Raw genomic sequence first — 144,179 nt, 5'->3', positions numbered from 1 at the left:
TACTGTAACGTCAATTTCTTGCAGGCGCAAGCTCCACCTACCAAGATGGCCAGAGGGTTCCTTCAAATTTGCGAGCCAACACAGCGCATGGTGGTCTGTCACAACCTTGAATGGTCTTCCATACACGTATGGGCAAAATTTTCAAATGGCCCATATATTCGCGAGGCACTCTTTCTCAGAGGCGGAGTAGTTTCTTTCTTCCTTGGACAGACCACGGCTGGCATAGGCGATTTTTTTCTCGCACCCGCTTTGCTTTTGTACGAGGACAGCACCCAAGCCTGTATCACTGGCGTCCGTGTGCATTTCCGTTCCGGCATTTTCGTCGAAATGCGCGAGCACAGGTTGGCTTTGCAAGTGTTGTTGCAGCTCGCAGAAGGCTGTTTCTTGGGTGTTTTCCCAGCTGAAAGGGGACCGGTGCTATCTTTCGTCAAGCGGGTGAGTGGCTCTGCAATGCGGGCGAAGTTTGCGACGAAGCGCCTGTAGTATGAGCATAGTCCGAGAAATCTCCGCACGCCCTTCTTATCTTATCCCAAAAACTTGAGTTCCTCGTACGCGAAGCGCACTTTTCAGGCTTCAGCGTTAACCCCGACGTACGGATGGCCTCGAGTACAGACTGCTGCAACCTTTCAAGGTTTTCGTCGAAAGTCCGGCAGAATACCACAACATCGTCGAGGTATACGAGGCAGGTGTGCCACTTCAGGCCAGCTTGCACCGTGTCCATGACTCGTTGAAACGTTGCTGGCGCCGTGCACAACCCGAACGGCATCACCTTGAACTCGTATAGACCGTCTGGGGTTATAAATGCAGTCTTCTTTTGGTCTCTCTCGTCCACTTCAATTTGCCAGTAGCCGGTCTTCAGATCCATCGATGAGAAGTAATTCGCGTGGCAGAGGTCGAGGGCGTCGTCGATTCGGGCGAGGGGGTACACGTCATTTTTGGTGATTTTGTTCAGTCGCCGGTAGTCAACGCAAAACCTTAATGTGCCGTCTTTTTTTCTTCACGAGTACGACCGGCGCAGCCGAGGGGCTTTTCGATGGCTGTATAATGTCGTCGCTGAGCATGTCGTCGACTTGAGTCCGGATGGCTTCCCGCTCGTGTGTAGAGACGCGGTACGGTGACTGTCGGGTAGGTCGGGCTCCATCTTCGGTTATTATTAGGTGCTTCGCCAGAGGTGTCTGACGTAGTTTTGAGTTCGACGAAAAACACTCTCTCTAGAGAGAGAGAGAGAGAGAGAGAGAGAGAGAGAGAATGCATTTAATGGTAAAAGCGAGGTTAGCCGAGCCATATCGCTTAGCATGCTACGCCATATGAGGGAACGAAAACATGAGAGTCTGTGAACTGAAATAAATAAATAAATAAATAACGAGGTAATGCACACAAGTGTTCAAGCACATACACAGAGTTTGGAAGTTAAGTTCATCACAGCACTTGGTCCAGGCCAGTACTACGCAAGAACACCAGCAGAGCTTTGGTAGCTCGTACGGCCTGGCGTGGGTCCGACCAAGGGCCCATAACTGCCCTTAGTTCAAGGCCTGCGTGGTGGAGAATCTGCCTTGGCCTTGTGAAGTTTCGACAGGTACAGACATCAAACATCTCTCTGTAGCGATGCAGCTTGCCATCTTGGTGCATGAGCAAATACAATAATTTCTTCTGTTCTTCTTGCGGTAACGCCGGATTCACGCCGAAGGGATTCGGAAGCTTGAAGGTTTCTTCGGGTGCGCGTTCAAAGTCGGCAACCGCGATCACGTCACTTGCTTCTTGCGTTTCTTTGAGGAACGCAATTAGAGCGCCCGTTTAAATGCTGGTATTCCTCGCTGAAATTAGTTTCCAAAACTTGGGATTGACGTTGCTTAAAGCGCGCAATGCCTCTTGCAACGGAGACACCGCGGTTGAGGAGCAACCTTTGGTCACTCTATCTACGATAGCGTCGACGTCAGGAACAGCATCTTCACAGTAGACGGTGATCACCAAGCTTGCGCGTGGTGGCAGTGTGAGATGATCATCGGCGATCCTTAAAGCATCACGGTGTTCGGGGTTCGGTTCCGGCGTCATGGAGTGATCGGAGGAGAAAGTTATAGACTTGGTCTGTAGATCAATTATTGCACCGTTGTCCGTCAAAAGTCCATTCCGAGAATTACGTCGCGGGAACAGTTAGGCAAAATGACGAACGCCACAGAGTACGTTGTGCCGTCTATGGTGACGCGCGATGTGCACGTTCCACTTGGCGTCACGAGGTGGCCTCCTGGTGTGCGAATGTGCGGACCGTCCCATCTGGTCATAACTTTCTTCAGCTTAAACGCAAAAAGTCCGCTCATAACTGAGTAGTTGGCGCCCGTGTCTATGAGGGCGACTACTTCAAAGCCGTCGATGGACAGCTGAACGTCGGACGCTGCCTTCTTCGAGTTCCGGGTGCGTCGTGACGTCGTATCTCGGCTTCTGCGTGTTGACGGTCGGGCACTGTGCTTCGTGGTCTTCGTTGTATTCTCATCGGCAGGTTCGGTCATGTCGGGGACACGTCGCGCCGTTTTGCTGTCGTCGGGGTCGGGAGTCACGTCAGGGTTAGATTGGGTCGTCGGGGTCGGGACATGTCGTGAATCGTGGTCTTCAGCGAGTCGCTGCGTCGTTTGAGGGTTTTCATTTTTCCGCCGTTGTGCAACTTTACCTCCCGAAGTTGCTGCTTTTAGTTTCCCCCGCGTGGGCTGGGGGACCTTCCACGTGAAAAGTCAGCAGTACTGCGGCGGTTCGGTGACTGATACGGGTAGGGCGACGGTGAGCGGTTGAAGCGGGCTGATCCTCGGTTGGTTTTGGAGAGGTATTCTTCGATCTCAGCAGGGCGCTGGCCGTATCGGGGGCGTGGGGCGTCGCCGGCGTTTTCAGGCTTGTACCTATCTTGGAAATATCGCAACCGCCAATCACCCTAACGCGATCACCACCTTAGCGGCAATCAGCCTAACCCCACTATTGCAATCTCTGATTCCAAAATTACCACCAAATACTTTGGCAGCGGTGCCCTCCCTCACCAGGCGCTCCATGATTTTTTTTAAATCCCCCTACCGTCCCCGGGATCTTGTATGGACTCCTGCGCAAGCAGGGGGAGGGGGGGTGCATCCAGGCAGCCAATAAAGCAACTCGAAGATTCATGTCCGAGCAGGCGCAAGCCGGTCCCTTTACATGACAACTGACTGGCTAGAGACAGCTTACTTAGCTATAAGGAAATAGGGTCGAAAGTTGGGCAAGTTGGTATTGAAGCATCTTAAAAATCCAACTGCGCGCACATTAACGAGGACGTGAACACCACTGCGCTGGTGGTGTCTTCAGTGTGTTCACGTCCTCGTTAATTTGCGCGCAGTTGGATTTTTAATACAAGGAAATAACTCCACATTACCGCCTTGCCCACTGCATGTTCCCGCCGGCCCAGACTGCACCTACTTCACCCCCCGTCCTTGAACCCCCTGTAGGGTTCAAGGACCGTAGGTTCAAGGACACCCTCATTCATACCATGTGGGCATTCAACGAACATCCCTTCCCATTAATCCGTACGACTGAGAAACGGGAGGCGGCGCTGGGTAGGTCAGTCCCGAAGATGCATAAATGTGTTTCGAAACGGGCTGCCTTCGCCACGGCAAGCTGAAACTACCGCTCAGCGCCCCCTCCTAATTATGACTTGCAATAAAGCTTTCTCTCTGTCTCGCCTTCCGTGTCTGGTTCACAAGGGTTAGCATCGCCGCAGTTATTCGGTAGCCGCTTCAACAAGCCGAGCCAACGACGATCCCTAGCGTAATTTTTCACTAGACTATCTATCATCGCCGTTCGCGCATGTGTGAAGTTGTTTTCAGCAATTGTTCCGTTCTGATGGTCGCCGCAGTTTTACTGTTGGGGCATACGTCGCCCACCGTGCGACCCACCTCGCTGGCACAGTGGCTAAGGCATTGTGCTACCGAGCTCAAAGGTGCGCGTTCGATTCCGCAAGCGGTGGCGGCTTTTCAGGTGGAGGCGAAAAACGAAAACTTCCCCAGTGTGTCAACATTACAGGTCACCTTAAAGGTCCCTGAGCGGTCAAAATTAACTCGGAGCCCTCCACTACGGCACCCTCCTAGCCCGGTTTAGCTTTGGCGCGTTAAACCACACGATTCCATTTGCTTTGTAGGCGTTCACGATAGCCCTGCACCAATACATTTTGCAATAATTTCTGGTGGTGCCAATACCTGAACATTATTTGGAGCCACGTGAAGAAGCAAGTGCTTTATTTCCACCAGGATCCCCTAGTCCGGAGCTCCTGGGAAAGTGCACGTTCAATCAGGGCTTTTTGCACTTCCGCACTGGAGTAGGCCAGCCCCCCTTCCCATTAAGGGGGTCTGGATTGGGTTCGGGGGACATTTGCGGTAAAGAGAATGAAGAAGTCTCGAACTGCCATGCGCATCGACTTCCACCAGTCCTTACAAGACTCTGTCAAGACAACTTTGAGGAGGTGACCCTGCAGGAGATTGGCGAGGGACTGAGCCGTGTCCCTGATGCGGCTCCTGAACCTGATGGTATTACAGCCCACATGCTGAAACTCCTGTTCAACGAGTCCCCGACTCACTGCTGCAAGTGGTTAACCATTCCCTACAGCATTCATGTGGTCCATTTGAGTGGCGGCTGGCAAAAACCTTCCCCATCTTAAAAAACAAGGTCTTGGATACGCGTCAGATAATATCAGACTCATAGCTGTAACGTGTTGGGAGGTGCGCAATACGACCTTGAATCAGCTGAGAAGAACACAGCCGTTTATTCCAAACTATACAGCCATGTTGGGTGCGGCTTCCCCGATCCCGGTTGCCAACCTAAATTTCCACATTGGCTGTTCATGGACACTACATTATCCCCTCAGGGAAGAAAAGAAAAGCTTGCACAAAATCTTTCAGACGCACAGGTCGTTGCCTGTATCGTTGAGGGTACCGTCGTGAGACGGTCTTGGGAGTTGGCGATAGGGCTTGGCGAGGAGCAGCTGCACTGTGGCCAACAAGGTCGCTGTTACCTGGCACAGTTTCATCGTCCAGACATGGCATGTCGACCTGGTCTTCGTGTTGCTTCACCTGAACAGTGCTTGCATCTTTAAAGAATCTCGAGGTGCGGCAAATCGACACTCCCCTCCTGGACGCAATGATTCTGGGGCCATTTACCTTGGTAAATGTGTATGGATGCGGGTCATACTAAGAGGAAAACTTATTTGACCTGTCTTGCCTGCAGAGAACTTGTTGTCCAACACGCAGCTAGTTGGGGCTGGTGTGTCTCCGAGTGTCGGCATACTGTTTGTTGTACACCTTCCTTTGGGTGTCATTCCGTCTAGCTTCGGAGTAGGCTGACTTGTGAGCACCAAGCGCAAGTGTTGGAAGAAGATTCCTCATGGGTCTCCCGAACAGGAGTTCAAATGGGGATTTTCCTGTGAAACCATGGGGTGTTGACCGATAGGCAAGCAAAAATGACTGAAGCTCACTGGTCCAATCCAAATGGCTGACTCGACTTGAGAGTATAGACTTCTTGGGGGTGCGCATAAATCTTTCGGCTTCTCCATTAGCCTCTGGCCACTGTGGAGTGATGCGATGATGCTTGAACCCAAGCTCATCAGTGAACGTTGCAAAACTATCACTCTGAAAGTGTGAGCCATTGTAAGACTTAACGATTTCTGGGCAGCCAAACTGAGAAAAGATGGTGCGCAGATGCTTGATGACTGTAGGTGCTGCAAGAGTGTGTATGATGCTGACAACTGGGTACTTTGAAAAGTCATCCACAACCACCATGGCATACCTGCCATCAGGAAAAGGGCCAGCAACGTCCACTGATAGCTCAGTCCATGGACCTCGAGGCAGTTCCTGGATTGGCAAAGGATCACGCTGGTGTGCAGGTGTGTTGGCTTGACATGCCAGGCAGCTCTTCACTGTCTGGTCCACAAGAGAGTCTATCCCTGGGAACCACACCTTCTCACGTAAAAGCTGTTTTGTCTTGACAATGCCTTGGTGACCTCGATGTGCAAGGTGTACTGCCCTTGCGTGGAGCTGTGCTGGAAGTAGAATCCGCGTGCCTCGCAACACCAGGCCTTCTTGAGAAACTGACAGTTCTGTCGCAACAGGAGAGAAGGGCCGTAATGTTGTGCTCTTCCAGAATTTATCATGCTGAGGCCGATTGAGGGCCTGCTTGAGTGAGCTAAGCCCAGGGTCAGCCATCGTTTCTCTGGTCACTTCTTCCATGGTCATAGCGCGAGGCATGCTGTGGGACACGACAAAATTTACATACTCTTCAGCAACTGACTCCATGCGTCGAAACGGTTCTGTGAAGTTTACTGGGTGACGAGAGAGGTAGTCAGAAGGGTTGCTTGGACCACTGGTGTGTTGCACCCTAAATGTGTACTGTTGAATTCGGAGTGCCAAACGCTCTAGACGTGCTGACGGCAGAGAGCGGGGGTTTCTCAGAATGCTGACCAATGGCTTGTGGTCTGTCAGTACGCAGAATGCTGATCCGTACAGGTAGATGTGGAAATGCTCAATTCCCCACACCACGGCTAACATTTCTCTCTCGATTTGCGAGTAACGTGCCTCAACTGGAGAGAGGGCCCGACTTCCATATGTTACTACTCTGGTTTCACCTCCTGATGTCTGCGTGAGGATGGCGCCAAGGCCATGGGGAGCAGCATCAACAATGAGCGTGGTGTCTTTTCTTGGGTCAAAGTAGGCAAGCGCCGTGGCTTCAGACAGCTTTCCCTTCAGTTCGTCCAGGGCGTTTTGCTGTTCATCTGTCCAACACCAGTCTTCACCTTTGGCTGTGAGTTTCCTGAGTGGTTGAGTGAGGTGGGCCATGTTCGGTATGAACCGACCACAGTAGGTGACAAAACCAAGGAGATTTCACTTTGCTGGGGCTGGAGGGTGGTGATGCATCCAGTATTGCAGATATCTTTGTGGGGTCTGGCTGTATGCCTTTGCTTGAGAATACATGCCCGAAAAAGGTAAGCCCCTATTGGTATAACCTGCACTTCTTGTCGTTCAATGTGGGACCACTCGCCAGTAAGCATTCCTGTGTAGCCTTCAATGCTTCGTCATGCTCCTTCTCAGTCTTTCCATACACCAGGATGTCATCACTCACGTTGAGCACGTTAGGGATGTTGACTAATACCTGACGTATGGTATCCTGGAAGACCTCGGCTGCTGCGTTGATGCCAAAGTTGAGTCGCTTGTATCGGAAGAGTTCCACATGTGTAGAGAAAGTGGTGATCACAGGGGATGGTGCGTCAAGTTCTAGCTGGTGGTATCCATCTTTCAGATCGAGTTTAGAGAATACAGTGGAGCCATTCAAAGCAACAAGGATGTCATCCACTCTTGGTGTGACATGTCTCTCACGCTGGATGGCCTCATTGGCACATCGCATGTCAACACACACTCGAATTTGCTGGGGGTCATGTGGCTTTGGGACTGCTACAATTGGAGATACCCAGGGGGTTGGTCCTTCAGCCCTTTCAATGATGTCGAGGGACTGCAGGCGCTCAAGTTCTTCTTCCAGTGGCTGCCGCATGGTGAAGGGGATGCGTCTGTGTAGTTGTGCTACTGCTTGAACAGAGGGGTCAACGAATTTTGTAAAAAAGAATTTTGCTACATCGAATTGAAAACGCTTTAGAACGTGAGAACGTCTTGAATCCTAAACAGATAGGATTGAGGCCTGGCTGCTCAATTTGGTCGGCCCACATTGATTTGGAGAGCCCCCTTCAGCTGCCACGCCAACGTTAAGAAGTTGGCGTGTTGGTTACCCTGGATATTGCCAAAGCTTACGATAGCGTTGAATACCAAATTCTTTTTGACACAATTCAGCGTTATCCTTTTCCAGACTACATTGTTTCGTGGATTGGCACTTTTTTGTAGGATAGAAAATTATTTTGTTCACAGCAGGGCCTGTCCTCTCCTATAGGCTCCGTGCGCTGGTGTTTCGAGCGTGACCGCAGCGCCGCCGAACAGCAGCGCTGTCGAAAATCGGATGTTGGTCCCCCCGAAAGAGCGGCTTACCGGGCGGAGATACCGCAGTCGTTGTGAAAAAGTCGAGCTAGTAGTGCGCATTTCTGTACGTATTGCTGGTTCTACGGCTCCGAAACATTTAAAAAGGTCGCGAGGAGGCTGACGAAAAAAAATTATCTCGGTTCCCTTGATAAAGCGGAAAGGCGACAGCGATGAACCCGCGCACTGCGACGGGCAATGTAAACAACGCCGATCGACTTCTGGCCATAAGCGTTCGTTTTGCTGTTTTGTGTGAATGTGGCTTATACTCTGGGATCTTGTTTCTGTGCACACCCGCCATCAACTTCGCAGGGGACCTGCGACAGCCGGCGAAACTTGCATAAGCAACGCGAACTTCACCGGGAACAATTCAGCGCGCCAGCATACACCCCACAATCTTACCTGAGTGCTACGGAATATGACGCACAGTAACGGTTGACACGAAACTGCAGTGATCGCACAGGCAACCACCGCAGCTAAACGAATGGGCCATTAATATTCCCGTCAATCATCTTGAAGCAGTGACGGTGTCGGTCGTTATCTTATTTCTTTTTGTCGCTGAGCTTATGCTTCCCCGGCATGTTAGCATTACGTGTTGCTTATGCTTTACCAATCTGTATCGGTTATTCCTCTTCTGTATTATGGTGCTCATCGCTGCTTACTCCTTCCTAGGTGTACGCCCAGAGGTTCTGCCCGTGCGGCCTCGGCGGCTACTTTGACGCAGATATCGCGGCCAACTCCATACGACTAACATTTCGTTGATTCGGACAGAGCTGGAACACCGGCGTTGATACCGGCGCTAAAATTTGGCAATAGCTGCCCGGTGCTCACAGTTATGAGTTGACGAACATAGCAACTGCATCGGCATGTTTACGCGAGCCGTGGCACCCGGCCTTGCGCGTGCAGCTTCCCCCGCCTACCTCGCTTAGACTCACTGAACTCATAATAAAGTGCAGAGATGCGTGAGCCGCGTGTTTACAAGAGAACTCACAACCATTCACTGTACCCGCCTCTAACTAAAACTCGCAGCCCAGGGTCACGTCTGTCATGTGCCCAACGCCATTGCTGGAAACATCGGACGGCTCCGTTGCGTTCGCTAGCTCCTCCCGGATGACGTAAACGTCGTTTGTGGCGTGCAGCTGGCGACCACGTTTTGAGGTTTTCTTATATGAAAAAGAAAACCAGCCAATATATCCCATCTCTCTAAAACCGTTAAAACGAGCGCTCTGGTTTGAGCAGTCATCGCAGCGTAGCACGGGCGGTACGGGAAAGGGTGCAAGCGATGACAACATCCCATAAATGCCTCCAGTGCCGTAGATGGCTCTAGTTGTTCAGGCGCTGGTATCGCCACCATACCAGCGCACGGAGCCTATATTCAGTCAAACTCGATGTTTTCCCCAGGACTCTGTTCTCTCTCCCGTGCTGTTTAATATTTTAATGAATTCGGTTCCGGTAAATCCAGACATTCAGGTGTATATTTAGGCAGATGATATTGCTTTTTTCACTTCAGACAAAGATGTACACACGTTATGTCGGCGTATGCAGCCGTATTTAAGCGCCTTAGAGGCTTCGCTGGATGGCATTCGCTTGAACCTAAATGTGAAAAAATGTGCTCTGCTTCCATTCCCAGTCAGCGGTCCAGTCTTCATATCTCTTAGTTGCTGGCAACAGGACATTCCTCAAGTCAGTTCCTTAAAATATCTGGGACTTTTATGCGAATAAACCCTCAATTGGCATCCACACATAGATTACATTTGTACAAAAGGGGCTCGGCCCCTGTCATTCTTGAGAGGGATAAGTCACGAAAGATTGGGCATGCGTCGTGACACCCTACTAATGATTTAAAAAATGTACGTCCGGCCAATTCTTGAATTTGGATGTGGGCTATTCTCCGGAAGTCCCCACTACAAACTTCGCCCGTTGATAATGCTCGAAGGAAAAGCTCTACGTTGATGTCTGGGTCTTCCCCGTTATATACCAATTAAAATGTTATACATGGAAGCCCGTATTCCTCAATTAGTCTCACGCATGCACGCCCTCACCGTAGATGCATTTTTTACGAGTCATGGAATCGCCCATATCCAGGCCACAAACTGCCTTCGTTACATGGCCTTCGTTGTTCTTCCGTAGTTCATGGCCGCAGTTCAAACAACCACAGGCGGTCTTTGTATAATCTCTGCTTGGCCCATTAAATGTGGCCCTCTTGTCGGCCCCAGTACTTGACAGAGTGTCGCCCTTAGATATTTCTTTTGATGAAATCTTTCCCTCTAACGCGAAATTACTCCCTCTGAACCTTTTAACAGGCCTCCTACAGGATTATCTGAACGATTTCCCATTCCACGCCATTGTGGCAACCGATGCTTCTGTCCGGAAGGAGAAGGCAGGCGTAGGTATTTTTTCTCTCGATCTAGATTGGGCCTTTTCCTTCCGGCTGCCTAACTTTACTACACCTTTCCACGCAGAATTCCTCGCAATAGTCTTGGCCCTTCGTAAGCTTGGTTCCTCGAAACGACAGGCAATAATTCTCACGGATTCATTTTCTCTTTGTTCTGCGCTTACTTCTTCAACTTCATCCCCCCTACGTCGAGACCTTGCTTCTTTATCGCCTTCCTCCCTTCGTGAACTTCGTTTGGTCTGGGTACCTGGACATGCAGGTATCTGGCTTAACGAATCGGCGGATGCTCTGGCGGGAATGGCATTGGGCGGTCCAGTAGTGGAGGTTCTGCCGCCCATTTCCCTCGCAACTTCGGCTCGCTTCCGTAGGCTGTGCTTACTTCAAAGTCTGCCTGATTCTGCTTACGAAGACTCGGATCTTGAGCACCTCCCGTACTCATGGAAGTTCAGCATAAGCCAGTCGCGAGTTTGCGAAGTCACCCTCACTAGCTTTCGCTGTCAGGTGCCAAATTTAATTATTACTTACACCACTCTAATCTGGCCCTGTCGCCGTTATGCGCCTTTTGCAAAGAACCAGAAACAATCGACCATTTCTTCTTCTCCTGCCGACGGTTCTCCTCGATAATACGAATATACTTAGAAAGTAAATGCAGCCGGCTAAACCTCCCTCTGTCTGCTACAGTTATTTTGTCATCCGGGGCGAAGGAACTGGGATTCTGCCACGGGGATCATTGCAGTGCGTTGCACTCATTCATCTCGGAATCAGGCGGTCTGCCGTGCTAGACATCATTTAGCCCTAGTGGATTCCCTTGTCAAGAATATGCGCGCCCAGCTCACTTATTCGTCTATACCACTTTCCTTGTGTTTCTTAGTTCCAATTTTGATTAAATGGTGTTCGTTTTTACCTTTTTTGTTTTCTTTCTAATCTCCTTACTTTTATTTCTCTAGTCATCTACTGCTAATCCATCCTAATATTTAAATATTTTTCTTTCCCTACAAAAATTGCCTAATTTCTTTCGGTAAGGCGCCCATTTCCTGGCCGATCCCCCTGAGTGGGTACTGTTGTGTCGTGGGCGACGGCGAGCGGCCTCGGCGGCGACGGGAGCGAGGGACGGCCGCCGGGCCCACGCACAAGCCCAAGAAGAAAGAGTGCGGCCTGCTCGTACCAAGACCAGAACCCAAAGAGAGCGTTTATTGTTCGACAAGACGACACCTAGACGCATACGCACGTGACCCGTCACGTGCGACCACAGCAACGACATCTAGTTACAATTAACACAACCAAGCGCCCACAGTGAGCGGGCGCTCCACTAGAGGGCGCCACTACACCACATCATCTTCCCGTGCAAAAGAAGTTCGCACACTCTGCGAAATACGCCACTACACCACATCATCTTCCCGTGCAAAAGAAGTTCGCACACTCTGCGAAATACATACAGCATCTTAAATGCACATTCCACATCATTCTCCCGTGCTTTGAAGAATGTCTGCATCTTCCTTTCACTTGACTCACACAACAGGCTATCAGTCGCTCACGACAGTTCTATAAGTCCCAAAAAAAAACCCGTCCAAAAAACATTTTCGCTCACGACAGTTCTCTAAAGTCCCAAAAAAAAACCCGTCCAAAACACTTTCAATGATGATATACGATTCAACACAGACATGACACGTTCAACATGACGCAAAGCATGAACCGTACGTATACCCCTTACTGCACATATTCGCGAAGCCACTGAGGCTGCTTAGTCTTACGGCGCGGACGCGTAGACGTTGAACTTGCATTATTTGACGATCCAGAAACCCCCTCATTTTCCCTTGTGTTGTCTACATGGCTATTTGGATCTGTTTGTTCACTATTTTCTTCCTGACATTCTAATGGTTCCCGAGGGACAATGGATTCAGACCTTGCACTGGTAGAGACCTCCGACAGATCAGGGTCTGTCTGAACACTGGGGCTTGTCCCTTCTGACAACTGTAGACTAGGGGACTGACTGTCACAAATGTCCAAGTTAGACAAAGAGTACAAAAACTCTTTATGCCTCGACGAGAGTTCAACATTGTCAAAGGAATACGGTGCCGAGCCAATCACAATTCCTTTCGGAACGACTGTGAGTTTCGAAGCGTTCCAGATCTTTCCATCACTGAGCTTAAAGGTGAAAGGTGCAACCTGAGCTTGCACTGTCAACGGCTTACTATACTTCAGAAATCCTTGCTTACGGAATTTTACCTTCACGACATCTCCCACCTTTATGCGGGTCGGCTGCGCACCTTTCCTTCTGTCAAAGTACTGTTTAGCTTTATGCTGCTTCGTGAAGACCTGATTCCGAACATGAGGCAGGAAATTGTCCGATTCTGCTGCCTTTTTACGTATCCTGAAGTTGCTAATATCCACTTTGGAACGAGGCTGACGTCCATGCAGCAAAAAAGCTGGAGAAAGACCTGTCACTGAATGTGGTGTGACCCGATACGACCCAAGAAATTGTGTAATGCTCTTCGAAGCATCCTTGCCTTCAAGTCTGGCTACCTGTAAATGTTCTTTGAGAACTCTGTTAAACCGTTCAATCTGGCCGTTAGCCTGAGGGTAATAATTCGACGAGAATACGTGGCGGATACCTTTTTCCTTTAGATACTCTTGCATTTGTTTGGAGACAAACTGGGGTCCATTATCAGTCACTAAAACCTCAGGGAGCCCTTCCCGACTGAAAGACCAGTCCAACAACTTAATGACATCCTCAGTTGAAATGGAATTTGTGCCCAGAACCTCAGGCCACTTAGAGTAGTAATCGACTAGTGTAACAAGAAATCGGGGGTACGACACATCTAACGGACCGACGATGTCCATTCCCAACTTTTGCCAAGGCCCTTCAGGCCATTCCACTGGCTGTAACGGAGCTACATGAGGCTTAGCAGACTTGTCTGCCAGCTGACAAACGTGACAATGCTTTACATGTTCTTCAACATTGCGATCCATTTGAGGCCACCAGTAACGTTCCCGGAGAAGTTGCTTCGTTCGTACTATTCCTTGATGATTTTCATGTGCCAACTCGAGAAACGTAGGTACCAGTACACCAGGAATGACTACACGGTCATCACGCATGAGTAATCCGTCCACAACAGAAAGTTCATCCCTTACATGAAAGTAAGCTGTTAAGTCACTGTGTACCTTTTTCTTATCAGGCCAACCCTTTGACACATACTCTGCTACCTTCTGCAACGTTACATCGGCCTTCGTTGCCAGCTGCACGGTTTCTTTATCGACTACTGATGTTACCAGCGACACTATCTCTTCTTCCTGAAGTTCCTGACCGGTCTGAATGGGTAATCTTGACAGAGCATCAGCCACCAGATTTTCTGACCCTTTGCAATACTCGATGTCAAAATTGTAGTACAGCAAACGAGCTGACCACCGTGAAATCCTCAAAGGTCTCCGACCTGAGTCTCCTGCGGCTAACAAAGCAACTACAGCCTGATGGTCAGTTCTAAGTGTGAACCGTCTGCCCCAAAGAAAAATGTGCCACTTTTCGCAGGCGAACAAACAAGCCAGCGCTTCGCGCTCTCCCACAGAGTATTTTCTCTCAGTCTCCGACAAAGTTCTAGAAGCAAAGGCTATGGTTTCAAGCCGAGAACCATACCGCTGCTGTAGTACCGCGCCAATTCCCACATCAGATGCGTCGGTAGTTACTACTACAGGCAAGTCAGGATTAAAGACTTTCACAACCGGAGAACATGTGAGGCACGCTTTCAACTGATCGAAACTGCTCTGAGCATCATCAGACCAACAAAATGTCTGACCCTTCCTGAGCATGAGGCGAAGTGGTTCAACGATCTCTGCATAGTTCTTTATGAACTTAGCATAGTATCCTGCAAGACCTAAAAATGATTGCAGTGACTTTATGTCCGTAGGAGCGGGAGCATGAACTATAGCTTTTACTTTGCTCTCCAAAGGTGAGATGCCCTCAGCCGAAATCTTGTGACCCAAAAAATCAAGTTCCTTGACCGAAAAAAGACATTTGTCGTTCAACTTCATGCCACTGTTTGCTATACATGTTAAGACTTCAACCAGGCTCGCGTCACGCTCAGCTTGAGTCTTTCCCCACACAAGAATATCATCAAGATAGCAAACAACATTTTTGCAATTTTTTAAGATCTGAGACATCATTTTTTGAAAAACCGCAGGCGCCGACGCCAGACCAAAACACACCCTCTTAAACCTGAATAAACCTTCATGAGTCACGAAAGTAGTTAAGTCCCTACTGCCCTCTTCCAGCAACAACTGATGATAAGCCGACGCCAAGTCAAGCTTAGAAAAACAAACAGCACCATGAAACATCTGCAACAGCTCTTCAACATGCGGTAAAGGATACCCATCAATGATAATTGCCTTATTCGGTTCCCGGAGGTCCACACACAGCCGAATGTCCCCGTTCTTTTTCCGGACGACGACGAGTGGCGAAACCCACTCAGAGGCGTCGACACGCTCAATGACATCATTGTCCTCGAGGCGTCGCAGCTCGCTGGACACTGGATCACGGAGAGCAAGAGGCAATCTTCGTAGCTTAGATGCAACTGGAGTCACACCTGGCCGCCGTTGGATCTTATGCGAGACGTCCTTGACAAGACCCAACTCGCCGTTGAAGAGATGTTCGAAACCCGGGGGCACGTTCACGGGACACTGCACTGCACACACCGATGCTAGTCGACACGTAAGAGACGCACCGTCGATCTGAATGCCCAGTTGCTGGATGGCGTCGAGCCCCAAAAGAGATGTCCCTTTGTCGGTGACGTAGAATGTGACGGAGCAAGACCGTTGCAAGACTTGAACAGGAGCTTGGAATGAGCCGCGGATGCCGATACGTTGTTTGGAAAAATTCCACAAGTTGACGGAAGCCTTGGACAGCGCATGCTGTTTACTGAAGTGACGCTTGAAATCTTCGACAGTCATCAACGACACGGATGCTCCGGTATCGACTAAGAGTTGCATGGTCACTCCGCTGACTTCGGCTTGAACGACTAAGTCCTTTCTTGGAGGATTGTTGACGCTGACTTCAGCTTGGACGACTAAGTCCTTTCTAGAAGAAGTGCTGACTGTTAAGACGGAAGATCTTGCGGGTGCGTTGATCTCCGTGGATGCTGGATGCTCTACCGGTTCCGGTGTCGAAGCGGATCCCGTAGCTTCCTTCGAAGAAACTCGATGCACTGGTGCCGGCTTACGGCACATCGATGCGAAATGTCCCCACTTATTACAAGAGTTGCAGCGCCGCTTTCGGGCTGGACAATTTTGAAATGCTGAATTATGCCATTTATTTCCGCATCGTTCGCACAACTGAAGCTTGCCTGCAAGCTTCTTCGCCTGGACTGTACCGCGAAACTCTGCAGCTGACTGCGAATGGAAACGTCCATCTTGGGGGCCACCATCTTGCCTTCCCGAACCCGGTGGAATGACGTCACGGCCTCCCCGGCTGGCCAGGCCATCTTGAATTCCTGTGCCGCCATTTTGAGCGCGCCGGCCTCCCCGGCGGCCCATGCCATCTTGATTCTCCACGCCGCCATCTTGAGCGCGGCGGCTTCCCCGACTGTCATCTTCCGCGACGCCACCTTCTCCTCGTCGACCTACTGCTTGTACTTGATGATGCGAACCGAAGGCTTGGTTCGCCAACGACAAAGATTCAAAACTCCGACCAATCTCTTCAGCTTTCTCCAAAGACAACCTTTCGCCATGTGCGAGCAGCTTTTCTCTAACCTGGGGGTTAGACGTTCCATGTATGATTTGATCTCGGACGCGCTCCGCGTACGTCAGCCCGAACTTGCAACGTACGGCTTTCTCCTTTAGAGCGGTCACGTATTCTAAAAAACTTTCCCCCCGAAATTGACAACGGCTTGTGAACTCATGTCGTTCAACAAGCGTATTTGTGGACGCAGCGAAGAGCCGGTCCAGCTGCTCCAAAAGTTGGTCGAATTTCGAAATGGCCGGAGCCGAGGATGCGGTCACACTACAGACGGTCGCGGAGTCGGTCACGATAGGGCTGGTTACATTAGCGTCGGTCACGTTACTGGCGGCGTCCCTCCTTGCTTCGTCCTGCTCCGCCTCAGCAAAATACCTTCGTTGCCCCTCCCTACCCAAAACGCTGACGAGCGCCGACGCGCGTCGTCCGTCATTCCAGTCGCTGCCGCCAGCCGCCTCAAGATGGGCCTGAAACAATTTTTTCCAGTTATGCCACGGAATTGGAGGCGGCCCCGGCAATTCGAGGAAAACGGGCAGGTTATCGAAGAGGCCCATGCTGCCAAGCAGGAAGGAGAGAGATGCAGGAGCAGAAGCAGAAGAACGAAGTAGGGCGAGGCCTAAACGACGGTTCGACAAGCGTCAGCACAAAGAACGCTAGGCCTCGCGACGCCAGACGCGCCGGACAGTCACACTCGAGCGAGGTCAAACGCACTCACGTTTTCATTCTGCCGGACCCGTCGACGATGTCGTCGCAGCAGAAGAAAAGCATCCCATCCTCGTCGCCAAAAAGATGTTGTGTCGTGGGCGACGGCGAGCGGCCTCGGCGGCGACGGGAGCGAAGGCTCAGCGCGCCGGGCCCACGCACAAGCCCAAGAAGAAAGAGTGCGGCCTGCTCGTACCAAGACCAGAACCCAAAGAGAGCGTTTATTGTTCGACAAGACGACACCTAGACGCATACGCACGTGACCCGTCACGTGCGACCACAGCAACGACATCTAGTTACAATTAACACAACCAAGCGCCCACAGTGAGCGGGCGCTCCACTAGAGGGCGCCACTACACCACAGGTACGCGCCATTTCACTGGAACCACCACCACCACCATCACCAAGTAAAAACTTCCGCATTTCTCTCAAGTTCTCAATGAACATGGAGTCCCCACCCGTATTGGCCTCCACCCTTCCCAGGATGATACAACACCGGACTTGACCAGACATGGCGCACATTGGACAGTACCTGGGGAGTTCATCACTACCCGATTCTGCTTCAAATTGACGGTAAGAAATTAGGAACGAGCACTACATACCATCGCGTAAACTGGAATTCTTTTCGCGAGTGATTCGTGGTTGGCCCCCATTCAACCTTGGATGACTTCGTCATGTCCTTGAACATGACCCGTTCACTCGCTACTGAAACGATCACCAGTACCACTGAAATTGACCGCCTGGATTCGCACATGTTTCAGCTTCTTCGCAAGACTCAACGCCTTAACAAGCGTTATAGAACACAGGGCAAACGTCACCATCATTTGATGCTGTTGAAACAACATTACCGTGTTATTCGGGAATATCAACTTACGCTTCAAAGTGCGAATTGACACAATTTCTGCCAGGAACTTGGCCACGAGAGCGGACTGTCTCGACTATGGCGAATTTTTCGCGGTATGAACAGTCGTGCGAAGACCCGCCTTCCAATACCGGACGAGATGTGTCTCCAAATGGACTACCGTCAAGTGGAAGACACCCTTATTTTTTCCGCACGCTGTGGATGATCCTTCCACTCTCTTGGCTCTTCCTGTCATCGACATCCACCACTCACTTCAAGAACTCTATTCCCCTTTAACCATGGGAGAATTACAGATCGCCATTTCGCAGGGAAGACGAAAGTCGGCGCCGGGCCGTGATCTTATCAATTGGCAGGACCTCCGCAATCTCCTACATGTCTTACTGCAATTGCTGAACAAGCAATGGGACTCAGGTGAGGTCCCTGACTCTCTCCGGGTCACGATCATCCACCCTATTCCTAAGCCTGACAAGGATTCTCGCAATCCCCAGCACCTCCGTCCTATTTCACTAACTCCAGTCATCTGTAAGCTTATTGAGCGACTTATCAATAATAGACTTGTTTATCATCTCGAACGTACAGGCTGGTTTCATCCTGCCCTCACAGGTTTTCGTCTTCACATTGGTACTCATGATTACTTGTGGCTGCTTAGACGTGTAATTAATAGGACATCCCGCAAGGAATTGCTTGATTATGTCCTCGCACTAGATATTCATAAAGCCTTTGACAACGTTAGTCAAACAGGCATTCTACCAGAACTCGCGCTTGCCTTTCCGGGTCAGAAGGCTCAAGCCTGGATTAGGAACTTCCTCCAGCACCGCCCGATTCGTCTCAACCCCCAAACACATCTTTCTACCACTTACTATTTTGATAGGGTTGCCTTTCAAGGGTCAATCTTGGGGCCCGTACTTTTCAATCTGGCGATGAACCGCGTAGCTCGTACTCTGGAGCAGGACACTGCCACCCGGTTTGCTTTCTACGCAGACGATGCTGTAGTATGGACCCAGGCCAGCAATTTCCCTTCCAAAGAGGCCATGCAGTCTGAACTGCAAGCTGCGATCTTCAGCCTGGAGAACAGCTTGTCCCCCTTCCAACTACAGTTATATCCTGCCAAAACGGAACTGCTCAGCGTGGACGGTAAACGTGCAATGAATAAGGACCAGATCATCTCTCATCAAAGAGTAGAGACTTTAATATAATCTCATAATGGCACTATTCGTCTGCTGGGTCTCGCTGTTAGCAGTTGGACAGCCCGAAACTAGCCCACCTTAGGAAGACCTGGCGTCCTACTCTGCACCTGGTCACCCGGTTGTCCAATAAGTATGGTGGGGCACACCAACACGCTTGTACCATGCTCGCTCATGCAGTGGCACATGGACGATTAAGCTTCGGCTTCCCGGTGTATGATCTACGGCCGTCCCATGTCAATGCCCTTCGCAAGCTAAACGCCATCTTCTCCGTGCAGTTAGTGGCCTTCCTAACTTCACGCGAGTCGATATACTGCATAAAGTGGTCCCCCTTCCGCCCCTTCATACGCTTATAGGGAAACCCAAGCTGCGATTCCAGCATCATGTGGAGCATTCTCCTCAGGGACGAGTGCTTACCGAATGGGATCAACTAAAAAGTGACTCTAACCCAATGAACTTTCCGCCGCCAATTCCTCCATGGGAGCGACCTTCGACAGGCATCCCGCGTCGCAAACCAATTAGGAGAAATCGTCAAGCTGCCCGAGAGCAGTATGTTCGAACCCTCGTCAACGACAAGGCCGAAGATGAGGAAGACATTTACACAGACGCTGCGGTTGACGGAGCAACGGCGGCCATCTACAGATACTCCCCAAATAAATGGATTCCGTCACGTCTATAATACATAAGGGCTTGTGGAAGAAGTGGAAATGATGGGAATTTTGGGAGCAATCCGGCACATGTGTGAACATTCCACCACCCTCTCCATCAAGAAATTCAGAATAATCACGGACTCCCACGTCGCACTTCAGGAGCTGAACCGTGTGTTCTCACCTAACAGCACGGCGACTCGTATTCTGACTTCGGTACGCGACCTACAAGAAGGCTTCACGATTCGCATCGACTGGACACCGGGGCACACCATGGGTGCACATGGCAACCTTCTAGCACACGCTGCTGCCAGGGAGCGACTTCAAGCACCTCCTGTGGTTCCCAACGCACCAACCCCTCCCTCCAGTCAGATTGGCAACTTCGGCTTCGGCATCTGAAGAAACTGAGCAGACAACGTATGCAAGATGCGACACCCGGCGGCGTCCTCTCGGCCTTCTCAAACCTCTTTCACGCTCGGGGGAAATATCAACACCACCTAGACTTTCAAGGCCTGCGGAGTGCCGCCGTGACGTCACACGGCTGGGGCGGCCGCGCGCCGCCCGCAGAGCACGGAAGCGGAGGCACTGAACAGGTTTAGTGCTGTGTCACGGCGAAAATTGTGGGGTCGTAGCATTCTGTTTCTGTTCCCGTGCTTGGACATGACCCCATAGTCAGCCGACCATGTAACGCCAAGCTGTGTTGTTTGAGTAAACATATCGGTGGCCACAAAAATCGTTTGCGCTGTTGCTCGCGAATACTTTCTTGTCTAACCATTAACCGCACTAACTATAAATCCATCAGACAATAGGAGACTGCTCATTCATTACATTGTAGTGTATACGTGGGATTTAAATGTGCTGCACTTGCAACTAACTCTAACGTTTTTAAGCTACAATCGCAAACGAGAAGTTATATAGGTTTGAAGTGAAGTTAAAAGCACAAAACGTTAACACACGAAGCACACGAGCTCGTTTTGGATAGTTTTTGGGCAGTACAATGCAATACATGCTAAAAGACTCAACGTAAAGCTAAATTTGAATTTTACCTGTTCTTATTTTAAATGTTTGTTTTTTTTGTCACGTACGAACAGCATCATTACGAATATTTTGTTGTAACATCCACACCATATTCAAGGTCACTGCCATGCGCCAAAAAAGCGCTGTGAGAGTGTAATGAAAAGCAAGACCGAAAAATATCATTATTATATGACTAACTGGCTGATCATTCGTGGAAGCCATTATAAGGATAATGAAAAATGTTCTATTGTGCACGGAGGTGTCTGCAGCCGATGCCTGTAAAAAAAGTGAGTTGATAAAAAGTTTTCACCTCAATAACGACTTTTAATTTTTTCTAATCCATTAGAATTAAGCAGTCCTTCACACACTACGCTGAAACTCGAAGGGGTCAGGACTATTTATCGTATTTCGCAGGAAACGATGCGACCATTTTGAACTATTACGCTTATCTTAAATTTAAAGGCATGTTGCTCCACATTCAGATAAAAGTATCACCACGAAATTACTCGAATTTTTTTTATGAACCAGTTCACGTCAATCCTGCGCCATTTACTTTTTGCTCCGGCGCGTAAAGTATTTATAGGGGAATTAATGCGTCTAGATTAGTGAAACATGTGTTATTAGGGCTGTCTTTATGACTTCTCGGCAAGCAATTTTTTTTTTTGCAGCGAAACATCCAAATGATGCCAGCTATCTTTTAAAAGCATGCAGATCGAACACTACAAATGCATTTATGATGACTTTGAACGGATTTATTGCACTAAAAGAACACAAGTCCTGCTGTGAACACAGTGACTCACTTGCTCAGCGTTTGGTGCTTTCTTTCTTTTGTTTTTTGCGCTAGCGTCCGCGATCTTGTCATTCTGTCGGCAACAGAAGTTCTTAAGCAGAATGTTTGTACTGCACCAGCACATGCTTCAGTAGGAGCTCACCCTGGAGTTCAGTGTAGGTTGAAAGTCTTCTCGGCGTATCGCACGTATTCATTTTCGTCGCAACTCGTCCTCTTGAGGAAACCGAAACACCGGCACTTTACACTCTGGTGTGGAATTTCCGCGACACCGCGGAACTGATCACCATAGGCGTGCGCACAGGGGGGGCAGGGGGGGCGGCCGCCCCCCCTAATCATCTGAAGGGGGGCGCCAAATTTGCCCCATACCTTGCCGATGTAATACCCGTGCTACACGAGCGTTTCGAAGGCCTTTGAGTCGAATGTCCTTTGACTCAAATGACACCTTTGAGCTGCTACACGATGTTTTTCAAAGGCCTTTGGTTCAAATGCCATTTGAGTCAAAGGAGCACAACAACTGACCTTTGAGAGACTCAAAGGCCTTTGAAACACGAACGGTCGTACCCTCGGGCTCAGTTTCTGCAAGCCGTAATAACAAAACCAATTATCTACGAGAAAAACTTTGTGTTTGAAGTGCAAGATCTTAATAATTTTTCACTTCTTCACTTGTTTTCGTTCTCTGTCACTCGCTCTACGATTACGAGGTGACTTGGTACTCTCAACACCGGCGGTGCGAAAAAAGACAAAAAGAAGCTGGCTTCCTTGTGCATGTTTTGTTCGCGCTTGTAGATAGTTATCAATTTGGTCTCTAATAATATTTTTCTTTGCCCATTTTAACTCTAAAATTACATTTTCGCCAAGAACGAAACATGGCAGCAGTGGCGACACCAAAACATGGCGGGCGAATGCGGAAACTTTCAACTGCCTTTGAGAATCGCCGTGTAGATTGGCGAAACTCCTTCCAGTTCGAATGGCATTTGAAATTTCGAAGGTCATTCGACTGCAATGTCCTTCCAAACGCTCGTGTAGCACGGGTATAATACATGTATGTAAAAATTTCTGCTCAGAAATATATGTGTTCCATCTATTTTGTTTTGTAGCCAAACATTTTGTATGTGTATATATTCCATCGCATTGAAATAAAAATTTTATAACTATCCCTCTTTGCACTGCGTTCGGACCGCTAGGCCTTCAGTGGAAAGAGGTCGGAAGTTGCTGTAAGGGGGTGGGGGCGCAGCGGTAAGACTTTGCCCCCCCTAATCGAAAACTCTGCGCACGCCTATGCTGATCACTTTCTCGGCATCACAATTTTAGGGCGCACCATCCCGGCAGAATGACAAACGACAGGCACAAAAAGAAACTTCGTCAGGATCATGCGCGCAGTACCATGCACGTGGGTGCAGTGAGAAAAAAAGCTGACTGAGAACACAGCAGTTTCAGTTTACAGGCGCTGTCGAAAATAGTGCGGGGTAGTTATCATTCAACCTCCGTCGAACTTGCTTGTAAGTAAAGGCTGTAACTTATAAACATAATTGTAAGTTATTTTTGTCGACAATTTACCGAACAATCTGTCCTGATTCTACCGCAGAATATACATCGATATTTGTTGTCACTGCGCGAACTGACACAAACACGGGCATGATGTGTGGCACTACTTGTACCTCTTTACCCTGAAGGAAACTTGTTGTGAGGGGTGGCTTGAAAATTCTGGGAAGTTGTGGTGAGTGAACCCTGCCGCCCAGCCACTACAAAGGATAAGCCGGGAAGTTATGCTGAGTGGGCGCGCCTTTTCTTTTCGTCCCCTTCTCGTTGGGCTTTTGTGGGCCCCATCGGGAGGCAATTATATATCGTGTCTCGCGACAATGGCCGTCTTTCTGCTCCTGCACGTACCTACCTGTGCCGGGACGGGGGACAGAGGAAGGGGTGGCAGGGCCCCCGGAAAAGCTTGCAGGCGACGCCAGCAGAAAAGTATTTGGGTTTTGCAGGGAAGACGACCCTGTGCTTTGCCAAGAAGCCGACTTTTTCAATCAGCCCCCGACCGCCCCAGCCCGATGATGTAGGCCGCGTCGCGCAAAAGAGAATTTCGGCTTTATAGTCTAAGTGGTGTTGGAAATATTCGCGAACAAAGTACAGACCGTTCCATCGGGCGAGGGGGAAACGTACGCTCGCACTCAGAGGCCGCGGCGCGCCGGCCGCCTTTCCTCCTCTCTGGAATGTGCGCGCGCCGATCACGGAGGGCCTGGCACGGCTGCTCCTACGCTTTGTAGGCATCGCGCGTGTGGGTTTACCACTAATTTACGCATTATTTTAATGAAATGTTGTTAAAGGAGTACTGACACGAAATTTCTCGCTTTCAATTTTTATGCTGTAAAGAATACCTATTGGCCCAGTAATTACGAAAATCGAACCGAAAGCCGTCAGCCACCAACACAGAATTAATTATAGCACGTTTATTGCAACCAATTTCAAATTCGGTCGCCGCGCGGGAAAATGGCCGTTCGAAGGCCAGCCTGCAAGCGGGCAGCCTTACGTCACGGTCTCACCCGTGACGTCAGGGACGTTTTTCTTTCCTACATGCGTTCGCCGCATCGTCAGCTGCTACGATTGTACATGGTCCGCGACTCGCCCGCGCAGTCGACATGTCGTCTGAATCTTCAGACACGGATGAGTCACTGCCACCCGACAGACAGAACAACTTTATTTGGCCAGGCGATTAGGCCGGCGATGTCTTCGCCGTCGTCCGTTTTTTAATATCACTGCGGCTCGAACCGGCGCAGACCGTGATAGCAACAGCTTGTCGCCACTCTTCTAATCAATCTGATCACGAAAAAGAAGCTCTACATGCGAGAAACTAGATGTTAGTGTGTTGAAAATTGTGCTAGGAGTTGTTATCAGAGCTGAATTTAAAAAGTGGCGTTCAGATATTTGCCGCGATGGGAAGCCTACGCTGACCGGACGCGGGGGTTCGGCGCTCCGACCCAGCACTGTCGGCACCACGGTGCGGCGAGCGGCCGAAAGATGGCGCCACCTGCGCGCTAGAATCAAAACAGGCCGCGGCAGATGTCTTGGTCACCGATCGCAGAAACGGAAATTATTGCCAAAATAAAGCTTCATATGCAAAAAAGGGGATGATAGTGTGGTGAAAAGTTGTGTAAGGGATGGTCATTCGCAGTTGTACAGACACCAGCGATAAAATAGTCGCCACGATACTAAGTTCCCAACACACAAGGTGACCCGTGCAACCCCGAGCCCGCTGGCTTGGGCGACAGTTCTTGCGGCCGCCGGCGTGCACGAACTCCACGAAGTCCACATTTAGCGCTGCATGTCGTCGCGTGGAAAATAATGCATCTTGGCGTCGTCGTCGATTTACTCGGGCACACTGTAAACGCAAACTAGCCGGAAATGGAGTTTTAATCAAGTAATGTGCCCTGAAAAGTACCTATAGCAAAAAATGTACTCCCTAGGCATGATCTAAAGAAGTGGACGAACCTCCATGGTAGTACCGTTTCCCATCCGGGTAGCAAAAGGGAGGATTTAGAACGACTTAACACCATTTGTGAGATGGCGTTCCGTTCCTTGTATACTACCACGTCCACAATAAACGCCCTATCTGAGGTAATCATCTCAAGCGGGCGGTCGCCATGTTAGTCTTCTGTTGTCTCCGTGCACCAGCACTTCAACCGTGGCCTAATGCTAATTAGAACGAGTAAGCAGGACGCGACGGTTTCACGCAGCTACAAAACCAATACCGTACGTATACCCGTTTAGATGATTCAACCAGCGCTTTCACAGGCAGAGAGCGCGGCCGTGTTGTCTCAATCTGTTTATTTTGGCGATAGGTGTTGTGAAACTCTGCTACTAACGAAGATGCAGTTCTCGCCGTTGCAAACAATTGCAATGTTCATCTGCTTCGCTTGCTTGCGCATACATAGACGATTTAAATTCTCGTGCCAGCGCGCCAACGCACCCGACTGCAGCGACTCAACTTGCCCTGGCGGCACGACTGGCTGCCCGGATGTAAACAACTATCAACGCAGCGCGGCCGGTGACTCGGCGACTCGGCGTGGCCGGAGCTTCAAGCCTCGCCTTGGGCCGTCGTTTTTTCGTATTTGTGAAGGACTAGTAGTGCCATTTGGTGGAAAGATTTTCATGTGCCCCTGTCACACGAGGAACGGCCGCAAACAGCATTTGGATACGGCGACAGGTGTGGACAGCTCGCTGGTAAGTGGTCTTTCATCAGTCGATGCGTTTGTCAAACGTTTGGATAGGGTTAACAGCGAAGTACCCGGGTACCCGTGCCGCTCACAGCTCGTACACGCACGGGCAAAGAAAAAGCGCACACTCGTATTAATTTACTTGTTTGTGGGTTTTGGGGTATGCGTTCGCATTCTTTTGTAGGCCGGTTTGTAACAGGGAAATCGAGATAAAATCGTTTGTCGCGTGCGGCGTCGTTTCAAAGCAACGTGACGGTTACTTCGTGCTGGCGAAAATCAGCGCAGTCAGACGGAAGCGGGAAGGAAGGTAGAGAGATCGGGAAAGAGGGCGCGAATATATAAAAGAAAGCGTAATGCAAGACGAGAAATATAACACAACCCGCCTGCATTTCTCCGAACTTCAGGACAGAGCCGCACACGGGTACGTTGTCACAAACTCGAGCGTACGACGTCTAAAAGTACCGTATATTTTTTTTTTTCATTTTTCAACGTGACCTGAGCCACTTATCTTCTCATTGCCGCGCATGCAGACCTGATTGTGTCCCTGTGTTTGAGCGCACAGCCATCCTTTTGCGACATAAGAACCAGCGAACGCGAGAAATTGTAGAAGCCAGCCACATCAGAAAAGCTGGTTCCGAATGTATCAGTCATCCCTCTATCGCCCTGCTTAATCGAGAAGTCGCATATTTAGACGCACATTGAGCGCTATTTCGGTGCTTCTTCTGGGAATGCGTGTTGGGGGTGGGAGGGGGGTCTTAATCCATGTATGATGCGGTTATCTTTGCTGATTTTTCGCCTTTCCTGCGCCTCAAAGTTAGTTTTGTGGTTTTGTTGTTACGGTTTTTTAGTATTTTCGGCTGAGTGCGCCGAGAACTGTGACGCATTGGGGGCGCGGCAATTGGGCGCTTGGGCATATAAAGCTTTGAATTGTGCAATAATAAACTAGTTGCGAGTGTGCGCTTGTGCCGTCTTCATGTGTTCTTGTCCTCGTTAATTTGCGCGCAGTTTATTTTTCGCAATGCATAATTACCAACTCGCCACCCTTTTACAGATCCTATACTCCGTAAAAATGAGTTGCCTGTCCTTTTAGGTACGGCAAAATCTCGCGCAGCGCATCATTCTACCAGGGGGCCATATCCTAATGTCAATGCACACACTATGAAAGCAGCTTGCACTTAATGCGTCACATTGTCTGCTGATAAGCATTTTAGATTCGCCCCTCTCATCATCATTCACTTCGTGGAGATGGCGGGATTTTCTTTCATAGCTTGTTGTCACTGCAGTAATTAACAGCAGAATCAGTCCTACAAATCACAGCAACGGTTCGTTTCACGTTGAAAATACTCACAGTAACACACTTTGCACCACACGGAGGAACAATCGGTTGCAGTGATGAGGCATAAGGGTAACTTGTTGTTAAAGGGTCATTGAAGACAACCAGCAAGTTGATTTCAAACGGAAGTCGGACCTCCGCATAGCCATTTCAGCATTGATTTAGTGCCAAGATGCCTTAAGTGCTGAGAAATCGCTGTTCAACTGCTCATCAAACGTGACGCAAACACGACTGCAGTCGCTGTTTGCATCAGGATAAACCGGAAGCAAGTGAAGCAGCGGTGATTAATAGCAGTATACAAGCAACTGAATACAACATTACCACGTACCAAGCAGTTTGGTCAGTTCCGGTCAAATCGCTCATGCTTCCCCAAACTCCCCTGTCATTTGCCGTTCGAGACCACTAAGCCAAATGTTTCTCCATTGGACCTGTGATCAGTATTTACGCTTCACTGAAGAAAAACATTGGCCTTTTGAGGCCCCGCAAGTTTTGGCGTCGAACGATTTTCTCATGCGTAGCTCGCATGCTCCCTTGGAAAGCGGTACTGCCACCCCAAGTATGGACGAGTAGCACCATCCAGCGGCACCCAAGAAAGAAGTTGTGCGCGTCAGGCCACTTAAGCCCTTCCGGTGAAAACGTGTTTTTGCTAGTTTCAACCTTATTTTAAAAAAAATGCCAGGTGTAAGAGGGGTATAATAGTATTCTTTGTGAGCTAATCTATCAACCTAGAGAGACTTGCATTTTAACTTCACTGTCATTTAAAGTTGTGCTCGAATATATTGTGCGGAAGTAATATCTTTTTTATTGCTGCAAAAGCCACGATGGTTAATGTACTGGCACTTGGTTTTATGAAGCCTTTGCATTCCTAATTTAAGTACTGAATCTTCGCAGGGAACCTGGCATAACAATTTTATTACTGTACCGAATTATTAAGTTCATTTAACCGTAGTATCTGTTTTGAATTTTACATGTGGGTCATTTTTTTTTCTTTTTTGCTTTTTCAGGTAGATGTTACTTTGACTCCCTGCCTGCATTCCGCGAACGGGGAAATTAGCCTCCGCATCGATGGCCAGAGTGTCTTGACTGCATCATCTTTACTGGGAGGACTGTGTAGTCTGTTTGCATCGTTCTGGGTTTTCAACATTCAATATCCCAAGAAGGCACACAGAGCTCTAACGTTTGTGGAACATGCCTTTTTGGACCTTGCCAGCACCAAACCACGTGTGAACGATTTAGAACTAATTAACTTTTATCGCATCAATATCTCTCACCAATATTTTATTTGTTTTCAATCCTGTAATCATTGGATAGTAGTTTAAAGAATTTCGTATTATGTTTCTGACGTTTTCTTTTTTTTACTGAACAGGGGATATTTGATAGGCCCTTCAGTATGCTGATAATACAGCTATCTTTTAGTGAAGCAATAATATTAACCAACTAATATAACTTGAAACAATTATCTAAATAATGTTGGCAACTGGTGCCAAATGAATCAACTCAAAATTATCGGAAAAACACGAATTACGTGGTTTTTTCTTCCCACTCTGAAGAAGCTGTCGCAAAACCACGCATTCTGTTCTATATCCTTGCAATTACCCCTCAGACTGGGTCACTTTTGTTGACGCAATTGTGTCTTTATCAAAACGCACTGGTATTTTCCGCAGCATATCTGTCGTTCTTTATATTACTCATTTATCCATAGCCATCTCATTGCTGTCTGTCTCCTACATCATTTATCTCTTGTGCCTTTACCATCTGCAAAATACTCGTTACCTTTCAATATCAAATCGTTACACAGCTCTCGCTCATTTCACCACCAATTGAAAAAAATTTTTGTTGTTGTAAACCACTGCAACCATTTTTTTTCACTTTGTGTACTGAGTACTGATGCGTACTGATAAGTACTCACGCGTTCTCAATCCTCTAGTATTATATAATGATGTCACTTACCATGCCGTTGTGTTTGTGCCTATATGTTTTTCCCGTATTTCCAGTTCTTGAAGTAATATTGTTTCTACAGTTTGTTCAACTAGCACACAGATCGCTCATTTCACCACCAACTGAAATTTTTTTGTTGTTGTAAACCACTGCAACCATTTTTTTCACTTTCTGTACTGAGTGCTGATGCGTTCTGATAAGTTCTGATAAGTACTGACGCGTTCCCGACCCGCTATTATTATATAATGATTTCACTTACCATGTGGTTGTGTTTGCGCCTATCTTTGTTTTTCGCGTATTTCCAGTTCTTGTAGTAATATTAATTCTACGGTTTGTTCAACTAGCATTCTATTGCTGTCTTCCATTCCTAACTGGCGTGTTTTTAGCAATTTACCATTTTTGCTTTCTTATAGGAGGTCGCCCAAAGTTTTTATTTCGGAGCCTCCTTGTGTACACCATGTACCATGTAAACTTGTATGCGAAAGTTCGTTTGAAATAAACCTGAAACCGAGAAAAACCGTGTGAAATCAGTACTCCCCCAGGGAACTAGAAACTCTCCCTTGTGGCCTTGAAAAAACTCCTTTCGGAAGGCCTACAAAACCGCCCCAACTTTGCAAAACTCCATTCAAAAGAAATATATGCTTCCCTTGAACCTCCTAAAAACTCCCCTCGCGAGGCCTACAAAACGTAAAACTCCATGCAAAAGAAGTAAATGCTTCCCTTGAACCTCCTCAAAACGCCCCTAAAATAACATAAGTACTTCCCAAGGGAGCCATAATAGGCTCCTATTCAACCGCCTAAAAAGTCCATAAACATGACTTAAAAACGCCTTGAGGAAGTAAAGAATACTCCATTTTGATTTCCTTAAATTCTCCCTAACATTTCTTAACACTCCCTAACTACCTCCTTTCTATCACCTAAAAACACCCTGTTTTGAGGAGGTAAACAAAACCTCCCTGTTCCATGTAGTAAAAAAACTCCTACAAGGAGGATCACTAGAGGACAGGCGAAAAAGAACCTCTAGGGAGTATATGGGTGGAAAAAAAGTTTAGAGTGCAGGCTTCCACGAGCAGTACTTCGCATACCGCGAGCTTGCCATAGCACAACTTGGGCGAGCTCGGCGACGCGCACCGCCGCGTCGCCGCGGTGCCCGTCGATATCGCGCACCACGCCGTTTTCGGCACCAGTGTCGAACACCATGCGCCGGCAACGAACTGAAGAGCAAAGACGTCGAACACGCAACGTTTACAAGCATTGCTCACACAGCTACGCCCACGTCTCCTGCCCAAACGAATACCACCGACAACAGCAGCGCAGGATATCGTTTCCGGTTCTGAAAACGACTATATGACGTCACCCTGAACCGGCCAGACACGTAGGCCAATGTTTCGTCACGCCGAAAGCGATTGCGCTAGTGCTGCCGATTTGTGGAAGCTCGCGGCCTGGACAATCACAATCGATTTTAGATGTGATTCCGGCCTCAAATCGCTGCAAAAATTTCTGTGATGCATCTGTACAAACTACTGAAGCCAATTATATCATTTTTTAGGTATCAAAATTTGGTGTCAGTACTCCTTTAATAAATGAGCCAGAGTAGCAGCTTGTGAGTTGCGCACGTTAAAAGTTTTAGCAATTTCGTTCTGCTGAGCTCTTTCGGTACACCTACTTTGTAGTACTGGCAGAAAATTCTACTTTCTTTCCAAACTAAAATGGGTCACTGAAACTTTCCTGTGCCGCAGATGGTATTAGTTCCATCTCCACCATTGCTGCGGCCACATTGCGGCATATCCGGCTCCAAGTATTACGTGGGATGGCCTTGGCGATTTTCAGTGACTACTACCTCCCTAAGTTGTCCCTTTCCAGAGCCAATCTGACGGGAATTGGGTGGGGGGATACTGAAGGGGATTCCACCTCCCTTGTTCCCCCATCCCCGACTCGAACAAAATAAAGTTGTTCACTCACTCACTCCAAGTGTTCAGGCTTTTTTCACAAATGTGATGTATCTGTCGGCAACATCAAACTAAGCAACGGAAAAGCGAACGCTTGTCTGGTTGCCCAACGGCGGACGCTTAATAATTCCTTACAAGACGCTCTCCAGGAACCGTGTTTATTTTATTTATGTTGTACATTAGTTGCACGGGTAATTTGTGCTGCAGAGCCGATTGAAATTCTAGAGAGAGGAAGTTTTGTTTATTGTTGGCGACAGTGGTGGCTGAGGGTGAGGTGTTGATATATCGATAAGATATATACAAAATGTGTAATGGGCCTAATATAAGTTCACCCAAAACTACCTGTATTAAACCCTGCAGGGATATGAAGCTAGATGTCTGTTACACTGACTCGCGCTTCTGTTTGTTGCCCATGAGCGCCGAACGTATCAGGGTTAGTTGTTTTAACAAACATCAGTTTTTGCATTAAAGCGATCAAAATACCCGCTATACGCAACCCCGGACGTACACACACAAACAAAAAAATTGCGATCAAGTATTGCAAACATGCTCGACACGGCATCGTTTACCTACCGTGGACCACGCTACCTCGAGACGAATTTCAGCCCCACCGCGGCCCAAAAAGCCGCCATTTTAAGCCATACCGCTTAAACACGTCCTATGCAGCAACTTTACAAATTACAGTATACTGGGGAAAAGAACGTACAACGCACCACAACGAAAAATCCACCGAGCCGCCGCAGGCGCCTATGCGCCGCGTAGCAAATGCCTAAGCCAGCAAATCGGCCAGCTACGAGAGGGCGCTGCGCACGCATGGCGGTGCCCTCGTTGGAATGGTCTAATGCTGCATCACCCCTCATGTCATTTACAAATGGATAGCCCCTGCAGGGTCCGAGCTCCGCCGCTGCCCACACTGTGGTTGTGATGGCACACCAAATTTATTTCATCTAATAAGTCTCTGTCCCGCCTTCTACAGAGGCCGTGGGCAGCTTTTAGCCATTGGCCCGGTACCTACATCCGAATCTGAACACATACGCCGGGTGCGGGAAGATCCACCAACCCTTGAAGAGATTACCGAATGCGCTCTTGAGAATGGTCTCTTCCTAATGGTGTAGCAGCTTGTCCGACTCCCCAAGAGTGCACCACACATGCTCTATCTTCCCGGTCTATGTGTGAATAGTGAAAAAAAAAAAAAACGAGTGAACTGTGACCCTATATGAACAGCGAGCCTTTGCATGAATATGCGAAGAACTGTGTGAACAGTGAGCATCGGCTGAACTGCTCTTTCCCCTACTTTTATACCCCTCTCCCCCGAGGGCATCTGCCCTCCTTACCTGAATAAAGTAATTCTCTCTCTCTCTCTCATTCGGTGCTAGCGGCCAAGGCAAATCAACGAAAGAAATGTACTCCCTCCTTCATGATGCGTTATAGGGAAGAGTCATTTCCTGATTTGTACAATCATTTCTTCCCCGCCCCTTCAGAGCGTATGTGTTTTTTTTTTCTCTTCCCCTCACCGCTTCCATAATTCGAAAGAGTACATTTTAAATAATTAAACCAATGACAACCGTGGCGGGAAAAACGGCCATGCAGATGAGGGAGATGGGCAGTGTCAGGTCCGCCCCGAGAGCACAGGCACGGACGCTTGAGCAACGCAAAACGACGACGGGTGCCATAACACGATCCTCGCTGTTTGCGCTGTGGTCCCGGTTCTGCTCGTTTTACTCATACTTATGGGCCTGGAGATCCTCATGGAAAGCCCCGTAGAAGAGAACGATGGGACAGCAGCAACGACGACATACCACAGATTCACAGTAAAGGAGTGCCTCCCGCACCTGCGCTGCTGACTGAGCTGGCCGCCATCGCATCACCGCCGGCCACGGCCACGACGACTGCGACAACCACCCCGGAAGACACCTGGCAGTTCAAGCAGAACTATATATGCAGTGGGCGTGTACGATGACAACTTCCCAAACCTCTGCTCCTTCTGGTCAGAAAAACGGGGCTTCCTCAGCCACGGCCACACGTACAGCATCGCCTACTTCCCCTACACTTCCTGAAAAGCAGCCATGTACTGCTGCTATAGACTGGCCAGCAGGATGGGGCTGCAGAAATGGAGGCCCGACATTGACTTGTCTCCCAAGGAGGCCGCCAGGCGTATGACGGCCTTTAAGAACGAGCCTAAAAACCTATGCGTCCGAATTCTCGTCACCGACTCTGACTCGGTTTTCACCAAGATTGTCCAGGACATGACCAAACCGAGCGCATTCAGTAGCCCAGCTCTGGGATGGATGACGCAGCACAACAACGACGATGGAATTGACGTGTAGTGGCCCGAGTCGCCTGCTTCGCTCTACGGCAGCCCGGCAACTTTTGCTTCTGTGACCTCATCCCAAACGGGTATGGCTACTACCCTGCGTACAACGCGAGCAAGCTCGTGGCACCTAAGGCCAGGTACAACCTCAAGTTGCACCCCATTTATACCCGGGCAACCTCCCCTTTCTCGAGATGCACACGAAGCTGCGCAAAACAGAGGCGGCTCCGTACAGCGTACTACAAATGAGGGCCGACTTTATTGAAAAATCCAACACTACGAGACTTCTCTTGCCCAACATAAGAAGATATTTGCCACCCCATACTGCGTTCCGTCCAAAATCAAGCCCGCTGTCTGCAACGCGAGCATGTCCACGAAAAAAATTAGCAGTGTCTTAGCTCGGCTATGCCCGGATATACGTAGCGTGAGCTAAGGTTCAGGTGGGTATTCTTAGGTTTCCTGATTGTCTAGGATTAGCTGATTCCCATGCTTACTGCTGCTAAAACGACTTCCCATCCAATCTAATCCAGTCCAGTCATGTACGTGTGTGACTGTGTGTGTGCCTGTCTGTGTGTGCGTGTGTTTGCCTGTGCGTGTGCATGTGTGTGTGTGCGTATGTGGGTGTGTTCATGTGCATGTGTGTATGCGTGTTAGTGTGTGTCTGTGTGTGCGCGTGTGTGTGTGTGCGTGTGCGGGCGCGTTCGTGTGCATGTGTGTGGTGTCCGTGTGTGTGCGTGGTTGTGCGTGTGTGCGCGTGTCTACGTATAAATATGTGTGCGTGTGCGTTTGTGTGTGATTCAAATCTAATTTAGTCACATTTAGTCACAATTTATTTTGTCACAAAATCTAATTTTGTCACATTAATGATTTGCAGGTCACCCGCACCTCGTCTGGGAGTGCGTCAAACATCCCAACCCAATCCCATCACCCACATTGGAGTCCTGGGAGCCCAGGCTGACCAGCTTCCAGCTCGAGGATCAGGAGTACTTGATCTCAGGGGCGCGAACTGTGGGCGGGGGGAGGAGAGGTCAAGGTTGCCTGGACTCAGGCCACCACCAACTTTTTTCCCCTCCTCTTTCCCTAGAAAAGAATGTTATTCGTCTTGGTCCTCTTCCTCATCATTTCCATGCTAATGAACGAAAACAAATTAATAAAGAAAAACTTGCGGCCATAAAGAATTATGCCTTCATATTCACACAGGTAAGCAGCCCTAAATGTCCTCCCGAAAAGTCACAGCGTTCACAAAAAGCAACCTACCTTAAGAAGTTTTTTTATAGCGACACGACAGAGAAACGAAAAGGCCCCACTAAAGAAGTAAAATAAAAAACACAGTCCTGTTCTTTCTTTTTAATTTCTCATGAACGCGTTTGAACCGGTTCAAACCGGTTCAAACTTGAACCCAAACCGAACGCGAAGCAATCGACATTCGACACCTTGCTGAGAACCGGTTTTGGTTTTTGCGCCGCGGAAAAATTTACTTGTTCCAGAGAGACCGTGACATGATACCAGCAGAGACTGCCGTCAAGGCCAGCGGGAGAACAGTGGCGCTCATTGTTGGATAGGAATTGATAAGTAAAGAAACCGCAACCATCTCGGACCTGCTTCCACCTCACTCAACATAAATTACCAATACTTTGGAGGTGGCGTGCGGTGTTGTTGCCCGTAGGTGGTTAGATGAAGAAAGTTGAGGAGCCTAAATGCAGAGAAAAAGCTTGTGAATATTGAATATTTGTTTGCAGAGTAATTACAATAATTTAGCCGCTATGTTCCCTGCCAACACCTTAAAGACAAACATTTGGAAACAATTATTTTGATCACGTAAACGAACACGAAAAACCAAAATGAAACATATTCTTCCTCGCTGTGGCTGGAATTTGTGTGGCCGCTTTAAAACCTACATCCAAGCAGAGCGACTTCTCTCGGCCTGTCAACCACTAAAAATCTTTTCGAAATCAAGCGTTCCGCTATCTCTCTTAGCATGTCTACCGGACGTAATTAAAGCAAAACAACTGCGCAAGCCTCACGTTTCAGCTATTTCTTTTTTTCTCGTTTAAAAGCGAAGCTGTGCTAGCACTGCCCTTTACGGCAGTGTCTACTGTATCATGCCACCCTCTCTGTGGAGCAGGTTTATCCGCTACGCAAAAACCGGTCCTATAATTAGTATATGTATATTGCAAGGAGATGGAAGACCCCACACAAGTAGGCAGCAGTTCCAGTTCTTGGTTTAATCGACCCGCTGGTGACTTCGCAGAACAAGCCGCCCGTAATGATGATGATCATGTACAGATGATGATTATAATGCCCGGTATGCACAGATGAGAGATTTGCCCCACCAACTGACAGTAATTGGTTACAGCATAGGCTGCAAGGATCAAATGTAGCTGGTTGCAGCTGGTTTATGGTTAAATTCCCAGCGAGAACCAGCTTGGAATTTAACCATAAACCAGCTGGGACTAGCCACAATTTTCTCTGGGATCACTGTGTCCTACGGCGTAAAGTTGCTGCCCAGTATGTTGACTGCGCTCACACGCGTTCACAATACTAAAAAAATTAAAAAAAGGCCTTGTGGTCTTCATAGTTTAACATAGGAGGGCCCTGATGAGATGTCTCTCCAGCAATGCATTTTGTTTATAGGTGACTTTGGTGGTGGTGGTGATGTTTATTAACGGATGGATATAGCCTTGCGTGACATGCCGGTAATTGCTCCCCCGATCAACACCTTCTTGCCGCTATGTGCGGGAAATCACCAGGAGTCACTGAGGCGTGTACCTGTCACTCAAAAAGCCGACTTTAAAGCGACCGGCGTAAGCTTGGCATTTGTAAGCTTGGTTTCCGACACTCCCAGCTGCGCAGTGAAGCGTAATAGCCAAGTACGGAGGCAGTAAGATTACAGCAAACGGCAGCTAACTCTTGCGCTATGGAAAATATCGCAACGCAAATTTTATGATAGTTAGCCGCTAGGCTATTCTACCATTACGTCGAGTCTCATTTACTTGTTTTAGTTAGTTCACAGTGAGGTTGTGAACGTTACAGTATTAGTTAGTGTTTGCTGTCTTCACGCACAAAACGGCTGTAACTGTTGCTTTATAAACCGAAGTACCGGAAACCAAATATGAGCCACTAAGACGACTCTACCATTAGGCACAAGAAACAAGCCAAAGCCAAACAGAATCTTTGTAATCTTGGACAACCCACAGCTCCGCTGTTTCACACGGGGGGACTCGGTTTACTTTGTTATTTTTGGGAGGAGTGGGGCAGGGGTGGGCCGCTCCAGTTTGTGTAAATCTTCCCTTTTTAACGGGGTTTCGTGGAAGCAACCAGGTGATTTTGCTTGCACAATACATTGATAGCGTTCGAGAGGGGTGGGGCCCACCCCCGTGAACGTTCAGGAAGGGCTTTACGGTCTTTGTATTTTATTTTGCGTGCCCCTTGCTTTTTCTTTTCATTTTTTTTCTTGTTCTTTAGTTTCCTTTTTTTTTTTTTACTTTCCTTTCCCTTTTTCGTGCCGTCGGCGAAGGATCCAGTGGAATTGTAGCAGCTCAGTCGACGTCTTGCGTTTGCCGCCTTGCGGTGGCACAACGAGTCACGACAGCCATCGCGCTTATTACGCTTGGCGTCTGCGGTTCAGTCGGTGGCGGCGGGTTCTTCCACCGCCATCGCAGATAGTTTTTTCTTAATGAGCAGGCTTCACTGTGCAGCCGCATTCCAGCTAGCTTACAAAGACCAACCCTAACAGCATCTTCCCCAACCTGATCTCCTTAAAGTCGGCTTTCCTTCTAAACACACATGTATTGCTGGGAAGACATTATAGGGGGAGCAATTTTCGCCGGAGGCACACAGGTGGCTGATGGGGGAGGACGTGCCGAAGCAAGCAGACAGCAGCTTTTCTTGTACTATGGACACAAAAAACTGGGGGAGTTTGCCTATAACAACTCCTCTGCGAATAGCTGGCATACGGCACATAAACGGCTCCTTCGTAACTGAATGTAACGCTTCCCGTTGCTCTTTACAAGGCGTTCTATAGCTGTTTCAGGTCCTTTGCTGCAAATCCAAGTCCTCATGGAAAGGATGCAAAGTTTACAGGACCTTCAACATCAGGATTGATCTTGGCTGTAGCGAGATGGCCCCTTTGGAAGTGTTCCATAGCACGGGGTGTTCCACAGAGCGAGCTTAGAGTAAACAGTAGCGAGGGCTGGTCATCCACATGAGTACAGCACAGACGGAGAGAGAGGGAGAGAAAACGAATTCCAAGCAGCGAAACACATTATCGTCATCAACTCTTGCATTACTCAGCGGCAAGGACAAGAAGCGGCCTATAGTGCAGGAGTCAGATCAATATCAATACCATTAAAGAGCGCTAAGGTGGATCGGAAAGCAATGTGTCTCAAGTGGTAAGATTACAAAGCCCTTTCTTTGTGCTTTCAACAAGCGGTTGCACTTGAAGATACAGATCTATCACACTAGTGCCGCAAGCACAGGTAAAAGAATCTGTAATACACATGCTACTGGCATGAAACAGTGGCGTGAGCACTGCGAGTTGCAGGAGGAGCCAAAAATAACATCAAGTGGGCTCTTTTCAACACATTATCGAAGGCATAAATATTACACATTTACTTTCCCACATTCAGAGACAGGCATACAAACGGACCGAAATTTTCAAATTTAAGTTGCCCAAGAAAGACTACCGTACGTTGTCGGCTAACGTACGGGATAGCAGAGGACCCCGGCTAGCTTTGCTAGAGAACGCTACGCGCCGTACACTAGCCCTGCGGAATCCGAAGACTCACGCACGGGTTCGGGTACTCACATGCGGTAGACAGGCTCCGGCAATCCAAAGTAAGGCTTTATTGCCTGGCAGATACAGTGCATACACCAGACAACACGACTATCGCTCGCGGGGAGACAGTGGCTCCTGTCGCTCGCTCAAGCCGCTGGGCTCAGACCTCGATATCCGTCATCACGGTCGCGGGAGCAAGGGAGGCATCCCGAGGCGACCGATCAGGGCAGAATCTCTCGGCAGAGTCCGTGGAGCCAACTGGGTTCACCGTCATCGGGGCATTCGGCGTAGGCACAGCCGAGCCAACCGACTCCGACCAAATCGCCCAGTCGACTCCCCGCCGGAGCGCTCGTTCGTCCCGCAGGTCAGCTCGGCGGGGAGAGGAGATCTTCCCCAGGTCGGGGAGAGGGTGGCGCTAAGGAAGGTGACAAACTGGTCCTCCTTCCCTCGCGCCCTCGCGCACACGTTCGCGGCAAGCCGGTTCGGCGCGTCGCGCGGGGTCATGAAGAGGACACGACCTACGTGACGCGCCGGCTACCCAAAATGGCGGCTCCCAGCTCGCGGAAACATGTGCAGGCGAGGCGTAGGGGAACACGGGCCCCCACAATCCCCCCCTCCTCAAGACCGAGCCTGCACCGCTTGGACAACCGCTGCCGAGCAAAAGTACAACACACCCCGAAATTAACAGCACTCGCCCCCGGTCAACAAAGGTCCGCAAAGTTCCTCACAGTTCTCCCATCTCCAAGCAGCACCACACCACAGTCCACGACACACCTTCAGTCCAGCGCGTATTTGTAGTCACCGGAGGTAAGGCAGCTCAGGAATAGCAGGCCGATGCAGCAGATGTAAACAGCAGACGAGGGCGGCAGGTGTAAACCGCAGGCCGAGGCAGCAGGCGGGCCGACGTCTCCTCAGACAGGAGGGGCCTCTTAAGCCAGTCGTTCGTCCGGCAAGGCCACCAGCTTCCGCCGCAGAGACGGCCGCCATGGTTGTAAGGGCACAAGAAGAGCCAGTCGACACGGGGTCGTGGCCTCGACAGTGTGCAGGCCGGGCCCGCCAGGGACCAGCCCAGAAGAGCAGCTTTTGGAGTGCTCGTGTGCTGCCAGTGAAGCGCCCGTGGCAGGTGCCTTGGAGAGGCGCCAGGTGTGCCTGCTCAGGAGGCCGCATCTCGATCGTCGCTGGACCGCGTCAAGCGGGCTGCGGCCTGGGGACGGGGCCTGGGCTGCCGGGGATGGTAGGCACCAGCCGCTTCCGGAACCGGCGGCGTGTGGTGTGGCTGCGGGCGACATGACCAGACCGGGGGCAAACGCCAGGGGGGACGTGCTGCAGAAACAAGTCGGGAGTAACAGCAAAACAACGCCCAACTTCCCTGCTGCTGCTTTCCGAGAGGGAAAGCGGAACAGGGTGCTCGGGCCAGGCTAGGGCCAAACAAAAGGAACCCTAACACTGGTGCAGCGGTTGGATAACCCGGAATTTCGTGTGCTCAGGGCAGAAGGCCGCCCCTGTATCACACACTACATTCGAGGTTATCATGCCAAATCACGGAGTGGCAGAACTTAAAATGTAAGCCTTAGGCCGCACACGTGACCGGCCGCCCGCGAGTCGCATAAAGAGCTCAAAAACCGCTCTTCGCCGACTGCGCGGGATAACCACCTTGAAGGGGTCAGAGGCCTCCTTTGATGGGATGTATATCAGCAGAAGTTCCCCTTAGGTTGAGCAGAAACGTAACCTACCAGAAAAAGAACAACCCGAAAACAAACAAAGCAAAACATTCAAACAAACAAATAAACGCGCCTGCAGCAATACGAACTGCTTTGCGCTCGGCGCCGACAGCAATACGAGCTGTTAGCGGACGCCACGGCGGCCGCGCCGCCCCCCTCCTCAGACTTTCGGCTCTTCCTGGCCTGTCAATGATTCGGGTGAACAAATATTTACAACGTGGTGCCGACAGCAATACCAGCTGTTACCGGACACCCGGTGGCCGCGCCACCTCGCTCCATCTCAGAGCGCGGCTCTTCCCTGAGCCCAACAAAGACAACAACAAAAAAACAATATATCCATATTATGTACAGGCTATTTACAAAACGGATAGTTCTGCTCACCCTTAAGGAACTCTTCGCTGCTGAACGCCGTACCGGAATTGTAGGCAGGGGCTACTGCCGGCATGGGCGGTAAGGCGGGGTTGCCCGGGATTCGGCGCGGGGTGGCGGCCATCCCTTCGGGGCTCCCTTCTATGCGCTGCGCGATGGGTGGGTGCGTGGGGCGCCGCGAGATGCGGTGAGCGCCCGCGCGAGCTCTCGGAAGCGCACGGCGCGCTCGTCGAGCTACCGTCGCGGCGGCGGCTGCGCGGGTGGGAGCAACACGTGGGAGACGGCTTCCCTGCCCGCTCGCGCGGCCTCCGGAGTGCAAAGCGTCTCCGGCAGCGTTGCGTTTTTGCCGCGCGCGCGCGAGATATTCGGAGCGGAGCGCGCTTCCGATACCTCGGCCAGCTTTGCAAACGGTAGTAGGGCTGCATGAAAGCCCTCCGTTCGCAATGTCAATCACAATGCCTGTACGAGCCAGAAAATCACGACCGAGAATTACAGGCACTGTCAGGCCCGGGAGATGTACGAATCTGTGGCGTCGCACTCGTTTCTCCCATCGGACCACCAACCTCGCCGAGCCGCCCCAGTTGGCTTTTCCGCTCGCGAGGTGGAAAGTGATGTCGCAAGCTCGCAACCGAATGGCTCTCCGGTGCAAATGAGCGAGGACATCATCGCCGAACAGCGTAGCAGACGCTCCGCTGTCCAGCAACGCCGCAAACTTTCGACCAGCGATCGTAAGGGCGATGAAAGGCGCTAGTGCGTTGGGGCGTTTCACCCTGCACGCCATCGGGATTAGGGGCTCAGGCTCACCACCTAATGTAGCCATAGCCGTCGGCGACGAAGTGCTCACCGACGGCGGCTGGCGTTTCCCGAATTGCGCTGCCTTTCCGGCGCCGGGCAGGGAGCGGTGCTGGAGGCGAAGCTAAAGTTTGCCGGGCGAGGGAAGCGCTGCCCTCTCCCCGGAGGGGGAGTACGCCGGGCCGGCGGCCTATTCGGCACGTGCTTTTTTCGCTGCGCGCGTGCTGCATTTCTCGCGATAGGAAGAGGGCTGGGTGAAATTTTCTTTCGACTTATGAAAGCATACACATTAGCACGTGTCCAGTATGTTCGGTTTACACGTAGAGTAGTTACTGAGTTCATTTTTGTCGACGTTTGTCTTGTCGTCTGCTACAGACGCGCCGCCTGCTTCCCGCCGCTCGACCGGCAGACTGCCCCACGATTTTAAGGGGGGAAACGCGTTGTTCGGCGGTCGTCGGTTGCTCTTTTCTTCTGCAAGGCGACAGCTGTTCAGCTGGTCACAGCGTACTTTTCTCTTGGTTGTTACTCCCTTCGCGTGCTCGCGCTTCTGACATCCGGACTTTCTGGACTGCAGAAACACTGACGCTTGCAAGAAATGTAAGATAAACGTGATTGATTATGGTTAATAGGTTATTTCTTACTCTTGAAACAATCAGCTGCATCTTATAAAAACGCATTAGAAAGGCACACGCTAATAAGGGGTGCGCTGACAGCGCCGCATTTCCATTTTACTTGTCCTTGAAGAAATTTTTGTTTGCAATTTTGTCACCCGGTTGGAGTACAAGTATGGGTTAGCGTGTCAGTTCGCGGAAACAACAGAACAGCTTGTGGCGTATAACTTTTAATTACTATAATATACAGAATTTGATGTATACCTCTTCTAATTACCAGTATTGCTAAATGTGGGAAAAAGGCGAACAACGCAGCAATCGAGTCCAGAACACAAGTCACAGTGACAAGACGGACCAGAGCTACTACACCCAGGTAAATCGCTAGAAACTATTTTTTTTTTTTTACCCATGCAAAATGTCAACCTATTGTGTTATATTTGGACGATATCGAACGGCACCAGCTAAACTCCGAAGTTCATTTATTATAGCGGAAAACAATCATTGGCAGCATGCATTAAAAAAAGTGTAGAGGGGAGGACTCGTTAGAACACGTTAGCATTTTCAAAGTCGGGTAATGTAAACTGAAAGCACACAGATACAAACAAAAATGTGTCAACTTATTTCACCTGTCGAACCGCAGTGATCCATGCTTACCGTCTATCCTTTTGGTGCGCTTTCGCGGGGAATATGCAGAATTTAACGAATGGATCCTCTTCTTTCGCCTTGTTACTGTCGTGGCAGCTGACCATGCAACAATGTGGGGTTATTTTTTCGCTTTCAGTTTCATCTTTTCGTTTCGGGCTAGTGAGGAGTGTTCCCGCCGATCTTTGTACGTGCTGGCTTAAGTGGCTCGCGCAGCCGGCGGTCTCTTTGTCGCATTCGTGAGAGGAGGCTGGATGCCTCAGGCGGTGCGGGAGACAGCGCGAGCTGCGCGTGCACTTGCCAGACGCGGAGGAGCGGGCCGGGAGGCGTTCGAGCGGCGCGTAGCAGGCGGCGCGTCTGTAGCAGACGACAAGACAAACGTCGACAAAAATGAATTCAGTAACTACTCTACGTTTAAACCGAACTTGCTGGACACGTGCTAATGTGTATGCTTTCATAAGTCGAAAGAAAATTTTACCCAGCCCTCTTCCTAGCGCGAGAAATGAAGCACGCGCGCAGCGAAAAAAGCACGTGCCGAATAGGCCGCCGGCCCGGCATACTCCCCCTCCGAGGAGAGTGCAGCGCCACCCGGCGATCGTTCCGGAGCGGCCCGTTGCGCGGCACTTGTAGCAGACGATGCCGCGATGCGACTGCGCAGCCGGAGGCCGCTGTCCGCGCAACGCTGGCTGGTTCCCTTGGTTTGCCACACGGGCGTAGCGGTTGGGTTCCGAGTGCGCTACTGCTCCCTGACTGTCGCGCTGCGCGTTCGGTCCCCTCGAGCTTTCCATACGGGCGTAGCTGTTGGGTTCCTCATGCGCGTTTTGTCCCCGGCCGTAGCCGTGCTGCAGCATGCCTTGCTGGGCGTCAGAACGCGCCCGCATGGCGTACGAGTACGGGTCGAGCGCGCGCTCCTACACATCGCGCGGCTCTGTTTCCGTGCTCTTCGCGTACGCTGCTGTTGCCGCGGCGCGCGGCATGGGCGGTGGGGACGCACCCTGCCATGCGCACCTTGGCTCCAGCGTGGCGTGGGCTGGGGGAGGCGGCCGATAGCTGCGAGCAGCTAGTATATCGGCTTGGATGCGTTTTGCTTCGCTGGCCAGTTCATTGAGGTTGGCAAACTGACTGCCTCGAAGGTACGCTGCAAAAGTTGGGTGGGCTTGTCTCGTCACCCTCTCAACCTTTTCCGCCTCAGACGCCATGGGCTTTGCAAGCAAAAACAACTCCTGCATTGCCCTGACGTATTCGAGCAGAGACTCATCTCGGTGTTGAGTTCGCATCTCTAGCTCGTTCAACATGCGGCGCTCGTAATCTAGGGGCAGGAATTCGCTACGAAAGAGCGCTTCAAATTCTCCCATCGTACGAGCGTCGCGCCCCACCAGCCGGTACCACCGTGCAGCCTGGGCGGTCAGCGATATAGGCAGAACACGTCCTATAATCACGCTGTCGTCCATACCCGACGCCTCCTGATAGCGGTGCAGCGCCTCGAGGTACTCCGTAGCACTCATGCGGTCAGAGTAACCGCCGTACTCGGGTATTCTGAGGCTACCGAGCGAGCTGTTAGGCCTGACGCTCGGTTGTGCGCGCACCGCGTTGATCAGGGTTTGTGCGAGCTCGACTGCTGCCGAAGGCAGGGGTGGTTCCTCGCGAGACAACGCTGGCGTAAGGCAGGCGACGTGCGCCCTAGCCGTAACCGCTTGCGAGGTCTGCGTGGTGGGGTACGTTCGTGGCGCAAACACGCCGGCGAACGAGGCGACCGCCGCACCGCTAGAGCCGTGAGGCTCGTACACGGCGGGGTCGGGTGCGCTAGAGCTGCGGCGCAGCTCCTCCTTTGCAAACATATCCGCTGGGTTTTTACGACCAAGGCCCGGAGGGCATGATCTCGTTGCAGCCCGTGGTGACGGCAGGAGGTCGCAAGAAGCGTTCCGCCCGCCGACACCGTGCGGCACGCCGGCAGGAGTGGGATGATAGCTCCCGTGACTCTCCCGCGCGGCGCTTTGGTTGCCTGCTAGGATAGCGCTGCCTGGGCCCCAGAGGGGCCTGGGCGTAGTGGTGGCGGCCGACAGGCGCGGGACTGGGTAATCATCCCTCGCGCTGTCGTAGTGCCTCACGCCGGCAGAAGTGGGATGGCTCCCGTAACTCTCCTGCGCGGCGCGTCGGTTATCGGGGAGATCGGCGCCGCCTCGACAAAGCTCTGGCGTGAGCGCGGTGGTGGGCAGCAGCGGGTCGACAGTGGCGTCCCGCAAGCCGTTACCACAAGCAATCTCGTCCGACAACCAGCCCTCAACTTCGGAATCAAGCAACGAGAAGCGGGGGTGCCGCCCTGTCATCGCAAAAAACCTTGGTTGGGCGCCAATGTGGGCTAACGTACGGGATAGCAGAGGACCCCGGCTAGCTTTGCTAGAGAACGCTACGCGCCGTACACTAGCCCTGCGGAATCCGAAGACTCACGCACGGGTTCGGGTACTCACATGCGGTAGACAGGCTCCGGCAATCCAAAGTAAGGCTTTATTGCCTGGCAGATACAGTGCATACACCAGACAACACGACTATCGCTCGCGGGGAGACAGTGGCTCCTGTCGCTCGCTCAAGCCGCTGGGCTCAGACCTCGATATCCGTCATCACGGTCGCGGGAGCAAGGGAGGCATCCCGAGGCGACCGATCAGGGCAGAATCTCTCGGCAGAGTCCGTGGAGCCAACTGGGTTCACCGTCATCGGGGCATTCGGCGTAGGCACAGCCGAGCCAACCGACTCCGACCAAATCGCCCAGTCGACTCCCCGCCGGAGCGCTCGTTCGTCCCGCAGGTCAGCTCGGCGGGGAGAGGAGATCTTCCCCAGGTCGGGGAGAGGGTGGCGCTAAGGAAGGTGACAAACTCGTCCTCCTTCCCTCGCGCACACGCGGCAAGCCGGTTCGGCGCGTCGCGCGGGGTCATGAAGAGGACACGACCTACGTGACGCGCCGGCTACCCAAAATGGCGGCTCCCAGCTCGCGGAAACATGTGCAGGCGAGGCGTAGGGGAACACGGGCCCCCACAACGTACCGTACCTAAAAAAAAATTGGCCGCGCATCTGCCCACTTCGCTGCATATGTCGTCCAAAGATGAGTGTTCTGCTGCCTCTGCCACGTAAATGCCTCCCATCTCTCCCCCGTCCGCCTGTCACGCTCTTCCCTCCTATCGCGCTCCTCCCACGGTGAAGTGAAGACACATTTGATCAACTCAATGCAACTTTTTTTTGAGACCGCACTGGTGGCCCGCCATCTTTTGAGACCTTCCATCACTGTTGGGCTGGCTGCTCGAGGCATGAACACGAGGCTCGAGCACGAGACATTGCAGATTGCTATTGCAAATGTGAGGCGCCCATCTATTTCCATAAAATGACTTTCACGAATTTCATTGAAATCAATTGCTATTGCAAATGTGAGGCGCCCATCTATTTCCAATTAAAAGAAGACCGGTAGAACCAGCTATGCGTTTGTTTTGCCTCAAACACGCCTAGTGTTTTATTTTTGCTGAACAATGCTAAAAGTGTGAAGCATCCTGTGAGGTTTTTCAGTCTGGAAAGGTTTTGACTTTTGAGAATTCTCTTTCAACAATTCTTGCAACTTTCAGTTGTGTGGCTGAATCGTGGGCAAGTTGGCCTTATCACCCCCATCAGGGAAATGGCCACCGCAGTGGAGACCGCCCTCGCGTCCATGAGTTCAGCAGCAGATCGCCTTAGCCAATGAGCTAGGGTGGTGGCTTTCCTTTGCGTCTTTTTGTTCTCTCTGTTGCCATTAGTGACAGCTTTGGTCAATCCCCCTTGTTAGGCTTAATGAAGATTAACATTATGTAGCTGTAGCAGCACTGAGCCTTACAACACGCAGGCAGTGTGAAAGCAACTGTATGTGAAGATGTGGGTACAGGTACACATTAAAAGAACCATGAAGACAAAACACTGGCTTGGGTCATTAATAAGATCGCTTCGTCCCGATAAATCAATGCTGATTCTATCGTAAGCTTCATACGAACAATGGAGATGTTATAGAAAACAGACAAACACTGAGCTGACTCCCCCGCGACTTTCCGGCGATTTCTACAGGACGTCGCAGAATATCGTTTGGGCAATGGGCGGACACCAACTGAAGACACCGCCAAAAAAACACGACAGGGCACTTGTAGTGGGGCCTACAGTTCCACCTGATCATTTCAGTTGAATGCTAATAACACGCAGTTAAAGTGGTTAAAGTGCTGATAACTAGTGGTGGCCCCTATTACGTCATTACACGTCCCTGTAGCATGAAGTTTGAAAATATTTAAACATTTGTTGCATTTGTTTTTCCAGTTAAAATATCTTTCGTGGCTGGAACAGAGCTGAATGGGTTACGAAAGGCTAGCTGTTTTAAACTGAACAGTGTTGTATTTTGTCATCATGGCCCCTTCGAGAGCTGACTAACAAATGCATGGCCCAACGTTTGCACTGCTCGTGTGTCCTCAGTTGGGGAAGTGATGTTTCATTAGATGCTTCAGTGGATGCCACATTATGGCGCTGCTAGCGTCGAGCCAGCACATACCCGCACTCACACTGCCAAGCAACCAGGACACTTAGCCGGAATGCCCTTTGATGCTTGCCCACTTGCTGCTTCTCCAGTCGGCACGCTCAACATAATCCTACAGGCCTCAGTACTACATGTCTCTCATACACGTCTCCAAGTCAAAGGCCCCGGTGCATTCGGTGGGTCCGCCTTTAGTCATCTCGAGGCATCGAGGCACTGAAAATGCAAGCTTATCCTGAATCACGGATGTCCTGGGTTAAATTCCCATCTGGATCCACATTAACCCAATTTCCTTTCAACTACCATACTTTCATTTTTTGTGCTCTCAGCCCATATGCACGAATGTTACAATTAAAAATATTTATGCATTTATGATTGATTGATTGATTGATAAATCTTTATTTGCGAGCCTGAGGCGCAGATGTTAGGGCGCCCGCCTGGTGGAGGGCATCCTTAGTCCAGGATACCCTGGCTGCGGCTGGCTGTCCGGGCCCTGGATCCTGAGGTCCGGGCTAGTCAGGCAAGCCATCCACTGCTCATAGGATGGGGTGGGGTTGGGAGGGAGGTGCGGGGTTCTTTGACACTCCCATACCTGATGATATAGGGTGCCAGGAGAAGGACACAAATTACAGGTGGCGGGGTATTGAGTTGGGTAAATGGCGTGAAGAAGGGTGCTGTGGGGATATGTATTTGTCTGAAGTCTTCTCAGGGTGGTGGCTTCATCTCTGGATAGTCTTGGGTGCGGGTCTGGGTATTTTCTTCGGTCGAGACGGTAGTGGGCTAAAATTTCAGCGTAATTCGTGAGCGGGTCCATTTTGGGGACAAAAAGCGAAGTTGTTCCCTCTTCGGTAATGGCCCGGTGTATATGCGCGCGGGCAGCGGCATGTGCCGCCTCATTACCTTGGAGGAATTCACGTCCAGGTGCCCAGACGAGGTGTACTTCGGGGAGTCGGGGGATGCTCTTGAGGATGTAAAGCGCTGTTTTGGAAATGCGTCCCCGTAGGTAATTACGGCAAGCTGCCTGGGAGTCTGTCAGCACTGTGATGGCGTCGTCACCCGTCGTGGCGGCTAGGGCAATCGCAACTTCCTCGGCAGCCTCTGCAGATGTTGTGCGGACTGTGAGAGCGGTCATTTCATGCCCTGCTGCATTTGTTACACACAGCATGGGCTGGCCGATGCGGATATGGGGACGCGTCAGTGTATCGTGCAATTGGGCTATTACCGTATTTAGCACACATAGCTTGCACTCTAGCGATGCGTCGAGCCTTATTGTGAACCGGATCCATGTTTCTCGGAATCCGGGCTACACGAATGGCTTCTCGTACGTGCAGTGGTATTCGTTCTTTGTACTCTTGAAGGGGGGGTGTCGAATAGCCTAACCTTCTCAGCGTGGCCCGTCCGGTCGGTGTTAGTTTTAGGCGTTCTAACTGGGAGATGTGATGCGCCTCTTGTATCTCTTCCCAGGTGTTATATGAATTCCTAGATGCAACAAATTCTTGGTTGATGTCTTTGGAGGTGGGCCTAAGGCAGTCTTGTACGCCTGGCGGAGCAAAATGTTAAGCCTTGCTCTTTCACTCGCTTTGAGGGCCAAATATGGTGTGCCGTATGCGACCCGGCTAATGAGTACGGCTTGAACAATGAGTAATGTATCAGACTCTTGCATTCCGAATTTTCGATTGGATACACGATGTATTAATGAGTTGGGAGAGCGTACGTTGCAGCGGTGCGATCGTATGGAGACCTGAACCGTTTTTCGGAATCGCGAGACCCGAGATGCGGAGATGGGCAACGTTGGGGACTGGGTTTCCTGCAATTGTGAGCGCCGGATCCGGGATGCTTTGTTTGCGATGTCTTGGTGCAGAGAGTAAGGAGGGCCGATTTTTCCGAAGCACACTCAAGGCCCCGGGCGCTTAGATACTGCTGTGCTTCTTCTAACCGCTTTGCATGGCATCTTGTTGCTCGCCCATGGACCCCGTAGGGGTCCATAGGGTGAGGTCATCCGCGTAAAGCGCGTGCCTCAGATGTGGGATGTTTTACAACAGAGGGGGAAGGTCCTTCATAGCGATGTTAAACAGAAGCGGTGATATGACGGAGCCTTGAGGGGTGCCTTTAGGAATGGTCTTGAATGTGGTGGAGCGGAGATATCCTATGCCGATGGTTGCAGTACGACTGGAGAGGAAAGCCGCGACATAGTCGTAGATTCGCTGTCCACAATCAATGGAAGTTAGTCCCTGAAGGATGGCGCGGTGGGAGACGTTGTCGAAAGCCCCCTTGATATCCAGGGTGAGGATGCAACGCTTGTGTGTGCTGGTGAGCCGATCAATTATTTCTTCTTTCAGTTGCAAGAGGATATCTTGGGTAGAAAGATTTGGTCGGAAGCCGTACATTGTGGTTGGAAAATGGCCGTTGTCTTCGATATAGGGAGATAGGCGGTTTTGCACCATATGTTCAAGGAGCTTTCCCACACAAGACGTAAGGGAGATGGGTCGTACATTAGTGGCAGCAAGCGGTTTTCCAGGTTTAGGTATTAGAGTGATGTCGGCATGCTTCCACTGGGGGGGCAACGTGCCGGCAATCCAATGCTTGTTAATATATAGGTAGTCTAGGAGAACCTCTAGCGCAGGGACGTCGAGGTTCCGGAGCAACTTATTAGAAATCTTGCCATTGCCTGGCGCGGTGTTTCTGGTTAAATGGCGAACCGCTGCTTCCATCTCCACAAGCGTGAAAGGGGCATCCATTTCAGGATTGGGAGCACCCGTGTACGGTTGGTGGGGAGGCTGGGTCTTGTCGCTCCTATATTGCCAAGGTTTCGTGAGCTCCTCAAGGAGATCTTCTTCTGTGCCGTGGTAATTGTGAATAAGCCGTCTGAGCTGATGTGCCGTTGCTGATCTGGATTCTTTGTTTCCCATAAGAGACCGAAGCAGGTGCCATGTGCGTCGGGTGCCAAGGGTACCTTGTAACTGCGTGCAGAACTGCGACCAGTTTTGCTGGTGGCTGAGTTGTCTGGCATACGACGCCGCTGCTTGTTAGCTGGGCTATGCGAAGACAAAGTTTTCGATTTGTTCGTCGTTTTTTCCAGCGTTTTATAAGCCCTCGCCGGGCTTCCCATAGGTGCAAGAGGTGTGCATCAATTGCGGGGCAGTCTTGGGTCAACGGTAATTCCTTGGTAAAATTTTTAGCTGCCTGCAACATTTTTGTAGTCCATTCTTCGATCAAGTGGATAGAGCTCGTCGGTGTTGCTTCTCGGAAATTTCCGCCAATCGGTGAGGCGGGCAGTGCCTATTCGTTGGGGTGGAGCCTTGTGACTGGGTAGCTGTAGCTGCACAATATAATGGTCACTTCCCAACGTTTCTGTGAGGCACTCCCAGCTTGGATCTTTGAGACCATATGTAAGCGTAAGGTCCGGAGTAGTGTCTCGTGAGACACTATTACCCAAGCGAGTGGGGGTATTCGGGGTGTTACACAAGTGCAGATTGTTCATTCTGATTGCGTCACAGAGTTGCTGTCCTTTTTTGTTGTCCCTATGGCAATCCCAGATTGTGTGAAAAAATGATATTGGGTTGTACTACACAGAATTGCCTTGAATGACAAGGTAAAATTAGAAAAGTTATCCAAATTGTTCTGGACAAAGCACTTGGTAATTAGTATTAAACCTCTCGATATTAAAGTTCTCTTTACCAATGACACTACACTCTGGTGCACTCATGGGTCCCCAGTGGAGGTGGAATACTTTGCAATGTGGCCTTCACCTCCTTTCTTGACCCTCTGCCTATTCAGGCCTGCAAGCAGCTGCAGAAAAATCACAGTTAACATCGACACTCTGTCAACCTCCTCTTGTTGCTTACACTCAATCGTACCCCCATTCCCCGTGCTTCATCCTGCTGGGTTCTGGGCTTTCCCTCCAAGACCATTCCCCCTTCTGTCGTGTCATAAGGGCACAATCACCACATGCCACAAAGATACTCACTTGGCCCAACGAGTGGTCAACCGATGTGGTAGCCTTGAATGCACAGCTGCGTTCAGGTGGCATTCACACATTTAAATATTGTTCAGGCTGCATTCATACAGCCTGAACAAAATTTTTTACTGTCTTCCATATTGTACCCTAACATGGGCACAAATGCGGAATGTTCAATCTGCCCTTAACACACTTTACAAATCTGCCCTGCATCTCCCAAATAGATGCCTCTGCAGAGAAATTATACGCCCCAGGTCTCTTTCTTCCTCTTCCTCACCTTTTGCTCCTCCACAGGGACCGACAGTTGGGCCGTCTGCTCGAATCTGCACAGGGCCATTGGCTGCTGGCAGAGGAAGGGCATCCGGCCCGTTGGCTTCCTTTCCCCTGTCACCCCCCAAAAACCTCCGCTGTGCCCCCATTCCCTTCAGCAGAACCGCACACTTTCACGAGGGAAGACGGCAAGCCTGCCCCCACTACCACGACACCTTCCCTCCGGACACTGTCCCATGCTATGTTGACAGCGCATATCACCCCATTTGTGGCTCCACTGCTTGCGCCATCATGTTTGGCCCCACTGACACCCCTAATTATCACCTGCACAGCAGGCCCTTACTGCCATCCTACTTTACCCTTAGCCCTCAAACTGGAGGCAATCACTGACACAACTAGAGAAGTAACTTTTCCACCCCATTCTCCCCACTATCGCATTCACTCCGACTCCATGGCGGCGGTCTGAGCTCTTCGTGGCAACAGAGTCCCAGATGTCCATGATGACCTCTGAAGCTCTCCATCCTCTTCCCTGCCTCAGTCACTCGGGGATCACCAGCAATCAGCTGGCTCCCCAGCTGACTGCCAAGACTACTATCGGGCGCCGGTGATTCCTTGGCCTTCTGCACCCATGGCAGACGAGGCGTATTTCTACAAGAGCACCCTCGAACAACACTACCAACACCTCTGCCACTCACTACACACCCTACTGCCACCCCACCGTTCCCCATCCACTCCACAAGTGCACACCCTTCGGGAAATCCAGCTGAACAGCCTCACCACTCCAGCAAGGCTGTACTACCTCTATAGTTACCGCCCAGACTGAGGGTGTAGCCAGGGGGTTGTCTCAGTGTCAGAATGCACCCCAGAAATTTATGCATTCAGCAAAATGACAAAGATATTGTTTGGGCATCTGGCACAGTCCCTTTCTTTTATTCTCCCGGAGGTGTATAACGCCCCCCTAATGTAGTTCTCGCTAGACCACTCGCTCAGACCCATCCTGTCCCAAATGCCCCTCTACGCAGGCAAATGTTGGGCCCATCCTTTTTTACTCTCCCGCAAGCCGACGGTTGCCTCATTACCCCAATCCTTCTCCTCCCAAACGGCGAGTGTGGTTGACGTGGGTGGCCCTCGTTAACTAGCTGGCCACGGTTCTTCTGGCGGAAGAATAGCAACGGGTCTTGGTCTGCCTGGAAATAAAGTCTCTCCCTCAAACACACACACCAAAATAGAGATGTTCTGGAAAGAAACGAAACACGGAAAAACAAGCACAATTCTCTTTCTACACCTCCACAACAAGTTTACTTCCAACATTCCTGCCCAAACAAAAACAAACAACACAGGACAGCCAGAAGCAGGGGCCAAACCTCACACAGCCAACGCTCTGATTAATCAGAAAATTTATATACCATATGTATGCGATGCCTGCATGCTGACCACCTCTGGAAGAGTGCTTATAACAGTGCAGCTCCTGTTGCAATCCAGTTTCTTTTCTTTCACCCGTTCCCTCAGACATTCCACCACTGGCCTGTCTCGTCTCACAGCAGTGGTTGAGAACTCCCGTACAGCGTCCAGAGCTTCTCGTGCAGGGCCTTGCCGGTGATTCTGTGCAGAATTTTATCCTCTGCATCACGTCACACGTTGATGATGGGATACAGAATAACTACAGGGCAAAATGTTCCTCTATTCCCTGTGGTTTCAATGCATGCACCTAAAGATTCATTGGAATGTCATTTCTCGCATTAATCATTATGCAGTTCAACGATTCAATCAAGCTACAACAACCATCTTATGCCTCACACGCATCTTAGAACAAAGAACCGACTGTTTGGATTTTGAATTACTACTGATATTCGTGCTTCTGCCTTTTCTTTTCGTTCAAGCAATTACAAAGCGCCAAAATCCCACGGATGCATTCCGGAAAAGAGAAGTTGGCTAACGTTGCAATAGTACTTCCTAGTGCGAAATTTGAGGGCAGCTGCTTAGCTGTTTGGACTTTGCTCCTGGCGACGGCGTATAGCTGCTGCTTCAATGGTGCTCCTAAACCTCACATTTCTTACACACCTGCACAAGTGTTCAGCAATAATGCTTCTTCATACACAACTCATAAGAAAAAGCGCTTAGGTATTCTGAAAGATTTTTATGGTAAATGGTGGCTTCCAGCTACATTTGCACGCAGTTCTTTTCTCAAGGTTGGATTCAGAAACACTCTCACAGTGCGAAAGAATACTGCAGAAGCGTTTGGTCGGAACGTCCTAGGCACAATGGCAAATCTGAGCAGCTTCATTTATGCAGTAGAGATCGTCTCAGCACGAAAGATAACCCAAAGTAGGCAAGAACTCGTGGCAATTTATGGCTTGTTGGCACAGCCCTTGTTCCAAGAGCTGCCTGCTTTTGTGTAAGCCAGGTGTTTTTGCACATTTGGTTGTAGCTGGTGTTTTCACTACACATGAGAGTATAAAAAAGTGCCCCTAAAGAACGTCTTCAGGAACCACAATATCCGTAAGATAGACCTTTTGAAGGAAACTGGAGGCTAAGCCCTGTGCATACGATTTTGCAGGGCATCAAAGGCAGTAGGCGTCCAAGGGTGCCGATTCCTTTTCATTTTCAAGCCCCAAACTTCAGTCACAAGGTGCCCATTTGGTAAAAAATTATGCCTGAAAAATTAAGTTCTTTCACAGCACGCAAGATTTCGTGATAAAAAAGTGGTAGATGGCTTAGCTGAGCCAAGCATAGAATAGTCTGTGAAGGCAGCATACACTCATGTTCATAAAATGTTGTCCAAAATCTCCTGTAGTAAATAACGCTTGTGTTTTTGAGAATACACAAGCAGGACAACGATTACAGGCAGGGATCTTTTGTAATCAACCGTCCAAGTGCCTGCACTCTAACTAATGGATTGATTCAGTCAGCTTCCTGGCTGACTGAAATGAGTGAGTTGGTAGGCCACTTTATAATGTGTTGTCTTAGATACCTCTGCAAGTAGAGGTTATTATGACACTAACTTTGCACAAAGGTTGGATTTTCAGGTCCATTTCGTCTAGCTCCAAGAGCAATGGTACATACCAAGGTTCGTCTATTCTATTAATCTATGGAAGACCATGGAAGCTATGGAAGAGTCGGTGGCCGGGCCATCTTGGACAGGATGACTACCGCGGAACTGAGATACACCTTGGGGTGTTGAGAACAAAAAACAAGTCATTGTGTGTCTTATTCCAGATTTTGTTATCACGTGCTATCACCCCCCTTATGTAATACCCCGCAAGGGGCCCTTAAAAATGATGATTTGGTGACGGAGGCTTTGCACTAACCGATCCATACCACCATGTGACACAGAAGACATGGCAGATCTCGACATTGTTCCACAGTGAAGCATCGCGGCCCAGTCTTCGACAAAAAAGACACATGGTTAGACAGCACAGAAACAAGCCTAGGACAGCTACGCAAGCTACTGCGTAATTGACTAAAATGTGGCAGAACTTGGAACTGCTAAACACAACAGGGCCCAGTTTCGCACTGACTATCTGGACCCCTTCATTTGTGAACTGGTATGGGAACTGGCTCTCAGGCTGGTCAAGCAAATTTACAAATACACTCTAACAAAGTTTGGAGCCCAAATGCATTTGATCAGAGGTAGATCACTGCTGCCCATGCTATAACTAGGGTGAATGCTCTGCTTTCGTTCGCAACAACCCAGCATCTGTGGCAACTTGGATCGTATAGAAAAGGTTCGATTGTGTATCGCAAGTGGTGACAAATATGTGCCCGCTCAAATGTGAAAGTTTTCACTTGTTCCCGGCAAACACCACCTCGCTTGGCTGAAATGATTTTGGCAGCAAACTATTGTTTTCAGCCTGCGAAGACTGTTTGATAGTAGTTTTACTGCGCTTGGTTTGCAACAGGTGAAGCCGGGAAAACCTGCTTCAATTTGTTAAAAAATTCAGCTTCACTTGATAGATAGATAGAAAGAAAAAAAGAAAGAAAAAAATTTCACACTTGAACAAGCCAAACCTAAGGAAGCCAAAATTTGCACTACCACCTACGCAAAAGTGATGCTAGATAACCCTGCGTGCACACCACCAAGTTGTTACTTTTATCATTGAACAAGATGCATGATATACTTAAATCAAATATATAGTCCTATTCTACAGACAACAATTTCCTCAAGACAGATGAACCCTGCCTTTTTTTTTTTGTTTTTTGAGGACCCTTGCACACATACCTGCTGAAGTTTAGCACACAATGTTGCAGCAAAGCTGAGGCACAAATGTGTGCAGGAAACAGGCCACTGAGCTAGTTACTCTTAACTAGAAACTGTCAAGGATTTCGCACCCACCCGCAGTCCTTGAGGAATGCTGTCCTGCCCCGGGGATCAGAGGCTGCTTTGTCGAAGGCCCCAAACAACCTGCACGTGGTGAAAAATATGAGCAGTACGGCAGCTGCAAGCCTCTGCGCAATACATGAACCAATAAATATGTAACCCAGGCCACAGTTGTCCTTACAGCTAAATGAAACCCTCGTGAGTAAGCAATATTATTGCTAATAACTCGACTCTTACACTTTTATCAATGCCTCACATATCAGTTTAATCTCTTTTTTAATTGAAATAACGTGGCACAAAGCATGCCCTGCATACAATTAGAGCCAAGCATGTCTGCAGGAATCTTAAAGGACAAGCATACAAACGATCATGTGAATTTTAGATTTCCTGCCCTACATCATAACCATGCAGCAATCAACCAGATCCATTGCATGCGCCCCTATGTTGCCAGCAAATACCCTCTGTGGCATTTAGAAAAAAAGAAGAAAAACAAGAACAACCTAGCGCAGTGCATTCTATTGACTATTGTACTATGCTTAAATTAAAGAGATCAAACAGTGAAAGTTTCGTTGCATCCCAATATCAGCAGCATGGCCCCCGCTAGTGTCACTAGATAAGATACACTGTACCGTCACTGAGGTACGCAATTGAGCAACGGCGGCGCCTTTGGTGTTTATCACTGTTGCCAGACTGCCACTTCTGTGGCCTCACCGCTAACTTTGACGACGTCATTTGTAAACAACCCTGCCGAAGACGCAGCAACACCGCATCTTTGTACACACTCCTGCAGCTGAAATGCTGCTACGCGCGTTATCTTTGATTCACGTTCGAAACGATGCCGTCGCATGGAGGACAAGCTGAGACTACCACACTTGACCGACAGGAAATGCATCAACAACAAAATGGCCCCACCCGTAAACTGTCGCGGTGTAAATAAATGTCATGTGATGCGAACTGACCAATGACTACGGCGGCGGCATAAGAGAATAGGAGAAAAGAGTGCCGATACTTTGTAGCCTTATCTAGTGACACTAGCCCCCGCAAAAATGATTTTCTGTAAATGTGACAGACGCGTGTGTGTGAAATAGTTGAAATTCGAGCAGGCCTCCTTTTAAACTGTTCGCATGAAGCACCTCGAGTTAAAAGAGGAGGAGCTAGCCTCGGATCTTGTTCCACTGAGCAACTCCGCAAGTTTTCTTTGAGTATATTGGACTCAAGGGGAGACGAAACAAAAGGAAGAAAGGGGAAAAAAAAAACAACAACAACAAAAAAAAAAACGAGCACCTGAATCCCACAACTGTTCCTTGCTAGGGACACTGTCCCTGACAATGTTTGTCTTGACGCTCCATATTTCAAGCAGCCCTGTTTGCATGCACGAAAAGTGGCCGGAAACACACCAACGAACCACACCCACAAAAGGATCTCCCAGAAGAGGGGAGGTCAGTGACACTAATGGAGAGTGCGCTGGAGCAGTCAGAACGCTGTTGCTAAGGCTGGACTCACAGCTGCAGCCACTGGCCACACAGACACACACAGAGAGACACTACATGCGTGGTTGAGAGGAAAGCACAAAATGTGTGTCACGACCTCGCCGGCGTCGGGTACCTCTCCACCAGGGGCATCACGCGGTCCAGCGAGAGGCCCTTGACCTGGAGCAGGCTCAGGGCCAGCATCTCCCGCACCTGGAGGCCCTGGGGGGAGAATGTCAAGGGGGGGAGGGGGGAGGGCAGAGAGACTCACCACCCCCACATTTTGAATTCCTCTTCCACTCAGGCCTCCCATCGAGGACATCCTCGAAAGTTATTTTCGTGCGTAAAAGCACTGCGTTGTTCTCCACTCAGCCGAGTCGAGGGAACCCATGCAGTGGGGGATTGGCTGAGAATACGGCTATCAGAGTTTTACAAACTTTCTTTTCCTCTCTTCAGGAATCGGCGGGGAAGGTGGCATATGATGGCAGGTGGCAAGTGACCTTGTACCATGCATCATCTCTTCGTGACTGCCAGTACAGTTGAATCCCTTTATAAGAGACACGTACCGGGGAGCAGTTTCTGTCTCTTATATGAGATGTCTCTTATAAGCAGGGAACCATGTTTTCACTTACTAATCAGATCCTAGTTCAATGTTGGCATCGTATGACTAAAATAAGCTCAAAAGAACGCTACAGCATGTTTCAAAAGATCCATTCTAATTTACGTTTGGCCCCGAAAATTTGTGAAACAGTTCTGAATCTTTGTTTGCTTCATGACTGTATTTACACTGTTTTTTACAACCAATTCTACAAGATTTTTTTCCTTTCCTTGTTTGTGGAAGATGAATCATAGATGTTGAGTTCACAAGCCTGATGAATAGTCAGAGAGCACAGCTTCTTCCGCTGTGTGCTCAGGCTATTCACTACGCTTGCAGGACCCAACATCTGCAATGCTTCTTGATTGGGAGCTACGCGAGTGGGCGAGCCCGCATGTGCGATCGCGCTCCATCCAATGGATGGCAGTGAGCTTCAATCACTTCTGTAAGTTGCATTTCCATTGGCAGGGCTTCTCATCGTCATTCCATAGCTGCCTGAACCAGTGTGTGTTTGCTGAAGTTATAATAAATAGCGACTGCAGGCTTCTGCCGTCCACCTGTTTCCAGAATGGAAGCAACTGCAATTAGTGACTGGTGGCACTGCATCTGAAGTCTGTTACAAGTGAGATTATTGATTAAAGTTCAAGGATGACTTGTCCCTTATAACCAACTGTCTTCTCTGTTATGAAAGAGGTCAATTTAATGGGATAGGGCAGCCAACCAGGTGGGTGAAAAGTGTCTCTTATACCCATTTGTCTCTTATAACGAGGTTCAACTGTATACCAGCACTTCGCCCGTTCCTTCAGTCTGTTCAATGAAAACTAGTGAGGACCATGTATTTTTTAAGGTAATGCAATAAATATTGGTGTAGTACAGCCTTTGCACTGACATTTACAGTTCAAACACATACCGTGTGAATAAGATTTTATGGAGATTGTAATAAAAATCTGAGAAAACCTACTACATTACCAGTACGTGCACTAAATCTCAAGCAACTGCACTCAGTGTGCACTTCCCCAATAACCAGTACCTGAAAGGGCAACAAACAGAAACACTTCAATGAAAATCCCCCTGTACTCATTCTGAGCAAACCTGCCCCAAGAAACATGATAATATAAAAATGAGATCAGCAACTGCAATGTGTTTCTTTGAACAATTTAGACATCCTTGAAACTTTAGAGAACTGTAATTTGCAAATATTTTGAAATTGGGGCTTTCACCAGACGTTGAGGAGGCTGCCTGGGGACCTTCGCACTAATCAGGAAAGAGGGACACACTACATCAGCTTATCAACTGTTTTGGATTCGATTCCATGATGTACAGGGTGGTGGTTGTTGGTCCTCAGAACTTCTCAAAATGACGTACCGTACTTAACCAATTCTAACGCGCACTTTTTTTCCGGAAAAACAGGTCGAAAAATCGCATGCACGTTAGAATCGGATACGAAACCCAAAACAGTGGAAATTTCGTCCCACCCATCACCATCTCAAGATGACGCCAAAGCTTTTAGCAACAATTTTTCGGACGCAGGAAGCATAGACGCCTAGGCTTTTCTATCGGCGTTCATACAAATCGTCAACAGCAATGGCAACAGCGGCTCTCATGAGTTCAAAACGAGCGGTCGGCCTCTGGAGATGCTCACGGGAGGGGCGTGCGAGGGGTGGGCCATGATCCCATCGACCATGGTTGAACGTTCGTTCAGAAGTGTGGCATCGCGAACGCGCTTGACGGCGCCGACGACGAGATGTTGTGGTCAGCGGAGAGCGACGAGGAGTGAGATGAGTGAGATTACTTCGGGAAGTAAATCGCCCGTTTCTCTTGCATTTGTTTTTCTTGCTCACAAAGCTCCGTGCGCGTTACAATCGGAGGTGCAAGTTTTTTCGTTTTTTTTGCCAGCAGTATCAGGTGCGCGTTAGAATCGGGTAATTACGGTAAGCCTTATTAAGCCTTCATTGTAACAAAGCCGCTTCACCCAGTGTTTCCCCGTCCCGACAGCAGTGCACTCGGAGCAAATAGTCCACGCCCGTAACAAACTGCCGCCTATAACAAAGCTTGTTTCCTGTACAGTTGTGGACAGCCTAACCTGAAACAAAATAACAGCAGATGAGAGACACTGGTGGTGCGGCCTGGCTGCAAGAAAGGAAAGCTGCAACGAGGTGAAACCTGTGTTAGAGAGTGCCTTGCGCTGCTCCCGTGTGAGTCGGCCGGTGCCCAGGTACGAAGTTTTTGACAGGTATGAAGTTCTTCATCCAATGGCCACAGAAGGTGCACAAGTCCAACTACAGTGGAACCCCGCTGATACGTCCGCCGGACTTATGACGACCGGCTTCTTACGGCGGACCCCTGTGGTACCGGCAAACTCCCCACAGAAACAATGCAATAACCCACAATATGATGCTCAAGTGCATGCAGTCTGCTTCATACGATGGACCCTGGCGTGGATAACCCAGCATTTTTCTCATATTTTACACCGCTTGGCCACCTTGCCTCAACCCTTCTTTATTCTGAACCACCTTTTGACGCTGCTCGATGTGCAAAAGTCCGCAGATGGACCAGACCACTTGCTGAACAGACACAAGCAAGCAGGCCGGTATTTGCGAGTGGGAGTCGACCTTCGACAGCCGCATGTGGCAGCAATATGCCAGCGCGCCAACCCCAAGAAGTTAAAGTTCAGGCAGCAGGCAAACTGTAAATATGAGGCACCCATCGAGCCCCCGATGAACGCAAAAACACATACGACGCAACCCAACAAGGATGACTGAACACCCGCTTTCCTCGCATGCTCGATCTAAGTTTCTTCTTTTCACGATGGCCTCTCTTTCCCTTTGTCTCTGCTCTCTGCTTCGCAGTGTCCTCCAAAGTGCTGTTGTCGCTCCGCTCCTGTCTTTGCCACTTTTCCTTCACCGTCGCCTCGTCCCATTGTTCTTTTCACTTGGCCTTGGCAGTTTCGCACTTTCACCTTTCCCCCTCTCAGGTTGCTCGACCATGCCAGCCTTACCTCTCGCATGAGTCTGGCGGGCTATAAACAGCGGTGAATGGCAAGAGAGGGAGCACAACAGGCATTTGTTTTTTTTTTAAGCTTGGGATTTTAGCTAGAGCATTGCAAATCCCGTGAGAACGCGCTAAATACAGTAGTCTAAATAAGTTCTCAGCCCACCTGTCCCGTGAGACTGTCTACAAGGCCGGCTTTTACCCACACCCCGGTCATGCAACGCTTTCGCATGGATCTTCCTGTGGTTCTTGATCGTAAAGTGCTGTGTGCCAGTGTTCCATAGGTACTTTTTTTGTTTGTTTGTTTTTGTCTTTTCTTACCGGGCTTGATGCACACGTAATCCCACGGTTTAGACGTCCCGATCTCCTCACCCTGCTCTTGAGGCCGCCCGCGTTGAACTCCTCCCAGGTGGGCCTCCCCTCGAGCAGGTCGGCCGGGGAGGCGGCGGCGGCCAGCTTGGCCTGCAGGTGGCACGTGACGATGCCCAGGAAGCAGGCCGTGTCCCGGGGGTCACGCGTGTGCTGTACCACAAAGCCCTCCGACACCTGCCAGGGGGAGGTGGAGAGAAAGGGGGAGAGGAATGGCGTCTTTTGGAGTTTGAGGGGTTTAATGCACTGAAGTTGCACATGGCCTATGAGAGTTGCCACAGTGGAGGGCTCTGGATTAATTTCAACCACCTGGGATCCTTAAGAGCACCGAAACATTGCCACGGGCCTTTCCACTTTTGGCCCCCATTTCAAAAGCGGCCACCACCGCTTGGAACCGAAGCTGTGTCGTCCCTGGCCTCCCCAGCACAACACCTTAGCCACTTCTTCAAATAAAGGGGCTGCGAAAACACAATGCAACTTCCTTCTCTCTGAAAGAACTGGACTTTGCCAAGCCCACTGGTTCCATTCCAGTTGCAAGGGACACTTTTCCAACCAAACAGAAGCAAGAAATGTTAAGAAACCTTCACATTTCATGCCACAGTGATCTACTACGAGTCAGCACTGGAAACAAACACCATCATCAATGGGGCTCTTCGATTTACAGTCTCGGACTCACCGCGGACTCTCCGAGAAGCAGTCCGGCGTTCGATTTTCCCACGTATCCCTATGGCTTCGGGGAATCCTCGGACTACCCGCGGACTATCCGCGGTGAGTCCGAGACAGTAAATCGAAGAGCCCCAGTGTGTTAACCGCAAGTTAGCATTCAAATGGAACTAGAGGGCCCACAACAATCACCCAGTCGTGTTGTTTCCTGGCAGTGGCGTAGGTTGACAGCCACCGATCACACAAACAAGATCCTGCGACATCATAAGAAAATTACCAACAAGTGGCTGGGTAGCCGTCACTGCTTCACACGCTTTCCTCAACATCTCAGCCATCTGTGTTACGCTTGTGATAAAATTGGTGTCGCTGTTATTGGGCCAAAGCAGTCTTTTTAGTGACCCACAATCGCACTTTGTCTTTACGGCCCCTTCAAGCCAGAGCTTGCGTTCTTTACTGTGTGCAGCAGTGAAGGACGCAAAGCATCCGTGCCTCCCATGCATTGCCTCGAAGAAACCTGCAAAGGAGCATCGCGTGATGGGAAGGAGGCGGGAAATCTTAAATTGTGGCGATGGGACAGAGGGAGAGAGGAGAGAGAGAGAGAGAGAGCTAGGCACAGAGTAGCCAGTGAATCAGGCCCAACGTGGCTCAAGAGTAAGCATTGTCTAACCATGCTAAGAGGTCAAAATAAAGGGCACGAAAACCATGTTTCAAGTTTGCTCCACTAATGTACAGAAATTTTTTTTTTTCACAGAGAAACTACGCTCAACTGTTTTCTTTTTTGTTAATCTCCTTGATAATTTGGTGACCCCAATTCTGGCCACTTGGAAGTTCATAGGGTGCAAAGTGGGGGTTGCGAGAGTGTCAAAGCAAGATATTCTGAATGAACATGAAAGCTATACTCACTACCAAGCAGAACAAACTTACAATTTTTGGAGGCCAAGAGATAGCATTTAACGCCTGTACAAGCCAGCGTAGTTGACGTAGAAGTTAGTGAACATACAAAAATATAGTTGAGCTTATCGTTGCCGAAATTGTTTGATTATACCAGCCGTCTGCAATAAGTGCTAAAACGTGCGAATCCGAGAAAAATTGAATTGACTTGAGCAAAGCTCTCTTGGGTTCTTTCTTTTTACATTTTACCTATCCAACGTTCTTGCTGGCCGCTAATAGCTTTCCAGGTAGTTGGGCACGTGGAGCGAAGAAATACTTTCCCGCATCCAATACCCATCCACCTGCAATTTCTGTCCACCGCCCGGTACACTGTACCACCAGATTTGGGAGTGCCAGAAGACCCCAGGCCTTGCCCCAATAACCTCCCCCTCGTACAAGCAGTGGGCGAACCGCCTGACGAGCCCGGACCTTGGGATCCAGCGTGAACTGGTGAAGAGGGCCTGGACCGCCAGCCGAGCTCAAGGTATCACGGAATGGGGAAGCCCCCCACTGGGCGGGTGCCCTAACATCTGCACCAGCTTGGCAAATAAAGATTTATTCATCATCATCATCCCGCATGGTTACAAATGACGGGCGATACATTGCAACTTGGTGAGCTGTTTTAAAGCGTTGAATGGGAACACGTGCTGTGCATGAGTGGTGGCAGTATCCCACTAGTTACTGATTAAGGAATTTATCGTGCTAGCGAACTGTCCTACTAGGAATTCATTGTACTAGCATCGCACTGCGTTTTTATGATAACCCCTTCAAATACCATGTACTTATTGGTGTTTTCCTCTTTATGTGGCATAAACTGAGTTGAAGTTCTAGCGTGTGGTTCGTCTTCTCTTTTGCTTTGTCCCTGTCTTAATGTTCGCTAGTACGATGAATTCCTTGGGCAGTATCCTAGTCTAGTTCTCATGGCACACATTGCTTTTAGCTGAGACGTAGCACTTTAGCCTTGGTACATTCTGGGAAAACTGTACCCCGTGTTATGCTTGCTTGCTGTAGCTGCAGCCAGCATAGAGTGTCGCTGCCTTTGCCTGTGTGTGTGCAAATGTGTATGAATAATCAAAGTGCATTCGCTTCAGCCTCCTTCGAGGCAGCAGTTGCCCACATTGGATCTGCTGTGGCCTCCATGAAGAGTTGCACAAGTAGAGGCAAGAGGTCGAAAACAAAACAAAACAAAAAAACAGAGGAAAGGGCAAAAGAGAACGGCTACACTGGCACCTGACTGAAGTTCTATGGCAAGCACATCTTATGCCTTCCACATGCTTGGCTTTCCGGCACAGCTCTGGAGCCTCACAGAGAAGCCTGCCTAACATGCTGCGTTCTATCTCACAAGCACCAAACTTCTATATGTGAGAGTAACTTCCCACCTTCATTGTTATGTTGTTTCTTTCGGTCAGGCTTTCACCGTGATTTGCAAAAACTGGCAGCAACACCAAGTGCGTCAGTTTTATCAACCCGAAATTCCTACACGCATTTCTGCACAACACGACACAAGCAGCGCAACCAAACACCCGCGCAGCATGGGAAGAGAGCAAGCGCACCTTCTGGCCTGACTCATCCCTTACCTGCCTTCATTGTATAAATGCGAAGCAACAGGGGTAAAAATTAATTTAAATATATTGAGGACCATTGGGCATCCAGGAGCCCCTCTTTCCCATCCCGTGCACACATGAGGCTTGGCCCATTGTGCAATGCTTACAAACGGAGAACTTAAAGGGACCCTGCAACACTTGCCATCGACTACTAGTAATGTGTTTTGGGATAAAGTGTATTGTCCCAGAAATCTCCTCCCGCAAGAATTATGAAAATCCGTTCACAATTAACGAAACTACGCGCGATGAGAAATCGCGCATAATCGTTCCCTCTCAACTCGACCGCCGACAACGCAACGAAAGCTGCGCTCTCTCTCCCGGAGAGGGGGGCGGCTCGCGGCGTTCTCTTCGGTGGCCTTTGATATATCACATGCCGGGTAGTTTTCTCCTTTTCTCCGCAACGCGGAGGGGCCTATTTCCGGTCTGGTGCCACAAAAAAGCAGGCATGGGTGCCTGCTCGCAAGTGCGCGCGTGGGCTGGTAGGGCGTTTTTGAAGCAATAAACGTTTGTAGTCGAGTGGGCCCATTGAAATGGAAGTATTGAGCTCATCACTCAAACTCCGCGCGCACTCAAAACACAAAAGAAACGGCAAAACTGTGCCTACAGGTTCAGGCATACAAGAGGTTCGTACACAGCAATGACGACGACGGAAATGGGAGAATCTAACCGCGAAGTTGACCAGTGACAGCTGATCGGGCAGCCATGGCCTATGTGACGTCCCTTAGGCCATGCATAATGAGGACAACTGAAGAGAGAGCGCTTGGTTTTTCCGCGTCTTTCACATCGATTTGCGCGCTCACCGCTTCACGGGCACGTGTAATATTTGGCTCAGGTATTCCTGGCAGTGTAATCTAAACGTCGCGCAGGTTTACTTGCACTGCTCAAACACTGTTGCAGGGTCCCTTTAAACTCGCCTTCGTGGCAATGTGGCCAGTGTTGCCAAGGCAGCTCTGTCTAGTCTCGAAGATGTTCACGTGCTACCCCCACACTTTACTTCTGCACTCCTCAATTCATTCGCTCTACTGACAGTATCGCAAAGATGAACACAAGGCCACAGAAATTCTGCTGACACGCCCCACCTACAGCTAATGCAATGACAAAAAAAAAAAAAAAAACCAACAACTGAGAGCTGGCCCCACAGGGGCACTGCAAATTTTCATGCCAGCTTATGTTGCTTTCGTCACTGGCATCATCATCAACCTACTCAGGTCCACCGCAGGGCAAAGGCCTCCCCCACTGACCTCCACCAGCTTGTGTCCTGCGCCGCTAGAGTCCACAGTTCACTCCCGAATTCGCTTATTTCCTTTCTTTCCTTCTTTCCTTGTTTCAGAACCACCGCTTGGTATCCACTCTGTTACCCTGATTGTCCACCGGTTGTGCGTTCGTCCCACTAACTGGCCAGCCCCATTCCATTTCTTTTTCTTTACTTGCACAATGACATCTCCTACTCTAGTTTCTCCTGTTACACACACCGCTCGTTTTCTGTCCCCTGAGTGTTACCCCAACCATTATTCACTCCCTGGCCCATTGAACCGACCTCAGTTTGCTCTCCAGTTATGTCACATTACGTCAGTTACGTCACATCAGCATTTGATTTTTGTTATCAGGGCACGAATGGTGAATCATCAGACAATTTTCAATCGTCACGTTTGCACTCTGACAGTAATAATCCCTGAAATCAGCTGAAAATGTCAAGCCGTGCCTGTTTGCACAGCTACTTTACGATTTTAGGCAGTTTTATTGCCTTTGCGCACGATGTTCTAAGTTTTGTTATTCTACTTACTACAGGACCATTCACGAACAGTTTACAACAGTTTCCATTTCGTTTCTGCATCGCGAAATTCATATCTGGCGCTAATACGCAGTTACCCAACTTCAAGCCTACCTGCCACGGAGGCCTGAGCAACCGCGACTGATCCTCGAAAAAAGCATGCCGCTCCTGACTTCACCCAACTCTAACCCGATTTCTGCAATAAAAACTTCCAATTCGAGTCAAAAGGTAATACACAGTCGCCAGATATATGTTCGGACAAGGAGAGCACTTCAAACCAGCCTTACACACCGCCAGCTGTTCGCCTGCCAATTTCGTTTCCATACAAAGCTATCTCCGGGTGTCTAGTGTTGCTGCTTAGTTTAACTGTCTGTTCGGACGGAGTCTCGAAAAAGTTTTGCACTGTTTAATTTCAAAAATGTTAGGTGGCACTGCAATGGAGGAGGCTTGTAGTGCTGATCTTTTTTATTGCACAAGAGCTACTCGGCCAAAGTTTGCACGGCACAATTCTAGTGCATCGCACCTCATTCCTGCAAGCAAGGGTACAATAGCGAGTCAGAAGATGATAATAAAGTGAAACTTTATGTTTTGAGAGATAAGTGACAGTGAACATCAACAAGCATCAACCATGAAGTTTTGTTTTCAACTTCATGCATGCTTTTCCACATCGCGTGCTCGTCCCAAATACTGTGCTGGCCGTAAATGCTAAATCAGTCATTGACAAGATATTTTTACGTTACGTGGGGGCGAATTCGTGCCTCTGATAATGGCAAACCGCCAGATTTCTTTTAGGGAACCACCTGAAATTTCACATTTTGAAATGGAGGTTGGGCTTCACTGCATGGCACAAGAACCACGCGTGCTAAGGTTTTTTTTTAAAGGAGCACTGACACCAATTTTCAGCGTTAATATTATTGCACAGTTCGCTTCCTTCACTCAACAGAATACCCTGGCTGAAATATGAGCGGCCTGCGACGTGAAGAACATACTTTAATTGGATCTCCTTTATCGCGCTGATGGAACAGCATGTGGAGCTGCGCTCAGCAAATGGACATCAGCTTGACATCATCCAGTGATAGCCAAAAGAAGTGACGCGACAGCGTGCGTCAAAAACTCATCACGTCACTTCCCGCGCACGGCCCTGCGAGCAGGATGTGTTTTGACGTCTGCACAAAGCGGTGAGCTCATGCCGGGACTTTGTCATATGCGCCTTTTGGGATGAAAGCGTGAAAATTTGAAACAAACGATTTTCAGGCCATTCAATGTAATTAATTATTGTGTGCTGAAGTATTTAAAGTGCTGTTTCGGGTTCGCTAGACCATTAAGCATCGATAAAAGCAATAACAGTGGAACATGAAATTTTCGTGTCAGTACTCCTTTATCTGACAAACTGCTGCGCACAAGTCAACATTTTTTCTACGGCATGTTTTTGAAAGGTTTCCCTACAAAATGTATATTCTATTTGTTTTTACTACTGGTTGTTTGTAATACACAACTCCTTTCTTATCATTTTCTTTGACAACTTGACAAAAATTTTGATTTTGATATTTTTTTTCGCAACTATGATGTGTGAAAACATTTTGAAAACTGGTGTTCTTGGAAAGGCCGTTAAATATTCTTCATTTCGTGTTCCTGTAATCTGTGCCTAACCAATTCTTTTAGCACAAAAAAAAATGTTTTCTAGGACCCCTAAAAATCGGTCAATTTTCCCATCAGCTGGCCGTGTGTGGGTACTTCCCCTCCCTATTCACGCATCTCCATTTCGCCGTTGCAACTGCTGCTGCCTCGACTTCCCCTCTGCCCAAAGGACGTGCACGTTGGATTGAGCGACCCCCACCTGGGTGTTGAGCACGCCCTGCTCCAGGGCAGAGTCAGCGATGCAGTGGCTCCCCTTGCCACCGGCCTCCTCGACCAGGTAGACCAGGGGCCGAACACCAGAGGCCACCAGCCGCACCTGGACAGGGGGAGGGGGGGTGGAGGAGGCAGAACACTTTAAGCCACTTACGGTTACAATCGGTGAACTGTAAACACTTGTGTGCAATGTCTTCTGTGTTCAGAATCCGAAACAGAGCTAAGAGCTCGGATACACGAAAACAAAGCTCTATTTTGGGCTCTGTTTCTGTGTATCCTCAATTAGACGTCACAAACCCCTCTGTTCTTGTTCCCACGATTGCAGCGTGCTAACACAAGGCGTGCATTTTGGGGTGGCACATGAGACACAACATGAAGAGTTTGCGAGTTGCGCTGGCCTTCGTGCCACCCACTCATCTTCATTCCCATTTATGCGTGCAGCTATGAAGTGCGACCACTCGCCTTTCCGTGTTACTGCCAGGGGTGCAATTGGTGCAACGCAGAAATGCACATTGTCAAGTATCCCCTTTCAAATTGCTCGGACAGCCAGAGATGGCGATATAGGAATGAGTGAACGGGTGTGCCTGGAACCGCAACAGGTACCCCGCAAGGAGGCGCAGTGCCCCTCTTCCCGTTCCTGGGCGCACCTTCTGCTCGTGGAAGCGTCCGTCCATGATGCTCTTGGCCAGGTCGTCGGTGCGCTTCCTCTCCACCAGGGGGCCCAGCACCCACTCCTGCCTCCCCGGCCCTCCCTCGGTTGAGGGAGAGGAGGAGCGGCAGAGCCAGGCAAAGTCCCCCACGGTCAGTCTGCGCACCTCGTGAGGCAGCCCCAGCTCCCTCAGTTCCCGCAGGAAGCGCTCCTGCGAGCTGTGGATGAGGACGAGAGGACAGGGAATGAAGGGGGAGGGCAAAGCAGAGGTCACTCACCATGTTCAAGGGGGCTGCGAAGACAGAATACTACAAGTCTGGTTCGTTACAAAGCACTGCATTTTCCCGCATATAACCTGCAACCAAAATGCGAAGATTCAGTGCCAAAGTAGGGGTGCGGATAATACACAGGGCTTTTCCTTTAGTGCAGCTTCACAGCAATGCGCTGCGGCTCAAGCGATAGCTCTAGCAAAAGCAGTGACAGTGACACTTGCAGTCAGTGTATTGCTTGTTCAGTCTACACAGTATGTGATGTGCTGTTTGAGCAGTAGCTTTGGAGCAGCCTTTCCTGTATCAAATGTGCAGGCAATACATGGGGATTTTTTTTCCTTCTCCGGAGGGCTGAAAGTGGGGGGGCGCATTATATGCAGGGGCGGCTTATACGTGCGAAAATATGGTACACTTTGTCCTAGTAACAATGACACCAATTTTACGCTAACCTCAAACATGTAAGCGAGGCACTAAAAGAAACATGCGAACCAGTGGTGACTCCCCTGCTTCTTTCCGGCGATGTCTCGGCGACTTCGCAGGATCGTGCTAGTGCGATTGGCGGCCGCCAATCTAAGCCACTCCCAAGAAACATGACTGGACGATTGTGGTGGGGCCTCTAGTTCGGTTTGACCCTATCACTTGAATGCTAACCTGCCGTTGACACACTGATAACAAGGGTTTGAGTGCCGACCCTTATCACATCCCTCCTGCCCACATTATGTCCCCACAGCACGAAATTTGAAAGTTTTTCAATACCTCTTGAATTTTTTTCTTGCTCGCAACCAAACATCTTTTGTGGCTGAAATGAAGTTGAGCGAGTTGCCCAAGGCTAGTCTTTTCCAGGAGTGGAACAGGGTACATGGCTTTGGGAGCAGTCCTGGGAGCAGGCAAAAGTGCTTTTTGTAGCAGGCTTGGAGCAGCCAGAAAGGCATTACTAGAGCAGAAGTAACACTATTTCACAGCATTATGGTACCTCCCTAATCTCCCTACAGTAGGCTTGTACAAATATTCGGGTGCTTCGAATAACGAATATTACAGTACAGTTGAACCCCTTTATAATAGACACGTACTGGGCAGCAGTTTCTGTCTCTTATATGAGATGCCTCTTATAAGCAGGGTACCATGTTTTCACTTACTGATCAACCTATAGTTAAATGTGGGCACCCTATGATTAAAATAAGCCCAAAAGAATGCTACAAGATGTTGCAAAAGGTTTATTTTTTGTTTTTCACCACATGTTTCTACAACATTCCCTCATGTTTTCCACACTGTCTCCCCCACATTGATGTTTTGCCACTGCAACTAGAGAAATAGTCCCCAATCTTTGTTTGCTTGAAGGTTGCATTCACACTGCTCTTCACAACAGCTTCTTCGAGTTGTGTGACAAGGCCAAGAGCTTCATGGCCACTGGGCCAAAGCTGTATGTGCTGGCGAACTTGCTGAAGTAGCGACATCCCCTCGCCAGAAATCGGGGGTGGGGCACAATCACCTTCGCTGTCTGACTCCTCAGTGGCACTATCTTCCTCGTCTTGCTCACGCACCATTCTGACAATGTTTTCATCAGACAGGTCTTCTGCCACAGGAAGATTGTCATCTGCTTCAACGAAGCCATTGAAAAGTGCCGCACTCTTCAAATTCGCTCTGAATAAGCGGCCAGTGTTGCGAGGCCAGCGGCCAGTGTTTCGGGCGGTCACAGGGTTGCGAGTGCAGACTAATTCATGCAGTAGAATACGCAACTAGAGCGTATTAGAGGACACGATTAAAGTTGGACCATCCTTCACCAAGCAAAGCGAACCCCAAAGTTCACGGCCCAAAATGAGTAATTACCTCAGAAAAAAGGTGAACCACATTAACAAGCAAGGGCAAAGCCCCCAAGACCCCCCAAGACCCCCAAGACCCTGTTGGTTCAATAAATGCAGCTACAAAAAGTTGCAGGCAGAAAAGCTAGGATAACCAAAAATTGGTGACTAAATTGATGTTCACCTCCAACAAACTACAACCTTTCATCTGAATATTATTCCATCTGTATGCTATGAGCCGGAAAAACATTTTACTTTTGGCCATTCTCTATTGATTGTGGTGCAGCGGCCACACCGGAAAACAAAACCTTGCAAATGCAACACAAAGAAATGCAAAGAAAAGGCAAAGAAGGCGCATTGTGCCAGCAGCCTTACGGCTAAGCCAAAGGCAACCACCACAGCCACTATAGCCTTGATGAAACCGAAAACACGATGCTTGAGCCAAATTTTCGGGTGCTGGGCATTATGGCGGTCGTATGTCGCTGCTCAATTCAGGTGCTGTGGTGCAGGAAGGCTCTGATAAACGAGTTTGGCGCAACAGAGGCAGTTTGGCGCAACAAAGGCAGTTCGGCGCAGGATGGTGCGGGTAAACAAGTTTGGCACTCAATGGCGCAAATGGCACAGCTGTTCCGCCCCTGTAGTAGTTGTCTGGCAGCAATGTTAAGTGAAGACTAGTGTCACCTTTGCAGATGCACTCCTGTCGTCGGTGTAACTGATCCGGAGTTACCACATCCTGACCCAAACAGAGGCTTCGGAAAGATCACCACCTCCTCTGGTCAAGATTGAACCTGACCTTTCACGTTACAGAGTTGCTTTCAGTCCCACTGCACCACAGATGTACACGTTACTCATATTCAGAGTGTTGGGGGTGATCTTTGCATAGCTAGGCCACAAATAAGTACACAATGGCTTAAAATAAAGAAAATATCATGAATTAACGTATTAATTACCCCAAATTAATTGTAAGCTCAATCCAGTGTCCCTGTAAAGGCCTTTTCAGTGGCTGCAACATGCTCTCTTGACTACTTTCGGTATCAACGCCAGGCTGATACTGAAACCAGTCATCGCCCCCCTTTGGCGAATCATTGCTCCCCATTTGACAGTTTCCATGTTGAGCGGAAATGCTGTAACTTTTTTGCCTCACTCACCTTGCCGTGGTTTCGCTGCAGTCAACAAGTAGGACGATGCGCAGGGTGTCCAAGGGAGGCAGCGGAGGCCGCATCGAGGCCAGGCCGACCGCGGCGTCGTCGCTGTCGGAGAAGCGTGGCGGTGGCTGGCACTCGTCGCTCGATGAGGCTGCTGAGTCGCACGGAGTTCCGGGAGCCATGATGCAGTTGGCAAGCTCCTCCCCTTCTTCCGTCAGGCTGAACCTGCAGAACGGAATCGGAGGCCCTGGTGACACGGAAGCTGAAGATGGAAAGGAACACCCGTCTTAAAACAATGGGCCGATCCACACAACATGGGTTGTCGGGGAAACGCCAAACCCTGCACCAGAGTTCTTCAATGCACTCCAGTTCCGAAACTCTACTCTGGAATCCGGACAGTGCAACCCCCTGCTTGGTTGAAGCCGAGGAGCAAGTGCATAGGAGCAGCACATGGGGGGCAAAGAACAGAACTGTGCTAAGCACTTACTCTTATCACACCTGCCAACCTGGCGACCTCAAAATTTGTAAAACCCAGAGGGGGGGGGGTCAGTGGACATATTTTTTTTTGAGTTTCAAAGTATTAACGTTCTGTTACAAGTGCTCTCACATTTTCACAACCGCAAGTGAAAGCCGTCAGTTTTGAAGAGTAATGAACTCCACTGGGCGCGATCGCCGACACTCAGTGGGACATTGCGTTCAAGTAAAAATGCTGTGAAGAGGCATTCTACACAAACCACACTGGATTCACTATCACTGCGCACAGAACGTGTCAGGCTTGGCTGGTTGTTTGTGGTTCGCACGTAGCCCTGGTGCTTTTTCGAAGCGATGTGGATCAAAATGTCAGGCTTGCCACCATGCTAAAAGCACAGGCACATGTGGTGCAACATCCAAACTTCTCTTCTTTCTTAAATGGCTTGAAGAGTGGACATTCTGACTTGTACAATTTCAAAAACACATGTTAGTACTGTCGTGGCTTCAGGCCCAGCAGTGCACTGCAAAGCAACCAATACGCTTTCCCCTGTCGAAGGGCAAAGGGCAGCGAATGGGCGTAGTTCCATGCAATGGGCCCCTTTCTAGCGAAGACTGCCGCTCGCTCCCCAGCACCCTTTCGCTGGAGTGGCTCTGCTTTCGCTGAACATTTATTGTTATTTTTCCAAGTTTCCTTGAATTAAGTTAGGAGAATCTCGGAACTTCAGGTTTGCGAGAGTCGTCCTAGCATGATAAAAAAAAAAAAAAAGCTGTCGCGCCCATAACACCGGCTTGTCTTGTAAATTTCGGATGTTTTCTTTTTCCCGGTTACCAAAATCAGGTGCACGTTACAACTGAGGGTGTGGTAAAGTTGAGTCAATGTGGCAACTACACTTTTGCAGTTCTACGCAACTTTTCACCGTGACGGCAAGCCATGCCAAGCAACAGTGGCCCAATTGCCAGAGCGCAGCTAGCCTAGACACACTGGAGTGCTCTCTGAGGTGCCAGTTATAGTGGCCGATTTCCCTCTAGCATAAATGATACATTGCTCGCAGCAACGTCCAGGAAGCTGCAGGCATAATGCCTTGGTATGGTGGTGAATGCTGGGATGCCTCAACGTCCCGGGTGCCGACCACTTTGTGCAGGGTGGAGACATGCTTGAGAGGCTCTCGTTGCAAAAACCAGCATTTGTCCAACGCGCACACATGCACGTCAAAAGTTGGCAGCGGTTGTCAGTTGGCAAACGGAGGCGACCAACTGTCAGTTTCAATAACCTAGCCCCATTTTTGAAGAATTCCCCGACTTCTCGAGACGTGTTCAAATTCCCTGACAATTCCCAGTTTTCCCGCACGGCGGACTGTGCCCTTGCAACTCGGCCGAGTAACTCGGGTGGGTGAGTAACTGCCGCATGGCCAGAAATCGGATTAGTGTTTAAGCCAAACAAGCCACCCTGGTGAAAGCACCTGGAAAAATCACAGCCGTTCCACTCAATGTGAAAGCTGTCGGAAGTGCAATCCAAATTTCCCGCCTTCACTGCACTCGCACGCGCCCTGCCTGAAACTGCGCCAGCGGTAGTTCTGTTTCCTTTGTGCTTTTCTCCCCGCACATGCCAACGTTGCACTGCCACATTTTGCGTTTACTATCGTAAAACCAACCCAACTAAACTAAAGGACCTCAACCTTTACTAAAGGAGCGGTGCCGGTTCATTACGTATATTTTTCCTCAAATGTACCTATAGTTTTCTTTGCACTAAACAACGGGAAGATGTATGACAAGCGAAAGCGTTTCACCAGTTTCGAACGCTTATGACCATATAAACCACTTGGCTTTCGAAGCTTCTGGGGTACGCCGTGAACAGCGTTACTTGGATTGGATTTGATTGGACTGGCTATACTGGCCGAGGTTGACCAGTTTCGCAAAGCTCCTGGAGAGCTGTGCTGCGCATGCGCGAGGATTGGATTGGATTGCACAGGATTGGATTGAATTGGATGATAAACAGCAGTAAGCACGATAATCAGCTAATCCTAGACAACCAGGAAAGCTAAGAATAACCAGCTGAACCTTACCTCACGCTATTTATATCCTGGCATAGTCGCTCGGCTATCAAAGCCTCTAGGTTACGCCACGGCGAAGGGGCCGTGACAGGCTACACCATAACGCTGTGGCGATATGCTTGGTTCCAGCGAGCGAGTTAGTACGACAAGGCGAGCGCCTAAAGTGCTCTGCACTTAAAAGACGCCTCCCGTGGTTCCACATGTGCGGCCACAGGAGCACATAGTACCTGGCGGGGCAGCCCTGCTTGGAGACGAGGCCCCTGCGGATGAGGGTGGCCACGCTGCTCCACGCCGTGTAGTGGCTCTCCGCAAGGGGCTGTGCACAGGGGAAAGGGGGGGAGAGGGGAACACAGAGCCTCTTTTACACTTCTGCCTTTTTAATGAGAGGGAACTGTACCCTGTGCATCGAGAGCTGTCTGCACGGTGTGGGGCCCATGAATAAAATATTGAACTGTTGCCGAGGCAAACATAAGTAGATGTCACATCATCATTGTCATCATCAGCCTGTCTATGCCCACTGCAGGGCAAAGGCCTCTTCCCATAGACCTCCAATCATCCCGATCCTGTGCTGACTGCGACCAATTTATCCCCGCAGACTTCTTGATCTCATCTGCCCACCTAACTTTCGGCTGCCCCCTGCCACGCTTGCCTCCTCTAAGTACCCACTCTGTCACCCTTAATGACCAACGGTTATCTTGCCTTCGCATTGCATGCCCATTTTGTTCTTCTTAATTTCTACTAATACGTCCCTAGCCCGCGTTTGTTCCCAGACCCATTCCGCTCTCTTCTTGCCCCTTAGTGTTACGCCTATCACCTTCCGTTCCATTGCCCGCTGATGTCACACCATGCCCACTTAACACCCGACCTGTAACCTGCTCGGTGTAGCAGGTGACTTTTTCCACTCCACTCAGTCGTGAGAGGAGGTCCACGTGCTTGACCTATCGTGACTCGAGCAAGGCTTTACTCACTTGCAAGAGAGGAAGTGAGTTTGCACACCATGTCTCCTAAGATAGCCACCGTGGCTGGGCTCGCATCTCTCTGTCCTCTTTTTCGTGCCTTCTTTTCAGCAGAGATGGAGAATCACTGCAGCGCTTAATACGTTGTTGGAAAGGTCCGAAGACCTGTCCTGCACGACACTGTCGATTGGGTGCTCTGCAAGAGGAACTGCCAATGCTGGAACACACTAAGAGGGTAGGCTTTGGACGAGCTACAAGCACCCCACACGGACCCATTGTGCATGATGTGCGGTTTTCCCTGTCAATGCTGCTTCCCCTGCTTCCTGGTGCATTCTGGTTTCCCTCCAACTCCTCAGCTTCACACTAATCCAGGAATTGCAGTGCACAGCACCTCTGCAGATTTCCCTGGGTGCTTCACTTACTGCGCAAAATACCATGACAAATAAAAAGGTCGTGCCAGCTGGGCCAAACAAAATGCTTGCCACTAAGCTGTTTCTGCCAGCATTGTAGAGCCCGCTGACCAACCCCCTCAACATCCATTGGTAAAAACAGTTACTCCACACATAGACTGCTATAGGAACAGACCTGTGACCAACTCGAGTGATCTTCCCGACACGCCGTCGTAGGGCCCACCAGCACGTTTTCACCCCCTCCCCCAAACAGTTGAGGTGGCAACTTTCGGCCACCCCAACCAAACATGGGCCCACCTGGGTGAAGGACGCGTCACACAGGGGCTGGGCGGCCATGATGAGGTCGGACTTGCTCATCCAGTCGTGGCAGCTCGCTCCGGTCCAGCTGGCCTGTGAGAACAGAAAAGGCACAGACTGCTGTTGGAGCAGCTGTCCTAACCCTGGGCCAATAAACTTGCCAACAGCAGCACCACAGCATGGAGGGCAAGAAGTCACTAGAACCACACTGTCTGCGTGCTTTACCCCGAGACGTCGCTGTTAAAACATGTTCTTTTAGTTTTCAAGTAAACTCTGTGAAAATTGTCAGTCTTGCTGCTTTTCTGCCCACTGATCTCAAGTATGATGCTATTTTTGGAGCCAGACAATTACAGTTCCCGAGATAATTACAGATAATATTAGCCATTTTTGGAAGCACAGTAAACAAAACAGTGTTAGTTGTACAACTGTACTGTTGATATTTTCCAATACTATGAACCCTGGTAAATTCGGCAAGAGAAGTGGTTTTTTGATGCACTGCTGTGAACTAATTTTACAGCTCATCATTACACTTTGGTGGCATTAGTGTCAAGAAACCATTTCAAATGCCCATTTCAAACACAAAAGTTTAATGACCTGTAAAATTAGTTCCAAGTGGTGCATCAACAAAACCACTTATTGCATTCACCAGGGTTCGTAGTATTCGAGAATATCAACAGTACAGTTGTTGTACAACCAACACTGCTTTGTTTACTGTTCCTCCAAAAGTTGCCAATAACCTGTAATTATCTTGGGAACTGTAATTGACAGACTCCAAGAACAACAGCAGAGTTGAGATCACTGTACAAAAAAAGTAGCAAGAGTGGCAATTTTCACAGGTTACTTAAAAACTAAAAGAACATGTTTTAAGAGCCACGTCTCCGCTTAGGTATTCCCCCAGCTAAACCGATCAGCTGAGGCACGGGGTGGTTCACTTCTTGCGCCAGGTGCGTGAAGAAGAGTGTGCCATGGTCTAAGGTGTGCACCCCTGACCACTCACTCTACCAGGCCAGCTAGAAGACAAGACTGTCTGGAATTATATGGCGTAGCCCTGGTGTTGGCTCCTGCCCAGAGGGCTGGTCATTAATCCAACATGTTATCCACCACAGTTCATCTCATCCTGCTGCCGCATGACAATATGTCAACGTCGTGCGAAGTGAAGTGAAGTGAAAGAGACTTTAATGATCGCCGGCAACAGGCGTAATGTCTCCACTACGCCCAGACGTAGCGACTCGTCGATCCTGGTGGCATTCTACTAAGCAACACTTTCGCTACTCACTGCGGGGGTGGACACCCTTGTCCCCGAAGGGAGGGCGTCGGCCCGCAGCTTTCTCTCCGGTGCTGCCGTTCGAGAGCCGTTAGGACCTGCTGGACGGCTGAGAGTTGAATGTCCTTGTCGTAACTGCGTATGGCGTCTTGTAACCACGGCGGAAGGTCGGTCCTGGTTGAAGCTTCGTGCGGTCGCACTTCACAATCCCATAATAAATGGGCGGCTGTTGCCCTGGAGTTACTGCACAACACACACTTGTCGTCCGTGTAGAGTTCTGGTTGGATATGTTTCATAATGACCGGGGTAATTAATGAATTTGTCTGTAGCTGTCTGAACGTAGACGCTTGTTCTCTAGTCAACTCGGGGTGAGGCGGTGCCAGCACCCTCCTGTTGTTCCTGTAATACTTAGTGATACCCTGAAAGGTATCGTGCCTATCCTTTGTCTCCATCCACCACTCTACAGACGAATCCATTACAGCCGCGCGGCCTGCTAATTCTCGCGCCACTGAATTTGCCGTCTCGTTGTGGTTGGCAGCCGATTCCGACACATCGTTCCCTGCGTGAGCGGGGAACCACTTGACTGCTGCCTTACCTCCGTCGATGTTCACCGATTCGAGCAACCGCACTGCTCCACAGCACATCCGGCCTTTGGAGAAGTTACGCACTGCACTTTTGGAGTCACTCAGCACGGTCGTTGTTTCTGGGTCCGCGATGGCCAGGGCGATGGCCAACTCCTCTGCACACTGCGCTTCTCGTGTAACGATGCTCGCAGCGTTCACCGTGTCTCCCATCCTTGCATCGATGACTACTTCTGCAAAGCATCGGCGGTCACTGTACTCTGCAGCGTCTATGAATCTGGTGCCGGGAATGCTCAGGTGCTGCTCTAACATGGCCTTCGCCCTGGCCATCCTTGTATCCTTGTTGTGAGTCGGGTCCATGTTCTTGGGTAGAGGATAGACTCTGGTAGCATTCCGGATGACAGCCGGGATGTCTCGTTCTTCTTGCTTGCCGGGGCTACGAGTGGTGGACGCCGTTTCCATACCGAGTCGGGCAAGGATGGATCTTCCCGTCTTCGATCCTTTGAGCCGCTCGATCTGGGCTACTTGCTGGGCTTCCATGATTTCCTCCAAAGTATTATGGATTCCGAGCTCGAGGAGCTTTTTCGTGTTTGCGATGTCGAGAACACCGATGGCTGCCTTGTATGACTTTCTTATGGCAGCGTTCAGTCGGTTACGCTCTTGAAGAAGCCAGTTGTGGAAGGCCGCGGCGTAAGCAACGTGACTTATTGCAAATGATTGGATCAACCTGAGTAGGCTGTCCTCTCTCATGCCGGATTTTCTGTTTGCCACTCGTTTGATGAGCTGCGTGGCAGCCGTGACCTTGCCAACCAGGCGGGTAACAAATTTATTCTATATCTGTTGAGCTCCGGGGCATTTATCAACTGTAACCATGGCCCAACGCTTCCTGAACTGGGGAAGCCATTTGCCAAGCGGTCAAGTGTAAAACTCTCACCTATGCAGCAAGGACATCTATTCCGCCTCCCTATACTACCTCTGCTGAGGGAGACCTGGTCAACTGTGTTCCCACTATTTCAGCCCTTTCATGAAATTAGGGATTGTCCGAAACAGGGAAATACACACTGACAGTGACAGCACTGACACACTACGAAATTTTCTTTCACACAGCCAGAGTTTCAAGTTGAAAGCTTGGAAAGAAAAAAAAAGGGGTGGTTACAGCACAGCACGGGCCCGGGCCAGCCCGACAGCCCGGGCCCGAAGTCGATTATCGGCGGGCGCGGGCCGGGCTCGGGCTTGAATTTTTAGGACAAGCCATTAACAGTTCTGACGTCAGCTGTAGAAAAGAGCATTAAAATGAATATTCTGAGCTTATTTTTATGCGCTTCTTAGTGTTAGTTGGGCGCATTGTTTAAAAAATGTGTTTTGCTAGGTCACTATACTGTAATTTTAATGACATTTCATGTACTGCATCAAGATTCTATGTTTTGGTGTATAACATACTAAAGATACGATTACAAGGAATGGCCTAGCGGGGAAGGAATTAATCCAGACAACCTGGAGCTGTGCACCTACGTCTATGTACACATGTGATTTAGATGTCGCACCAATCGAAATGCGGCTGCGGTGGCCGGGGATCAAACTCGCGTGCTAGAGAAACACCACCGCTTAACAACCACTGCAGGTAAAATATTTCAACACACGTACATATTCGTGGGTCCAAATGCGGAGCAAAAAATTTCAGCAGTACCAACTAGTGGCCGAGACAACCACGTGAAGTTGCCAAGAGTCTGGTCACCAAAGGTGGTGGTGTCTCTCGTGTAAGGACACGAGCTGTTATTACGCCAATGTGGCGTGAACTGCAGACGGTGTAAGCTGCGCTACGTACACCTTTAAGCGCTTATTTTTTTCGTCGCAGTTCATGACATGTTTGTAGAGACTAGATGCTCCGTCTGATTGCCCGCTACGAAGACACTGAGCCAAGTATAATAGGCAAATTTTCTCCAGTGTCAGAGACCGGGCATGGTCACACACACGCGGGCCCTCCCTAGGTTCAAAGATAAATGACCGGGCCCGGACCAGGCATGGGCTTGACATGACGGGACCGGGCAGGGCCCGCTTGACGCTCACTTATGGGATCCCAGGCCCAGCCCAGTGTTACAAGCCCGGGTCGGACTTGGTCTTCACAAAGCGGGCTCGGGCCTTAAAATCAGGCCAGTGCAGTGCTCTACGGGTGGTACACAATATAGAGGGTGTTCGTGGTCGTGACACAGCTGGAAGTCAAGTTTGGGGCTATTTGCCATTGCTACAACTGCTCTGTGGAACGTTCAGTAGCTGTAGGGAAGCAGAACTTTCTTCTGGTCCAGTTTTTCTTTTTTTCTCTGTCAGCTATCTTTTACCAATCCAATCCAATAACGTTGCAAAATGCTCCCATGTTTTCTTTTTGTTTTTTTGTTTTTCTTTTGCCAGCACATACGAGGTATTCTTTGCGTGCGTGATAAACCAGTGCCCAGCCCCTCCTTAGCCAACAAATCGGTCTTTGCTTAATCCGGAGCACTTTCACCTTGCTCTGCCCACTGTTTTGACTCCTCCTTCTTCCACTCTGGGGTGCAGTGGAGAGCCCACGTTTTTCCAACAGTCGCGAATCGACGCAAAGTATCCTCAATGCTTGAAAACGTCCCTTAATGTGCACTCTTGGTCTGCAGAGGAAGCCATCATGGATCCCACCGCACACGTAACTTGTTCCTTTACACTGTCTGCAAGACTTTGTGTACTCGTTCAGTCAGAGGCCTAGCTGTGTTTTAAGATGCACAAGACCTTCTGCTCCCTCAATCAATACTCCAATCAGCTGCTCAGCTTCAATCTAATGCTGCTGCTGCAGCACAGAGCCTGCACGTACGTACCTTGAGCTGCGCTCTCCGCCGGCCCAGGGTGACCAAGATGGCGTGCGCTCCGCTCCGTGGCAGCGGCACGTACTGGCGCGGTGGCCGCTTCTTGGCGGGCCCCTTGTCTCCCGATTTCCTCTTTGTGGCCCCGTTGGTGCGCTTGCCGCTGCCGGTGCTTCCGTTGTCCTGGCTCGTGGAGGCCTGCGAGTCGTCGTCATCCGTCAAGTCCAGCACGGCCGGTCCGGAAGGGGGGCACCAGTCCGGATTGGCCAGCCGGTGCTCCTCCAGTTTCTTGTCCAGCATTTGGCACAGCTTGTCCCCTGAAAACGTTTGCACGGCTGGATCAGCGACTGCTCGAACAGGTGTGGCCTAAAGCAGCACCCCTGCTAGACCCCCGTCCTCCCTTGTAAAGGGGCCGCAGGTTTGGTTCATTTAAAAGGCAGTTTTTTTCCCAATAACAATGACACTACTCTTATCATAAACTTCAAGCAAATAATGGAGATACTATTAGAGAAAGCATATGAAGCAGTGGTGACTCGACAGCCACTTCTGGCGATTTCTCTATGACATCAATAGAACCTCGTCTGTGCAAATGGTGGCCGCCGATCAAAGAAACCGCTGGAAAACATAGCTGGGCCATTGCACTGGGGCTTGTGGCTCCGTTTGAGTTTGTCACTTGACTGCCAACAGGCACACAATGACAAAAATATTAACAATGACAGCTCCCAATGTCACCTCTGCCCATATTATGTCACTGCAGCGTGCCATTCAAAAGCCTCTCAATATTTCGTGTGCCTTTTTTTTTGGGGGGGGGGGGGGCGGGGGAAGGGGGGGGGGGGGGGGGGGGGCAAATAAACCGTAATTTGTGGCTCCAATAGAGCTGAGTGAGTTAGCAATGGCCACTTCTTTCAAACTGAACCAAAGTGTTTTCTGCCTTCATGAACAGACAATGTGTCCATGGCTAATTTCTGAAAATTTTTGCATCCACAGACAGACACATCAACAAAAAAATGTTGCAGCAAAGCCAACTTTCTTGTGAACACTCCGTAGGTCCTGATCTAATGTAGGTACATAAAAAGAAAAATGATAATTAAATGAAATCGACCGGTAGGACAATTGTGACATTTTGCCAAGATGCATTTACCCGTCATGATTAGTTAGTTGACAGGGAAGTTGCAAATGTCTGCAGAATTCCTGCCTGCTGTTGATGCATGGCAATCTACGGAAGGAGTATGGCTATGGAAAACGGCTCTAACTCCTGTTTTACGAGAACCATTCCAAAGCATTTATACGACAATTAGTCGCTCAGAGGCCTCCATGTAACACTTCTCACAATTACAGTTCCCTGTGAAGTTATAAATACTATAGAATTGCTGTCTGGTGGCAATACATGGGAGGAAAACAGATGCCCCACGTGTGTTCACAGGAATAAAACTCCAGTCTTCCCAAGTTTCAGTCAGCTCATTTGCTAGGAAGCACAGTAATCCCTTGTTATAACGAAATAGCTTTACTTGAAATATCACTTTATTGGAAATTCTGGTCCCATCCCAAACGCAGTGCACGAAGAGCTTGACCCACTTAGAGCAAAGTGGCGAGCGGAGGCATGGCCGAGCAGGTGTGACCCAGCGGCGAGTCAGTCTGCCAACATGGCGGGTCAACGCAACCTGGTCTTTTCCCGGCGATTTTCTCGAGCCGGTCATGCTCGATTTGCGCCATCCGACTTTAGACTAATGGTCCGAATGCGTGGTAGGGTCACTAAATTTTGTTCCTAGACATTGGTCAATTGCGTGGACGCGGCGCTGCGCGAACACCAACACTCGAACCGTAGAATTCGAACCGCAGGGTTGTCGACAACGGGGCACCGAAAAATTCTTCTTTTGCGAACTCCACTGCTGCACACCTCGGGAAAAAATTTCCCAGAGATCATGCAAAGCCCCTAGTGCAAAACTGGTCAGCTTTCATGACTGCGCTGTGCACCCGAAATGAGCGGTAAGTCGTTTTTTGGGCGCAACAAACACAACCTCCCACTTAAGCCACATCAATTTGCAGCGCTTTCCAGCGCAAGACTCGCGTAGCATTCCGTGACGCCTGCACACCCCCCTGTAAATTGGCCACAGCCACGGCCACTTTTATGGCCGGCGACCACAGCCTCATGCAATGCTTGGTCCTATTGGAGCAGGGGTTGCTCGCGCCCGGCAGGAACTTCAAACAGCCAAAGCTCACTGCCTTTTTTTGCACCTGAATAAATCTTTGCTTCACTGAATACATTGTTTTGATTCCTTGCAGTTGTGGTGCAAGTAAAGCTCAACTCCTCTAGCTTTTTTTGAGTGGTTGCTTATATCGAAATACCGCTTATAACGAAATTTTTCGCAATCCCGATTACTTCTTTATAACGAGGGATTACTGTATGTGTGCTGTTATCACCTACCAGCGTTCTGCGTGTGATGCCACAACAGGTAGCGGGCACCAACTGCGTCAGCCAAGCTAAACGACCCGATGTTTAAAAGTGAACTATGTCATCGGCCAGCCCAATAAACGAGGGGTTCTTTCGTCACCTGCTGTGCGGCTCGAGAACCGGCTTTCTTCAGCACGCAGACGCTTCACGCTTAAAGCCATGTCACGACAGTGTGCTCAATCGCAAATCACAAACCAACGTGCTCTGTTTTGTGCACTCCTTGAACTGTGCCCACCCTTATTCGGCGTGCTTTTTCACAGAGTGGAAGGGCACCCAACCTTCTTTAGTGTGAATGCTCTATTCGGCCCAACTGGCAAAAATAAGTGTGACCAGAGTCCCCTAATACCGTTCTGGTGACGAAACTTCTCCGTCACTCTATGGGAGAGCTTGATATGGTGCCAAGAACGGCCGCTACGCGGCGCAAGCTGTCTTAGGGGGGCCATCGCCCCGCTGCGCCCGGCGGAATGCACTGGCAGCGGCGGCAGCCTGAAGGCGTTGTGTGGAGGCAGCTCGCGGTATTCCTCCCACCAAAGTTTCTGCATCAGCGTCACGCGAACTTCATGTGCCAGTGCACTGCGTTCAAGGTGGACGGCATGAAAATTCGAATGCACGATGCCTAAGACATGCTGTGTGACGGGCTGCAGCTCCGGATACCGAAGCAACAAGGAAAAGGCGTCGCTCTTCTGTTTCCCAAGTAGCGCCGAACTTCGAGAGAAATGGAAGAGAGCTATACCGCGGTTGGAAGCTGGCGGTTTCAACTTCGAAAGCAAGAACGTTCAGGTTTGTGAAAAGCATCTTGATGCTGGCGACATTGTAAGAACCGATGAGCACATCGGGAACGGGGTGGTCGTGTCGCTTCAGCGAGAGAGACCAAGGCTTCGGACGGATGCCGTTACAAGGATTTTTGACGGGCTCCAGGCCTACCTGACAAAGGCGAAACCGTGTTCCCGGCCAGCAATTCAGAGGCAACCAGAGAAGAGGCGGCGCGAATTGTCTAAGCGGCATATCATTAGCACCAAATTTAAGATTTATTGCAAGCTTTAAATCATAATTGCCCCTCCCCCCCCAGCATCAAAAAAAAAAAAAGTATGATGTGGTGCCTCGGTAGTGGCAAAGGCGGCCGAGCAGCCAGCACTGGCATCAAAAGGAACTTCCAGATTAGGCTGCTGTACTTCCCTTTCCGAGGAAATCCTGGGTTGTCGGCCGGTAATTATTAATGCTATAAACAGTAAACACAAGGAAACGTCAAGCGGCGGGTGTCCCGTGTAAATTGCGTAGAAAAAGGTGATCAATCAAATGTTAGGCACGTGAAACTCGTGTTTAGAGCCGTCACGAAAGCGCTTGGCTGCTATAACCACGCCGTCGAAAGTCCCCGCGTCACGGAAGCGATCGGCGTTCACACCAAAACAACTGCGCATTTGGGTGTAAACTCAATTGAAAGGTCTGGAATAAAACTTTTGGGTAGCAGCGCGCGAGAGGCCAGCCGGATATAAACCAATGTGATTGCTCCTGTACTACCCAGTCGTGTTTCATTCCGTTCACCTTCCTCCCCCTATTTGCAGCACTACCAGAATAGAAAGCTCACCCACCGCATAAACATAATCACCCTTCTGCCAGGTGCAAATATAAACACGTTGTCGAGCAGATCTAGCAGTAGCTGCTCGCATCGGGAGCACGAGCATCATCTTTCAACACTTGCGAGCTATGACGTACCGCTTCGAGGTACCGTAAGTACGCATATAATTGGGCTATGAGGTAATTATTAACACAATGCGTTATCGCGCGGTGTGAGAACACTTTTAACTCTTTCGGGACCGCTCCATAGGCCATCGATCCCATATGATCGATGGTTTCACGAGCCTGCAGAATACAAATTTTCGCTCGATGGAACACCTAGCGACATCTAGGAGATAGTTTGAAAACTGGAGTTTTCTGTTGTGTGAAGTTTCTTTTTTTATCGCCAGGCGGCAACGCATCAGATATTTTATTCTGACGGGCAGTGGTTTCGAATGTAAACAAACATGGCGTCATACTCGCGCGAGCGCGATAAGAAATCCGCCTCATCTCGTCTCGCATATCTTCGCCTTCTACTGTGGATTTTAACGATGAGAGTGGCAGTGAAGAGTCGGAATGCGGCTTTAGAGATCGGATTTCAGCTCGAGTGAGGATTCAGGTGTCGATCAGCCTGGAACATCAAATCGCGCTCAAAGGTGGGTGTTGGTTTCGGTTTCAATTGTCTCTGGAGTAGGTATGTGCGCTTGAAATATGTTCTGGCTGGTTTATATTTGTTCGCTAGGGTGTTAACTACCTATGGTGGTGATCTCCTGCCACCATCTCAGAAAGGGATCAAGTTTTCGCCGAGACGAAATCCCGGCGTGTAGCTGGGTGACGACGTAGCCAATGGCCCCAGTGCCAAAGAGATCACGCACAAAACAAAAAACCAGTTACACCTAGCCGCATCAAACTTTCGCGATGAAGAAACAAAGCATTGTGTTAGATTTTGTATATCCTGAAATAATTTTATTCTTTTTAAATATTTTTATATTTACGCTTTTTTCTATCTTTTTCTGTAGTTTTTTTACAAAGTTCTCACTTTAAGATTTTTTCCTGGTTCTATCGTCAGCGTTGAAGTAAAACTTGGTATTGTATGTCAAAGAACATATAATTAGCTGCATTTTGGTATATGCTAAGGTAGGATGGTGCCTTTGCTTTATGTAATAAAAAATTTGTAGCGAGACCTCACTTTTTCATCACTTTTTCGGGCGGTCCCGAAAGAGTTAAAGGCACTGCTGTTTATAAGGTAGGCCCGCACTCCCAAGCAAACTACGCATGCGTTCCAAAGTAAACAGCTCTCATTCGTCGTCGACACTGGATCCCGTTTCGACTTATTTATCTGGTGGCATCGATGCGTCCTTCATAGACGTTTAATAAAAGGTAACAGGAAGAACAGCACGCACATAATCGTGTCGAAACGTCGGTAGTAGTGCGCATACAAGCCCACCACTGGCGGCGGCTTGTGGCCCCCTTACGACGGGTGGCGCCACTAGCGGGAGATTTTGTCCCTATATCAACCTCCGGGCGCAGTTTCGTGACCATAAAAGTATTGAAGGACTCTGGTGTGACAATGATTCGGCACCAAACATCAAATGGTACCAAACGACCACTGGCTGCGAACGGGGGTACAACGCAGTGGCCTGATGTCCCCGTTGAGTGTGCGACAGCTCAACGTTAGGCCTCACGCTGCGGGTTAACGTCCACAATTGTCAACTGGTACCTGCACGTTTATGTGCAATGACTTGCATGTTGCTTGCCACACTGCTGGGCTCAACAATAAAACTACCCAATGATAAATAAGAATGAACGTAACAGTAGCAGCATCCTCACATACCTACTCAAGAGGGATTTGCCACCGACGTTGACAGCTGCTGTCAGAGGCTCCCAGTCAGTCTACTGATTCCACACCAATGACAAGGTTGACCAACACACCCACCCAAATATACTGTCACACATTACACACGTGAGACTTGAGTCTCTTTTTGAATTCTACTGCCGAACCTTGGCGTTCATGAAGGAGGTTGGCTTGGACCGTAGGCACTCAACTCTTGGCTTCTCGGCATAACTCAGACCTTTGCAAGGTTGGCTCTCCAGCATGACACCAAAGCTGTGTGGGAAAGCACACAAGAACCTGGTGCACGGGTGAGTTGGGCTGCAAGCAGGCCACTCCTGCAGCCAGGGCATTAACGGTGAGTTGGTTGCATGGGTGCGGCACACCACGTGCCTTCAGCAGGAGCTGAGAGAAGTAAGAATATTCACTGCTTGCACACAACACCTACACCACCACGCCTACTGGTTTGTAGCACTGCCAGCCTCACATGTTAGAGGGCCCTGGGTATGCAAATTGATTTGTGCGTTGTCCATCTAGTTTTGGTCGTTTGGTATCCTTGGAGACTTACTGGAAAAGTCTCGTGGAAGTGCACCGTGCCCCCACCACTGTGACACTCTTCCTTCTGTAGTACACAAGGCAGACTACTTCGGCTAGTGGAGCCAAGCTGACTACATTAGCTTGCTTCACACAGGCTTCCTGACCTTGTACATACATGTACATGTTTGACTGACAAAAATCATTGATTCACTCATTCAACACTGGACAAATCACAGGTAGCGTGCTACAGAAAAGGATTGAGAAATTACCTGAAAGTTCATGCTGCATGCACTAAGGCTACACCCCCAGGCTATGCTGTGCGCCGTAGTGGGTGGCTATGCATTAATTTATACCTCATCAAGGACTTCAGTGAACCTTGAAATATCAACACACAAGCATTTTTCCCTCTTTTTTTCCTTTTCGCGTCCATCACAAAGACAGCTTCCATGCCCAGGAACTGAAACTACAACTCCACAATTCACGACACACTGTGATAGCCTCTGAACCACCATGACAGGCAGTGGCAGAAGCATCATTCTGAAATGTGGCTGCACGCACCTGTCGAGCAACTAACCTGCAATACAGGGTGGACTTGGGCACCAAACAATTCACCAACACCCCTGTGCTCCTTAGTAAGCCCGATCCTCATGCAGGAAGAAAGGGGGAAAAGCTAGTCCTCCCAGCGGCCACAAGTGAGACAAACCGCATTTACTTATTTATTTATTTATTCATTTATTTACGCAGTACTCTTACCCCCTCTTGAATTAAGCAGCCCTAGGCAGGAGTGGACAAGAAAAACTGATGCAAAAAAAAAAAAAGCAAGAATCAGTTTTAATCACTAGGGAAGATAAAGACAAACAACAGTGATCAAATAAAAGAGGAATCTTGTCTATAAGCCTCCAGTGCTGCCTGTAGGGGCGCCACTGAAATCCCCCTAGCGGCCCGCTTCGACGCGGGAGTCTCCATCCCACATCCCCACTGTCGCCGCTGCTTTTGCGGCACGTTCACGACTGAGATTTACCATTTGTGGGCGTTAAAAATCCATGTTTATGTGGAGCAGTCACTCTGTTCACAAATGGGGTGCGTTTACGAGAGTGTTAATGTTTCTGACGCAATCTTAGTGGGGTACATTCGGTCCGCATAAGTGCCAGGTGTGTTTCACAGGCCAGCGTCGCGGAACCAGCGTACGCATGGACCTGATTGTAGTTACACTGCCCTGAAATTTACTAACAGTGTCTCCGTAATCACCGTTTCCTCAGATGTTCATGCTACGGCTATACACTACGATGTAAATCTGTTTTGAGCACTTACATAATCTAGCGAAGCACCCTGACAGCCCACCAGTTATGTCTGCCAATATCATACCTCATATATTGATCACTACCATTTACAAGCCAGTGCGTCTTATGGCGAATTCTCCATCGAGAGAACAGGAGCAGTGGCGTCATGCAGTGAGGAGTACGGGACAGAACACTTGGGAGCACGCGGGAGCAGGGCCACTGCACCTGCCACTGGAATGCGGCACACACCCGGAGAGCAGGTGGGAGAGGGAAAAACGACGAGGGGAAAACACGGTACCGACCCGACTGTCGTGGCTTGGGTCGCCGAGATGAGCATGCACGATGACATTTATCAGGTTAAATAAAGGCAATCCGGCTACATTACTTGTAGTAGCTGCAATCTGAGGCCTGTGTACAAGATCGGCGAGTGAGGAGCAAGCGGTATCACTGTGAGGGCCTCTTAAATGCAACAAAAACAAGTAACAGCTAGCCGTATTAAGAGGCTGTATTTTGCACATATGCGTCATTTCCGGAGTGGAGTAGAGGTTAAAATGCTGGCTACTTGTTCTTGGAGTTGCTGGTTCGAATCTCCTCGGCACTGTTCGTTTTTTTTTTTTGCTCCTAGCGTTTTCGAGAACTGAGAACGGATATTTCAGTAGGAGAAACGCCCCCGCCCCACACAGAATCGTTCAATGACGTACAACCAAAGTGGGAAGCTCCTTCACTGGGCCTGTTTACTGAACGGCACCGTTGATTCTGGGCATGGAGGTCACTGAGAGCAACCCAGCGGTGACGCAGCAGCACACGCAGTGCCGCCACTCCGTGTAGCTCAGCCCGACGAACAAATGGTCCGGCCGGAAAAGCATGCGTGAGCAAAGCCGGGCTAAGCACGTGTGGCAGTGCAAAGCATTCGCATGCTCGTAGGGCTCGCTGCCCATTCTGCAAAGTTGCAAATGCACGATGGATACCGCCGCGCTCTCTCGGCCGCGCTCGCCGAACTGCGACAATTCGCAAAAGCAAAAAAAAAAGGGGGGGGGGGGGGGGGGGGTTATTACGTTACAGGTCACGTAACTTCCTTCGTACTGTGCTTACACCGCTTTTCAAGCAGGAGCAGATCGGACTGCTCCCGGCTGCTCTCGGAGCAGCGAAAGTGACCTCACTCTACCACTGGATGACACTGCTCCTACTCCTGTTCGACCACTGAAACACGCCTGCTCACGAGAGAGCACTTTCAGAGTGCTTTTGAGTGCTCCTGCTCTCCCAACGCAATTCACCATTAATTTCGTGAACATTCAACGAAAATACGATGGACAATGCAGAATTATACTCGGAGATCAGCACGCGACAAAGGGTCGTCTTGTCGTGAGGTGAGCGCCCGTGGACATTCATCTGCTACACATATCCTCGGCGAGCAGCACAGAGACGGGCTTAAAATATAATTCGCGTCCGCAACTAAACACTTCTTCGAAACATCGTCATATGGCACAGGGAGCCTACCACACTCTTCGAATGACACCTTTCATTGCTTGTGAACCGCCTACCCTGTATGCTTCCAGAAACGCGTCTGCCGAACGATCAGCTGTTCGTTGAAGTGGAAAAACAAAACGACAGTGAACGCGAGACTTGTGTGTGTGATTACTTAAATGTTGATTACGTGATTTCACTCCGCATTTGCACGCCACGTATCAGCCATGCAGTGCAAATCCCGCAAACGCCGCGGAGAAGCGGCAGCAGGCAGCGCAGTGATCGTGAAGCTCAAGGCTATTAGCGGAAGTTAAGAACAGCAATAAACATACAGGAAAAGGGAACTTCAAAGACACTCTTTTTCGCTTGATGTGCCATCAAATATACACAAAACAAGAAGTGCCAAAAGCAAAGCCAGGTTATTTAGAAAGTGCTGCAAACCACTGGACGAATGAAACTGTAGTGAACGAGATGTAATCAAACACCGCACAACTACAGGGGGAGCATCGGACTGCGGTGTGGCTCTTGAAGGTTGAGATAAGAGATTTTAACATTACCACACTATACATAATCAAATCACTAAAATACTCTCACTGGAACAAAAGATACCTCATTTTCTTAGGAACCTTTATATAGCCAACGGGGATCGGCTAGGTTGAGGCAGTTCCTTAAGCTTTCTTTTTCTTGCAGCTGTAGAAGGAAGAAAACTAACTGAGAACGGTGCCACTTACCGAAGAACTCCAGTATCTTGGCCTCCTTGCCCGACTTGAGCACGAGTGGATATTTCCCGAGTGACTTCAGGGCCTGCGGATGGAGGGCACGGGAGTCAAAGCACGGCACTCACGAGTGGCATGGGCCAGCAGGTGTGGGGGAGTGCTTCGTATGCAGAATTTTCTTGCGGCCAGTGAGGCATAACAGGGTTTTTAACAATGCACAAAAAAAGATTGTGGGCAGAACATGTTGGCTATAAACCAACAAGGCGACCCTCCTAATGCAGCGACAGAGTACTGCAGGAGAGAGTTAAAGGGGCCACAAGACGAACAACTTTGTACAACTTGAAAGATTTTGTTTTTGGTCGCTCACTCAGCGTATATTCAAGTCACGAAGGACATTTCCTAAACAAAAAAGAAAAATGCTACAAATATTGAAAAATAGTTAGACTTAACATTACAGTGACACAAATGGGCAAGAGTGATGTCATACGGCCCAGCACTAAAAACATACCGCATTTATTCGAACATAAGGTGAGGTTTCTTTCCAAAACCCGTAGTCTCAAAGTCATGCCCCGCCTTATATTTGAAGCTGAGTATGTACATATGGCGATTTTTTTAACTTTCCAAACTGCACCCTTGCCTTGTAATCATAACTGCCTCATAATTGAATAAATACGGTACTTATTAGTGTGTTAGCTGCCCGTTGGCAGTCAGGTGATGAAATCGAAGGGAACTGGAGGTCCCACTACAGTTGCCTGGTCATGTTTCTCAGTGGTGCCGTAGGTCAACTACACAAACAAGGCTCTGTGATGTCAAAGAGAAATCGCCGGAAAGGGGCTGTGAAGTCACCACTGCTTCACATGTTTCCTTTACTATCCCAATCTTTCAATTTTTGCGATAAAGACGGTGTAATAGTTATCCCGACAAAGTTATTGTGTTACCTTTCTAACAAACCAAACTTTTTTAAAGCATCCCCAGAGCTGGCAGTGAAAATGCATTAATGGCTGCTCGTTCTAGGTAGTAATGAAATGCTACACCCGATAAGCATGAACGTGGTTAAACTGCAACTGTTTACCAATTTCAACTCTTCTTTACAAACACAATTTTCAACACTTGTGGGTACAAGTATGCATCACTTATTTTAGCCAGTGGCTTTGGCTGACAACATCTCACTGGCGCTCCCTCTGGGAGGTTCTTGTTTCTCTCTCTCTCTCGTCCTTTTCCTCATTTCACACACCTTATGACATCTCATGACACAAATTATGACAACTTGCACCCCATACAATTGACCCTAATACATTCCCCCAGGGCTGCCATGACCATGCTGAATGTGACAGAAACCATGCTGAAACAGTGTAACTGCCCGCTTCCTTTGCCTGCCTCAACATCACTACATCTTTGCGCCGTCCCATCCAGATGTTTGTGTTGAGTGGTCCAGGTGAAACGAGCATTTGCAAACGTTACGGCTGCCTTCCTTGCAACAGTGGGGCTTTTTTAGGCCCCACAGTGCAATTTTTCATAAAAACAGTTTTGGAAGAGAAGGACATAAATTAGAAATAAGGAAGACGGCCAAAACGGGCCCGATCAGCTTCAAAGGAAGCACCCGCATTTACGCACGGGAAAATTTAGAAAGGGTGTCAGGCAGGGACTCCGCATTGGAGAACAAAAGAAAATGACTGCATAAAAGGCAGAAATAGGCCGCACCGCTGAGAAATCCAGCAAGCTAGAAAGCGAGCATTCCATGAATTGTGTTGCATGTACTTGCTAAGAAGAGGGTTGTATGGCGAAGAAAAACACTGGCTACCCAATGACTACAAGAATGCCGATGCTTTTTATTCTGGCCCATGTCATGTAGCTGCTTTTTTCTTTCAGCATGCACCAACCCACCGTAATTGCGATTGCACCAGTGTGACATTAGTCCTTCGTAAACTCTGCAGCTTCTCAGATTGCTAAAAGCATGAGGGTACCCGCTAGTTGGTAATGCATGAGCTTCACGGCACAATAATGGACCGCGGACAACAAGACAAGGGGCTACAAACAAGCGCTGACTTCCACTACAGTTGACCACAAGCTATCTGAGTGACAGGTTGCATGAGCATGACAATAATGTGCAGCATGGTTTGGAGGGGCATCTCAGCTGGCATTGTTATTCGTGTGACCATGCAGGTTGCAAACCATCGTTTGATGAGAGCCTTGTTGTCAGTTGTCATGGTCATGTACAACCCAAGAGATTATCGAAATAGCTGTAATAGGAAGCAAAGGAGATGAGTTTGTACGTCCATTGCATTGTTAAAAAATGAAACATAAGCTATTTAGGCACCCAAATCAGAATATTCGCGTGACTTATAGGATTGTCGTTGTTGAAACTTTCATGGAAGATCAAGCACATAGGCGAAGAAAAAGAAGATGACCAGGCGCAGCGACAAGCTTTGAAGACGGTTCTCTGTAAATAATGTCAATATATGCACTTTTCTCTGACGACGGCCTACTCCGTTGCCTCCCTGGACGTTTTCTGCAGTCGTCATTTCGGTTGTTTCTACGTCTGCTGACAGTGGGCTTTAATTTGTTTTTTGTATACGTGGCTGTTTAGCAATCATGTCATCTGCCGTGACGTTGTGATAGAATTTATATTTAAGTGTGGGTCTTCTTTGCATTAAAATTAGTTGGAAGACAGCGTTTCTTTGTAGTCCCTCTACTTGTCCCTGTCTCATTTTTGCGCTGTGAAGCTCTCAGATTGCCTTTCAAGCAGCATTGGCCCAACCTAATGATGCATCTAAAGAACAAAGTAGAACATATTAACTGCCAACAAACACCATTAAAAATGCATAACTTGAAATTATCACCCAGCTAGCTATGCGGAATACTTGAAAATGAGGCAGCTCATCTGGCAGCATGGACGTCTCTCACAGCCCTATCCCCAGCCAGATGAAGCCCTTGAAACCGTCAATGCGACCCCAAAGATAATATCAGCGCAACTGAATGGCACCAGAAACATTCTCCGGTTTCCCCAGTTAACAACACTCTCGTTCCCATGACCTACTCTCACTCCCAACAAGTCTGCCTGTGTGATAACCAATGACGCTTACAAACCTTTGCCTTGCAAAAGGGCAAATGCTCCCTTATACTTATCCTGACACCACTGAACACCTGTGCTTTTGCGGCTTCTTGGGGGTGAGAGTTAAACCACGGACTGGTGGGGTGCTTCCAGGAAGCAAGCACCCCAACCCGTGTATATTTCTGAACTAATTTCTCGCAATTTAGAGCTGCTTTCGTCAAAGGTAACTGCTCTCCTCTGCACCCTCCAATGTTTTTCTCTATCCACAGAAGTTTGTTTCAAAACTGACCTTAAATTCCAAATCTACTCACAAGATCATTAACCCCCCCCCCCCCTTTTTTTTAATTCTTTTTCGGCACGCCAAGAGAGCGGCTTGACAAGACGGTGCCGTAGTCAACGAATCTCACTGCATCTATCATTGGCAAGTTGGACTAGGCCGCGCGGAATTCCCAGTTTAATCCGCCCGAAAAGCACTCCTTTGAAGCTAGGGGAATTGTTTTGAGCGTTCTGGTCAGTTACTTCCAGTGCCCATTTAATCCCTAGTCGCGCAGTAGCAGCCCATACAGTAGTTTGACGCACGCGGGGTTGCACAGTATCCACGCAGCGTTTTTGCGGAAACCTAACCTTGCCGTAGACGTGCTGCGCTTTGCTGTTGTGCGCCACGGCGGCGTCCTTCCACTCCTGCAGCCATTTCGTGAACAGAGGGTTCGGGTCGGGATTCTTCTTCGTGACGCGTCGAACCCGCGTCGCGGCCTTGGCCATGCTGCTGCTGCCTTCTCTCGCGCGATTGTCGGCTCAGGATGCGATGACAGCCGTTCTTGCTTCGGGCTAACCCAGAGTAGCAGCGCACATACTGCAAATCATGCTTATACTGAAACATTTACGCTTTAGGGGACTTGATGGCACGAAAGTTGTTCATAAAAGTTTGCTCATTTTAGGATGAACCGTTTGTGTTGCGCGGGAACAACGACTCGAGATTGGCTCGACTCGGCTCAAAAAAACTCCGGCTAGTCTATCAAAGTAATTTAGGAATACTTGAGTTTGCTAATTTAGAGTTTTTTTTAGTTCATAAATCTTCAACAAGTGTTTTAACTAATTTTTTAAGTTTTGGGAACAAAGTATGTTTAGGGTTTTATCGGCTTACCATCGCCAGAAACATCACCATTGACAGCGAAAAGAAAAACAAAGCAAACGCGTGTAAACAAGCGTGCTACCTACTCTTGTAGCTCTTGTGCTGTGAAAGTTGTTCGTTAGAGGAGTGTTTTTCATTTGGCTAGTGCCGGTTTAGACCATGGAAACACCGGGCCTTGTTCCTCCGCCACCACCACCTCCACCCTTACAACCAGCTCGCAAACAAACCAACGAGCGCCCAAGCGGGAACAGCTTGGACAACGCCGAGACGTCGGTTCGCAACGTGCTCCAACGTCGATTCCATTGGATGACAGCGGGCCATCACGATGCTGTCGTGGTGTCGAAAGTGTCGTCGTTAAAGCCAGTGCTCCAAAGTGGACCCCAGTAAGGCTGCGCATTTGTCAACGCTGTGGATAGCCTTACGCCCGAACGGATGAGTAGCTATCGTGTGCAGTGAAGTTATTCTCGCGCCATCGGTGTAGGCCGAATTATGACAGCCACAGAACGTCCGTCTGAAGCGCTGTTGCTTATAGCTGAAGTAACGCTGCAGTAATGGAACCCAACACAAGTATATTATTGAATGCTACCGATTTTGAAATGAACGCAGGGCATCCTGTTAAGGGATGCTATCGAAAAGCAAAGAATAAAAACTATACTTGCAAATCACTTAACATAACCCCACTTAACCATTCGAACCAATTGCGAGGATAATCGGAACCATACTGTCACGCCGCTATGTAATGTTACCATGCAATTTCAAGAACTACAGTGTCTTCAACCATTTGTGGTCACAAAAAACGTAGAGTGAAGCCAGAGTTTGTGACCACGTAATGTAATTCTGAAGCCCAACTCGGTGCAGTTACCCAATTATTGAATGCTACCCTGAAAACCTGAGCAGTTACAGGCCAACCGAGGCGCACAAATGAAAGCGAATGTAAAATTTCTCAAAATAAAAAATGAAAAGCTGATACAGCGCGCTGCAGCTGCCGCCCACTAGTCTAGACCATTACAGGTTGCATAGGCCCCTTCGAATTACTGTCCTTGTGGGCTGAAACTTGTACGAGGAGCCCGTTAACGTAAGGGCCTGAAGCTCCCAAGATTTGGTGGTTACGTTGTACACACTCTTGCTCTAAGTTGTGGAAATATGGAAACTTGGGCTTCTTGGTGCAAGTACAGAATTCAAAGCAGTTAGCAACAACGCAGGAATGTGTGGCCTTTTGATATATGCAGCATGACCAGCAAGATTAGTGAATATCATTGTGGCAGCTAGGCATGTGAAAGATATTGCGGATGCTTGTTTGTTTCGGGGAGACAAGGTTTGGCATTAGCAGTCCCTCCCCAGGACAGCGGCAAATGCTTGTTTTTGGAGTTCTCTCGGGCCAATAATCAGTGGAGCGTTGATCTCGCGTTTGGCGGGGTTCTTTTATACAGACGATCGTAATCAGGGGTGTGAAGTTTTGGCACGCATGCGCAAACATGCGAAGTGGCAAGGCCTCATGCGTGGCCCGATGCTTTGTGCGTCATTTTTGAGGGAGTAATTACCCACAATGATGGTATTCACGAGTCAGCTTCTTTTATTTCCACACCCACAAACGTGGCCAAGATGACCACTGCCTGCCAAGAAAGCAATAAAACAATGGCTTGCACATGCCTGGGAGCCGCAATGTTGTTTCATAATCTCACTCCTAACACCAATAGCTATCAACAGGTTGTGCTGGATGTATTGATGGCCGCGTGTTTGAGCACTGTTGTTAGCAGTTTTGACCTGTGTTAGACATGTCCAGAACAGCGTGAAGTATACAAGGAATGCAGGCAGAAGGAGGAAGGGAAGCCAAACTCGCAACTGAAAGGAGTAACACACGTTTATACGAGAACCTGAACAGTGATGTGATCACACGTTGTGACGAAATGGGAGAGTTACATTTTAAATTGCTGCCCACAATTCCAACAGCAGTGCACTACACATGACAACTGGTTACACTCTGCCAGCAGATGAGAAATCAAATTCCCTGTTTATTAATAACGCAGACAGAGCGCTCACTCACTTGTACTCATTTTGTTCTAATGGCGAACGATTCAATTATGTCCCAGAAGTGCTGATCCTTTTGTTTTGGGGCTACAGTAGTGTTTTTAGGGGGGACTCACCTGTTAACGTTCCTATTGGACTTGCCACTTCATGGTCCACAGGATTAAGAACCATTGTGCAAATCTTTTACAAATACATACAAGTGTTCACAATGGCTTATACCCCTGTCACACGCGCCAACCTAATGTCATTTTAAACGAATGAGATTCGTTTCAAATGACATTCGTCTGCTGTCACACGGGCTCAGTCTAATGACATTCGCTGCGAATGACATTCGGTACCAAATGAGTCCAGAGAACTCATTCGACTGTGAATTCGGACCAACTGCGTACTCTCAACAGCAGAAGACCAGAAAAAAATATCTTTAAAAAAATAAGAACCTTATTGTTTGCCACTTTTTATTTGATATTGCCTGTTTTAAAAGCTTTCGCTTGCTTTATTGAGCACTTTGAATGAATTACTTCCGCTTTCAGTGTAACCGCATGGGTTCCCGGCTTTTCCAACTTTCAACCATTTCAACATGGCTGCCGTCGGCATGGGGACGGAAAATGCGCGCGCCCGCAATGCCGCGGGAAACCCAAACGAACGAACGCAATGGTCCGAGAGCGAGATGTTCGCTCGGCGACAGCCTTTTTCACGTCGCTCATCGCGGCGTCGTCCCCGCGCGCCGCCATGTTTGTGGACAAATTGCGGTATGGATCATGGCGGATCTCCTTGTTATTTGTCTTGGCTTCGTAGGACTTATTGCAACAATTTACGGCCTAAAAAAAGTGCGCATAACGCATGCTAAAGCATTTTAGATACTTTTTCTCAAAGTATAAACGCTTATCTGGATTACATCATCATTCTATGCAATTTCGAGTGCGCCAAGTATACTACCGATTGCCATTGACATCACACGTGAATGACATTTGGTTTGTTCGTGTAGCACCTATGCAGAAAACGAATGTCATTTGAAACGAATCTCATTCGTCTAAAATGACATTAGGTTGGCGCGTGTGACAGGGGTATTAGTTTGCTTGTTTCGGAGATGCATCACTTCTGCACTGAAATAAAAAATAAAACTCGTCCTTGCTAGACAGCTAGTGCCATCAGTGAAGACTGGACAAAGCAAAATGTGTTTCTTGATTATTTTGTATTTCAGTAAAGCAGTGTTTCGTCTGGATGTAACTGTAGCATTGATTGCAATTGTGACTGGACATAAATGTAACCATGGTTATAGGCACATCTGGATGCAACACTAGACGGATGTTTGTTGATGACTTGTAGTGCGCCTTTTAATTAGTAAGAGGGGTCACTGAGGGATTGGCCGACCTTTTGCAATCATTCGGAAGGTTGGGAGTTTACGCTCACCATCTACGTACTGTGAACAAACTGACCACCCCAACCACAGCCAGAAGAGCATCCTGGTGGTACTTTGTAATTTCCTTATTGGTTCACGTGTCATTTTGCCAGGTGGCAAACACCGACCCCCTCTGCCTTACCTGTTCCAGATGCGGGCTGGTCGCTCTCAGCATGGCCTCTCAACTGCTGCCCCGGGACGGCCACCCAGTGAGTGTCGAGGCACTTTTCGAAGCGGCCAAGTCGCTTCAGTTCACCAAGAAAGGGGAGATGTTCTCAGGTTGGGAGAGTTTTTACCTCGGTCGGCAAAGGTGCAGGCCTTTGTGCAAACCGAAAGAGTGAACCCCAGTTACGGTGCTCTCTACTAACACGGTGGCTAACGTGTTCCCAAACTTGTATGTGTGTGTGTGCCTTTGACGCATGTACATACATTGCATGCATGCACAGTTTGCCTAAAACCTAAAATTGCTGCTAACCCAAGCCAAGCTGTGAAAGTTCATGAGAAAGCATCTCATCTAGCTCCCTGCTTGTTGTGGTGGGGCAGCTGGGCATCTTCTGAAGTAGGAGTGCAAATCCTTCCTGCAAGTAGAACTAGGTTTTTCCAAGAGCGACTTTGATCACACAGTGCGTATGAAAAATGGTGCGTGTGTTGATTAGTTGGGTGGAATTTTATGAGGGTGTGTGCCAAGCAGGAAAATACTGCTGTTCAACCTGATCAAAGGAAACGCTTGCACAAGAGAAAAAACAAAAACACTCCACTTGGCTGTCCTCTGGCACAATATCCTTTTCTGTTGGCTTTAAAGAACACTCGACTGTTGAAATACATTGGGCTCTGTTATTGCGTTGCAGTTCCTTGAAAAAGAAATACTATACTACCAGTTGTGGTTGCTGAGGGATGTTGAGAATGCCCAAAGCTGGAAACCGACCTGTGATGCCACAAATTCTGAATAATGAAACGTGACTGGTGGGGCTCTGACGTCCAAGTGTTTTTGTGGGCGAAACAGTGAGGCAGGCATGCACATATGTAAAACCAGTGTAGGGGGGGGGGGACGCCCCTGTTGAGCACACGTTTTAAGGGCACTTGTAAACAATCTTGTGCACGTTCTCTCAGCAGAACTTTTGTTAAGCTTTGCTTCAATTTCGTAGGGTCATAGGGCAATGGTCATAGGGTTGACAATGGTCATAGGGCCACTGCCTCTTCTCACACTCATTGTCTGCTTATTCAAGGTGTTACATGGCTAAATGGGCATCTTCAAAAATCTTTCCCGAGAAAACTGCTCCTCTGTTTGCACTGAAACTTGACACGGGGTTGATTTTGGGGTCTGTTTTGTTTAACACCAAGAACAAGAATGGATCACATACCCGCTTTTGTAGAAAAGCAATAAAAAATCAGTGCCTTTCCATTCTGTGAGGATGGGTGAGCTGCGAAGCTTGACGCAGTCGACGCAGTGCGTGAAACAAACCATATTTATTTGTAACTTGCGATTGAGCGTGCCTCGTAAAACCTTTTCGCTGACTGAAACTTGGAAGGACTCGAGCTTTGTTCCAGCGAACAAACCGGGGGCTGTGTCTCCCTCCCGTGCCGTAGGCCTCTCACTGTCTGTGAACCCACCCAATCCCAATCCGCTCGACCGGCAAAGACGCCAGACAGGTCGCACTTGGCTGCTGGACGTCCGCATGTGAGCCAGCACAATATGTACATGTCGTGAGTGAGGGCATGAAACATATAGCCTCGCGTGCACTTCCCCCCTTCCTCCCTCCACTCCCTGTACGCGCACATATAACCCAGCAACCGCCTATGCTTAAACGTGAAAGACACCGGCAAAAACAGTTGTGAAAGAGGGGTCGGCACTGGCGAAAAGGGAAGCAACTTCACCAAAATGAAAACTGGGGAGGGGTTAGACATATATACGGTTCTGCAGTAAAGCGATTTGCACCTCCGGGAAAGTTGTGGCCATCTTGGCGATCTTGATTGCCGTTGTAGTGCAGCACCACCTCGTGTGTCCAGAACAAAAATTCTGCAGAAATTTAGAGAATTGTCTACTAATGCGTACCATTCTTATGCAGCCTGTCTTGAGTGTGACTTCTGTATAGCCAAATTTTTCGGTTTCGCTGAAGCCAGTCTGACCAATTACGTCCATTTACACTATTGTAACGATTACAGGTGGAACTTTTGCTAAACCTGCATTGTTGGGGCATTACACGTTTTGCCCTTTTCTATAACTTTTTTATATTTTTGGTATTTTTTAGTGTTTCAAGATTTCGAGCGAGCAGTTATCTCAATTTACACTATTATAATGATTACAAGTGGAACTTTCACGATATTGGCATTTTTGTGGAAATGCAGGGCGTTACATGGTCCTAGATATGGGGGTACTCGGCAGAGAGTGCTACGCATTAAAACACGCGATGCCAGTTTACGGCTGGGTCAGTCAACTCGCAATGCGAAAGCCTACTCGGAGGCTTCACAGCTGTGCCTGCGTTCCCTCTTGCAGCTGGGCACATGAAGACCTTGGCTGAGACCTGCCTGGGAGGCTGCCAAGCCAGGCTCGTTCGCGATCACCACAGAGCAGAGATCGTCGGCCACTTGATCCGTGGGAAGCCTGTGCTCGTACCGTATCCTTTCAGCCGTGAACTCTGCTGCACTTGTCCCGTCAACTTCTGGTGCTGTGATGTTTGTGCTTGCAGACTTGCTTCGAATGGTTTATCTGCGAAGGCCGCTTTTTTGCCAACTGCCGTCAGGCATGAACGTGGAATTTTCTCAGTTTACTCGCATTTTCTTTTTGCGAGTTGTTTTTCTGGAAAGGGGGAGGAGATCGAAATTGTGGTCCACCCATGTCTTATACTCAGGGTTCGCACAGGTCCTTGAAAACCTTGAAAACCCTTGAATTTAGAAGTGTCAATTTCAAGGCCTGGAAAGTCCTGGAATTTTTGCATGGTCCTTGAAAACCCTCGATTTTTCCGGAGAGAATCAAGGGCCCTGTCTTTTCACAAGAATTTAAAGTGCTTGTCATGGATTTTAGGTGTTAAAAAATGTAAAGAAACTTTGTAACAATCAAGTTTCAGTGTATTGCGTGAAATTACAAGTTTGGTGGATTTTCATTATTACAAGGCAACATTGGGAGCTGGCACTTGTCAATCCAATCTATATCACGATACAATCCAGTAAAAACCAGCTTCTGTTCTCTATCTTGCATCTAGTCTGCGGGCGCTTGCTCATTGCATCTTTACTGTGCCTCATACGCTCCATCTACGTTTGCTTTTACGTGCAAATGGTGGACGTGTACGTACTTCATCCTGCCTTGAAGCAACACTTGCTCGATTTAATTTCAGCTGATACTCTTGCTGACAAAGCAGGAGGTGCAGGCAACATTAACTAAGTTTTGAAATCAAACAGCCTCAGAAAAACACAAAGAAAAACCTGTAAAATTAGCCATGAAATAAAAAAATAAAGCTGGGGGAGCATTTACCAACCCGTTAGCACCTATCTAGATGTGAACTAATGTGCTTAAGTATTGTGCAATAAAAAACTTTTGCATTGTGTTGGAAAAGTTTAAATAATCCCAGATAAAATATTACATGGGGACCTTGAAAATGTGTTTTCTGGTCCTTGAAAGTCCTTGAAAACCCGTGAATTTTTGCTTTTGAAGCCTGTACGAACCCTGTATACTGGTTCGCGCAAACGGGCAGATTCAAAACAAATCATCCTAAGCATAGGTGGCAGCAGTTTGTCTGGTTGTTCACGCTTGTTCAGCGCTAGTTGATGCACTTCAGGACGTGTTTTTTTCTTCTCCTTTCTTTGTAACGTTTGAATAGAATCTGAGGATCATTAAATAATAGAATCTGAGAATAGAATAGAATAACAGGAATAGAATCTAATGGTCGGTAAGGGAAAATTCCAACTGTACTTTTTTAAATTCAAAACAAATGGAGTGTCGTTTACAGTTTACAGAAGCGAAGGAGGTGTGAAAGCTGGATTGTCCTGGCTACAACAAGAAGTTGGGCAGATTTGGCCTTTGATGTCCCATGGACGGTCGGTCAGGTTGACCTTCGGGTGAAACTCAGATTTCACGACGAGGTTACTGCTTCACTGGACCTGGATTTTACTGCCGTTTTCCAGAAGGAGAAGAAAGACATTGAAGGTTTAATTTTCTGCTGTAGAAAAGGCATTTTCCTACCTACGTCGAAAGTGCTGGGAACTTTCGAAGATTAGGGATAAAGAGAGAGAGAGAACGTGTTTGTGCTGCTGTGCTGAAGTGAGAGCGTTGGCGGTGGTCAAAGGGGACATTTTGTACCCAGCACAAGCAAAGGGGAAGTTTTTCATGCGTGGCAGCTGCCTCCAAGTAATCATTTCTCCAGAATGGCATGCTTTCTTTTGAATCATTGAAGGGGGGTAAGAATCATCATCATCCAACAGCCTGCTCATGCCCACAGCTGGGCGAAGGCCTCTCTTAATGAGTTCCAGTAGCTGTGGTCGTGCGCCGCTTGAGTCCAGTGTTGGCCACCAAAGTTCCGTGTTCCATCCCCCCATCGTGTCATTGGCCTTCCCCTTCTTCTATACCCATCTTTTGGTATCCACTCTGTGAGCCTAATTGTCCACCGGTTGTGCGTTCGTCTCACTAGCTGGCGTCCCCAAGTCCATTTCTTCCTCTTTACTTGAACTATGACATCTTCTACTTTAGCTTGTTCCCTCGTCCAGGTCTCTCGTTTCCTGTCCCCAAGGTCACATAGTTACCTGGTGCTGACTGTGTTGGATTACTGCACAGCTCTCGGAACAGGAAAAGGATGCAAAAGAACTTAACATTTGTCCTCTGCCAGAGTGGAATAAAATGTTGTCGAAATTTGGGATGGAAAAAACCGACCCCTCCTTTCTACTGGGAACGGGGGTGCTTGCAAAGCTTGTCTGACCGTGTGAAGCCATAAACCAACCCCTCGTGCAATCCATTGTGAAGGAGGGTTTTGGCACACGATGCCAACAGCAGCACCGACGGTGACACAGGTCAGCCAGTACCACAAGCTTTGCTTGAAAACTGAAGAGAGCAACGGAGCGTGAGTGCACCACCACCCGGAAACCAAAGCTCATTCTGTAGTGCGTAAAACAGGAATGTTGTGCTGCTGGGGTTTATGTCAAACTCTTGCCTTTGCGTGGCCTTTGAAGCGCAATGGGGTGATTTTCAAATTGTGCACATGACCTCATCTATCTCGAGGAGATTGATTAAATTAAATGACTGGGCCCATTCTTGGCTTTGCTTTCATGGCGTTTGTTGTGTGGGCATTTCGGCGACTCCACTCTCTGGTGCACCTGGTTCGTACAAAGCGGCATTCCTGCGTAGGTAGACGACTGCACAATGTTTTTGGTCGCGCTGCTCCCTTCTACCATACAGGCAATTGTGATGTCAAATTCTGCTCGTTTTCCTGACCCCAACCCCCAGCTATGACTCGGATGGGAACTTCGAACCGTGCCTCAAGTCCGGGCACACAGCGCACTGGGCCGTCCTCCATGGTAGGGGATACGTCATTGTTTCTTTGTGAACTTCCTTGTAACTGTGTGAAACGTGGAACTTCGTCTCGTTCCTGGCCATGTAGAGTCGTAGCTGCTTAAATGTGAACAGAAATGTCTGCTGAGGAGCACCTCTTCAATCGTTACGGTGAAAAAGGCACTTGCTACGCGAGTTTAATGAAATTGTTGCCTCTGTGTTGCCTATCTTTCGTTTTCGCTAGTAAAAAAAAAAAAGAGTTGGGTCTTTAAGTTGTTTATTAACTAACTGACAAAATTACACTTCAAGAATTCGTGGTACAAAAAGCCGCTTGCTTTTGTTCTGTGCCTCTTCTTTATGGGGTGAAATTGGTTTCCAATAAGGCAAGCAAGTTGATCTCAATAGGCACCGGACACTGCAGTTTGCGCGCGACTCCAGCGCCGCCTGTCGCCACCGCTTAGCAACTCTGGGTCGGTGGATGTTGCGACCGGCCGTTCAGTGCACTTAAAAACACACGCGATGTGTGCGGTTCGACGTTGTGTGGCATAATTGCGAGTTGCAGGGTCCGAAAGGATCAAAAGGCTGCAGGAAAGAATTTGTTGCAGCGCCGCTACTGCTGCGCGAAGGAAAGCCACCTGCCATCGTTCTGTACAGGTTTCTCACTCGGGCAACCGTGGGAGAATAAGCGTCGCAAGAAATGATTTTAGCAGTAAGAAAAGTCAAGGAAGTAAGAAAGTCATGACATTTTTTGTCAGTGGAAGGAGTAAACTTATGAGTATGATTACTGTTTATGCGCACCGCAGATACGAAGGGCCATAAGACTAAAACGTTTGCTTTCAGTGTTCATACACATCACGCGCTGCGATGAATCGCATGCCGTCCTAGTAGTTGCATAACACAAGGTATTACCAATTTCCGCCACTATTGTTTTATCAGCAGTAACCTTTTTTTTAGCGACATTCACGGCACCGAATGAATACCAAACGGCAGCACAAGAATATGCATTCACAGCACTTCGCGGGTGATGCCAAAAGCAATGTCGATTGATTGTAGGGTTTAACGCGCCGACGCAACGCAGGCGATGAGGCACGCCGTAGTGGAGGGCTCCGGATTAATGTTGACCACCTGGGGATCTTTAACGTGCGCCGAAATCTCGTACACACGGGCGTTTTTGCTTTTCGCCTCCATCAGAAAAGCGACCGCCGCCGCCGGGAATCGAACCCGCGACCTCGTGCTCAGCACCGCAACTCCTTAGCCAGTGAACCACCGCGGCGGGTCCCAAAAGCAATGTCAAGACAGTCAATACACATCCTGCTTACTGCCCTACTTTGTTCCCCGAAGTGTACATAGTACGGCCACGCATTCCAAGCGAGAGCGTGGAAAGCTATCAAAGACAAGGTTGTATTCACTCGCGCTGACTTTTTTAATGCGTTTTGAGTACTCTGAAATTTGAGGTTATTATTGTTTAAGCAGAGGATGGGGAGGAGAATTCTTTAATGCATTTTGTGTACTCTGAAAGTTGAGGTTATTATTGTTTAAGCAGAGGATGGGGAGGAGGAGGATATACTTTTTTGGAGAATTCCGAACGGCCGGAACAAACTATCACAATTAGCCACTAAGACGACTCTACCATTACTCCCAAGATAGAAGCTGAAACTAAACGGAATCTTCGTAAAGACAACCGCCGCTCCGCAGCAGATTTCGAACTGTGTGGAACTGCGTTTACTTTGTGAACAGCTAATAACGTTTGGAATGCGTTGTTAATTAGTGACAACACCAACTGAGCTGAAGAAGGGCAACCGAAAAAGTAACTGTAGTGTGGTTGCATGAACAGAGGAAACAATAACACAAACACGCTTCTGTTGTGGAGTGCCGTTGTATACGCTGGCTACTGACCTGAATTGGCGCTGTAAATAAGCTTCCCTTGCTGAGAATGGGACTTCGCAACGATGTCTGTCCCATCAATTTCTTTCACAGCGCACACGCGCGTGGGAGCGTACAATCTCTGTAACTTCTCGCGCACGTGAGGCCGACAGTAGTAGTTCAGCCCCGTAATTCTCTGGAAATCGCACGGAAGCACTTGAGACACGGGGAAACTATTTTCCAGAACAGTTTTCAAGGTTGAGACACCTTTCAAAAACAATTGCAGAATTGCAAAAACAAACCGAGAGGTGCCGAATATATGAACACGCAGCCGCCGTCTGGCTCTCACCGACCCAAAGTTAGCTCAAGCAGAGTCCTTCAATGCTTTTCTGGTCACGAAACTTCTCCGTAACGCTATGGAAGAGCTTCATATGGGGACCAAAGCTTCCGCGCGGTGGCGCTACGAGTCCGGTGAAGGCGGCTTGGACGGCGGCGGCAGCGGCGGCCGCATTTGCAGTGCGTTGGAGCGCGAGCTTTCTGGTGTTTGTTGTTTGATATAGGTTTCTACACTCATCACGAAGGGCAAACTATGTGAACTACCATGCCTCTGACGTGCTGTGTACCTGGTTGCTGCTCTGGCTATCGGAGTACAACGGAAAAGGCTTCGCTGTTCTGCCTCCCAAGTGACCGCGAACAACGCGACAGGTGGAAGCGAGCCATTCCACGACTGGAGACGGACGCTTTCAGCTTCGAGTCGAAGGCCGTTCGTGTGTGCGAGAAACATTTCGATCCTACGGGCATTATTCGAGCCGATGAGTTCGAAATAAGTGGGCGATCTGTACTTCTGCAGCGCGAGAAGCTCAAGCTCCGCGTCGATCCCATACCCCGGATATTTGAAAACCTGCCGGCGTAGTTTACGAAGCCCAAGCCACGGTCGCGCTCACGAGAAAATCCGTCTGCAAAATGTCGTCGCGTTTTGGCGCTGAACAACGATGGGACTGCAGCAGCTGTGATTTTTGTTATCCAATCAGACATTTTGAATTTGGAAAGCGGAGCATGGCTATCTTTGCCTGCACATATTTTATTTTGAACTTGACCGCCGCGTTTTCCCAGTGGCTAAGGCGTTGTTGATAAGCCCAAGGACTTGGGTTCCCAGCCGCTTTTCTGGTGGAGGCGAAAACAGGAAACGCTTGTGTGTTCGAGATTTCGGCGATAAGTTTAAGATACCTGAGTGGTTAAAATTAATCCGGAGCGCTACACTACGGCGCGCGCCCCATTGCTGGTGTAGCATCGGCACGTTAAACCTCATAATCAATCAATCAATGTTTTTTAACTTGCCGTTTGGGTGGGAGGGGTGTGACAGGCACTTAGCGGGCGACTTCTTATCTGTCGACAACCTAAGCCTATGAGGACAGCCGAGAAAATCGATCAAGGCCGTAGCATTTACTCCTACCCTGGCTCCTCCGCGCGCCCATTATGCTGCTTCCATTTTGTGAGCGTTTTTTTTTTCCTGCTGTCCACGCTCACTTTCCGAATCTTGAAGAATATTTTTCTACATTATTAGCGCGCTATAAAATAGCACAAACACACCGTTAACCCAACGTGCTGTATGTTTGCACACCTATTTGCTCAGCGCAGCATGTCGCCCAGGGCTGAATACACATTCATTTCTGGCGCTAGTTAACTCAAATCATGCAGGCGGCTGCAAAGGCTAGTCAAAAATTGAAAACGTCAGATGTCCGTCTTCTCAAAGCGAGAACGTAGCGGTTCCTGCCGCAACGAACGAACACTGCAACATATACGCCTCAGTAACACCCGTGGTCTTGCCTCAATTTAACAGCTGAGCTATGCGACAACTGAGTCAAATACATGCACACTTCGCTCGCGTTTTTAAAGGTGGAAATGCAGAGCAGATGAAAGTAGGCGCGTTGCCGACGGAGAAACAGCCGGCCCGCAAGCGTCGTCGCCCGCCGGCGAAGCCTTCACGTTAACAGGGGCGATCCTAGCGGCAGGTTTTGTCCCTGAATGAAACTTCGGCCGGAGTTTCGTGACCAGAAAAGCATTGAAGGACTCTGGCTCAAGCTTCCGCGGGGCGGCTCTGGGGGTACTAATTCGTCGTGCCCTCTGAGCAGTGACCGGTGCCTATACAAAAGCTCTCCGAAAGTCAGAGTTGCGTTAAATATGGTTCTTCATATACAGTGGAATCTCGGTCATACGAATCTCAAGGGGCGGCAAAAATATTCGTATCACCCAAAAATTCGTATCATCAGCAAACGAAAAAAAAAATTGAATAGTGCCGCGCATATGCCGCCATGTTGCCATGGGCAATGCCACCGCATGTCGCACCGCGCACAGCATGTGGGTGGTATTCGCGGCGGTGCATTTTCGTGAGCAGAAAACGCTCCATGCAGTTCACACTTCAACATAATCGACGCGAAAGTGGCGCAGGCAACACGGCAAGGCGACAATGGGGTAACTAGAGCGTGGGGCATAGACCTCAGAAGCGAGGAATGCGGAGAAGGCAAAATGACGAGCGTATTCCCCGTCAGAAATGTATTGTATTTCTGATTATTGTAAATTAGAAACACAGACGCGGCAACATACGGAATGAAAGGTTGTCTGAACTTAAAAATTCCACAGTAAAGGTGCAAAAAAAAAATGTATGTCCAAACCTTTCAAACCAGTCCGTTTTACCGAAATGTATGTTGTAACAGAATCCACAGTAAAAGGAGTGTAATCAATTGCACATGTAGCGATGCGAGGCAAACATCAAAAAGCAGTATGCCATATTCAAATATTTGTTATAAGCAGATCTGTTGTAACGAGGTTGCGCTGTATTCAAAACTTTCAAATATAGAAGCAAATACAGTGATATTTTATTCGGCCCTGAGTTGAATAGGGCTATTTGAAAATTTTGAACACATGTTTTGAAGGGTTCTAACTCTTTCGTTACTGTGGAAAAATGGCGGCTTTTGAGTGCGTCCACAAAAACATTTATTTCTCTTGGACTCATTTAGTATTGTTATGCATGATATTGTAGCTATTAGTTTGCGTTTTCATGTACATAATAGTAGCAGTGTCGTGAGAAATACAATTATTCAGAGTTTATATGTCAGATATACAAAACAAAATACACACAAAAGTAAAAACACACGAGGAATAAGCGATTGCAGTAAGTCAGAAAATTATTTTAGGAATTCTGAAATATGCAAACTGTTCCTAGTTTCCTTACCTATCGATTCATATATAGAGTAATCCCTCGTTAACTCAAAGTAGTAAAAACCGGGAAAAATTTCGAGATAAGCGGCATTTCGAGTTAAGCAAAACGTCGAAAATGTCTGCCCGGGTTACTGTAAAAGAAAAGCCAGTGCTGCCAGGAAAAGCTCAACTGCACGAGAGAGCTACCGTAGTAAAGGCACAAGAATTCGCAGGGAAAAAAAATTCCTTGATTAACGCAACTTTTCTCTCCAACGTCAGAGATTTGCACTGCTTTGGGCGGGACATCTTGGTCGATATTCGGAAGCATCCGTTGCACAGACCACTCACTACTCGGCAAAACTGAAGTCAAGATGCGTCGCGCGCAAATCGCGGGGAAAACAAAGAATACCAGCTTGCGCATGCAAGGGCTAGGTTGCGTACTGACGGGCGCACGCTGCACACGCCGCCCTACCGCGCATAAGTAGCGCGCAGGTGCGCACACGTGATCGCTCCCACAGTTGCTTGACAAGGCGGATAGGAAATGGCTGCGTCCGCGGGAATTTTAAATTCGCCCTTCACGACCGCGTGCGGCATTATAGTAAGAGCTAAGCGTTCGCACGGAGCCCTCGTTTCCTGTTGGGAGTGGACTTTGCCTTCTGCCCTCTCGGCCAAGATTTCGAGATATCCGCTGTCCCCTCCGAAAAACGTTTCGAGATAAAAGGGGACAAATACATAGCACCTATGGGAGGTTAATGCACGGCGAAAAAAAGTTTCGACTGAACCGAGATTTCGAGATGTGCGAGTTCGAGTTAACGAGGGTTTACTGTACACCAATACTGTACGCCATGTCTTGAATATTTCAAGGGCCATCAATCTAGTGGCCTTGACAGCTGTGCCACTGAGCAAAGCAGTCACGCGAAATTAGAAAGTATGCATCCAGGCATACTTATTTGTGCTATCACACAAAGTCTTCATCACCTCCGTAGTGAAAAACAAAAGAAAAAAATCCAGCGCTCTCGAAAACCGACATGCGTCACTCCTCAGCGCTGCTCCGACATGGGTGCCAGGCTGCCTCGAGGGTGAAAACTTGATACGGCACGGTGCACTTGGCAAAATATCCTGGCCGTACATTGTCGAGACCCTAACCACATTAGTAAAACTGCAGTCGTCAGATAAGAAGCACGTTTTGTTTATAAATACAGCGCGGAGTCACAACAAAACTTACCTGCCAGCGCTTGTTGAAGTGCGAGGCACCTGAACCGGAGCTTCATTGTCCGAACTGAAATCTGAAGATCCCGCATCGTTTCTTGACCCACCACTGCTGCTGGGATCAGAAAAATCGACAGCAGGAGCTGCTGAAGTGCTTGCTACAACAGTCCGACTGTGCAGAGCGCGGCGTGAACCAGACGCCATTTTTCCTCCTACTCCCTGCTATCTTCGCTTCAAATTTGTCTTGCTACACCGCCAGCACACACGACACATAAACAAACGAAACCAAAACTGAAAGAGAACTTGCCAGTGGACACACCAGATGGCGATAGTTGTCTGTGGAGTGCGGGTTTCAGATTTTGTGGGAGATTTGAAATCATCGGACACCATCGTCCGATGACCTATGGTGCCGTACTGAAAGAGTTAAATTGTGGAAACATAAATGGAGCGTTGTTTCGGTGAACTGAGGTGCATGAAATTAGGTAAGCCTTGTGGAAAATGAAGAATGACCCCCTAACATGGATGTGAAATATATTCTTCGGAATGAGTTGGACAGCGGATGTATCACCTTGTGAGTGCGTACGATTGACCACTGCAAACACGCACTGGCTTTGTCCTTCAGGGACAACAGGCTTTCCCGCAATGCACCGGGGACATGCGGCTAACGGCAAGAGCAAAGGGCTTTTGGGCATGTCCTCCTATCTCCTTGGCATCCCTTTTCACATCCTGATAATCACTTCAGACTGCCCTGGACAACACTGTCTCGATATGAAAGCCCAGCTACATACTGACACACCCTATTTTTTAATCAAATGTTGCACAAAGTTTACCTTTCTGTTTTCTACCTGTAATGTTTTTGTCCTTTCTATACAGGACACCAGGGAAACAGTAATTTTGTCGACCTTTGCAGTGGTTGAGACCACGATAAGGCTTTCTTAACAAGAAGGCATTGACACCGCGCACTGGCGGGGCTAGTTTGCCCACCAGGCAGGTTTATCACAATGTGTATGCCTCAATTTCAGTCCCAACCCTTTTTACACGTTATATCAGGCATAACGTGCTCTTCTGGAAGTCTTGTGGGGTGAGTATGTTTGCAGGTATGAGGGAGAGAGAATAACTTCTTTATTTGTCGAGCAGCGGCGTATGTATGGGCCTCGCCGCATGAAAGGCATCCCCAGTCTCTGATTCCTTGGCTTCCACTGGCTGTCCTTGCTCAGGTCACGAGGCTAAGCTGGGCGTCCAGGTCTGGGCTGGCCAGGGAAACACTGCACTGTTGGAGGGGGGCAAAATTCTCGTGTTGCAAGCACAGGGAAGGGGCCCAAAAGCAACGGGTTGGGAAGGTGGGATGGTATCATCACGCCGTGAGGGCATGCTTCTTTTTTTAAGGGCGAAAAAACTTTTCGACACACTTTCTTGGTTTTGTTATTAGCAATGCTGTTAAGAGTGAACAGAAACTGCAGGGTAATTTTCTCGTCTCTCTTTTTACGAGTATCACAGATATTGAAATAATTGAAAGTAACCTGTAACCCTCCAGCACAGGTTGCCTCGTGGTGAAATCACTACCGCTGCAAAGTTCTAGACTCTAAACTTTTTATTCTTTGAAGACCATGTGCACGCATGGTGCACTGACAGCAGCATAGTGTGCCCTATTGCTGTCTCGTCTCTCGTCTCACATTCTAGACTTTTCCGAGGCAACAGAATCGTGGCCAAGCAGCAAGCCCAACAACAGGACACACTGACTGTGCTGTATTTGGCCACTACAAACTCCTCCTTCGCAGTGACCCAGTGTCTTGGTCACAGAGTGTGCTTGGGGTTTCCAAAGGGGTGACAGAGTGCTTAGAGAGCACGTGCGAGAGGGGAAGGAGGAGATACACACAAAGGGACAAACATGTCATCATATGCGGGGTTTTTACCAAGTTTGTTGAAATGGGAAAAATTCCTTGGGACTCCTTTGAGTCGGTGCTCTGGCATTCAAAGTGCCTGGCCTCCTCCCCTTCCAGGGATCTGCCTGGTGGTGAAGTCGTCCTGCCAGCTGGAGCCCCCCTTGGAGTCCCTGCTGGAGCAGGACTGTGAGTGCGAGCGGCTGTACCACGTCAAGGACGGCCTCCCCGCATTAGGCGGCCCGAGGGAGCTTCTCCTCCCCCTGGCCCTGGGTGGTGCGGACGCGGTGGTGTTTGTCTGTGGCAGCCAGGGGAAGAGCAGGCACGTGGGCCTGTGGGGCCTGGACCGGCTCCTGGACAGCAACCGCAACCTGGCCCACATGGGGCCGAGGCACGAGGCGGCCGAGTTCGTCCTGCCGGCCGGTGGAGTGGCCGAAGGACTGGCTGGTCAGGTGCTGCTGCTGGCGTAGGGGGGGCTGGGCTGCTGTGGGTTCATTGGACTGTGGTGGTAGTGGCAGTAGTAGAGAACCCTGTTTGGCAGAGAAAGGGGCGTGCTTCATCAGTTTGGGAGCCCGAGTGACGATCTGGCGACCAGTAGTTGTTGGGCGTCCAGGTCAGCACCGCTCATCAGGTTCACCCACAGGAAAAAGGTGGGGGGGCTGGGATGTGTGGGTACACCCCATGATGATGTGGGTTAGGGTTGTCTGGTTGAAAACAAAAGTTACGTCCTGGGGGGTGGTCAGTTGAGTTGGGGCAGTGTAGCCACTTAGGGTGAGAGCAAGTGCTCCTGCGAGTTAAACAGAGGGTTAGTTTCTTTGTGTTTGAGTAGATTAGAGGAAGAGGTCAACCAACGGATTTGTGTTTTGATGCTTGGTTTGTTACGTGTGCAATTAGCAGGGGTTTTGGCATGTGCTCTCCACCTGAGATAAGGATCCGGATTACTGCTTTCCCTACTGGGCCCAGGCAGTGTTCTTAACCCAGTACCAGTGGATTGAAAGGTTGATTCCAAAACTTCCCACAATGCTTTCAGGCACCTCGTGCCCTTCAGTTTAGTTTAGAGGCTGCAGTTTCTTCTTCCGTGTGTGCGGCATAGTGCATTTTTCCTCCTTGTAGAGGTGACTTTTAAACCCCAGGTAAAAGCAGCAGAGCTTTGTAGTTGTGGGAAAAGATGGCTCCCTTCATGCACACTCACAAACGCGGCAAGATCTCTAGGTTTAACTACTCCTGCACTTGATTCCTCTGATGGTATTAGCCTCACAAACCGTGGATAACACTGGATAGGTGGACTTTAGACACAACAAGAACATTGGTTGCAGATAATTTCTCGGTTTAGTTGTCGTCGTTTGCCTCATGGCCAGCAATCTGTTTAGCCTTCATGCACAAACAATCAGTACAAGCTTGTGTGCAGGATATTGCTGGTGCATTGACGGCTAGCTGCTGCAGGGTGTGAGCGATGCAGGAACACTCAGTCCAGGGGAGCCTCCTGACCTCAGCACGGATGTTACACCCATTATCTGTTGCGATGTGCTTTTGGCAGTCGTCGGGTGTCTCCCATTAGTTGCACATCTCACCAAGCAATTCTGCCATGTTCCCGGCGCTGTGGCTGGCAGCCATGTAGGGAGTGTAGGGTGGGAATCGCTCCATTTGAAAAGTTGGTGTCACAAAGTGGCAAGTGATGCTCACGTAGCTTTCGTTGGCGCACGATGTCCACATATTGATGGCAAAGGTGGTGTTCCTCCTTGAAAAGCACTGTGGAGTTCAGCCTTCGCCTTCTTCCATATGTCGTCATACAAGCGCGGAATGAGCGCATGAAAATGTAGTGCATGGTGATAGGTGGTAGTTAGGGACAGCCTGTTCTTTAAACCCGCGGCCTTGCCATGGCAGCCATCTTGTTATGTAGAGCTGGAGTCTTCTTTTCCAACACTGTCTCAGCGCAGCACAGTAGCATTGACTGATCTGTCCCAGGCACACCTGCAGCCATCTCCCGGTACTCTTCAACAGCGGCCAGATGCTGCTTCAGATGTTTGGCAAGCATAGTACTCGTGCCTGTGGGCCGCATGTCGGGCACTGCATCGTCAATGGTGTTGTTTTCATAAGGTATTTCCAGATACCGTAAAAACCCGCATATACCGTATTTACTCGCATAATGATCGCACTCGCGTAATGATCGCACCCCTGAAGTTAGTCGTCAAAATATGACTTTTTTTTATTTCCCGCGCAATGATCGCACCCTCAACTTGCCGCAGCCATACATCGTATATATATGTGTGCCAAGTCTAGACAACAATGGTCGCGCTTGCATTAGTTTCCCCCTCTTTAAAAGCGGACATGGCTACGTTATTGCCGTGGACTTAATGATAGCGATATCGGCAACCGTGATAACGTTGTTGCGGGAGAACCTCTCACCAAATGCACATAATGTACTCACAAAACATATAAAGAAACGAGCTTGGCTTGCTGTGTCGGCAGCCGTGTCTTGATGTCCTACACTGTGACAGCAGCAGCCACTGATTGGTCGACCTGTTCTCACCTCACAGCAAACTCACTCCGGCGCGTTTCGTAATTCCGTAATTCCGGCGCGTTCCGTAATGAAACCACTTCATTTTGCATCACTCGGTCTTATTCGGTGGTCAGTGGAGTTTTTATTATGTTTTTATTTGTTATGTTTATTATGTTCACCAGAATTATCGTAAACCTTCTGACCTGCAACTTGCGTTTTGTGCGCTGAAAGTTTTTCCAGAAAAATTTACCTCGTGTAATGATCGCACCCCTAACTTTGCATCATATTTTTGGAAAAAAAAGTGCGATCATTACACGAGTAAATACGGTAGTCCGGACCCGCATATAGTCCGAGGTGTAATTTGGGGATAGCAAACGCAAGAAAAAACGTTTTCACGCGAATATAGTTCGAGGAACACAGAAAAATGCATTTATTTACACACTTGATATTCATCGTCCTCTTCTGGCGCACTCTCTTCCGAAACTCCCTTGTTGGAAATGTCCTCCCGCAGCACCTCATCCTCCGTGCCATCAAGCGCGTCTGAGACGGAGCACTTTTTGAAGGCACGACAAACGAGCGCCTCGGGAATGCAGGCCCACGCCTCGGCGATCCATGAGCAGAGCAGAGCTGGCGAGGCCTGTCTCAGCCGTCCGGCAGGGGTCACTTCTGGCCCTCCGGACCTCATCCACTCCATATACAGGTGCCTGATGTGGTAAGCCTTAAACGGCTTATTAAGACACACATCAAGTGGCTGCAGCTGGGATCCCTCCCGGGATGACGACGAGCTCGGTGCGGGAATCGCGCAGCACTCGCTTCACGGAGTCCACCAGATGACACCGAAACGCATCGAGCACAGGCATCAATGGGAGCCTCAGCAGTGCTCCGGGCCGTCGACACCACACAGACTTGATCCAGTCCAGCACTAGCGATTCGTCCATTTACCCCTTGTCCTGGCAGCGGACGACAACATTTTTTGGGAACGTCTCCCCCTTCGACAGCGTCTTTCGTTTAAACACCACGTAGGGTGGCGGCTTGCGACCATCTGCCATCTGGGACTACATTACAGTTACCCGCATTTTCTCGTTCCCAGTTGATCGCATGGTAACTTGCCTGGAGCCTTTTTGATGCACTGTTAGAGCCAAGGGCATATCGAGGTACAACCGGCGTCTGGTCAGCGTTGCCGATCTTGGCCAGCTGAAAGGGGACTACCTTTCACTATGAAATCACATGCTTCTGAAAGGCCACAAGCAGCTCTTCGTAGCTTTCTGGCAGCTTCTGCAAGACCGACGTAGGGAGAACCCAGCGCGGCACATGAAGCGAGACGCCAATGCTTCCTTGCCTCGGAAGTCCACCCGCTGAATGCCTTTGCCTCGAGCGATCTCCCTGGCCTTTGCTTGCAGCAGCTCGATGTTCACAGCGAGATGTGCAGCTCGTTGCTCCCGAACAAAGCCCGTCACTTCTCGTTCTACGTCGGGAAACGCTCCATTTTTTGGTCCCCGGAAACTCTTTTTCTGGCCACCGCATGCAGAAAGGGCTTCCTTCTGCTTCCTCCAACCACGAATGCTCCGCTCGTTCACACCGAACTGCTGCTCCACAGCACAGTTGCCGAGGGTTTGGGCAGCAGAAATAACTTTTCTTTTAAAAGCAGCCGACTACTGCCTGCGCGGTCCTGACATGGCGTAATATCACAGAAGTAAAATCGCGGACTTCGTGATGTGGGCCAAGTGATTGCCATGGGCATTGTTGCACGCCTGTACGTGTAGGTCTCTAGGACTAACGCCACCAACGCTACCTAATGCAGAAGCACGTAGACACCTGATGATGATGATAGCACCGGCCAATGCCGAAACCGAAACCAAAACTGTGAATTCGGGCCGAATATTTTTGGGATCCGCATATAGTACGCGGCCGGAATTTCGCATCCTAAAATTTAGAAAGAACCCCCGGTCCATACATGGATTTTTACGGTAGCAAAAAAATCATTGAATAAATAATGAAGCCAAGCGATGGTACATGTACTGGTGCGACTAGGCTCCACGAAAAGTGGTTGGGCTGCTTGCCTGTATCTCCTTGGAATTGCGCCTGATTCCTCGGGAAGGAAGCTTCGTGTTCGGTGCATCGAAGACATCGTTCAGCATTCTAGTAAAGGTCTCAGTGTCTTCTGATTCTTCCAGTCCAGTGACTTTTGCCTCCCTGTAGACGCGTAATCCAACAGCTGTCCCACGGCTGAAGAGCTATAGAAAAAAACATTGCATCATTTCGACGTATAAGAACACAAAATAAAAACATAGCATGCTTTTACAAAAACAAAGTCTACCTGTGTAGCTAGCCTGACGCTCATTTTGCGTAGATAGTCAGGGGCAACATGTGCCTCAGTGAGTTTTGGCACAACTCGTACGTGCTTGTTTTTCTCTGTTTCGTACAGCGTGACGTAATGCTGGAAGTTGACGCGAAGGTTTCCAGCCTGGAAGTAATAAAACCAAACTTTTAAACTGTACAGAACATTCACGCATGCTTTTTTCTTTACCATTCGGTAGGTGTGTTTCCTCAGGTGATTCCTCACACGCTTGACGATGTGTGGCACATCACATAGGAAGTAGATATTCTGAGATGGCTCCCACGGGTGTTCAATGAAGTGGTGAGGTGCGTCCACATAGGAAGTAGATATTCTGAGATGGCTCCCACGGGTGTTCAATGAAGTGGTGAGGTGCGTCCAGTTTTCCTGAAACTCCAAACTGTCTCCACATGGATTTGTTGTTGCCAGCCGCGTCACTGATCACAGCCAGCACTGACGCGTTGTTCTTGTGAAGTTCGAGAACAGCACTCATGATAAGTTCCGCCAGGACTTTTCCAAGAGCTGCTCCCCTTGTCGCAAAGCTTGCGACTGGTTGCACCCAGTCTTCGAACAACGGAACAAACATCAGCACCAATGCGTGGTCACCAAGTTGGTTGGAGCTTGGGGCTGCAACCTCACCGTAATCAACAAAACCATCCATCTTGCATGAGTCCTTGTTGAAGGAGACACCTTGCTTTAACTTCACCTCATCGAAGAACAAGACTCCCTGCCGTCTGAGGTGGCTTTTGTTCGAGAAGTGGCCTTTGATGCTGCTGAGCGCTACTTGATTAAAACCGTACTTGCACGAAATGCCCTTTATAATCTGGCGAAGGCGAGACTTTGATGGTAGCGGTAGCAGCTGCATGTCAGCAATCAAAGTGTAGGCCTTCGGGCTTGATATGTGTAGTAGTAAACAGGTCATTAGCCACTCCGCATCATATCGCCGATCATTTTTTTGATTTTTTTTTGGCTGCCATGACAGCTGTCTTGAAGGCCAACTGCTGCTTGGAAGGAAAATTGTTTCCTCCGTAACTGCACTCAGCTGCCTCTTCATCAAAACAAGTTCTTCTTTCATTTTTTTCTCGCTGTGAGGTTGCACGGATTGCTTTCCGTCGCATCGACTTCAAGCTGACCCTCTGCTTTCTTTTCTTGCAGTCTTTTTGCTTCTTTGTTCGCTGCAGAAAAAGCTTCTCCAAGGTCCGACATTGAGCACATGTCGCATTAAAGCTCAATACAGTGCAGGTGTTGTGTCTCCACATTTCACCTTCTTTTGTGGCCACCACTGATGAAACGATTTTCGGGTACTTTTCAGCAGGGCATCCCTGGCACAGCTTAAGGGGGGACGTGGGGATCGAAGCTAACTTTTTTATTTATCAGCAGATTTTGATTAAATTTGGCACAGTTGTTAGTCATTTTACAAAACCAAAACTGTGAAAATATGGTTGCAATATCTCGAGTACTTTTTTGTTTACAAAATTTTTCCGCTTTCGGTTTTGCAAGATGGATGCAGACCTGTAAAATTATGCTAGAAGATCTAGCACACACTCATAGTACACCTAAACACATACTCCACACAATGACATTTCTATAATTTTTTTAACCGAACAGAATTTTTTTTAATTTTTGTTAGTTGTCACCTACTTGTGCTGCATGGAAATTCTCACCGTGGAAATAAAAAAATAACAAATGAGCAAGACTAAAATTTTGAAAACAAAACATGTCATTGTGTGCAGGGATGTGCAAGGAGTGTAACAAAACAAACAGGGTAAATATATTCAAAGCAGTTGTTGAGATATCGGCATTGCAAGGTGACCTTGGTAGTGAAAAAGAAGTTGCAAGAAAAAGCTGTTCAAAGTTTTGAGTCATGTTTATTGGCTTAGAAACCACCGGCCTTGTAGTTGGTCATGTCGGGTCTGTCTCTCTTCTTCTTTGACTTGTTTTCCTTGTCTTCATGGGCTTTCTGCGCCCTCTTCTTGCGCAAGGCATCCTTTTCGGCCGCTCTACGGAGTCCATGTCCTGCAGGCTGCACACCAAGTGAGGTGCAGAACTCTCGGTACGCACGAATGGTGCCACTATTGAACCAGCACACTGCCTCGCTTACAGCAGTCTCTACTGCAATCAGAGAGGCATGTTTGTCCTTCGGCATGATGGACCAGATGACAGAGTGCACGCTTTCTGAAGCATTTTGAGTTTTTTTCCCCTTGCAACGCTCGAGCAACTGCGGCTCGGAGAGGCGCTTGAAAACTGGCAACATGGCAGCAGCCACGTGTGGCTTCAGCTTGTACTTGTGAGCAGGCTGCGGTTCATCCTTAGCTTCTGCTGCTCGATGCCTGCACCAACTGGTCGGCCCCGCAGGACAGAGCTCGTGGTGCGGTTCTTCGTCTGTGGAGGTGATATGGTGAAATGTGGCCATGACCGCCCTCTGCATGTCTTGCACGTCGTCACTCCCTCTCAGGGCCTGTCCATAATAGCTGGTCAGCCGCTTGATGAGGTCTTGCGTCAAGCCCCCTCGGCCGCCAAGTGGTTGGTCCCTGTCGCTCTTTGCGACCACGGAACACAGATTCGTGCCCATCCTTTTTTCCACGTGATTTACGCAGTCCTCCTTAGTAAACTGGATGAAACCGTACGTTCTGTCTTCGCACAGCATCCAGTATGTGCGGCAGTCTCCATCGCACACGATGGTTGTGTAACGAAGATCGTACTTTTCCAGAGAATGACGGAAGAGCACAAGTGCGGCCTCTACCTCCATCTTTCCAGACTTCACGTCTGTGTTCTTTTGACACTGGTGCGTCTGCCTCCACTCATTGTAGTTACTGTCACCTGGCTTCGGGCCCAACGTACACCCATGGCAGTAGTTCGAGAGAACCACAAAGTCCAGCACTAGGCCACTGTAAAATTCGATCACAGCCCCTACGCCAATGTGGCTACTGTGACCCTGGGTCATCCAAGTCCCATCATATATGACTGTGATGTTCTTTGTGTATGTTGGGTCCATGTCAGTGTAGACGCCTTTCACAGCTTCAGCAGCATCAGCGGACACGTTAGTGGCAGATTTGTTTGCAGCTGGCCCGTATTTCGCTTTCAGGTGCCCCTGAAACGTCTTCTGATGGAGGGCCCTATACGACACATTCATCACGGACCAAAAATCAGTAAGGGCAGTAGCACCTTTCCCTATGCTCTTTATCAAATTCACTTCGAAGGCCCGGCTTCCTTCCCTCGGCGACGACCACTGAGCTTCTGCGGCTCCGCATGCGGAACAACGTAAAGTCATCTTTACGGCAAGGCCAAGCCTGGTTTCTGGCACTGCCTCTATAGGCTCCGGACAGCGAAGTTTGCCGCGCGAGCGTAGCGCCAGCCGCGACATACACGCACAACTCTGGGTCGGTCCCGCCGCGCCGACCGCCTTCAGCGCCAGTGAACGCAACTTAGCAAAAAACATGTGTTATAACGTTATTTGCGCGTATATGTACTACATAGTGCAACAAAGTCATGCAAAGTGTTATACAGTCGGGGGAAGCCTCCAAATAAAACGGGGCACTGATAAAATGCTGGCGCCTCGCTGCCGAGCCGTGGGCTAAGCACAACTGGGAAGCATGTGTTCAAGGCTTTGCATTCTCCCGCGGATTTTTCTTCTGTTTTTTTTTTTTCTTTTCGCAGATACCGAGCATGGTTACTGAATCTTGAAAGGCCCACATTAAGTGAGCGGATTACATGCTGCCGTGGTGTACGATCAGCTTGTTAGTAGGCTGGTTATAGGCGGTCAATACACATAATTGCGCTCTGAATTTGGTAACAAAGAGGGCCCCAAAGCACAGTTATAGCATTGTAGCTTTATCACCCAGCGGTTCTACTCTGCTTCATCTAATATTCCACGTGCTTATACCGCCGAAATAAATACATATAACCACATATGGGGCGCGGACAAGGCGTTAATGTTCCCAAATGTTTCGCGAACATTTGGATAGCATAAAATCACCGCCTCTTCTTGCAAAAGAAACAATAAAATTGTTTTCTAAGCCACTGAAAAGCAAAGAAAAATTGAGATAAGACGTGCCGCAATCAAAGTTGGAAGAATTTGTACACGGGAAAAACATTTTCGCGTTCGGGGAGGAGGAGGAGGAGGACAAACTTTATTTATCCCATTCGTTGTGATTGCGGTCACTCCGGACCAGTGAGGGGTGTACTCAGGGAACTAAATTTTTTCTCCCATGACTTTTGTAGCAAAAGTGTTGACAGTAATAAAAGCGCTACTATTCCTTCCTAACGGAGGTCTCCGGCCGAACCCGTTGTCGTGGAGAGAAAAAAAAATACCCGAATATGAATATTCCGTAATTTATTCCGATACGCCTATTAGATGTTCTGCTTACCCCTCCCCATCCCATCCCTGCCCAGAGGAATTTCTTGTGATAGCCTTCTCGTGATGAGTTCCTTTTTGGGGGGCGTGTTTACTTATATGCAACTAACGTACTGGGCTACAACTGGAAGCCCAAAAATTTCTCGGCGAAGCGGGCACTTATTAACGTCCGCACTTTCGCTATACCCCAACAAACGTGAATTTCATACTTTTACATGTATGGAGCATCACATTAGGATCAAAGACCTATATGTAACTCCCGTGTGGTCCAGTTAGTAGTTATGCAGTCGCATGCAAGTGCACTCACATGGATGGAATACCCCGCGAGGAAACATCGCGCAACGTCTGATATATTTGCAGACAAAGCCTCCTCTTTTGTGGAGCCAACAATATAAATTACGTTTTCTTTTGAAGCGAAACATGCTGAGCTTGAGAAAGGTTTAATTGCCCCGCAGGCAGGCTGTACAAGCGTTTCTCTTGTGAGAATCACGCCTATGCGGCCTTTAGATGCCTTCTCATACGCGAGTTCAACCGAATAAATTCTTCTCCATTCACATGCACTATGTGGCAGGATTACTTTACAATCTCTTATTTCGTTTTAAGCCCAAAAGGGGCGACTAATATGCTTAATCCGCGCTGCAAAAAGAAGAGCGCCCCCGAGCCAGCAGCGTACCGGCTTGCGGGGACCGACCCAGTGTTGCGCATACTGCCGAAGGGGGCGCTGGGTGTCGCGGGCTCCGTGTCGCCCTCTTGGCGCTGTCCGGAGCCTATAGCCGGTTGAAAACACTGATGGCACAGCGTTTTACTGAGCAGTGAATTCAGAGCAGAAATTTGCACAAGAAGAAACTCGTTAGAGTCCGCCGCCGCCGAGCTTCCTCCGTCGGCCGTCAGCCGAAACTTGCGTTCGGTTGCCGCCATGGAACAAAGGGACTCACGAACAGTGGCGGCAGTCACATTGCGCTCCTCCGACGAAATGAACTCAGGTTCCAGATGCTCTTGAATAGTGCAACTGTTTCTGCTGCACGGTTCATTTTCAGTTCCGGTAGACGTAGGCGCTGGAACCACACTTTCGCTGTTCACCTCGGTGACGGCTGCGGTGGAATCGGCGGGCGTCGCGGCGCATCCACGGGGCACTGCAGGCAAGCAGGCATCCAAAAATGCGTCTACGTGCGGAGTATTGTCCCCACTGGAACACAGGGCTGTAACAGCCTGCGGAGTGTTCGGCAAAACGTCAACAGTGGGCCTGTTCGATTTTCCACTTCTGGCTGCCCGGGGCTGCCCGCGGGCTGCCAGAGGCGAGAGCCGGTCATTCGTTTTTCTCGGGCAGCCCGAAACGTCACTTCCGGCGGCGCCAGAACGTCTTCGATTTTTCTGGGTCGGCAACTTCTGGCTCCCCGCAAGCTGCCAGAAGCTCCATTCGATTCAGACGCGATTCCCTGCAACGCCTGCAACGGTGCAGGATGCGCTGCACCAAAGCGCTCGAATAACCGCTGCACGAGTGGTTCCCTGCACCGCGTCGCTCGATTGCTCATGGTGCGGCAGCGGTGCCGCCGCGGTGCAGAGAATCGCTGCACCTGCTACGGAGGCGGTGCAGCGATTCGGTGCCGTGAGCGTTGGGGCGTTGCGGGTTGGCAGGCGGCTACCGGCAGTTGCGGCGACCGCGTGAAAATGTCCGTCGAGCTCGAAGATACGCGGGTCGAACTTAGCGTCGCCGCTGATGCGTACGCAACCCAGATGGCCGTAAACATCCAGTTGTAGAGGACGACAGGCGATGATGATTAGCAGATGACTATGCCTGCACCTCGCTCGATTGTGAACACGCAGGGGCGCTGCTGACGGTGCAGCCGTGATGCACGGCACCGCGGAACCACGCTGCTGCACTGCATCGGCACCACAGAACTTTCTCTGCAACGTTGCCGTGCACCCCTTCTGAATCGAATGGAGCTAGAGCCGCCCGGGCGTTCGTGGTCTGGCGGCGAGCGGGCACCGATCTGGCAGATAGCAGACGACGCTGCTAGCAGACGACAAAAGGAGAGCGGTCAGGCCAGTTTCAAAATAAAATTGCGAATATTTTTCGTTATTTCGGATTTGATTGTTTGGAGTTTAATTATTGGATATGAAAAATCACTTTCGCGCACATTTCAGTTAATTTTTCTCATTGCAACACCCGTTTTTTTGAACGAGAAGTGAGATGACATATGATTCGCCCCTAAACGGACATTTGCGGTGCGTCTTCTGGCAGACATGGAAGGCCTATTTCAGCTCGTGGGCGAGCACGGCGTCGCAATTATAGATGAGGGCATGTCTGTGTTTATTACTTCATGTAAGGGGTTCTAAGCGAGTACATTGGTTGTCCGCGCGTCACGAATGAAAGTTTTTTTATTCCTTCGGATATTAAAAAAACTCTCCCGCAGCACTCTGCGTAGTCGGCGCTGCCAGGAAAGCCGGCCGGGAACACGTCGATGAACACTATGTCCGCATTGTAGATCCCCTGGAGTACTATGGAGTAAAACTTATTGTGATTGTAGTAAAGCCCGTTTTCTTTTGAGTCCGACAAGTCGGATCCGACATGTCGGATCCGACTTGTCGGCCCGACACGCGAGTCTGAGTCGGGCGGCCGTTTTCTTTTGCATTTGGGAGCCGGACGCCGCCATCAGTGTCGGGCCAAATGCGTCACTTGAATCGAATATTGTGATTGGTTCGTCCGACCTTATAGTACTTTTTGTTTACGCTCAAACAGCTATTGTGGTCATTTGAGAAAATTTGAGTTTATTTCCCTCAGCATGGCGCGAATGTTGATCTCACTAGACTTAATCAGCCTTCAGCCTAACGTCTATGTAGACGCAAGCGCATTGGAGAGCTTCCCATAAACCAGTGCATGCCCGGCGATGCTGCAGCTTGGCTCGGGCAGGGTCACTCTGGCTTGGATTATGAAGCGGCGACGGCGCAAAATCTTCCCGTTTTTCCGAATCTCATGCGGCAAGACTGTTCTTTGAAGCATAATCGCTCTCCCAGCAATGTAACATGCGTCCACGTATGTAGCAGCGCTCTATGATTACGCAGAAACAAGCTCTCGACCGTTCAGCGCATCGCATTCTGATACGGTGCGCACGGTCTGTCTATTTGCGTCGTTGCGGCAAATGTTAGCGCTTCTTTCGTCAATTGCAATGAGCACTGGTATTTTAAATTCTGCGACGCAGGGTACAGAATTTTGGTCTGGGAATATCGGCAGGCAGCATAGTTGTTACCTTAACATCATGTCCGCATCTCTTAAACACATATTTACGTACTCATTTTGCGATTACGCGCCTGTGGAACTACGACAGTCAGCGATCGTATTTAGGAACTGGCAAAAACCGGAATAGTTCCACCGACCGTCGCCGCAGTGTTTTCTTTTTTTTTTTTTAATGGCGATGCCGGCTTTGACCTTTGTGTTCTACAACGAGATTACCTTTTCTGGACGACTGTACGAAGGCTCCCATCCAGGTCAACAGTTTTACTAATAACTTCCACAGAAAACACAGCTAGGCACATTTAACGCTTTGCTGCATGTTTCAAGTACATTTGTTTACAGTTAATTATGGTGATTCCGACACTACAGATTTTGTTTGCAAATTAGCACAGGCTTAGAACCTGGTCCGGGGTTTGTAAAAGCACGCGTCCGTACACGTCTGCATGAGCGATTCATACAGCAGAATGGAAGTTTTTTTTTTTTATCCCTCACAGGAGCAGGCCAGTCCCACCACCTGCACTTACTGGGGGTACCAGCCGTCTGGCCAAATTAATTTCAAAAAATCAATTCACACACTGCCTCCCACCCTCCCCGCTCCTTTCTTGCAGCCTGGGTTACTGCTTGTTCATCGGATTGGAGTGAATAGCTGACACTCCCCTCCTACTTCTAATGGTCCCCATGGTAGTGCCCTTGGTCTTTCCTTTAAATTTTCTGTAATGAATTATTTCCATTGTAAATGAGCCTAGACAGATTTCGCTATATGCTGGCAATTTCACTATTTCTTATAATATCCCCTCGTGGAGTCATGTGTGGGCTACGGGGTTAAAACCGGATGACTGCAGTCTCCCTTCATATCATCAACAAAAAGAGTCCACTCACACTTTTTTACCCTTTTTCAGGAAAACTTGCCCGAAGCTCAGAAATGTACTCGTATAGCTATTGTATAAACTAGCAACTTGAGCTGAAGTCACATATAAAAACCAATGTTTCCTCATTTTGTCATGAAGTCGGTATTATAAAGCATAAACTCACCGATACTCCAGCAAAAGTTAGATTACTTTTGTACCCTACTTTAATTTGATAGAAACTTCAGTATGCCTGCACCGTCTCAGACCCCTATAGAAGAAATAATATCGAATTGGTTGAAAAGGCTCTAAGAAAGCCTGTTGACTTTATTTATTCTAAATATAATTGCACAAATTCTCTTTGTGAGGTCATATAAGCTTATGGGATTCGAATATTAGTCAAGGAGAAAGTTTTTGCATCTTACATTTGTTCACTGTTCAGAATTCTAACTATGGGCACACGGATTCTATTAATGAGCTCGTGCAAACTGGTGCGATTGAAACACTAGGGAAAAAAGAAATCTTAATGCCTTAAATTTTTTGCTGTTGTTATGCTACAAACTTGGCCTAGATACAAGACCAAGACATACTTCAAAATAATATTCATCATTACCATTTTCATTCTTTCACCCGTTCTACACACCGGTTGAAATTTTTTTTCCCACATGTATTATCGACTGGAAAAATACGCCTGAACATATGTCTTAATTAATTTGAATACATAGAAGCAAATGTTTAGTTTATTTTAACCTTTTGTTCTTTCTCATTGCTGCCACATGTTGTATCCTGAACTGCTGGTATCTGATCTTGTTCACACCTTTATGCCCTTCCTTCTTGGGCCTCTGGTTCGCAGTATGCACTTCAATAAAAAATTTAAAAAATTAGTGACAAGGGCAGCTGGAGGTGCTGAAGAAAAATTGGCTTCACACTAATTGCAGAAGACTCACGGCAGAACACGACGTGTATACCCCACACAAAATAAAACTCGCCGATATAATTTTATTTCAAAACAAGACAGCTATGTACAAAAACAGATAGGCCCCAGAGATTTATAGATACATGAATTAATAAGCCTTAGTTATAAACAAAACTGGCTACATTTTGTTAAGAGCAGTGATGCCTTAATGAGTTACCAAGATCTAGTTCATTTCCGTAATTTCCACTTATAACGCGGTCTTCTGTTTTGAAATGAAGCCTCTTTCGGCCAAAGTTAGGCAAGTAAAGGGACAACAAAATGAGTTCCTTTGTTTAATGCTACCAAACGTACTAAGTAATACAGAATTGAAACACACAAAATTAAGTGAACAACACTACATACAACAATAAGTTAAGTTTATGCAGACTTGAAAAAAAAAAATCAGCACTAGATGACGCTAAACTGCAGCACGGTTTATTGACATTTCATCGATAGGCCCACAACTCGTAATGATCAAGTAGTCCCATGCATGTTGAACCCTTTCATTTTGCACCATTCATATTTTTCTTCTCCTGGGTTCCTTAAATATAAATTGATACTTGAGCATCATCACATACACTATGTTCTTGCAATCAGTAAAAATTCTATGCACTCAACACCAATACAATAGCTTTAATTGTACACCAATACAATAGCTTTAGTTCACTTTAATGCAGACCAGCGATGTTAGCCGAGCCGTCGGGCTGGCTTGCTACGCTAAATGAGAGAAGAAAAACAAACAAACAAAATAAAACGTGAAGACGAAAAGATGTCTTTTGATGCGGCCAAAATTTTCAATGACAAAACTTTGTCCAGTTCTGTGCTCCGAAGAAACTCCAAAGGAGCTTTGATTGCACCTGCAGCCTGACTAGGACCCGACAATAAAGGCAAAAAGCAAAAATGCTCATGTCGAGATTTTGGCATATTTTAAAGATATTTAGGAGGTCAAAATAAATCCAGAGTACTTTAATACGGCGCGCCTCATAGTCCAAGTGTAGCTTTGGTGCATTAAACCCCATAATCAATCAAATCAATGTAACCAGTTGAGAGGTAGAAAACACAGTTCATTTGCAGCGCCTTGCTTTATCTTTTTGCAAAAACACATGCCCGCTGCCAATAAAGCTGCAAGTTACTATAATGCCAATACCATCAAAGTACTCCTCATAAAATCAAACGCTCTTACAATCACAGCTAAAACAGTCAGCTTCCGACCGTTCTAGTGCCCTTTTCCACTTCTCCCTACGCTTGGCGCCAGACAGAAGACAAAAGTGCTACACCCGTTCATTTGTGCCTCTGCACCTGGAATGGCAGGTCGACACACAGCCCAATCTAGGCATTCTCGAGCTCAGGACACCTGTCGGTTACTTTATGCACAAAGCGCAAGCACATGAGCTTAGTGCAACAGGGATGGTGTAGTGGAAGAACCACGTAAGGCAGACCGAGGTCATTGCTGCATGAAATGGGGCTGAAAGCTGTAATTGCGCGGGAGCCTCAAAGTTATAGAACGTCGACCAATCTAGAGCCTTTGTTCACAAAAGTGATTCAGCTACAGTTCACAAAAGTGATTCAGTTCTGAAAAGTTTTTTTGTAGCAATCGCACAAGAGTTCTTTTCGCTGTTTCGTGTTGGGTTGCATGCTGCGTGCAGTAGCACAAGAAATGACACATGTTCTCTTTCATAGAGTAAGGGCGTTCTGCATTCTGCAGCCCGTCCAGCCTCTGCATAAGCGTTTTGGAAGAGGGTGTTCACTTTGTGGAGTGATTTTTTTTAGTTTATTTTTTGATCTTCTGCTGTTGAATGAAGCTAGACCCTCAAGCAGGTGGACAAAAGGCTGAAAGTTGGTACACATAAAAACTGAGTGGAAGAAAAATGAGAAGTGAGCAAATGGTGTGTTAAAGCCAGGAAAACCTCGATGTCATTAGCAATGGTCTTGACCGCCACCGCCTTTGACACTTCTGAAACCTCTACCAGTTGGTATACAGTTGTTCATTTATTTTTAAGCGTGATAGTATGACCGCGTGTTAAGCTTTTTTGCACAACTTCAGCGTCATGCAAAAAGTAAACGAAAGAGGGCATGCCATGCAGTGAAGCTAGAAAATTTGAATGTCATGCGGCAAAGCCAACTTTTACTGCTCAATTATTCCCAAATTTTCAATACTCGAAAACATTCAGCACTTTGAATGATAAAAGTGCACTGCAAATCGAATAGCAAACAGCATTCGCAAAGTGTTTGAAATTTCAGAAATTTCCACGCCTCTATTGTATTTTTCTGTGTTTGGCGGGACCATCAAATAAACGGATGGACATTAGAAGAAGGCGGTTCCTTGGAAGCCAATGTCACTATACCACTTTATAAGGCACTTTCTAAACTCCCCAGAATTGTGTCAGGACTACCGACGCTGTGATCAGAAACTACGACCAGCTAGGGATAGCAAAACTTACGGACAGTACGAGTGAAGCTGATGCCGTTTACTACATGCTGCACTAGGCTGTTGCACGTTACTCTCCCAGGCTTCAGGTGGTTTTTGACGTTTCATCGCACAGTAACTCACCGAAATATTTCAACAACTTTGAAAGTGGACTGAACCTGACCTCCGATTTAGTCAGTCTATCGGTGTATGCAATGGGCTTTCGAATGCGTGGTGGTGCTATTTGCTTAGCTGCACCGATGCCATCTGCACGGTTGCATTTTGCCGCATGGGCCGCGGCGTTCCTGATGTGAAATGTGGTTCGCAGTGTGGTGTTGGCAAGAACGTTCATGTGGACAGCGTTTTTTTTTTTTTCGAGCGATTTGTGGATTTGCGAATGCCTTGTTACAAGTAGTAGTCAGCATTGTTTTTGCGTCGAAATTCCAAACTGTGCTGTGCACACTTGCTACAACCGAAGATCCGAAGCAGGCCGCATGGCAAAAGCAAGCGTGTCGCTTTTTTTTTTTTTTTGCTGCTTCGGAGCCAAGGATAGAGCAACGCTTGACGACAGTCCGCCTTCATGCGACGAATTTACAATGAAGTTATCGATAATGGGACTAATCAGTACTGAATCTGTTGCACCTGTTTCGTTCCAAGTGGAAACGACGGGCCTTGAAGCTTTCACCTCGCACTTTGTCACATGCTTGAAACATTGCGCAGTGCTCTCTGCACCGCTGTCCGCACCTGTCTAACCGTTGGACAGGCGCTGATAACGTATCCACTTTGCACTATCTCCGTGTGATCCCTATGCATTGATTTTCTTATTTTTGGGTTGCTTCAAAGGACCGTGTCTCGAGTTAGGAAAATTTTTCCACCCAAAGCTGCAACAATATTTGATATGGTGGCGGCGTGCGAGACGAGGCACTGGCTTTACCGAGCCACCCAGGCATGCTGCGCGCTTCTTGGGGAGTGCGAGAGACGGTGAGGTGGTCTGGCAACAGTGTTCTGGTGTGTTGAACGTATGACTGACGTCTACCTAAACTCCCAATGATGGTGAGCAATTACGCAGAGGTTCTGGGTGGAAGCAATCGCGACGTATGTATATAAAATTAGGTGCAGCCACGTCGACAAAGATTCGACCGATAGTTTTCAAGTGCTTTTTTTTTATGTAGACGAGGTGGAAATTATAAGCAAAACAAGATTATGGAACACGCTTTGAATACTGCAAAAACAGCGCAGAGACAAGCGATAAACCATATTGCTCTAGTTTGCCAATCCATAAGTCTTCATCTCTGCGCTGTTCTTGAAGTAGTCAAATTGTATAGCCAACGTCAAGCTTTAGTGCATAAGCACAGAACGCACTTGGTCATTAAAGAGCACTCGAAGACGACAAAAGAGTTGGATGCCCACAATTACCTGAAAAAAGGTTGCATTTCATGTACACGTATTCACCTAAAAACACTGGAAGTAGACAAGGCTGCGGCTGGATGCACAGTCGGGTTAGCCTCATTGATAAAGTATGCCGGCTGCCTTAACACATCGTGTTACAAGCATGTGCAAGGTATGAGGTGAAAGCTTTGACGGCCGTCGTCTCCACCTGAAATAAAATGGGCACGCCTGATTCGGTACTGATTAAACCCATCATCGATAGTTTCTTTGCGAATTCGTTGCCTGAAGTCAGATCGTCTTCAAGCACTGCTCTAGCTACCGCTTCAAAACAGAAAAAAAAGCGAAACGCTTGCTTTTGTTGTGCGGCCTGCTTTCGGATCTGCGGTTGCAGAAGTGTGCACGGCACAGTCCGAAATTTCAAAACAAAAACAATGCTGACTACTCCTTGTGACAAGGCATTCGCAAACCCACGAATCACGCAGAAAAAAACACTGCCCACGCGAACGTTCTTACCAACACCACGCCGCAAACCACGTTTTGCATCGGGAAACATGCTGCCTGCACGGCAGAATGCAACTGTGGATATGGTGTCGGGGCCGTCGTGTAGGTAGCATTGCTGCACGGCCAAAAGCCCAGTGCATACACCCTATTGCTGAACTCCCGAAGACACCAAGTGGTGGCGAAAGGTCGGATATCAAACAAACATTTTTAAAGGTTGGCATAAAACCGGTGGACAAAGATGCATTGCGTTTCCTGTGGTTTCAAGCAATACCAAAACCGGGTGTACCACTTTCACCAGTTTTGACTTGCTGTATGACCCGCATCCCTTTCAGAGTGATGGCTAACCCATTTCTACTTCCCAAAATGCTTCAACACCACTTAAACAAAGAGCAGTACCCTCAAACTGTGAGACATACACGGATGACGTGCTCACAGGAGCCGGAAGCGAGAAAGCTGCCGTGAAGCTGTACAAAAATGCCACTGAAATGTTTGAAGCAGTAAAATGCTATTCCAGTGATTTTAACGTGACTCCCGGGCTACCATGCATCTCGGTTATTTGTCGGGTGTGCTGAAGGTTTTGCGACGTACGTGGGACCCATGTGCCGACCACTTAACATTCTCTCTATGTATGGATTGTATTCATGGCATAGAACCATTCACAAATTGGCCCATGCTACAAACAACGGCGTGGATATGTGACCCACTAGGGCGCAACGTGAAAACTTGGAAGTGTTGGTAAGCATGTTGAACCCTAGCGTAAACGACATGACAAAGCAGCGCTTCGTGTGTCCTGTTGCTATCGTACTGCGTCTTGTCATTTGCGCTGAGGTTCAACATGAACCACTAAGAAGGGAGGGGGAGGGGGGGGGGGGGCTTTCTTTTTTCATTGTCCATGCCAAGGTCCTGTTCCACGAAGTGTGGCGTAAAAACATCGACTTCAACACGCTACCTACCAACAGCACGGCGGCCTGGAAGGTAGCTAGACGGACTCCCTATCTCCCTGAGGTTCAAGTACCCCGGTACTACAGGTCGCAAACAAATGGAGGGAGGACGGACTGCTTTCACATTTCTGCTGATACCCGTCCAATGCCATATGAGGCAGTTGCCTACCTCACCCTGGAGGGTGAAAACGGTACAAGATCGACAACTCTGGTAAGCAAACAAAGGGTTGCACCAGGCAAGGAAATTACACTGGCGAGACTGGAACTGATGGCATGCCCGCTCGCTGGTCGATTGTGTGGCTATATTTTGGAAGCCCTCAAGCAACAGCCATCAAACATCTACCTACGGACAGATTCAACAACAGCACTCTATTGGATTCATGAAGATGTTGGCCGCTGGAAGCAGTTCACACGCAACTGAGTCACCAAAATTCAACGCCTCGCGAACAAGTGCGTATGTAGACATTATCCGGGAAGAGAAAATCTAGCTCGCGACATCCCAGCCATGCAGCTGGCCAAAAACGCACTGTAGCGGAGCAAAGCACTGTAGATTTGTCCCGCATGCATATTGGGAATGAGTGGTTCCGAAAGCGACATACGATGAAATCGAACTAGGGGAAAGGAAGAAAACAAGATCATTGCCAGCGGCAACATCGCCACCTACTGAGTCGGGCGTGATCGATCTGGAACACTACGGCAAAATCTTAAAGCTAATCAGAGTCACAGCTCGGGTTTTTCAGTTCATCGCTAGAACCAAACAACAAAGCAGCAAATTGGGACCCCTCATATCCGACCAGCTTAATCAAGGTGAACGATACTGGATATGTTGGGAGCAAAAAGAGATTCTCAAAAGAAGTCACGTGTGCCACCCACGGAACACGAATTACCCCCAACTCCGCTTTAAGAATGTTCACTGATGATTGACAGTGCTGGCATCTTAAGAGTTCAGGGAAGACCACAACATAGCCAACTTTGGTGTGGCTTAAAGCAAACAACTATAACAAAAGCGTAAATGGGCATTTGAAAAGGTTTATGATAGAAACCATTTTGTGAACCCGGTGTGTAAACACTACTCACAGGAATATGTCATGACTGCATGATTACATTACAATAACCATGTGCTTCATTAGTAAAGGTAATTTTTCGGATAGTGGTGCATGGAAGCTTTACCTAGCGCATATATGCGGCATACGTAAACAAGCAACAGCTGCAAGTGAAATGACCCCGAAGACTAGTCCCAAACGGAAACAGCATCTCGCATGAAAGCACAGCCTGGACACACACTGCAGTTGCTGCACAAAGCACACTTGCCACCACATCACGCGGCCACTAGAATAGGCGAACTAGCGGAGCACTCACGACGCTGGTTTGGGAACGCTGCAGTCCACCAGCGGCACTAAAGCACTGGGAACACCCTCACATTTCAAAACGCACAAACACCGCCACACATCGCTACCAACTGCGCAGATATACAACGGGAAAGTTATGTAAAAGGTGCACCCCTCGGATGCGATGTGTTTCTTGCAGTATCGGAGCTAGCGGCGCCGCAGCTTCACAGACACACATTCAACTCCGGGAGAACTGCGACGCACCACACACGGCTGATCGCGAGAGCCGAACTTCGACACATCAAACAGATAACAGCACGGCGTACACACTTGATATGAAAAACTTGCACTGTACACAAGCGCTGACCGCCACTGCGCGTTGCTTTCACTCACAGTGACCATATTTTGAACGTTATCGATGATCCAAGCGTGGAGACAGACCTTGACAGCTCGGAGCGCACGACAGCGGGGCCACGATGAATTTAGACTTATCAATCGTCTCGCGCTAGCCATGAGCGCGACGAGCGTATCTCTACACACTTGATAGAGAACGAAAACACGGCGCACCACTCTGCAGACGCTGGTACTGGTGCCTTTTCTGCTTCGGCTCCACACAAAGCGCGAACGTTTGAAATAGACGAACGATAAACGCGTATCGCAGTACCGACTCAGGACCGGGGTGGTCTGTCGTAACTTCTGCAAGTCGTTGTAGTTTTTGATATCACAATCAAGTTGTGCGACGTACACCGTCCCCGCAGCTCGCCGCCGCCATGTTGCCGAAGGCCGATGGGCGGAGCCAACTCCAGCCGGACGGCCCAGCCGGACGGCTCCAGCCGGACAATTCGCTCGCCGAGCGAATTCGACCTCGGCGTCCAACTTGGCCCGACAGGGCCCCCCCGACAGAGCACGACAGGCCCAGCCGGACCATGTTGTGCTCTGTCGGACTCAAAAGAAAACGGGTTTAACTCCCTTCGGACTCCGAGGGTCTAGAAATGCGGCACCCATAAACCGCGCCGATCATGTCCGGCAGCCCTCCGCTTCCTCGACGAACGAGTGTGGAACGCCCGCTTGTTTAGCCCCTATACTGCTCAGTCGGGCCAGAATATTTCCCGTCCGCTGATAGAAATAAACAAATGAGATGTCTCGGTAGACGCGTCGGGGAGAGCAGCGAGCGCGCTTCTTGCGTCGTCCGACATTGTGCCGCTGAAACTGTAGCAGACGACCGAAAAAAAAGTTGCTCCGCAGCGCTCGTCGCAGCTGGGTTCAGTCCCGGCTTCCGGTGTATCCCGAGGCGCTTGAACAACGTAATCATGACGTAACTTCCTGCCCGAGAGCAAGCTTCTGGCAGCCCGCGGGCTGCCAGAACGCCCGTAAATCGAACAGGCCCAGTGTCACTTGCAGGCTCCGGCGCGGGCACATTTCTGCTAGGCCTACTTGTCTTCCGGATGTTCGGTGGCTTGCGCTTGCGGCTGCCGAAGCGGTGCTTCGTCACGAACTTCGTTGCCCACGTGCGCCCAGTCATTATGGCAACCACAAAACAAAACGAAAAACTCAAAACACGATAAAGCGGCGACGTGGCTCGAATTACAAACACGTTGACAAAAAGCAGCAGCCAGCGCGCAGAGAAGCCGGAGAAGCAGACGCAGCAGTCACTCTCGCTTGCAGAACCGGCCAATGGAGAGGCTCGTAGAGCACATGTGACTGAGCAAGCCAATCGGCGGCCGCGAGGAGCAGCTCCGCGACCTTGACGTTTTTTGTGTTTTTGTGCTTGCTCTCCTCTCTATCACGAAACGAAAGACGGGAAACGCAAGGCGAAGAGGCGCGCTTTTCAAAGGTACCGAAATGGCGGCGTTCCGTGCTGGCGTGCCGGAGCTTCGCGCACTTGAAAACGGCTACCGTCTCGCGGCGCAAACAAGGGCATCGTGATATGCAAAAACAACGAAAGCAGTGCCGCTTTGACGAAAACAATTTATTTCTGCAATGTGGGAACTTAAAAAATCAACAATAGAGGCTTGCCGTTCCTTTCGCTCGCTTGTAAGCACCACTCGCTTCGACGGCTTCTCCAAAGCAAGTATCTGGCAATTCTTCAGCCAACTCTACAGATTCTAGTCCGTGCTTGTCGTCATCGTCGCAATCAGCAGCTTCATTCACGACTGAGTTTGCAGCGATCTAGGCCATGCTTTGGCACTCCGACGTCACAACAGCAGCATCCACGGCGATGTGTTAGTCGTAAGTTACTCCTATGTCACCCAGCGCATTCACAGCTTTCAGTTAGCTCCAGATCACAAGAGACTGCTTCCAGCTCTTCAGCTTCCGTTGCAGTTTCCCCTTCGTCATCCTTATGGAAGCCACATCTCACGAAGCAGTGCTGGGCCATTGACGCATTCACAGCTGCCCACACTGAAGCAAGGTAGTGCACAGTGTCAAGCGCAGAAATGGTTGTAGGCTGCTGTCCACGATCAATACGTGGAAGACAGTGCTTCATGATGCTGTTTCTGTAGCTCCATTCTATTCAGACGCGGTGCACGGCAACGTTGCAGAGAATTTTCTGTGGTTCCGGTGCGGTGCACGGGTGCGGATTCATGGTGCCGCGGTGCAGTGCAACATGCTGCAGCGCCACCAGTAGGTGCCACCGCATCGCAACAATCCAGCGAGGTGCAGGCCTTGTCGTCTGCTAGGACTAGGTGTGGGACGCTGTGCTGCCAGCCTGCCTGTGTGCTCCGTGGTGAACTCGCACGACAAGTCCACGTTGTGTCATTTTAAACTGGCCCTTGACTCACACGTGTGGATTTTCCGTCATGGACGACCTTCCGTTGGACGCCGTCATGTAGCTTCTCGATTCAGATTCGGTAGACGAGGAAGTCGACGAGGTGCTGTATGCCGCTGCAGCGCATTTGATACGCCTCGACCGTAACCGCATTCCTATGTACTACGAAAGAGTTGTTAGCTCCTACTATGACTTTGAATGTAAGAGGTTGTTCCGGCTTTCGCTCGAGACGTTTCATGAACTCGCGAGCAAGTTCGAAGCGTCTGACTATTTCCCCGCTCCTTGAGGTGGCCGCGTGCAGATCTCTGCAGAGAAGACCTGCCTTATCAGCCTCGCATACTTGGGCACACAGTCTTGTATGTACCGCATCGCGGATAATTTTGATGCGTCGAAGTCGTGATGCGCCCTATGTCTGAAGAGATTTCTTGATTATGTTATTTATTTATTTATTTTGTTTATTTATTTATTTATTTAGATAAGTGCACCCAAACAGCATGATGCCTTCAGCGTGGTGCACAGAAGAAACAAAGGAAAGGATAGGAACGGGTGATGTGTACAATGGGGAAAAAAACAGTATAATAAAAATAACATCAATGGAACAAACATTATATGGCTGACTCACACATGATTCTACAACGCAAAAGAGCACACTCCAGTGATGCTACCGCTGCGCCAATTGCGCCAAACTGCGCCCAAGGGTGTACGCCGACTTTCAGAAACGAAACTGACTACTTGAGGTTCCCCATTGAAAGCGACATCGCGGTGCACCTGTTTTCAGGACGCAATCCGAGCCAAGCCAAGGCAAACTGGCCCTTGTTGCGATAACGGCGATGATACGTTTTCCGGCTGGCGCCTCGTCGGCGTTGTGAAATCTCCCCCCCCTACCCGAGACTGTTAATTCCGTGCAGTGCGGTTCGCACTTATTGGGCTCGCGAGACTGGTTGCCGCCGTCACGGCCGCCAGCCTCGCGGTCTTCGGGCCGCGATATACGTGCCGTACTCGAGAAGCTCGGCAACAACGTCAGGCGTCGTGAAATTGCCGTACTCGCTCGCCAACGCGCCCCCACAGCGTATGCGTCTACTGGGTGCCTGGGGAGTTGTGCTGGAAGAAAAGTAGGCAAGAGATGAGGACTCAGGAGTTGAAGTTACAGTGGAATCTGAATAATACGAATTTCGGGATGATACGAATTTCTGATAAGTCCCGGCAAAATAGCACTGTTTGAAATGGGAAAAATTTCGGCTCTAACGAACGGACCTACGGTGCCCGGCGGATGATAATAACGAGTCGGCGAGGCGCCCTACTGCCGAGCGAGCAAGCTACGGTGACGTACGGGCTCTCTGCCCTCTTTGTCGGTCTTTCTTCAGGAACGGCCAAGCTGTTTTCTGCTCGCAAAAACGCGCCGCGCACTCCACAGGCATGCTGATGCCGCCACGAAACCACCCGCACGCTGCGCAGGGTGTGGCCGGCGGCGGTTTCGGTCGCGAAGTGGTGCGGAACGCTCAAGAGACCGCTTCTAACCGCTCTTTAAAATGCCGCTCAAAGCACACACGAAGTTCCTTGTGCGGTAAATGAGCTAATAATGTGAGCGAAAACGGTGCTATAAACATCATCCGTGCCGCTAGTGAAAGTGCCCATGAAATATATCTGTCGGGGTGCTAAGCCTAAACATCTCCGGCGGAGCCGGCCGGCTGTCTCGAGGAGCGCTTCGTAACTGCCGCCATGAGGCGCACGCCTCCATTGGCGCAAGTCGTCAGGCTCCTCCCACTGCCACGCGCGTCGCGCGTAATTTTTTGACTGCGGGCGCCGAATCGCCGACGCGGGCGTGAAAATATCGCGCGCACAACGCCGACGCGCACGAATCGCGTGCAAAAACACACCGCGAGTGAGATGAAAGTCCAGAAAGGACCGCTCGGCGACATGGAGGTTAAAAAAAAGCAGACAAACGTCACGGATTTCGTCACGCGAAAGTAAGAAAAGAAATAATCGAAAACTTGTTTTAGTGCTTAATTTTTTGGTCTGTGTTCGTACGAATTTGGGATGATACGGATATTTTTCGCGGTGCCGCGAGATTCATATCATCGAGATTTTACTGTAAACACATGAGAACTTACAAAGTGCAGGTGGGAGAAAATAGTATGCAAAGGCAGGAAACGGTGACCTAGTTTGGGCCGTGCGCCGGCGAGCGAGTATGGCAATTTCACAATTCCTGACGTTGTTTCCGAGCTTAACGAGTACGGCACGCATACGACGACGCCCATCTTAGGTTTTACGTAGAGTTCATAGAGGCATAGAATTCACGTACGTGGAAATTGAAGGTGAAATGCGCGCACGGGGACTAATGGGCTACCTTGTCATTAATGGAGGTGTTTTGGTTGCTTGCGGCAAACCTGTCATGAAGGGGCAAGATTCAGCCTGGGGCTGCATGTTGGTTACCACAAATGGCTGCTCGCTGCCTTTGTAAACAATAGCGCTGCTATTGGTAGCTTGTCGTTTTAGGTGACAGCGCTGGCGCCGCTAATAGTGATGCATGTGCAACACGGGGGGGAGCATGATGTTGCATTATGCAGTCAAAGCCGTGGCTCTACTGATGTTATTGGTCAGTGCTCCCACGATAGCCTTCAAATAGTGCTCGATTTTACATAGCATGTTCGTTGTGACGAGCAATTTTTTGTTTGTTCATAGTAAATCTTCTATTGTGTAAAAATGAGATTTCTTTTGTGCAGGCCGCTGCTCAAAGTTCAGTGCAGACATTCTTCAGGAGACTGATGAAAAGGGGGACAAAATATCCGTGTTCTAGGTTATTATATTTTATTATGATCATTGAAGGGCGTGGTTTTAGCGATTATCTATCATGAATGCAATACGTGTCTTAAAATTGCTTCTATCAACACCTGCTCCGAAAGCTGGTTTTGCTGCTCCGAAACGCATTTTTGCCTGCTCCAAAATGGCCTAAGCCTGTAGCATCACTGTAGTAGAAGATGTGTACCACAGCGAAAAAAGAGCATGAGAAATGAAAATAAATGGAACAAACATTACATGGCTGACTCACACGATTTTACAACACAAAAGTACACACTCGGGCTTTAGATGCATTTTTAACAGCTTGCACAAAAGTGCTGTAACGATCAAAGATGCTCAGATCAGGCGCTTCAAGTGAGTTGTAAAGGAGCTGCATTCTCTGGACAGGACTTTTATGATTGACGGTAGGATAAAATAGCGGCGAGGAATGGCATCATGTGGAGACATGAAAATTGTTGGAAGTTAGCAAATCGGCAGAGTCAACAGCTCCATGAAGAAGCTTGTGAAGAAAGCACATATCGAGGAGTGTTCTTCTGTCACTCAGTCTGCTTAATCCAGTGTGGTCGAGTATTCGATCATACGTGTAATATATTTTCCTGAAAAGGTAACGATCATAATAGATTTGAACAAATCTCATCTGGGCTCGTTCCAGAGACAGTGACAAGTATTGAGGAACAGAGTTCCATACAACCGAGCAGTACTCTAGCCGGGAACGTACAATAGCCCGAAACAGAGACAAATAGCAGGTAGGATCAGTGAACTCTTTCGTGACACGTGTTACGAGTCCAAGGGATTTCATTGTATTGCTGGCTGTTTTTTCAATGTGGTGTTTAAAACTTAGTGATGAGTCAATGTGCACACCCAAGTCCCGCACTGTTGACGCTCGAGTAATGGAACCCCCATGCAGCTTATACAAAAATTGAATCGGCACCTGTCGACGATGGTATGATATCACATTTGTCTTTGATGGGTTGATACGAAGCGTGTTTGCTGAACACCATGCTGACACGGTGTTAATGTCATCTTGTAGAAGAGAGCACTCACCAGCCCTGTCTATAGGCCAAAAGATCTTAATGTCATCAGCAAAGAGGAGCATTTCAGAGTGTTGCATGCGCTCAGCCAAGTCATTGATAAAAATCAAGAACAACAAGGGGCCCAGGTTGCTTCCCTGAGGCACTCCAGAAGTTGAGCGAAATTCACCAGAGAAACAGCCCGCAACTCGTACAACATTTGTACGGTTAGACAAGTAGCTTTCAAAAAGCATCAAGTACATCTTACATATTCCATAGTGATCCAGTTTCTGCAACAGCAAGGAGTGTGACACAGTGTCGAATGCCTTTGACAAATCAAAGTAGATTACATCAATTTGGTGTCTTGAATGTACTGCAGGGACCACTTTGCTAAGAAAAGCACTCAGATTTGTCACAGGTGAACGATGAGGAATAAAGCCATGTTGTTGTGTACACAGCTTCTGGGAGAAGTAAGAATAAAGGCGGCTGTTCAAAATAAGCTCCAGAACTTTGGACAAAGAGAAAATCAGTGACACAGGTCGATAATTGACCACAAGGGAAGGGTCGCCAGACTTAAATATGGGTGCAACAATTGAGTGTTTCCAAGTGGTTGGAAAGACTCCAGATTGTATACAGAGGTTGAAGATGTGTCTCAATATGGGCGTAAGTATTGGTCCACAGCCCTTAAAGGAGCCATGAAGAGAAAACACAAATTTGGTTCATTCAAAAGATTGTCTCGTTAGAATCATACTGACACCACTTTTAACGTAAACTTCGCTCAAATAAGCTACATAATTAGGAAAAACGGGAATGGTCATGCGACCCACCAGCTCATTTCCCGCAAGAGAACCTGTGATGTCACATGGGCTAAGCTCCGCGATTGGCGGAGGCTGGCTGAAGCAGACGCAAATTAGGTAGAGCTTACAAACTAGACGAACGAGCGATTTGCGCTTAAATTTAGGGCACATTCTTTACAAAGCAATAAGAATGATGGGACAAACAGTGGAAGTTACGAAAGCACATGTAAACATAGAAGTACTGATGCGTTCTGCTGTTCGTACTGCGCACAGCATGCTTTGGTTTAGCTGCACAGCACTACGGGGCTTGGGGTTGTCTCAGACGACACTGGCCGATTGACGCAAGCAACGGTGTCTTACGTGACCGCATTTGTCGAGCGAGCACTGTTTCAGGGAACGAACGAGTGAGGACAGTGGTCACCGATAGCAAGAAAGCGTACAGTAACTATAGAAGGGGAGTGATCTCCTCCTTAGCAGCTAGAATCTTAAGAAGCAGGAAGCCACCAGGGAACGCGGTCGAGCTCATATGGGCCCCCTCACACTCCTCGTTAGTCGGCAACGCAGTCGCTGACTACCACGCCCGAGTGATGGCACGCCGGGCACACGAGAGGGAAGACCCAGACGTGCCGACACCCGCAACCGGTTACAAAGAGATAATTTCCATGTACCGGGAGAATAGACAGACACTTCCGGAGCCGCACCGGTCGCTAACTAGGGAAGATCAATCAATTCTAAGACGAATCCAAGGAGGCTCACTAGCACACCCAACCCTAATGCACCGTATGTACCCAGAGCAGTACAAGGACACATGCCCTTTCTGCCAGCAAGCAAAAGGAACGCTGTGTCATTTAATTGCTGAATGCACCTCGATAAAATCACCACTACCCGTTATACCAACCCCCTCCGCCCCAACCTCAAAAGAGCGATGGGAGATCCTCAGGTCCAGCCCCTCCATCAACATCCACAAGGCCATAGTGGCCCGTGGACGGGAGGTGTTGGCCTGGTTTGGGCCCTGAGAAGAAGGGACCACCCCCATCGGCGGCCGCCTCGAGGCAGCTACTCTTGTCAAATAAAGTTATACCTACCTACCTACCTACCTTCAGTAAACCGCGTTGCGGCGATAATTTTAGCGCGGTTTTGACACAATGACTTGCTTCGGCGGCGAGCGAGCAACCGAACATGGCGGCGCCAGCGTTACATGTCTCTACCCTGTACGGCGGATGCGTGAATGAAGGTACTTTAGGCTGCAGAGCGGTCGGTTCCCGTGATGTCACTTGGGACCACGAAAACGCACGATTGAGCGGGAAAATCAAAATTTTAACCTAAAATATTTAATTTCTCAGTGAATAAAGCACCGTTTGTATCCGGACAAGCGCTGGGGGCACTATAAAACACGAAATCTTTCGAATAAAACCAACTTGCATTTTCTCTTCATGGCTCCTTTAACAATGAAGCTAGGGATGCCGTCGTGGCCAACGTTTTTAGAACAATTCAGTTTCACAGCTGGCGTATTCATGGGAGGTTGTGGCCATTACTACACCAGGGTGGCCAATCCTGCTCTGTTGAGGGAGTGCATTACCGGCAATGGTCGCCGGGGTCAGGCCGCACCCCAAGTCCCTTTGTGCAATTCCATCAATACGCGGATTTTTTTTTTTTTTTAATCCGGTGGGAATTGTTCGGCACCGGGATTCGAACCACGGTCCTTCTGCACGCGAGAAGGGTGTTCTACCTCTACGCCATCGCTGCGTCTGCAATGGCTAAAGTAAAAACACAGTATACCGTAGTTATGGGGGACTTCAATGCTAAAGTAGGCAAGAATCAGGCTGGAGACAAGGCAGTTGGGAACTATGGTCTGGGCTGTAGAAATAGCAGGGTGGACCTACTAGTTGAGTTTGCAGAACGGGATAACCTACGCCTAATGAATACCTTCTTCTGTAAACGGGAGAGTCGGAAGTGGACCTGGAGGAGCCCGAATGGGGAGCACAAAAATGAAATAGACTTCATATTATGCGATAACCGTGGCGTCGTGCAGGATGTGGAAGTGCTCGGAAGGGTAAGGTGTAGTGACCACCGTATGGTAAGATCCCGAATTAGGCTAGATTTGAGGAGGGACCGCAACAAGCTAGGACCGCAACAAGCTAGTACGAAAGAAGCCGATAAATGAGCTAACAGTAAGACGTAAAGTAGAAGAATTCAGGATCGCGCTGCAGAACCGATATTCCGCTCTTAACGAGGAAGCCGAGTTTACGACGCAGGAAGCCAGCGACAACCTTACACGCATTATTACGGAGTGTGCAGTAGAAGTTGGGGGCACTATGTCTAGACAGGATACTGGTAAACTTTCACAGGAGACGAAAGATCTAATCAGGAAACGGCAAACCATGAGAATGTCCACCGCAGCTGACAGAATAGAACTAGCGGAGCTCTCCAAGCTAATCAATAAGCGTAAGACAGCTGACATACGGAAGTATAATATGGAGAGGATCGAATACGCTGTAAAGAACGGAGGTAGCCTGAAAGCAGTGAAGAGACGTCTTGGCGTGGGGAAAAATCAGATGTATGCACTTAAGGATAAGCAAGGCAATGTCATCACAAATAGGGATAAAATAGTCACAGTGGCCGAGGAGTTCTATAGGGATCTGTACAGTAGCCAGGACATACAGGATAATGCCGAACGAGACAGTAGTTCACAGGAGATAGACATCCCACCAGTAACGACCGAAGAAGTAAGGAAGGCTTTGAAAGAAATGAAAGGGGCAAAGCACCTGGTGAGGATCAGATAACAGCAGACCTCTTGAAGGATGGCGGAGAAATTGTCCTTGAAAAACTGGCAAACCTGTATACGCAATGCCTAATGACCGCAATGGTACCGGAATCTTGGAAGAACGCGAACATCATCCTAATTCATAAGAAAGGCGACATGAAGGACTTGAAAAATTACAGGCCGATCAGCTTACTGTCAGTCGTCTACAAGGTATTTACCAAGGTAATCGCTAACCGAATTTCTGCAACCTTAGATTTCAGTCAACCTAAAGAACAAGCAGGGTTCCGTAAAGGGTATTCAACAATGGACCATATTCACACGATCAATCAGGTGATAGAGAAGTGCGCTGAGTTTACTGAACCCCTATATATAGCCTTCATAGATTATGAGAAAGCATTTGACTCGGTCGAAACCCTAGCAGTCATTCAGGCATTACGGAACCAGGGGGTAGATGAGCATTATGTAAGAATACTAGAGGGTATCTACAATGGGTCTACAGCTACGATCATCCTCCATAGGGAGAGCAGTAAAATACCTATAAGAAAGGGTGTCAGACAAGGAGACACAATCTCTCCAATGCTATTCACAGCATGTTTACAAGAAGTATTCAGAACGTTGGATTGGGAACAGGTGGGAGTAAGGGTTAATGGAGAATACCTCAGTAACCTCAGATTTGCTGATGACGTTGCCTTGCTAAGTAACTCGGGGTACGAATTGCAAAGCATGCCAGTGCGAACAGAGTAGAACCGTGGGACTGAAAATTAATATGCAGAAAACTAAAGTAATGATCAGTAACCTCGGGACAGCACAGCGGTTTGACATAGGTGGCGAGGCAGTGGAAGTGGTAAGCGAATATATCTACTTAGGCCAAGTTGTGACTCCAGATCCAAACCATGAGGCAGAGATAATTAGAAGGATCAGAATTGGGTGGGGTGCATATGGCAGACATTCTCAGATAATGAATAGCAGCCTACCATTGTCACTGAAGAAGAAAGTGTATGACAGCTGCATCTTATCGGTACTCACCTACGGGGCAGAAACTTGGAGGCTCACTAAGAGGGTACAACTTAAATTGAGAACGACTCAGCGGAAAATGATAGGTGTAACATTAAGGAACAATAAGAATGCGGAGTGGGTCAGGGAACAAACGCATGTTAAGGTCCCATTAGTAGCAATTAAGGAGAAGAATTGGACGTGGGCAGGGCATGTAATGCGAAGGCAAGATAACCGCTGGTCATTAAGGGTAACAGAGTGGATCCCTAGAGAAGGCAAGCGTTGCAGGGGGCGGCAGAAAGTTAGATGGGCAGATGAGATAAAGAAGTTTGCGGGGATAAATTGCTCACAGTTGGCACAGGACCGAGGCAATTGGAGAATAATGGGAGAGGCCTTTGACCTGCAGTGGGCGTAGATAGGCTGGTGATGATGATGATGAGTTTCACAGCTTCCCCTAGGCGCCCACTATCCGGCGCGGCCGCATACCGTGTCGCGGCCGCTAGGGGCGGTGTAGGCATGCTTTGCTTCGCACTCCGCGCGTCGTCTGCTACACCGGAGGAAACGCGGTGCGGCACGACCGTGTTACAGCTCGCATTTCAAAGTGTTTCGCTTTGCTAGCGGAACAGTTTGTGCCAAAGCAGCAGTTTCTTCATATACATGCATTTCATAGTTGCTGCGCCCGTTTTCATCTGGTGGAATTACGTGTCTGGGCTACATCTATAGCTACCGTCGCCAGTACATTCTTATGTGTGCATAGGCGGCCTCGCGCGAGCATAACTGTAAAAAAAAACTTTCAAAGAAAACGTAGATACAGTAAAACTTTTTAAAAGCACAGTGCTCGTTTCTGATGCCACATAGTCATGCGCCGTTTACCAACAGACTCGTCAATCCGATTTCGGTGTTTTTTCCTTTCCCATTCCCGTGAATCTTATTTGAAGGTAACATGGTGAGAATAATAATACTGAGAAAGTAAAAAGAGCAAATACAGAAGGAACATATATTTTCTTGCACATCCAGAATAGTATTGCATCGTTCCCTGAGCAAGAAAGGCAGCTCAAAGCAGCTTAGCTTTTTTTCTCGCATTTTGAACTTTTTCCGTGACAAGCAGTGCACGGTTCTTCTTTCGAGAGAAGAAGTGCATGCGCATCAAACAATAGCATTTGATT

At 48.9% G+C, this 144,179-nt stretch overlaps 3 protein-coding genes across 3 annotated transcripts; 1 reads left to right on the top strand and 2 right to left on the bottom strand.

Moving 5' to 3' along the window:
* Positions 1 to 52,020: 52,020 nt before the first annotated feature.
* LOC144148755 (structure-specific endonuclease subunit MUS81-like) lies at positions 52,021 to 93,886 on the bottom strand. Its single transcript, XM_077680271.1, has 12 exons — positions 93,536 to 93,886; positions 89,875 to 89,947; positions 80,041 to 80,342; positions 75,356 to 75,448; positions 73,920 to 74,008; positions 71,174 to 71,395; positions 67,956 to 68,175; positions 67,295 to 67,411; positions 60,493 to 60,666; positions 56,653 to 56,756; positions 55,081 to 55,149; positions 52,021 to 52,349 (listed from the first exon to the last, which is right to left on the bottom strand). The coding sequence occupies exons 1-12, from the start codon at positions 93,671 to 93,673 to the stop codon at positions 52,283 to 52,285; spliced, it is 1,668 nt and encodes a 555-aa protein (XP_077536397.1). The 5' UTR covers positions 93,674 to 93,886; the 3' UTR covers positions 52,021 to 52,282.
* A 203-nt stretch (positions 93,887 to 94,089) lies between these two features.
* Positions 94,090 to 115,857, top strand: LOC144148883 (actin maturation protease-like). Its single transcript, XM_077680407.1, has 5 exons — positions 94,090 to 94,426; positions 97,622 to 97,749; positions 99,965 to 100,085; positions 102,902 to 102,972; positions 111,217 to 115,857. The coding sequence occupies exons 1-5, from the start codon at positions 94,203 to 94,205 to the stop codon at positions 111,564 to 111,566; spliced, it is 894 nt and encodes a 297-aa protein (XP_077536533.1). The 5' UTR covers positions 94,090 to 94,202; the 3' UTR covers positions 111,567 to 115,857.
* Positions 115,858 to 117,733: 1,876 nt separating this feature from the next.
* LOC144149358 (uncharacterized) lies at positions 117,734 to 118,929 on the bottom strand. Its single transcript, XM_077680927.1, has one exon. The coding sequence runs from the start codon at positions 118,924 to 118,926 to the stop codon at positions 117,808 to 117,810; it is 1,119 nt and encodes a 372-aa protein (XP_077537053.1). The 5' UTR covers positions 118,927 to 118,929; the 3' UTR covers positions 117,734 to 117,807.
* Between the last annotated feature and the right edge of the window lie 25,250 nt (positions 118,930 to 144,179).

This window comes from Haemaphysalis longicornis, unplaced genomic scaffold (assembly GCF_048455015.1).
Source record: "Haemaphysalis longicornis isolate Haplotype H1 unplaced genomic scaffold, Haemaphysalis longicornis Haplotype H1 scaffold_8, whole genome shotgun sequence".
In the NCBI taxonomy this organism is placed as follows: Eukaryota; Metazoa; Arthropoda; class Arachnida; order Ixodida; family Ixodidae; genus Haemaphysalis; species Haemaphysalis longicornis.
The sequence above is the reverse complement of the archived record's forward strand: the minus strand, read 5'-3'. Positions and strand labels throughout refer to the sequence as shown.

Excerpts from the sequence above, each read along its gene's own strand:
- LOC144148883 (XM_077680407.1), top strand. The coding sequence starts at position 94,203 with ATGGAAACACCGGGCCTTGTTCCTCCGCCACCACCACCTCCACCCTTA. Across the intron at positions 97,750-99,964 it reads GAAAGGGGAGATGTTCTCAG|CTGGGCACATGAAGACCTTG; the intron begins GTTGGGAGAGTT and ends TCCCTCTTGCAG. Across the intron at positions 102,973-111,216 it reads GCACTGGGCCGTCCTCCATG|GGATCTGCCTGGTGGTGAAG; the intron begins GTAGGGGATACG and ends CTCCCCTTCCAG.
- LOC144148755 (XM_077680271.1), bottom strand. The coding sequence starts at position 93,673 with ATGGCCAAGGCCGCGACGCGGGTTCGACGCGTCACGAAGAAGAATCCC. Across the intron at positions 89,948-93,535 it reads CGCAGCACGTCTACGGCAAG|GCCCTGAAGTCACTCGGGAA; the intron begins GTTAGGTTTCCG and ends CTCCATCCGCAG. Across the intron at positions 60,667-67,294 it reads AGGGCGTGCTCAACACCCAG|GTGTCGGAGGGCTTTGTGGT; the intron begins GTGGGGGTCGCT and ends TCCCCCTGGCAG.
- LOC144149358 (XM_077680927.1), bottom strand. The coding sequence starts at position 118,926 with ATGGACCCAACATACACAAAGAACATCACAGTCATATATGATGGGACT.